At 42.7% G+C, this 144,179-nt stretch overlaps 2 protein-coding genes across 5 annotated transcripts in view; both read right to left on the bottom strand.

The window, feature by feature from the left end:
* Nucleotides 1-288, bottom strand: part of LOC147886092 (uncharacterized) — a 1,184-nt gene extending 896 nt beyond the window's left edge. The window contains exons 1-2 of one of the 2 annotated variants that reach the window (XM_087395827.1): nt 191-288; nt 1-75 (exon numbers count right to left, since the gene is read on the bottom strand). The exon at nt 1-75 is cut by the window's left edge and continues 159 nt beyond it. In XM_087395827.1, the coding sequence (XP_087251953.1) occupies nt 1-43 (43 nt within the window). In that variant the 5' untranslated portion in view covers nt 44-75; nt 191-288. The other variant, XM_087395826.1, reaches the window with a different exon arrangement.
* An 80,437-nt stretch (nt 289-80,725) lies between these two features.
* On the bottom strand, nt 80,726-131,828 carry LOC147886091 (binding partner of ACD11 1-like). 3 transcript variants are annotated; one of them, XM_087395369.1, is made up of 6 exons: nt 131,728-131,828; nt 130,767-130,794; nt 82,063-82,166; nt 81,867-81,942; nt 81,626-81,715; nt 80,726-81,435 (listed from the first exon to the last, which is right to left on the bottom strand). In XM_087395369.1, exons 2-6 carry the CDS (start codon nt 130,776-130,778, stop codon nt 80,956-80,958), a joined length of 762 nt encoding a protein of 253 aa, XP_087251495.1. In that variant the 5' UTR covers nt 130,779-130,794; nt 131,728-131,828; the 3' UTR covers nt 80,726-80,955. The 3 variants fall into 3 exon arrangements, with proteins under 3 accessions (XP_087251495.1, XP_087251496.1, XP_087251494.1); XM_087395370.1 differs by having other exon boundaries at nt 131,640-131,806; XM_087395368.1 differs by lacking the exon at nt 131,728-131,828 and having other exon boundaries at nt 130,716-130,794.
* Nucleotides 131,829-144,179: the final 12,351 nt, after the last annotated feature.

Here is a 144,179-nt window from a genome sequence, read left to right as displayed (position 1 = left end):
TTACGATAAGCACGCGCAGGAGAGCTTGGAGAACGGTGGTCATAGCTAGAGTTGCGAAACAGCACTAAGGCACTCCTATAGTAGTGTGCAGAAGGAAGACGATTATAACTCAGAAAGGTCGTGAGATAAATGTAAGAGAAAACGATACGAAATCTTGCAAGATCAAGACTCAGAAAAGTGAGAAACTGACCTCTCAACTTGTCTCAAGCTGCAACTTCAATGATGCTGAGTGTTTTATGAAAAATCTGGATTCTGGACGGAGGTCAGGCTGGTTTTATTACAGTCTTGCCACTGCAAGCTGTGAGTGACGACTCGTGAGTCGTGAGGTTCCATTTGACATTGATTCCAAAGTTATGATCCGAATCATCATTAAAAATTCAGCAAGAGAATCCGTTTTCCTCGGCTAGGGCCCAGAACGCAGCACACGTTTGCGGTGCTATTATCTATAGCCGACTCACCGAGTGACCGAGTCACCGTCAAGAAGTTGCGAGCAAGGCAATACATTTACTAATACAAGTAGTAAGTACGAGTTATTACGACTATCATACCCCTGGGGCCTGTAGAGCCAGACTCGAAAGACCCGCACCGTGAGTCGCCGACGTGCAATTGAAGGTGGCGATTCTGGCGAATCTGGGGGGCCGTCATCGGGATTCTGGTTTGGCTATCTCTCAGATGTGTATCCTCGAGTCCAGTCAAACGGTAAAAGCGGAACAGTTCTTCTTTGCATGTGGAAACAGTTGGACTGCACCAGCCCAGCCTTAACCCCCCCTTCTTCAATGCACAGTGCAGACACACACAGGCCACACCGCATTATCAAATTATTTAATGCTGGAAGTCTGCCGACTCTAACTGGCCAACTCTGAACGAGTCTGAACCCTTTCAACTTTGATTCCTCGAGTCCCGGGACGCCTCCATCTTGAAATCCGAACTTTGATTCTTAAGCTTGTAAGTTATGAGTGTTCACTTCACGAAAAACTGGGTTTATTGCGAGTTGAATGTAAGAACTTTGGTTTTCAAAGTAGGCAGCGTATCAGATGAAGATGTTGTTTGTTGTTAAGAACAAACTTGCAGGAAGAAAAGGTGAAAACATAACAGGCATTCCCACCCTTATTTGGTTCATCCCATCGTTTTAGGTAGGTGGTCGCGCTAGGAAATAAGCGTGAACATTGCAATCACCCTATCCCAGCCAAGGATAACTCGAAATCTATCCGTGAACGTCTCAAACAAGATGAATTCCATTCATGTGGCTTGCCCCACATGGTGCACGAAAAAGAGCTGAACTGAAATTGTGGAGAGAGAGAGAGAGAGAGAGAGAGAGAGGAAGAAGAAGGAGAGGGTACAGAGAGTGTAATCTGCACGTCAACCCTCTATCTAAGTTGTCGGATCACTGGCTCTGGGTTACGATCATGTCGAGGCCTCGTCTCATGGGAGTCCATGTGATTTGGTAGGAAGAACTTTGTGATAGAGCTCTGAGAGGGATCTGCCAAGGAAGAAGTCTGCTCCTGTCCACGTGATCGAACTATCCTCTCGCGGTGCATGACTAGCTCACGAATGAAGCTCGCCAGACATCTCTGTTCTGGATAGGAGAGGAATCGGGACAAAACCCTAGAAGAGGTAGTAGAAATGCCCTCGGATCTCATAGTAAATGGGGCACTGAAGATGCAGTGCTCCTCCGTCTCAACCTCCTGCATGTCACATAATGTGCATATGCGCCTCTCCTTAGGTAGGCCCTATGCTCTACCGCTCTTGATAAGAAGTCCATGTGAAGAGACCCGTAACTGCCTAATAGAGATCCTCAGTGAGTGGGGTAACTGGATATATGTGTATCCTGGTTGGTCAATGAAACCCTCCTCTGTGATATGCAAGTAGTGATCTCTGGAGAAGCTGAGCTTTACTAGGAGTTCGCTTAGTCCCAACCAAGTCCAAAATGTGTGTAGCTGTTAGAGATCCTCACGGATTACCTGGTTGACCTTGTGTGATAGGAGGGGAGAAAACGGAGCGTCCATACTGTACTGGAAGGGAGGGAGTCTATCCATGTGGAGCCCTAGTCGCTCAAACCATCTCTCTGTGCATGCATACCATCTCTAGTCCCCTCCTCGAAAGTGCCATAGAGGAGGACAATGCTAGCCAAGGTAGTCTGTTGCGCCCAGAAGTGTAATCCCCGTACTCTCTGACTCGATACAGATATGTGATGACCTAAAATGCAACATCTAGTTGTAAATGGGGATGACCCAAACTCAACCTGAATGATATGGTGAGGAATGGATGGCTTACCATAAATCATTTGCAATAGCATGAGAACCTATAGCCGCTCCACACGAGCCCACTCTATATTCGATAAATCTGGCCCCTAGCAAGGGCTGCCATATGAATATGTTGGGTGGACCAAGGAGTTAAAAAGCAGTCCCTTGGCCCGTGGATCCTAAAAGTGGGAGGAGAAGCACTACCTCTCTAATTTGGCCAATGAAGCGTATCCCGTGCCTAGGCGGGCTTGCATCGCGGGTCTCATAGTGAAGATGGGTCCGAAGAAGACAACCCCAAGATATGTGTATGATGAAACTATCTCAACGGGTGACTCATTAAACATGAACTACTCCTGGTGCATGATGGCTCGAGATGTATTGAAGATCATAACCTTGATTTTACCAAGGTTGATCTTCAAATCATGAGACTCACAAAAAAACTGTAGTGCATCAAGTTATCTCTAGAGCCCCTCTGTTGAGGAAGACAAAAGGACCATGTCATCTGCATACAGCAATATCCGGATCAGAGTGCCAACAAGAGAGCATCCATCCCCCCCATGTTTGCATCACTGTCTCGAGCTCGTCAATGTAGAGGTCAAATAGGGTAGGTGATAAAGGACACCCTTGTTTGACCCCAATAGTGCTTATGATCTGGTCTATCCACCCAAACCCTGAGCGGGCCTGAGACTCTCATAAAGTGCCATGACAGCCCAAATGATCTCCTAGTCATAAGCCAAATCCTTTAGACGTCCGAGGAGGTAGGCTCTCAGGACCGTTTCAAATGCTTTGTGGAAATCCATAAAACAATAGTAAACCCTTTGCTTCCATGCCCTCGCCTCCTCGATGATACACCTAAGCGTGAGAATGTGATCCATGGTTCCATGATCCCACCGGAATCTAGCCTGTCCTGCTACTCTAAGTCCTCGACACTCTGCAAATCGACTAACCTTGGAATCAAGCATTGATGCATAAATCTTGGACATGACATGTCCAATCATAATGATCCTGTAATTCTCTAGGCACATGGGATCTTGTGCCTTGTGGATCGATGAAATAGTGTTAATGTCCAGGTGCATGGAAACCCCAAACAAACAGCCTCATTAAAGACCTTTGCTAGGATTGGGGCTAGGAGGTTAATCCCATATGCAATGAACTCAATGCATAGCCTCTCATGGTCCTTCGGTCGGCCATTATGAAGTTTCATTACAGCATCCTTCAACCCCCCCTTAATGAGGAGGGTGCAAGATGTGGGTTGTGGCATATGCGAGAGGTTAGGGACTTACTGATTTGGGATGTCATATAGTATACATGCATGGTTACCCAAGACCTAAGTGTCAGTGAGTGGTGAGGGGGACAGTCCCTCTAGAAATCTTCACCAAAAGTCCTGAGAGAGAGAGAGAGAGAGAGAGAGAGAGAGAGAGAGAGAGAAAGGGGGGGGGGTTTGGGAGAAAAATATAGGGATACAAATAGCAAGTGAAAGTTAGCCCCATCATAAAAATTCAAATGAGAATTTCAAAAAATCAACACTTTTAGCTTCTTAAAGTGGAACCTCTAATTAGACCCTCCCAAGGGTCAGGCCAAAAAATTTCTTTTGTGATGTTATTGTGCACATGCTGAATTTAAAGCCTAGAAAATCTCTTGCGTCTTGTTGATTGTTCGTGAGAATGTCCTCTAAGATAGTAGCAAAATGCCTAGTTATGAAGCATTAACAAAAGTAGACCGTAGGAGAGAGCAGGAGGCTATAGCAGGTTGGATCAAGTCACAATAGTAAATGTTGTAAGAATTTAGATTAAGTAAAGAAAAGAAAGAGAACAAAGTTTCAACATATTTCCTAACAAGATGAATGATATTCATTTGGACTTTTTGAAAGAAATGGGTATCTTAATGAAGATATCTATGATGGCAAAGGAGAACTCTATAAGGGCATGAGAGAAGGTGACTTCGCTAGTGCTGTGGGGACATGGAAGTGCTCCGTGACTCTCTGTCTCCTTCAATTTTGAGAGGCTCGAGAGCAAGTTGGACTGATGATTTGGAAGCAGCCAATGTTGTTCCTTGCTCTCGTAGCAAGCAGAATGCTTCACCATGGATTGTGAAGCAACTCACAGTATGCTTGATCATAAATTGCAGAGCAGCTTGAAATCACAACACTTCACATGGTGGTGATGATATTTTATGCAAGAGCTTCATAAGGATAACCCCCACAATCACAAATATAGCTTCACAAGGTTGCGTGCATTTGTGCACTAAACAACCCCTCAAGCATATCAAACATATTTTCACAAAGTTAGGTGCTATGCTTTCTATAGTGCTATTCATATTGCTTTGCTTTCTCTCTAGACTTTTGTTCATAATATTCTATAGTAGCAGGTCTTGCTCCATCTCTAGAAGCACAGGTTGTATTGCTAGAAGCAATGAAAGCAACAAGGAAGCTCCAAATCTTCCTATTGATCTCTTAGCCTTGTTGCATCCACTTGAAGATTCCTCATTGATGATATACACCTGTTATTCAGAATTTGCAATCACTATAGTAGAATTGTCTATGAGTATCATGCCAATGGCTCTAGCTGAAGAAACAACTACGCTTTGTTCACAAGGATCTTCTACTCCAAACTCACACACTAATTAGCCCTTCACCTTCACTGGCTCGATTGAGCCATGACTACAATACATTCTGAGGACAAAAAAATGGTGGCAACCCAGTGCTTCTATTACGTGTGTACTTCCTTTTCTCAATCCGTAAACTACAATCATGTATCAATGTGTAAATAACCAACATTCTCCATCAATCTACACAAAATTCACCATTAATATGATGTTATTTTCTAGCACAATCCATTATGAATAAAACTATCAATCGATGCTATTGGTCATCGCAGTAATCAACCAAAAAGCTACTTTGGTAGCTTTGCCTAGAATTGAACCATCTCGTTTCGTGTTAAGGAAACAATGGCAATTCCTTTTCGAATGGCATAAAACAATCCAACCCCACGATGTTGTCTGCAAATATGTCCTTAAGAATCAAACCTCCAAAGAAAAGAGAGATCACATGGACACCTTGGAAAATGATATCATCAAATGGAACCAAGACATCAGCATCGTTACAATATCCTTCATCCCAACATACACTATAACCATTGACATCATTATCGACCCTTTTTTCGATGGAAAAATACATTGGAAGCATCACAATTTCAGCCAACATTATTGCAAAAAATAAAGCCAAAATTAGGGTCGATATCTCTATCAATATCTTAAAATTATGAGTGAAATATCGATGCTAATATCAACATTTATGTTGGCAATAATATCAACTATAGGAATTGTTCTAGAAGCTTTTTTAATGCTTTTTTTGACGATAATATCAACGTTTATTAAAAATTCCATAAAGCGTATCTAAAAAAAAATCAACTCTTCGGATTTTTGGTAGGTTTTATAAGGGTAATCTATCCTTTTCTATAAATATCTATTTTACACTACTGTAGTGGCCATTTTATATGTGTATTTACATTGTTTGAGTGCAAAATCACACGTTAACATGTTGTAGTTCTTCAATTTGAGCATTTAAAAATAAATGGGTGTATGTAGGGCTTACATTAAGTAAGGGCATGAATCACCTGCACTCTCCAAGGAAGTCGAAGAGAGCTTGCATACTATTCTCATATGCAGATGAGTACTCCTCATCCATGCATTACTTGCCCATTTTCATTTCCTAACATTACAGGAATACATGTTAGTTTCAATGATTTACATGTTGCATTCCAAATTTATATACTGTATTGATAAGTACAATTTCATCATATGTGCATCCAAAAGCATTGATAATCCATCTAAAAGTGTTTTTATGGGCTTTGTATATGCCCATAATAAATGGAAATTTGGTGGATAAATGTGTCATAGAAAATGATTGGAGCTCAGTTTCTATTTTAATTTCTAAATTCAATGTATTTATTATTTCAAAATCTCCATTAAGTTTCTCGTAGGTCGAGTCACGGGCAAATTTCTGACAAACCAATGCCAAGTTATTAGAAGCTTTGTCAATCCCATGCATGAAAAAATGTTCCTTTTTGAGAGTTCTTAAATTTTCCCAAAAATGTTTATCACCCCATACATCCTTTATAAATCTCTTATGGCTAGGTAACTTTCTATATTGGTTCCAGAGCCAATCATAATAAAATTTTCTGAAAATTTAATGTAGCATGTAGGGACATGCCAAGTATGTGGCATAATTTTTTAGAAGCTTGTTCAAAATATTTATGAGCATCACGTACACAAGGTCTCATAACCAATATGTGGTTTAATCCCTTTATGAGCTCATGTCTTAACGGTTCGTAATCAATTATATTTAAATCAGGAATTTAAACTAAAATCCCTCAAAATTATGCCCTCAAGTAGTGGGTTATCAAAAAGAACATGGATGAAGTGTGAAAAGTTACTCTCTTGTACTTTCCAACATCTTCCTTCCATGAGCTGGAACAGAGATACATCTGTTAACTTGTATAAAAAAAGAATCCTTTTAGTAGGATCCCCTTCCTCTACAAGAGATATTCTTGAAGAGCTTTTACTTCCCTCCTCTGTATCATCTCTATATCATATCTTGTGTTGCCACATATTGAGTTGTGTCCATCACGGATGATCCACTAGGGGAGAAATCAAAAGTTTCATGGATTCTCTCGGAATCACTGCCTTTATTAAATCTATAGGTGTCAACTAAATGTTGCTCGCTACCTCTACCCATGGGGGGGTGCTAGCCTCCTCTTCTAGGTATGCTACCATGTCTCCCACCATGTGTTGTGTTGCCACCACCTCTAGAACTTTTGGGTTGCCTACACTTTCCTATCCATGTAATGATGCCATAAGATTGTGGCTTGCCTTCCATGATGTAAGTCATAGTCAGGATGAGTCGTTGATGCCTCAGTAGCAAAAACAGCTACTTTAGTCTCATATTAAACCACAACAAGAGCTTCCCTTTAATAGCCATATAACTATAAGAGTCTAGTGTAAGTTCTTACCTTCCAATTAGCTAGTAACCAATTGTAATACTAGTCCAAATTTCCTTATCTCATTAGTCATATATATGACCACCCAAATCTATTGATAGCATTAGCACGTGATGACTTAGTGGCTATATGAAAGTATCTTGCCACGTCGTGTGCTCACAACTCCAGGTATTCAAGTTGACAAAAGCTCGTGGCGTCGATATGCTAGCATTCCAACCACGCAATCAATGCCTTGTAAGCCGACTTGCAGGCTATCAAGCAGTCGTTTGCATGGGAGGTAATCATCATACATTGATGGTGGGCTATAGAAAAGTGGTTGTTCATACCATACAAAGCCTCTAATGTCTTACACGTGCCTAGCTCATGATTGTATTAGCTCAATAGAACATCTCGGATCCGTTCCTCATGTATTAGTCCAATAACCCTGAGTAGCTACCATCACATTTCGAAAGTATCCACGAACAACCAGCACTCAATCAAGTTTCTTCTGTAGAAAGCTAACAAGAATACTTGTCTTTAGAATGTCTCTCCGAGATGTCAACCAGCACATATGTAGCTTGCCTCACTTAGTGAAATCTTTCATCAGTTGTATATATAACTCTCGGGCTTTGGATGCGATGCTAGACCTTCCCATCTGCTTGCAATATGCATTAGCATTCCGCTGTCCCTGCAACCTTTTCATTATCCATATCCACGTATAGGAGGATAGACTGATTGATATTTCAAGGTCAAAGAAGCCAATCATGTGCGGCTGAGGGCAGAGAGACAAGTAGAGGCTTAGGCATATATGCATCAATAAGAAGAAGTTGGGTAGTGAGTAGTTATGGCTTGCAAGGGTGGCTTATATAGCCATTTCACACCCTAGGCCTACCCAGTTAGTTCATTTTTGCATGTCATTTCATTTTCACGTGAGGAATTCCATGCAAAATCACATATAATATGCATGACTACCCTTCAAATTTTTATGTATGAAAACCATTTATTTTTAAAGGCCGTCTCAAGATAGTCCTACATTGTGGTTTGGAAAAAGGAAGAAGAATCCAATAGACTTATCTTTCTAAGATCATCTAGAGGCTCCCATCAAACATATCATATAGATGAATCCATATGATCATGTTGTTGGTTGTGATGCTTGAGTTCCATCACATGAAACGGGCCGCAAAACATGATTTAGTGCTTTTCACCTCCCAGCTTAGTATTACATGGACCATCAGATTTATTACCAATGATAAGGGAACACATCAATATATCACTGTTAAGATCCACTAGTGAGTGCTAGTCCAACCAAACCACCGCACTTGTTTTTGTAAATCCCAAACAATAAATCCCATGCTTGTTTTTAGTATATCCCAAACAACCACCGTGCTAGTTTTGTTAAATTGTTTTTGTAAATCTCAAATGATAAGTCCCATGCTTGTTTTTAGTATATCCCAAACAAACACCACGATGGGTTTATTAAATTGTTTTTGTAAATCCCAAATGATAAATCCCATGCTTGTTTTTAGTATATCCCAAATAACCACTATGTTGGCTTTATTAAATCCCATAACGGTTCCACACATCCACAAATCCATTCATCTTGTAATACTAGAAGCAAATCACTGCGTTGGTGGCTGTTAATATCCTAGTACATCCAAGGATCACAGTGGCGACCACTTATCCTGCACTACTGCCATGCTATCTTAAAATTTGTTGAACAGTGCTATACTAAAACAGTCTCCTTTAAACTAGTTTTGGAAAAAGAAGAAGAAGTGCCTCATAGACTAATCCCTTAATTATTATCCATAGGCACCCATCAAGTATACCATAGAGATGACTATAAATGCCATTGGTATTGATGCTTGAGTTCCATACGGGTTGCAATATTTGTTCTAATATCTCAAAAAGCGCTATTGCATGCTATAGTTTTCATAAGCTCTTGAGTTGATGCCATATGTGAGTAACTATTGAGCCCCACCCTTCTTCCCTTTGTATCGATATGATTTGTAGGCACTGTGCTTGTACCCGAGATCTTTTGTAGAGATCTCTGATTGCTAGGAGATTATAGCATATGCTACCACAAGTATGTAGAGAGCCAACTCACCATCCATAAGCACACAACTTCACGTTTATATGTATGCATGAGTCTGTGTTGGCTTCGAGTTAATCACCAAGCTTCCCACGAGCAGTTGCATGATGAATGCAAGAGATAATTGAGGCAAGCTGGTCCTAAAGCACGACTAGTCTCTCAGGGTTACACAAGAGAGAGATGAAAATGTTGTATGATTCAAGCTAGCTGTATACCCATTTGCATCACCATCCGAGTCGAGTCGGTTGGTCTTTCGTATTCACATTTCTTCTATGAGCAATTTTATACTCCTTGTTACCTTTCTTTGGAATGCGACCTTTAATGAGCATTTGTATGTGCCACATCACGCTTTTCTTTATATACCTTTGTATATTGCGACCTATTGTGCCCATTGTAAAAATACAACAAATACACATGCCATGTCACTATTTCATGTTGAGACCACCTCAAGATTATATAGCTAAGGGCTAGCTCACCTTTTTTTTATAAAAAGGCCAACTCCATGCTATATTCTAGGTGGCCGACTCCATGGTACATTCTAGGTGGCTCATGCCCACCTATTTTTTTGCGAGTCATATGATGGCGCAAGTAATGCTATTTATATCTGATAGTACATATGACAGAGACTAAGTCGAAGCCTCACATATATGCATATGTGATTAGGTCGGTTACCATACTTGGGTTGCAAGCAAATTTGGCACTATTCCCTAGTAAAAACTCCACACATGACATTATTTTCATGCTAATTCATCCTTTAACCAGTCAATATATGGTTGTATTGTAGTCACTCTATATTATGGTGAAGTGGCAATGATTTTCACTTGATGAGTTTCCCATCCATTATCATATGTTAATGTGCCAAAAAGTTACATCATAACCATACTATGTCATATATGAAACAAGTGTCATTCTAACATAAAACAATAAAACACTTGTCATTGTGTGTGTACCTCACTATCCCAATAAAACACATATCATTTTATGGAATATTTTGTGCACTTGTCATTGTGCATGTACCTCATTGTCATAATAAAACATACATGTTGTTAGGGCTATATATAGCTTGCCTTAACTCAGCCTAGTCCTCAACTATATATATTCCTATGATCTATGAATAGAATCACTTTCTTGGGAGCAACTCTTGTGTTGGTTTCTCTCCTCTTTCTCTTCCTCTCAACATGGTATTAGAGCCTGGCTACCCTCTAGCATGATCGTGAGGAGAAAGCGATATGTTTTTTTGTCTCAATATGGCAACACTATCATTCACAGAATGTTCTTTCTAATCGTTTCGACTACTTGATCGCTAGGTTTTGAGTTGGTATGCAAAAGTTATCAAAGATGCATTGCAAATCAGCGTTATGGTCATGATTGATGAAACGGCCCATGTGGGCTTGTTCGAAGTATATGCGCCAGTTATTTTGACTGGTTGTATCACTATATTCCAATTTCAGGTAAGAAAGTTATGGTTATTTCTTTTTGTTGCCTGCTGTCAAAACAAACTGGTAGAAGAGTGTTTGGACAGGAAGATGAACACTCATAATAGAGAAGAATTGATCTAGAACATGAGGATGGAAAAGGTTCATACTTTCATAGAATCAATAATATTTGAAGCAAAAGCAAAAACAATGAAAAAATATACTTAATGATAAGAAGCTGCTTCCTAATACGGTATCGCCCTCCCGCTTTTAGTCTCCACCAATTGATCACACCATCTTGCACTCAGTATTTGTGTTCCCTTGGATTTAACACACTGGCATATCATGCTTTTACATTCCCACATGAAGAAATAAGATGCTCAATCACATAAAGCAAACTTCTTTAGCTATAGGACTCCATAAAAATTTAGATGAAGAGGAGACCCAACACCCATCGGTCATATCCCATAAAACCAAGAGTGTAGGATCCTTGTTGTAAGCATACTCAATCTTAGGGATCAAGATCTTATCTAATCAATGCCAAGTAGAGTCTCAATCTTATTGTTAAGAGTAAGGTATCCCAATCTACATGCTTTTGCAGTGATAATTATATACGTTCAATAGACCAGAAAGTTGATTGAGAAAATCACTTGGACAAAAGGTTATCTATCATATGAATGCAATTTTTGATTTCTATTAGGTCATCAGTGAAAACAAGGGCTTAGTGCTTCAGCACTTGTGGTTTTATGCTGCTTTTGCAAAAGTAAAAGCCAATGATGCTTCACATATATTAAGCTAGTTTTTATTTAGTGCATCCTTTACTGACCAGTTTTTTATTTAGTTCATCACATGTTGCTGAGTCTTTGTGTAAGTGCTTTGCTACTCAACATTCATAGAACGTCCTTCAACCAAAGAGCTATGTCAATATCTATACTCAGGTGCCTCACAAAACTTGATTGTTTTTCATTAATCACTATGACATACATCTATGTGTTGGAGCTTTTCTTTGCCTATTGGTATTGAGATAAACCAACTTTCTTTAATGTTGTACATGATTGGGAACCATGATATCATTGTGTTCATATACATTGCATGAAATTGGTCATTTTATGTGGATGAATTGTGCAAAATATGAAGACATGATTATAAAGGTTTGAGGAGGTTTGACTAGATTGAACTTGGAGATAACAAGCTCTACTATTCAGATGAAGAGCTCAAACATCAAACTTGAAGATCTCAAGCCTTGATTATGCATCATCACTACGTCAAACAAGTTGAGATTTCCAGAAAGATTTTTCTATTTTTCACACATACTTTGCACTGTATCATGCACCAAACATAGTGCCTATACTTTGCACTATACTATGGACAATTGCTTTCTTATGCCCTTGTATTATCCACATACAATTTGCACTGTATCATCCAGCATTACACTGTATCATTCAAATTGGCATATGGCCATCCTTTGTATATATATTTTCACATAGATATATATAGTGGCTCAGGTTTTTCTAGATGGAGAATGATCTAATGATCCTTATTAAGGCATATTTTGTGAGTCTTTCCATCCCTTGGATCATTATTTGAATGCATCTCGACCATCCAAATAATTCAAAATTCATGTGGATCACTTTATTGCTCGTAAAATCCTTCGAGTTATTGCATCTTACTAATGATTTTTCATATGAAATTAAGGAGATTACTCATTACCTAATCCTCCCCTTATGAGGCCCTTTTTGAGTCCGTATTTCTCCTAATGAAATGCATGGAATGTAGACTAATCCATTCAAGGAGTCATTGGAAATGTCCCACTTGTGTAGGAGGTTTCAATGGTGATCTCAATTACAATGGTGAAAAGAGAGAACTTGATTGCACTAGGGTTTGTCTTTGATACTTATGATGACTTCGCAATGAAACATACCAACTCTCTTATGGGGGATGTGAAATTATGTTAGTGGCTTTAAAGTTATATGCATTTTTAACCTTTTAGCATTGAGACAACATATGGACTTTTGAATAAATCATCTTTTTTTACTACTCAAGTAGGGGATTTGTAAAAAAATTATTGTTTTGAATCACTCGCTTTTTTTGGCTCGCTCATTTTTTGGTAATCCTCCAAATCCTTGAGCATTCAATTGGAGCAATTGTTTCAAAATTGCATTGTAGTTTTTGGTTCTAGTCTGGAGCACATGCTAAAGTTGTACTTTGAGAATAACTAGTCCTCTAATTCTCTTGTCACTGAGGATGATGCTATGGCAGTACTTTTAAAGAGCATGCCTCAAGACTTTGACTATGTGGTTACTACTTTGAAGAATCTTCCTCAACCCACATTAGAAGGCATCATCAGTGCCTTACAAGAAGAGGAAAGAAAGAACACTTCAAGAATGGACAAAATGCACACAGAAGCATTTGCAGTGAAGTTTTCAAAGAGCAGGTACAAGGCTTGCAAACACTATGGGAAAAACAATCATCTTGAGAAGGATTGTTATAAAATAAACCCTTGCTCTTATTGTGGCAAGGATAATCACTCTGAAAAGTTTTGCAATGAGAAAAAGACGACTATGACAAATCTGGTTGAAGAGAGAACTCCATCAACAAATGAAGCATCCAACTTTGTGGTAGAAGACAAGGACTTTTCCTTTTGAGCAACTTGTCTTTGAATTTTTGTTTATCATCGCTTGGTCAAATTTTGAGTTTCTCTGCCTGGAGTAGTATTCCAAAAAGAATGTTATGTGTTTTGTCTTTTGTAAATCAACTTTGGTCACCATATGATGTAGGCCATGTGATATGTTTTGGTCTATCCTAGTTTTGCAAACCTTGACACTTGGGCACCTTTGCTAGCATGAGATCCTAGACATAGATTTATCCTTGACCACCATGAGATGGCCATGTGTGACCACCATGAGATGGCATGAGAAACTATGAGACTAGATGTATCCTTGACATTGCAAGAGGCAAACCCTTGAGGGGGGTATGTTGGGATAAGTATGGTTAAGGGCTTGCTCTAAGGTGCATGTGTGCATCTAGGGGAGTCAAATGTGTGTGTGTGTGTGTGTTGTAGAGGCACACCTAGTGCTATGAGGTGTCTAGTGTGTGACCTAAGTGATGATGTAATCCAAAGGCGGGCCACATGGGAGGTTCCTTTGATTTAGGCCAGTCCCACTGATGTAGGGGCTGATTGCCACTGATATAGGGGAGGTGCCTACACCATCCTCTCTTTTATATAATGGAGGACATTCTTTCATTTCAATACATGGATTTTGCCTCACTTGAGATCTCTCTCTATGTGCCATGATGTATCTCTTCTACTCCACACTCTTCCACACTCCCTCCCCCCCCATTGCTCTCTTTTCCATCTGTTGATCCTACTCGTTCATATCCACTCTTGATTATTCATTGATACTTCTCACTCTTACTGCTCCCTTCCCTCCAATTGTTTCTTGCTTGCTCTAGACATATGCTCCTATCCACTCTAATCCACATCCCACATCTGATCTTATCTGTTCCAATCCATTGCCCACATATGTCTTGCTTACTCCAACTTCATGTCCCCTCTATGCTTTTTCTTGATGCTTAATTGCATTCTGGTTTTATCCATACCTAACCTCCTTTGAGACTATCAAGACATAGAACTTGATGTTCGTGATAGTACCTAAGGTCAAGTCACTAAGTCTGGATAGTAGTCAGTACTCTAGAATCTGCACCCCAAATACTAGACACCATCTTAGTATCAAGAGTCTTAGTAGCACACCAAATAATAGACACCATCAATAAAAATATGGATCTTTGATCCTCGGCCCAACTTTGAATATTCGAGTCGACATTAACATCTCAATTTTGATAGCCCACACGAATACAATACTTAATACCAATCCATATCCTAGATCCTAATAGATCGAACCTGAAATCCCAAATACTGGTCTCCATGTAAGCATTTGGATCCCTACAACATTTAAGCAATCCTCTAAATCCTTAACACAACAATCCACACCAACAATCCAGACTGTTGTTATCAATGTCAAATATACCAAACCCCACATAGGCATTTAGATTCAAGTGCACATCCAAACTTCAAACTCTACAACAATTAAAACCCTTGGACTTGAACCACAATTCCACATTTGAAATAGACTTTATAATAATTTGGAATTGAGCTTAGATCCTAGATCCACATCCAACCCTGATCCCGAGAGTCCCTCAGGACAGTAACCCATAGCTTAGTCATTTCTTAGTCATTGCTCTCTACAATTGACCACCTTGGGCATCATTGTTGCTCCCATAGCTAATCACACTACTTGTACCTCACAGACCTAATACCCTACCATTGAAACTAATGGAGACCAACCCTATTAAAAACCCCATTCACAAAGGGACACATGCATGAGGCAATGCAAAAGAAAGAACGTTGCTCACCCAGAAATTAAGGAAACTACAAGAAATCATGAAGAAGCTCTCTCAAAAAAACTACAAGAAAGCATGAAGAAGCTCTCTCAAAAAATGATTAGGGTTGAAAGAAAATTTCATGTAGGCTACAAAAAGCCACCTAGTAGAATACAAAATGCTTGAAGTGGATAGCATGCTAGAATAGGGAAACACCAAGAACATGTAGGACATCAAGATAAATAACCACCAAGACATCATCGCCACCCTTGATGAGCTAGTGAACACTAAAATGGATGAGATAATGAAGCCTTGAGAGAATTAAAGAGTAGAAAGAGTGTGCCCTAAGTAACAAAATAGTGGGAGTGGAAGAGAGCAAGGAGGAACAATCCTTAGCAATGGATTCTAGAAAACAATGCACATCTCTGCAATGCAATGGCAAATTTTCCTTCATGATTGGAAGGAGAGGGTATAAACCCAAGCATCTAAATTCTAATTGTGAAATTCCAAGATGAACAATTAGGCTCAAAGTACATAACCACTAGCACTATCTCAAGGGCATTATATCTAGATAAATGAAGACCTTGGTAGAAGTCACTATTTTCAAGAGCTTAAGGAGATGGATATAATCTAAAATTCAAAAAAAGAGGGTAAAAGGGCATATGTGAAGGATGGAAAGGTAGTCATTATAGAAAGAAGAAAAGTTGGGGGTATTAATGGATAGGGACTAGAGACAACCTTTCCAACAATAGCTATTATTTGCTAGTTTACATCTTTGGTTTAGAGCATTGTTAACTTCTTCTAGCTCAGAATGGGGAGTTGGGAGGGGAAATATGGGGGCATCCCCCTCAACTAAATTCCTTCATGTAGACAAGACATGTGACTCCTTTCCACTAAAAGCTCCAAAGTTTCTTCACATAGACCAAACATGTGCTTCCTTTCCACTAAAGCCTCCCACTACAAAGGTACAATTACCTGATCACTAGAGGTTGTCCTTGGTTGGATAACCTAAACTCTCTCCTTATCTTTGGCCACCTTTCCCATCTAAATTTAGTCTTGACCCATAGTTATCCGAAACATTAGACCTTTTTTAAGCAAGAAATTAATGTTAAGGAAGTCAATGTCATTTAGAGTATTGGCCTTGGAAAGCTTCAGAAAGGTAAACTCTATGAAGTCTAGTCTCTCTGCTCATCCCATTTGCCTATTGGACTAAGTGAACTAGCTGGGAGTACCCACATCTACCACATGGTAAAACTCCTTTAGGTATAGTAACCCCTTTATTCATCTATTTTTCAATCTTGTCCTCTAACAATAAATTTCTCAATTCAATAATTAACAATAAATTTGCCCCCAATGTTGATAGATATTCCCAAATATATATCCTACTTTGAACCCCAGGTCCCCAGTGAAGCCATAGAATGGATAAGAAGAAATCGAGACACTATTTATGTTACGCAAAAGGGAAACCCACATAGCATCTATGTCACTCCATGTTCTATAGATTCCACCTTTAAAATGAGAGAGTATCCCTATTACAATTCCACTTTTGCCCCCTTCATGATTTGTGAAAAAATACTCGCTTCTTCTATCATAGATCTGTAATCTTTACTTCCTAAAGAGTAAGAAATGTAGGGGAAAGTGAATCAAGTCTAAGCTAGCAAGAGAGCTCTTGTCTCCTTGAGAATCAATTAGACCACATTCATTTCGAATTATGCAAGACACATGTTTACTTACCATTCTTTTTCTTCTTCTTTGCATTTGGTAGTAGGCTTTTCAACTATTAAATAGTCTCTAGCTTAGAGAGTTTTCTTTTGTTTTGAATGGTTGCCAACTCTTTTTACTAAATTGTTCAATTTTTTTCACCTTGAGTTCGATGAGGTAGTTCCTCTTCTAAGTCTCCATGACCTTGAAACCAAATTATCCATTGCATCATTTTGATTTATTTCATCCTCAAATTATTTTGCATATATGTGCCTTCAAGACCTAAACTCTCATTCTATTCCTGAATCCAATCATCTATTTTCTTGATCTATGAGAGTTTCCAAAGGCAATCTTGGAAAATTATTGAAAGGGCCTCATTTTTTTTGTTGTTTAATTATTGAACTCTCTATTAAACATTTATGTCTTGGTCTATTTTTATTTTGCTTTGCTAGCTGATCCTTGTTTTTTAGGCACCCATTTGTTTCTTTTAGCTAATACTAATAACACTTGAACAATCTTAGGCTTTCATTTCTTTTGTGGGAATTGATCCACTATGTGGATTGATAGTCCACAAAGGAGACAAGAGTTTGGTAGGTTCTTATAAGCAAGTTGTTGCTCTTTATAGACCTCCTCATTCCAAGAGAGTATGACCTTTATATTAGGTAGTCCTTACATGAGGAGAAGAGAGAAATAAACCACATGAGATGTGTCTCCCTCCTCCAGCTGAGAGCTCCCCCATCACTACCTTGGCACTTGTGGAGTAAAGCCCCATTCTCCTTGGCCTCACTTGTTTTACCCCTTTCCCTGATGACACGGGTTAAGCATGGAGGACATCGACTCAACCCACCATGTCCCTCACTTCTTGATGGTGCCTCAATTCCCAAGGCTCTTGCAATAGTATAGATACATCCTTCATTCCATTGATCAGGCTTTTTGTACCATGATAAAGTATCCCATGGAGACTATAGTGTTCAATTGTGGTAGATGATGATGCCCCTTGGCTCACGATGGTTGTAGAGAATTTGAAGTCCCTTTTGGAGGTGATTTTTCTTGAGACCTTTAAGGGGGGAACATGACAAAATAGGCTAGAGGTATTTGGGTTTCTAGGACAATGTCTTTGATACAGGATGATGGGCCACCTAGCTAGCCAAAGGTTAGAGCCAGTCCCCTCCCCCCCCCTCGTAGGATGGACAAGGGCAATAGAGGGAGCCCCAGACATACAAGCCCAACCAACCCCATAAACAAAAGTCCCAGACACCCTAGGTGGAGCCCTTCAGGGGAAGGTGGACTAAAGTGGAAAAAAAGAAGAAAAAACCCAACAAGTGGGCTACAAAGGACCAACAACACTAGGACAATCATAGGAATAAATTACAGGCATCCTTAGTCTCATGAGCATTAGTCAGGGGACCCCTTGCAAGTTGCCCATCACCCCTAGCGGGTGTGGCCACCATTCCTCTAGAAAATACCTCCAGAGTATGGGGTCTAAGCATCCAAGTCCCCCCGCACAACAACAACAACAGGTTATAGGAGTAGTGGAGGATTTAGAAGCTTCTCCTCCCACACTCCCTGCCACCATTGTAGAGGAGGAGGCCCAAATTTCTAGGCACCCACAGAGCACTCTTTACTAGTGGTTAACATACCTTCCCCTCACCCTGCCCCCTGTTGTGTAGTAGGTTCACCCATTTCTCCCGCCTCCCATTCTTCCTTTAGACCAAGTCTTGAACCCCTATCCTCAAGCAAGGGAAAGTCCATGCCTTGTCTCCCAGCTGCTTCCTAGGTTCAATAGCCCTCTTCCCCCCTTTTGCAAAACAAGCATCTTTGTAGTTGCCAAGGGGAGGGGGTTCATCCTCTTAGCTTTCCTCTCTGAGACCACGCTAGGCTCCCTCTACTAAGGGACATCTGGAGGCTGGGGCCATGAAACTACCTTGAGATTTCACACTCGTATCCAATGCCTATAGAGGATTTCTTTCAATGCCAAAAAGGGGGCTTAATTAATGTGATTGGCTCCTGCACGAATCCTTTTTGGTTCATTAGTTTGCATCCACCACTGTGGAGAAGTGGGCACCGATGATGTTTGATGCCATGATAAAATTCTCAAAATAGGTTGCATCTAGGGCAGTAGAAGAGGCCCATAGACTCAATTCTTTGTAGGAACATTAGTCCTTATCATCTCCAAAAGACATAGGTGCATACCTACACCCCATAGGAGAGTATAAGAAGTGCATTGAAGGGAGTGTTGTCTACAGTGAAACTACCTTTGAGCACCTACTAAAGCCTAGCATCTGGCAAAAGAGGAATCTACTTCATAGGGTGGAGCAAACAGAGACATATTTGGTACCTTATCTCAAGACTGCTCACTCATTGAAGACATTGGTACATGAGAATAGTTTTTGTACTTGGTTTATACCATTATACCTATTCCATTTTGGTTGTACATCAGAGTTCTCTTTTAGATCTTTTACATGCTTTATTGTTCAATAAGCACAAGCTTTGAGTTATGTCTTTCCATTAATTCCTTGTGATCTCGGGGTAAATCTTCCACTCTACTGCAAGGGGAGTTTGTCTATAGCAAGCAACTACCCATGTTTTCTACAGGGGAATCTAAATAGCAATGCAATCCATCTAAAACAATTAGATCAGACAATCAATTAGATAATCAAACAAAAAATTGATATCCTGCTAGAGAAGTTAGGGAGATGCAAAGATGTTCCATAAATATGAGACTCCAAAGGCTCTCACTCAAATGCATGATTTTGGATTGATAGATTGGACCCCATGCCCATTGCCTAGAATAAGAAGCTATGAATTAGAGATGCATTTGTAACACAAATGTTTTCTTTGCCTGTCATTAATATAATTTTGTAAGGTTTTTAAAAAGCATTTCATTTCAACCAAGAAATGATTGGTCATATGCCTTACGAGGAAGTCATCACCCCTAGAGTGAATAAAGAGAACTTCAAACAGACAAGCTGAGTTTTAGTATTGAAGTTACTTCCTTTTGATCTTGCAGCTCTGTCCATTTCTCTATATACTTGCCAAATCTATAGGTATAGGCAAGTTGAAGACTCTTAAACTATGGAGCTGCTTTGGTTTGTGTTGGCAACTGATCATCTAGTCTTGGTAGCTACATTAACACCATATGTTGAGCATTGATTCTACTTTAGCATTCAAATGTTGTTCCTTTTATGTTGTACATTTTTTCTTTCGTTCTTGGACTTGGTGTTTCCATCTTTGAGATTCTTTTGCAATTAGATGTTCCTTTCTTGTGTTGCATCTATTTCTTTATCATTCTGCATCAATTTCTCTTGTAATTGCACTATTGTTCAATTGAAAAGGTGTAAATCATGTACTTATCTTGACTATGGTTCAATTTGCCCATAAGGATACATGTAGTTTTTGTGTCTAGTCAGAATGCTTTGGTTCCACTGTTTTAGTGAGAACATTGTGGAGTATTTTACTGGTGGACTCTACTTGTTTGTTATCTTGGGGGATAGTAGGTTGTGCTTCTTCTATGGGGAACCATCAAGCTAATTAAAAGTTCTTTGATTACTTCATTGATGAAATGTGTGCCTCTGTTTGACACAATTTCTATGGGGCATCCATACATTGTAATCACATTCTCATACAAAAGCTTTGTTGCACTTCTGGCATGTCTTCTTACTGCTTCTGCTTTAGGATTGCTAAAAAGCAAGCGACAAAAAGCAAGCGAGCCAAAAAAATCGAGTGATACAAAACAGTAAAACATTTATAGATTCCTTATTTGAGGAGCAAAGCAATATAATTTTATTTAAAATTCCATATGTTTATTCAATGCTAGAAGGTTAAATATGCATATAATTTTAAAGCCACTAACACTAATTTCACATCACCTATAAGAGAGTTGGTATGTTTCATTGCCAAGTCATGTGATTAGTATTAAAGAAAAACCTTAGTGAAATCAAGTTCTCTTTCCACCATAGTAATTGCAATCATCAATGCAACCTTCCACACTAGTGGGGTGTTTCCAAGGACTCTTGGAATGGATTAGTCTACATTATGTAAATGCTTAGCTTTTTTAAATCTATTCACTCTTGGAACAAAACCCATGTTGCAAAAACGTCCTCCCCAATGATTCACTTTTACATCCCACTAATCGAACCAGTGCAACAAATTGATCACCACAAATTCATATTTTGGTCCATGAATTTTTACTAGATGGTGCAAAAAGGCATGATAATCATCTAAATTAGCCTTGCAATTTGATTTGATATGTAACATGACCACATTTAGACTTGTAAATCAAAAGATACAAGGATGCAAAAATGTCATCTTTTGGGCCGCTCCCTGTTTTGGCCCAAAAGATGTCATTTTCCATCCTTGTATCTTTGCAAGTTGTCAAAATTTGGTTGTTTGGCTCAAAAAATGGGTTTTGTCTTCCCTACATCTTTTGATTGTCAAATCCATATCAAATTGAATGACAAGGCATGCTTTTGATGAATATCTTGCCTTTTTGCACCATCTAAAAAATTTGCATGCATCAAAATATGAAAATTTATCCAATTAGTTGCACCAAATTTAAAGAAAGGTTTCCCATAATAGGGAGCGATAAGAGACTGCCAATTTTGGCAAAAAAAAAGGCAAATTTTAACATCCTCTACCTTTCAATTGCTATTGGGGGGTCACTCTTCCTAAACCCATAAAGCATGTGCAAGCAAGCATGTGTTAAAAATCACCTGCTATTCTTTCATTTTTACATTTTCTCATGTAATTGGCAAAACCCTTGTATGTGTTTACATTTTCAATTTGAAAATTGTGACACTTCTTCATAAATCTACATATATAAATTATGTTAAGTTGGTATTTTGAGTAGAGACTTCTACAATGATCCCTCTCCAACCAAATGACACACCTTTAATGAGCTCTAGTACTCCATGTAGTCAACCACCCGTAGCACCTAGTAAATTTTGACAGCAATGTGGAATCTTATCTAGGGTTGTGGACATGTGGCAATCTTTTAATCATCTTACCTTCACACCTTGGGCTTGGTTAAGGTCTTGCCATGTGACATCCTACCTTATTTGCCACATCATTTGACATGTGTCAACCCACCTTCTACCATGTCATTAGTGGCTAGCTCATTGTGCCACATCAGCACTTATCTTGCCATGTTAGCAGGCACATGTGCCATGTCATGTCATGGACATCGTGTCACCTACTAGTGACACCTCAACTAGCATGTCAACAACCACATCATCAAGGCCATGTCATCAGCTAGCATGCCAATCTGCTACCTCAGCACTGCCATGTGGCAAAGTGCCAACTTGCCTACTATAACTTGCATAGAAGAATCTATTGGTCAATCTCTCAAATGATTGCAAATGTATGATATGCAAGAAGCTTCATATATACATGATCATTTTTTGACTTAAAATTCCCCCGTATACCATTCTAAAGGCATAATTATTCTCATCAACAAGGTTTTTTCTACCATAACAAACATGCGACAAACCAACTTTCCCAGTTTGACTCCTTGCATGTGGCATACCTGTTGAAATTAACCATCTTGACTTTGACTATGCTTAGGCCATCTTCAACTCCACTTGACCTTTTGCCTCTGTAAATCTACCTTTCAATCCTACACAACCCAACCGCACCTCCACCTCTACACCCCCCTATGGCACTGCTCCCTCCAATCCCTCCACCTCACATGAAACACACACACATGCACCACACTCATAGCATGATGCTGTAGGATCCCATAAATTAAGTTGGCATGAAAGACATGGGGAACACGCAATGGTAGAAAATCCTCAAGCCCATGCTCTTCTTAGTTTTGGAAGGTCTCAAGGACACAATGGAGTTTTTCAACGAGTCCAAACATTTGATTGCAGAAGAGGACCAAACTCCACTAGGGCTTATGCCTGATGACAACACTTGGTACTAAAGTATCGCTTCAATGGTGTTTGATGACATCACTGACATCAACCATATTGGAATCCATATGAGTTAAGTTCTTTTCTCCCACTCATGGTGCCATTTCTAATTTCTCTACTCATGAGCTAGGACGTTCTTTGTGGGAAAATCTCCCTCTCTCTCTTCACACCATTTTGAAGGGAAATCCTCTAGATTCAAGGCAAGAGGGAGAGGGATAACCTTTTCTTTCTCTTTGGATGATTTAGGTTTGTTTACAAACCTAGAATTTCCTCCTCAATTCCAAGTCACATTCTCCAATCACCTCAACTTCATCCAAGACAAATGTGCTCATCCCAAGCCTATCCTTCCAAGGATTGTGGTCTTGGAGGTAGCTTTGAAAGTTCCACTAAGTTAACTCCCACCATGTTAAACTAATGAGCCAATTTAGCACATTTGACTGGCTATCTAGTGTTGATAGAGGCATCTTCTAGCATTCCTTAGCCAAATGGTACCATAGAACAGCATTGGATTTATTTTGCTTGGCGACAGGGGCGCAGATAAATTGGCATAAATCCAATGGCTTTTCGATCAGTGATGAGGACACTCCAGTTTAGGGGCTTGACATAGGGTTCACTTGGGTTCAGAGGGGTGTGCCTATCAGGTATTTGGGCTGCCAGGTCGGCTTGGGTATTTCTACCACGCAGCAGTTTGCTCCCGTGTTGGAGAGCATCAGAAGGAAGCTTCTCTTTTGGAGCTCAGCCAAGCTGGATCTTGCCTCTAGAGTTGTGGTGTTCAACCAGGTCCTCTTGGCCACGGCCTGGTTTATTTGTTCATGTTGGTGCCGTTCTAGGGACTACATCATTCAGCTCAGAAGACCGAACTTTCTCTGGAGTGGGCTTGATGGCATAGCAGATGCCTTAGCCAGAGTGGCTTGGGAGACCCTCATCCTCCCTACACAGGATGGGGGTCTCAATATTATTGATCCAGATTTACAGTGCAGAGCCTTACTTTGCAAGATAATGGTGCGAGGACTTATGCCAGGACAGGAACCGTGGAAGGACTTTCTTATCAGTAGCATACAGAGGTGCACACCTTCCTCAGGAGGAGACTGGATGAGCAGTGTTAGATGGATCTTCACCTCAGCACACCTCAGATCACCTTCATCCCCTCTCATGGTTGCCATTCTGAAAGCTTGGGCTAGTTTCAGAAGCTCTCTTTGGAGGATTCCTCCTTCCTCCCGGGAAGAGATTGATAGGCAGCCCATCATGTGGAACGACAGTATTTTAGATGATCGTGGCAGACCACTGGGTGCCTCACTCTACATGCAGTGGGTCAGGTGGGAGAGGGGACCTGCTTCTTCTTTGGGATCTTGGAAAGCTTTCCGTAGGCTTCCAGAGGAAACCAAGTCAAGGTTGACAGGACATCTCAGAGGGAGTGCAGGGAGGATCTTGCAGATTGAGACAGCCCTTCCAGAGGCTTGGATAGACACAGATGATATGCCTCTCACTTCCTCCACTTGGGCAGGTACTTTCTCGAGAGGCGGGGTTCCACTCCAGGTCTTAGCCTTCCGAGATGCACAGGAGGATGCTTTGGTTTTCAGTGTCCAGGATGGTGGCAGATTGCTCAGATCTACAGATGATATATTGCTTGAGTCTGCTTTTCAGCCTATCAGGGTCGTAGGCCTTTTGATGCAGGGATCAGATTCAGAGTGGTTTTCTTAGACCCTGACCCCCAGTTACTCTCCACTGGGTCTTGGAGACTTTGGCTCTATGGAGGAGTTCCCACCAGGTATTTACAGTGGGACGCCGGAGAGTGGGAGTGGATTGATGCGGGGCATCGAGAGAAGACCATCCCCTTCTTTCGTTACACGGTCAGTAATGCCTTTCAGCTCAGTAGTAGAGGCTGGAGACCCTCCAGAGTTCCTCATTGGGAGACTTTTGGTATTACTGCAGATCAGCAGAGGTACTTCTGGAGGAGGCTCTGGAAATCCCACAGGAATAGAAAGATCACTATCTTCTTTTGGCTTTCTATTCATGGAGGGATTGCAGTGAACCTTTGGAGGTCCAGATTCGGAGCCGACCCTACTTGCCCTCGTTGCCTTTCTGCTTCGGAGTCTATTCAGCATTGCTTATGGGATTGCAGACAGGCGAGATTGATTTGGATGGGGATAGCCAGGATCTTCAGTCACTTTGCCCATTCCCCACTCTTTATGACTTGGGGCTCGGTGGCTTGGCTTTCTCTTACAGGACCTCAGGTTTTCTATGAGGGACTTGACTCCTCTCGGGCCATTTCGGTTCGATGTCATCGGGTTGAGTTCTGCTCGTTGGATGTGGTTCCACACCGTCCTTTTATAGCTGTACATGCCTCTGTGGATACTTCTTGGGAGATTATAGCGAGCATAGCAGCCTGGCATATCTAGAGAGCCAGATGCACAGAGGCTATGGAGGGTACTCAGGTTCATCCCTCGCACACATTGGCTAGTATCTGGACAGACATCGTACACACTCTGATGGTTGTATGGACAGGTATGCAGGGGGACTCCCGTGCAGCCTCAGCTAGGAGGGCTTCTTTCTTCAGGGAATGGAAGGATTCTCCTTTCTTCTCTGAATCTACTACAGGGTTGAGATGGCACTTTCAGCCTCAGCCTTGGTTTCTTTCCACCTCACTCTGAGGGGTTTTTTATTATCCTCATGATTTCATGATGTATTCCGCTTTGAGCTTGCTCTCGCGGGTTTTTGTTCTTACTTAATAGAAGTTTTTTTCATGAAAAAAAAAAAAAAAAGGTACCATAGGTTGTCTTGATCCCCAATCATGGATCACTTAGGCCACTCTCCACCATGGATGACCAATGTGTAAGGGATAACATGTTGTGATCTTCCATTATCATAATAGATTATATAATTTTGGGAAATCCTTGAAATCATAATCCTTGGAATCCATGCAATTTCTACAAGAAGGATCTCCTTCAAGGATAACCAACATGTAAGATAGCCACATCATTCAAGGCATGTAGGATTCAAGCTCTATACCATGTGTCATACCTCAATCGAGGGAGCTTTGCCATGTAGGATAGCTAGTTCACTGCCGTTTAGGCATGCCATGCAGAATCCACTATACCTTGATCAAGGTACCTAAATGCATGTCAAGTGCCACATAGGATTCCATGTGTCACTTTCTCATTGAGGCAAATACCTTGCTCAACGTATTGTTTGGCCGCTTTTCCTTTTTCTTTGTATTTCAAGTGTCCATTTTGCTTGAGACTAACCAAAGTGGTTACTCTTAGCTTGCAATCCCCCTCTTCTACCCTAAAGAGAGTTATGGTCCACTACTATGCTAGGTAAGGTTTTTTATCCTTCCTCCCATTGATGGGGATTTTTAGTTTTAACATGCTAGGCCTTGGTGGTGTGCCTCATTGTTGCCTACTAAAGATATAGGTGATTCATAATTAGCTTCATCCAAGTGTTAGTGGTGGACTTATTGACATTCTACTTATCCTTAATTTCAATATTGCTAAAAGTTGCCAATGTTGTATCTTCATTTTTCGAACTCAAGCCAAAGATTTATATATGCAAATCCGTTGTGTGGATAAAATTGTAAATAGGTTTTTCACTTGTCGCATGCTAATGGGTAGGCACATAGTCTTGCACATAGGTAGTTTTGATTTTGGGCTCTGTGAGTACCCTTCTATCAAAAACGGGGAGGAGGTGGCAGAGAAGGGAGGTGGGAAGAGGCGTGGTAGAGATAGCAACAAGGGGGAGTTGGTTATGGAGGAGTAGAGAGGGTGGGAAGGAGGCAGAGGGCAGGTAGGGGAGGAGGCAAAGATGGAGGTAGGGACAGAGGGGGAGGTGGAGGCGACGAGGAGGGAGGTGAAGGCGAGATGGAGGCGGAGGCAGAGGTGGGGAAGGAGGCGGAAGTGGAGGCAGGGAGGGAGACGGAGGTGGAGGTGGGATGCAGGCAGGGGAGGAGGCAAAGAGGAGGTGGAGACGAGAGATGGCAGGGAGGGTGGAGGCAGAGGATGTGAGGGGAGGAGGGAGAAGGTGGGAAGGGTGGGTAGCAGGAGCAGCTCAGCCTCCTTTGATGGGTTTCCAAAGAGCGATCTACTAGCATCCCCATGCATTTCAATCACTAACAAATCTTGAGGCCAAGATATTTGTGTTGACACTCTTGCATTTCAGCCTGCTTCAAAATCCTCTTTCTACTACTGCAATTTGTTCAAGAGATCTCTAGCTCTTCACTTGCTTAACCAAATCACAGGTGTTAGCAGCAAAGGATGACCTAGAAGAAATGTATTCCTATCTTTATTAGTCACTAACAAAGCCTGTTCTAGTAACATCAAACACTGACTATTTCCACACCTTGTCGTTTTATTCTCTTTTCTCCAGGGTTATCACAATTGGACATTGAACCTGTTTCATATAATAGGGGTCACTGGAGGCCTTGGGAGCTGCTCTTTTGTGTGCCATTCATGGTGTCACATTAGAAAACACTTTATTCAAAGACGATGATGGCGCAAATAGATTCTGTGCTTTTTTAACCCAACTCAATCCGACTCTGGACACTAGTTTCTATATTGCAATTCAACACAATTCAAGAGGGCCACATGTCATGTTTTTCAATTACCTCTCGATGGGTCCTTGATAGTGGGGTTATTGACTGTCATCCTTAGTGTTGACTTATTTTGTGGTTAAACTTCTACTTCTAAGATGTTTTGAGGATTCTCACATTCTCTAGACACTCTCCTTGGGATCCTCTACTTTGTCTACTTCAGTGGGACTTAAATGTCCATCACGAGATTACTATACATTTTAGTTATATATGTTCTTGTCCATAAGTCATAATTTCTGTATCTCTGATTTTTTAAATCTAGGACCCTATACATTGGTCACACATGTAGTAAATTGGTCAAAGGTGCATCAAGTGAACTCTCATGTTTGGTTTCACCAATGCTAGAATACATTACCACATTGGCATCATCTCTAGCAAGTGTGCCAGGATCTACTTATACACAAGATAGCATGAAGATCTATTTGCAAAACCTTGTTAAAGTCAATAAGATGAGAAACATTTTCTCTATCATATCTTGGGCCAAGAGTAGAGAAAAATGCTTATTCTCTCCTTCCCTATCTATATCCAAAAGGACTCGTGTGCATAAAAGGTGTACTCTACTTTCTACTCTAGCAATCTATTGGTGAGCCCTTGCTGTTGCTGTAGCAAGGTGCTCCTATATCTAAGCATTGTCTACTATTCCCTCTATAGGGCTGCTAGTTGCTATCTAAGGCCAATATTTCACCATAGAATCTTAGCTCTTTTGGTACTGGCAATAGTGTGTTAAAAATCACTACAATACTAGAGGGCTACTACCACATGAGAAGGAGATACTATTCCACCCTACAAATGAGACACTCCAATCTATAAAACATCCTCCATGAGGCCCTTCCTGCATACAAGGCATCTAGAATCTTGATACTCACAAAGAAGCATCATAAGTCAGGCTTAGAGAGAACCATATATCATAAGCATCAGAAACTGGTTTGAAGTGGAGGGTCCTAGTGCAGACGGATGCTTTCATTGCATATGTCTGCCTCATGGGTAGTCCTCCCCTCAGGGTTATTGCAGGTTTATTGCCATTGCTACAAAGGCCATCCCTATTATTTGCATGGCATGACATAACCAACATCCCACCCATGCAGCTGATCATCCCATCGCACTAGCAAAAAGAAGTGTCGAAAGATGACAAGGCCTATCTCACATCCAACTTCCCAAGAACCAACACGAAAAGCCTGGTGCACGTGATAAATGGTAGTTAAACCTATCTACATGTCTGACACATGGAGAGAGAGAGAGAGAGAGAGAGAGAGAGAGAGAATATATTATTTAATACATATTATGTATGTATATTTATGTATTATATATATAATATATAAATAAATATAAATTGTATTATATATATAATAAATAAATAATATACATATTTATTCTTTATATATATCTAAAGGAGAAGTTTACCGAACCTGCCAACGTGGTGGGATTTAGAGGTTCAGGAAGAGGAAAAGAGAGCTCCGTTGGATGTTCGGGGAGGTAGGCTGAGGTTCGGTAGGAAGTGGGCATGTGGCACATGTCCCTGACCAGAGAGAGGTAGAGCACTGACGTGGTGCATGCTACGGCTCACAATGTGGGTCCCGATGGTGGCAAATGATGCTCGACCATAGAGACAGAGCCGCCCGTTGATGTGGCACGAGAGAGCTTTAAGGAGTGACATGTGGTGAAGATGGCAGCCAACGTGACACATGGCAAAAGCGCAGTCTGTGGAACTAGGTAGCATGACTGCATAGACACGAGAACTAGTATGGAAAGCCTAGCACACGTGACACATGGTAGATAATTTGTCTGACACGTGGAGAGAGAGAGAGAGAGAGAGAGAGAGAGAGAGAGAGAGAGAGAGAGAGAGAGAGAGAGAGAGAGAGAGAGAGAGAGAGAGAGAGAGAGAGAGAGAGAGAGAGAGAGAGTATGTATATATTTTTTAGATTAATTTATAAATAATTTGTCAAATAATAAAAAAAATTAAATAAATATATAATATATAAAACAAACGAACAAATATATATATGTATGCATGCATGTATGTATGTATGTATGTATGTACATATGTATGTATGTATGTGTGTATACATACATACATACATACATACATACATGCATGCATACATACATGCATGCATGCATACATACATGCATACATACATACATGCATGCATACATACATACATACATACATACATACATACATACATATATATATACATACACACACACACACACACACACACACATATATATATATACATACACACACACACACACACACATATATATATATATCTTTCTACAACTTTAAGGAAGTTAGCACACTCAAAGACCTGTGCAACATACATACATACATACATACATACATACATACATGCATACATATGTATGTATGTATGTATGTATGTATGTATATATATATATATATATATATATATATATCTTACTACAACTTTAAGGAAGTTGGCAGGCATACTCAAAGATCTGTGCAACAGATCAGCAATTGCAGATCTAATAAGCAGGATATAGGCAACCAAGTGTCTGAGTCTCCAAAAAATGCAGAGAGAGAGAGAGCGAGAGAGAGGTATATATATATAGAAATATAAATATATAAATATAAATAAAACACTTACATATATATCTATAAATAGATATATAGATGTGTTAGTCTCTAAGTGTAAACTCTTAGAAAGAGAAATAGGTGTTGATCCACTTCTTCAATAATCATTGTTGCCTAAGGACATTACTCTCAAGCACCCCAATAAGGACAACTCTTTCATCATGTGAGTACGAGCCTTAATCATGTAGTGCTTGATATCACAAAAGGTTTCCAAGGGGATGTGTCTTGAAGAGGATGGGCCTTCCCTGAAGACTTCCAACAACTATATTCAAAGATTGCTAGAGTTAGGTTATGGCAAGCGAAGTGGCTGAAGTCCCTCGCAAGCTTGTATCCCCTTCTAAAACTTCTTTCCCAATTGAAAGCAATGACAAGGCTTAACATAGATCCAACTTTAAAATTCCTAAGAAGCATGCAATTTATAAATAAAATCTTAAATTGTACTCCTTGAATTGAAAGGGAGCTTAGGATCCCAACCTTGAGACCCGATGGAGCGGGTCGCTAGTCCCCGTCTTAGATCCGACAGAGCAGGTTGCTAGCCCATCGTAGATGGGTTAGGTTACTCATTTAGACAAAGGAGACTAGATAGCTCTCTCTACTTTTCCATCACAGTGTAACTTCACAACCTCAAATGATTGCAACCCACTAGGAACATAGACTCAGGGCTAGGAATATATCTCAGTTCTGGTAGTGGCAACTGTTCGAAAGTTTTTTGGGCTCAAAAATTTAAAAAAACAAATAGATTCAGATCTCACACACTTTTTGGCCTTCCCAATTGCCCATCGCAGAGTCCAACTAAGCCGAGAAGGATCCAACTGTCCATCGTCATTTAATTGACAAAACTCAAATGCATAAGGTAGTAAACAAGCTCACAAGATGGAGCAATAGCACTCCTCTCATTGTCCATCATCACCCCTACAGACTCGGAATTGTATGAAGGTAGAGAGCCAGGGCTAAGGTCAAACTACATAGTAGGTAGTGCTTTCCCTCTTGCCAAGAATCGCTTTACTAAAGGATGCAACTATCTACGTATAAAAGAGACTAATGCAAGCTGTAATGCTAATCACATGAAGGATGAAGTACTCAAAGTGACGAGTCATAGAGATGGTGAATTACATATTTGATATAGCAAATCCAATAAGGAGTATAAAACTAGTGCAATTGCCAATAATATCTCAACATGTATATACTCTTTAAGAATAAGCTCTTACCATCTCCTTGTAGCAATGGCTTTCTGGCCTTTTCATCATATATACATCTGCACAGTGCAAAGTGCATCGCCCCGCTCTGTGTCATGGCTATGCCAATACTTCCAAGATTCAAGCTATCACAAAATCAAGGATGAATTGACATCAGTCGCTCAGAACGTGGACTCTGATGACGAGAGCAAGAGTCGGGACAAACAATTATGTCCCTGTAGCAAATGCTGATATTGGACAAAAATTGGATAGAGGATGGTTGTGCGTGACACTAATATTGAAACTCTGTGCTTATCTTTTTGCTTCTGCTTTCAATGCTTTTGATGAATCCACAAGGTCCGCTAGAAAAGTCCACATATCTGGAGCAAAAGGTGCTAATAAATTCATAATGGAATTCCCAAACTTTATTATCAAATGCCAGTAATTCTACTTCCAAGACCTGTGGGGGGAAGAAGGGATTAGTGTATGTATGTGTGGTGCTCTTTTTAGGGGTGACTGCTATAGACATTAGCTGATCTGAGAATATTATTTCTTGAATATCTTCTGACAGCCCCTCAAGATCACAGAAGCTATGTTGTGCTATATTAGAGTAGGACCCCTCTGGTAAAAAAAAGCATTTCAAACCCAAATTCTTCGAAGACAAAGGCCCCATTGGAGGAGGGAGGTTGGAATAAATAAACGGGTTTCTCATTGTATCTGTAGATTTTTCAGCAAATTCCAATAAAGCCACATTATCCTTCTCCATCAATTGGTCTAGAGAAAGAGATAGTCGATTAATAACCTCCAATATCTTATCTGTATTCCCCTTATTGATCACTAGAATTCTGCACCAATCATTGATGGAGAGTTGCATTACCAATAGCTTGTTTGATTTAGGGTGTTCTTTGATTTCCTGCATATCCAGATTAATGATCCTTTCATGGACTCTTTTGTTCAACATTGTCATTATAGCCTGGCAACCAAGTGATGGTGCTGGCAATGGATCCACATACCCAAGAGCACTCAAATCCTTATGCCATAAAGAGCCCTGCTTATCAAAGCCAAGCATAACCATTGGTCTTGAGATTTTTCTTATCCCAAAATGGTGACATTGATTCATCCTATTTCTCTACTTCTACTATAATATTACTGTTCATTTCCCTTTAGAAAATTCAGAGTCCTTTCTCTTCATTAAATCAACGATTCCTCAGATATCATTACCAAAAAATCACTTCAATACAACTGCTTTTTATAATTTATTCTCTTCAAATAATCACACCCATCTTCTGCTACATAGTCCAAAATACATTGCCCTCCAAATATTTCCAGAACCACAATAAAAAGTTTGAAATGCATAGAAAATAATCCTTGTTGTAGTACATGAAGTTCTAGTGGTATACATCGGTTCAAGCTAAATGGAAAAGAGCCACATGTCTTTCCAAAACTGCCATCCCCTATCTTTCATAATCCCCATCTTCTTGTCAACAAAAGCAAAGGGGGATTATATATCTGAAAGATATTTGTCCTTTCAAAATTTGTACCAAAATGGTCAAAAGTATGGGTTACTAAACTGGTCCAATGAACATCCATTGGCATGGTATATCCATACAAAACTGTACCTTTCCTAAAATCAACTACTATAAAAAATTACACATGAAATAACAACCCATGCTGTAGGATATATAAAAGAGTTCTCTCTCATTCAAAATCGACAGTGATTCCAATGTTACATACTCAAAAATCACCATCTGCAAATTAGGTAGAGAAGTGTGTTAACTCATTTGCATCCATCCACACCAAGGTCAAGTTAGAACAATGACCTTACAATGTGGGACTGCAGGCATCCATGCTAGCACACAATTGTAATCTATGTCACTCAACCAAATTTACAATATACATTACATTGGATAATGCATCTTCTGATTATAAAGAAAGTTCTTGGAGACAAATAAAACAATACTGAAGGCTAATGATAGCTGAAGAAGAAATATATATCACCAAAGGAACTCAATACAAGAGAAGGTATGAGAGAGAAGCTTTAGAGGAAGCAAACATCAGTTCTCCAAGGAAGCCAACTGTAGTGGACTTCTGCACTAGTTCCACAAGTTGGAACTGAACCAGATTTGAGACAGCAAACTGATGCAAGGGTTGCTATAGATTTGGAACAAAAAGAATAGTAGATGGAGCAGAAGTTGGGGCAAATCTGGAGCAGAAGTTGGGGGCAAATCTGGAGCAGAAGTTGGGACAGATCTGGAGCAGAAGTAGGGGGCAGATCTGAAGTAAAAGTAGGGGCAGATCTGGAGCAGGAAGGAGGGGACAGATCTAAAGCAGAAATAGGGGCAGATTTGGAGCAAGAAGGAGGCATGAAGGAGAGGCCAAAGAGGAGGCAGCCAAGAGAGGCAGAAGAGGAGGCAACCAGGAGGCAGGAAGAGGAAGCAGAGAGGAGGCAGCCAAGAGAGTAGGAAGAAGGTAGGAGCTCAGGGTGTGCAGGGACCTCAGGAGCACAAGTGATTGATGAACACCTAGGCCCCCCCTTTAAATAGGGAAGGGCCAGTCAGTCAACCAGCTGGTCAGCCCAGATTTGGCCAACCTGGCCAGTCTGTCGACCAGATTTGGACTGACCTGGTCAGTCTGGTCGGCCAGAATGTGGCCAGTTTTGGCCTCCAATTCTGGGCTCTTCTCGGGCCTGTTTTTGACGAGGTTTTAACACAGTGTTTTGGTTTTGATTTTCGTCCTGATGAAGATTCACCTGTGGCTTTTGCCCTATATTTTATCTGACCTTTATGCGAGTTTGGCCTTTGATTATCCTATCCTCTAGAGTTGGAGATTGCCTGGCTTAACACCCCCTCTCAATGTCCAATGTAGAAGGGAGAAGCAAAGAGTTGTTCCAGGGATGATCTATCTTCTTCATCAGCCTTTTTTTAATTTAAAAAAAAAAAAAAAAAGGGTTTTCATTTAGATGAAGATGCCTACAAAGTAGGTTTTCATCTTCACTAAATGCACAGATGATGGTACAATCAGAAAGTACAAAAAAGAAGTACTTTAAGGAGTGCCCTTGCAGGGGATTTGTTCACTTCCTTAAGCACAAGTACACAAAAACTGCTAAGTAGAAGGAGGCAGTATACCAATCCCAAGCCATGGGCTGAGATGCTCAAGAGTAGGTCGGTTAACTGGCTTGGTAAGAATGTCAGCATGATTATCGGCAGCTGGAACATATACCAATCGAATAGTACCTAATTCCACTTGCTCGCAAGTAAAATGAAAGTGTACACCAACATGTTTGGTGCGGTTGGAAAAAATGGGATTGCCAGCGAGAGCGATGGCACTTTTGTTGTCGACATAAAGGATCATTGGTTTAGTACAAGGAAAGTGTAGCTCTACCAGAAACTGTCGGAGATATATGGCCTCTGTGGTACAATCATACAAGGCCCGGTATTGAGCCTCAGTAGAAGAGCCAGCAATAGTTTCTTGTTTACAGCTGGACCAAGAAACAGGTGCCGAGCTGAACGAGAAAATATAGCCGCCATGAGAATGGCGATTGTCTGGGTCGCCAGCCCAGTCGAAATCAGTGTAGCCCTATAGTGTTAGTCCTGGTCTGAAATGTAAACCATAAGAGTAAGTACCATGTATGAACCGCAAGATATGAATACATGCATGCCAATGAGTGAGCTTGGGTTCATTAAAGTACTGACTGAGAATGGAAACTGAGTAAGAAAGATCCGGATGAGTGTGAATGAGCCAGAACAGCTTGCCAACAACCTAACGATAGAGATGTTCATCAAAGGGAGGAGACTCTAAGACTTTTGAGAGCTTAACTGTGGGATCTAAGGGAGTGGCAGCTAGCTTAGGCTTGTGGGGAATGACCTGATCAAGGAGTTGAAGAGCATATTTCTGTTGAGAAACAAAGATGTCACCAGAATGCTGAACAACTTCCATGCCCAAGAAATAGGAGAGAAGACCGAGATCGATCATCTCGAATGTGGTGCTGAGTTGAGTTTTAATGAACTGAAGTGTGGTGGGGGTAGAGCCCAAAAGCAAAAGATCATCTACGTAAAGTAAGATAAAACAAACCCCCTCTGAAGATTGATGTATATATAAATTCGGATCAAAAGGAGTGGAATGAAACCCATTAGTTTTGAGGAAGGTGTCTATTCGGTGGAACCACAACCGAGGTGCTTGTTTAAGCCCATAAAGAGCTTTGCGGAGACGGAATACCTTATTTTCATGGCCAGGAGGAGAAAAACCAGGTGGGGGAGCCACATAGACTTCCTCATCAAGGTAGCCATTGAGAAAGGCACTCTTGACATACATCTGATAGATAGTCCAGCTGTGATGAGCGGCTAGGGCGAGAAGAAGGCGAAAGGAAGCTAATCGAGCAGTAGGTGCAAAGGTTTCCTCATAATCGATACCATGTTTTTGGCGAAATCCTTGCACTACAAAGCGAGCTTTGTACTTGTCCAGTGTTCCATCGGCTTTGAGTTTTGTTCAGAAGATCCACTTGGTTCCTATGACCTTTTTGTGACTGGGTCGATCGAACAAAATCCAGGTCTCATTGCAATCAATGCTCTCAAGCTCCTGTTCCATGGCACGATGCCACTCAAGTTGTTGAATTGCTTCCTGCCAGGTGGCAGGTTCAGAATGTATGATATAGGCTGTGGTAAAAATGGAGGCGATGGTAGTGGAAGAAGTTGTCCGGGTAGAGCGTCGAGGACCGGGAGGAGAAAGTTCTAAGGGAATAATCCCAGAATCCTTCATAGTTTGTCGATACCAGCATGGCAACGGGTCGTGAGAAGAGGATCGAGGAGAAGCAGCAATTTCGAGGGAGAGAAAGAAGTTTCGGGTGGAGAGATTTCGGAGGGAACAGGAGTAGATACGTCATCAGTAGAGAAAATAGAGGAATTTTTTAGAACATCTCTTTCATCGAAGACCACATCACGACGAACCAAAACTTTGTTTATGCGAGGATCAAATAAGCGATAAGCTTTGGCTTCCATTGAGTAGCCAACTAGAAGTAGAAGTTTAGCACGAGGTTCTAGTTTACTGCGAGTATCATTGGGAGTATGAGTGTACGCGCCGCATCCAAAGATGCAGATATGAGAAATAGAGGGTCGGTAGCCATAGAAGGCCTCAAAAGGCATCATGTTCGGGATGGGCTGAGTAGGGCAATGATTAAGGAGATAGACAAAAGTATTCATAGGTTCTGGCCAAAGACGTTCAGGCAACTCAACTGCAAAAAACATGGAATGTGCCATGTTCATGACTATGCGTTGTCTCCGTTCGACACGAGCATTTTGGGAGGGCGAATTGGGAGATGTAAGATGGCATTGGATACCATGCTCATGAAGGAAGTGAGTGAATTCATGGGAAATGAAGTCACCACCATTATCACTACGAGCAATCCCAATAGACTTGCCCGTTTGGTTCATGAGCAATCGATCCCAAGTAGCAAAGAAGGAAAAAGTGTCAGATTTCTCTTTCATGAAGAACACCCATTGATATCGAGAGTAATCATCCACAATTAAGAAGAAATATTGTGAGCCATTCAATGAAGGAACAAGAGATTTGCCACTAATATCGAGGTGGATTAGAGGCAATATCTCACCGACTCGAGAAGTGGAATGAGAAGGAAAAGGAGTTCGGCTTTGTTTGCCTAATTGGCATGGTTGGCAAATATCTTTGGCTCATGATAATTTAGGTAGGCCATCAACCAGATGATCCCGAGACATTTCATATAAAGAGTCATATGACAAATGTCCCAGACGATAATGCCATAATCGTTCTATGTCAGTTGGATCTTTCAGGGTAGCAAGACCATGAAGTCGATGAAACTCAGAGCCGGTATTGGAGGGAGTCTCAAGAAATTGAGTTATGAAGTACAGACCATGAGGTTGGGCTTCCCCTCGAGCTAAAAGGAGTCCCGATGTCTCATCTATGATTTCGACATGCATCTTTGTAAATAGCACCGTGCGACTAAGAAGGCAAAGTTGATGGACAGAAAGAAGACGTGCGACCAAGAAGGCAAAGTTGATGGACAGAAAGAAGATTGACCCCTAATTGGGGGACATAAAACACTTGATCCAATTGAGCAAGATTGGGACCTTTGTCGGTATCAAATGTGATTGAACCAACACCATGAATAGTAGCAACAGAGTTATTGCCACAACGAACTCCCCCTGTCACCGGTTGACGAGAAATGAAGAGATCATGATGATGGATCATATGATGAGTGGCTCCACTATCCACAATCCCAGGGGCTTTAGAGCCACATGAAAGAGTATGAAATGCTAATCCAAATATGGATGGGGAGGAGTCAAGCTCAGTGATATGGATCAAGGCTTGAGATGTGAAATCTAAAGAATCTCCAGTGGACCAGTCAGACAGGCCTTCAAGAGTTATAAAAGGAGGGGATGGGGCGAAATGATTAGTGACATGGCCCTATCGTCTCCAAAGACCAGCATTAGGTGGAGGAGGACCACTCCTAGGGTGTCAATGAGATGGCAGAGGAGTCGTGGTGGGGGGCTGTGGAAGAATGCCTTTGGCTTTGGAGCGACATTCATCATCAACATGCCCAACTTTCTGGCAATGCAGACCAAACCTTTTCTTTTTGGGAAGGTTGTGCCAGGCAGGTTTAATAGCAGAGGAGTTATTGGAGTTAGGAGTGGGAGAGGGCTTCCCAGAGCTGAGTGGATCTTTTTGAATCCCACAGAGAAGAGTCCCCTCTAAAGCAAGAACACTATGTTTTTGGTGGACGTGAGAGTAAAGACGAGCATAACGCAAAAGTTGACATTTGAACTCATAAAAAGTAGGAAGAGAAGGTTGAGAAATGATTTGTTGCATAAAACTAAAATACTTGGGCAGGAGTTTGTTCAAAAAGAAAGTAACTTAGTCATCTTTGGATTTGGGAGGACCAGTTGTGGCAAATTCAGCAACTAACCGCCGGTAGTCTTCCAGTTTGTCCTTGAGATCATCGTCAGCAGTGATTTGGAATTACTAGAGATTGTGGTCAAGATTGATGCGACAAGTACGATCTCGAGCTGCATAGCGATCAGTGAGATGTGCCCATCGCTCAAAGGCAAAGTCAAAATGCTATAATTGAGAGTGAAATACAGGCAAAAGACCTTCCATGATTTCGACAATGGTAGTGGCATTACGATGTCACCACGAGTGAACTATCTGATAAGGATAAACATGAGGATCAAGTTGCAGTTCAGTACCTTGAACGAGTTCCCATAGGTCTTGAGAATCAAGCACATGGCGCATGAGAGAATTCAGAACAGGAGCGGAGTGAGAAGAAGGGAGAGGCGGCACCATTAAAATGAGTCATATCAGTAAAAGCATGTTTGGCTGTTGCAGAGACAGGGTGAGTGGAAGAAAGGGAATAATTAGACCCATTAAAATGAGTCATATCAGTAAAAGCATGTTTGGCTATTGCAGAGACAGGGTGAGTGGAAGAAAGGGAATGATAGGGAGAAGCAACCGATGGAGGCATGAGAGAATTCAGAACAGGAGCGGAGTGAGAAGAAGGGAGAGGCGGCACCACCGGAGGAACCAAAGCATTCAAAGAAGGTCTTGAGGAGGAGGGATGAACATGAGGCGAGATATGACATGAGAGGGAAAAAAGGAATAACGGGAGAGATAGAGGAAAATAAACTATAGGAGTCCAGTGGCATGGAAGAAGGAGGAGGATGAGAAGCCACTGGAGGAAAGATAATAGCGGAAGATATGAGAGGGATGGGAGGAAAGGAAGAATGCGAATCGAAAGCATACTCATTGTCTGACGCATTTCTCTTTTCTCGTCTGCGAGTGTTAACATGCATGTATGGATCTGTGTCCTCATGATTACTCATTCCTATGCCTTGCATAACAGATGGAGTTGCACCAAGGGAATAGGGCAACATACCTTGCACTGATTGTTGTGGGATAGGCACTGTCAAATAACCCAATGTTCTCATGCTGGTCTGTTTTCTTTCGTTAGGGTATACTTGTCCTTCGTCGGCACCAAACTTGATATGTTGGTTTGCTTCTTCTGAGTTGAATAGAGGTCCTTGTTGACGTATCTGATTGTTGTGGGATAAGCACTGTCAAATAACCCAATGTTCTCATGCTAGTCTGTTCTCTTTCGTCAGGGTATACTTGTCCTTCGTCGGCACCAAACTTGATATGTTGCTTTGCTTCTTCTGAGTTGAATAGAGATCCTTGTTGACGTATCGGAGAAAAACATGGAGAAGTAGAAGCACGAGGTGTGCGAATACCTGCTTCAAGTTCCTTCCATTTTTAAAATTCGGCAATTTCTTTAAAGAGTTTGGAGAGATATTCATCTCCTTCAATTCTTGTAGACTCTCAACATATGACGAGGGTGGTGGTTGAATAGAGGCCTTTGCGCCAGTTTGGCATTTGATTATCCTATCCTCTAGAGTTGGAGATTGCCTAGCTTAACACTGATATGATTAATACAACAATAACCATAAGGTACAATGTCAAATCTTTTGACAGTTTCGTCATATACAATACTCCCATTGGGTTTTTCATAAGTCACTTTCCTTTGATCATAATCTTCCCATATGCATTGAGCATAAACATTGCAAGACCGCCCCAATTTTCCACAGCACAGCCAATGTTTAATAAACTTAAAACATTAAAGAATCTTTACTCATTTGGAGTGAAATTAAAAATAAATCCCAAGCTTAATAAACTTAAAACAGTAAAGAATCTTTACTCATTTGGAGTGAAATTAAAAATAAATCCCAAGCTTTATGCCATTAGCTTCAAGCTTCTCATGTTTCTTAGTCAAGCCGTAGATGATTACATTTAATATCTGCATCATTTTCCATCTACCTATCTGGGTCATCTGTATTATCTCTCAAACTCGAGGTTCTATCTTCTGTGCTGTCCCTCCTTTAATAGAACTATCAAACATATTCATTTAGTGCAGCTCCTTTTAGGAAACTTCAGCGCTGACAAATCCCTAACATCCTACGTAGATGGAAGGGGCCTGCTTTTCTGCTGGTTTGCTCTTAGTATATCTTCAGCCCTCCTGGAGCATGGCGTATTCGCTCGTAATAGTTCCTGTTGCATTTCGCACTTGGTGCAGTTGACCCTATACATTAAGCTTATAGTTACTGAGCCAACAACCCATAAAATACAACTATGCCACTGGTAAGGCAAATGTATTAAGTTATACTTCCTCGTTTAAATCATTGCTCCTAAGCAGGATCCGCCGGTATCATCGGAATCGGGAGGCAGTCATCTTCACGCATACAAACCTCGATCCTTCTCTTCTTACGCTTCCGCTACGTATCCTGACGTAGAAATTACAGCGGGGGCTTAGAGACTCCAGGGATTACCATCGCATATTTTCCACGCTCTATTCCTTCTCATATCTTGGAGTCTACACTGCAGTGGACGCCATCGTCTAAGGAGGGCCGTCCTGCTACTTGTGCTGTTACAGTTCCCATACGTAAACTCACGAGACCCGTCGTAATGACTATAGTGATGGCATCGGACTATAATTGCTGGTCATTGCACTGGTATAGCGCTCCGTTTTAAAACGAACTAATGTGGTACACGGACTAGCCTACAACCTCTCAGTTGAGCGAAATGACTGAGGGAGAAGACCGATCGACCGGTAAGAAAAAACATCCCGACAAGCATGTAGGGAGCACATCTGAAGAATCGGCCTATCTGCTCCTCAACGCAGCTCTGACTGGCTGCGTGAAATGCTGGAGGGACTAGACGTATCGCATTTCTTCCTTGTAGGACAAGACGACATTCTTTACCTACGCACAGATGCGACTAGTAGTGCTAACAGTGCTAGTGCCCCTGGAGGGCTCTCTACGTAATACGCCAGAGTTCCGTCTCCCACCTGATCAGCTGAATGGCTAGCCTGAGGGTCCTCGACGTTCTCTCTTCACGGCTCTCCTATATTCTCCTCTACGGGGCACGCAGGCGATGTTTCGTTCAGCATGCTTCCTCCTCCGTTATTATATCATACGCCTACACTCATATTCTCTACTCTACAATATTCAGAAGTTCGATCTAGTAATCTCCTTCGACGTGAAGGCAGGGAAGCACTTTAACGGCCTTTTCCCTACCTCGAGCCTCCAACCAGCACAATGAATATCACAGGTAGTACATGCACCTGAGGGAGGTCCATCTGCATTTCCTCGTGGTGACTGAATGTCCTTTAGAACGCCTTGGCTCGCGTATCCACGCTCTGGTCTCCTTTGCAGTGCTCAGTGTTCTGCTTGTCGTGGACACTTTCGTCTCAACCTTCGTGACTGCCGCAGGACATCCCTCAATTACTCCTTGGGTACGGTCTCACCATCCCATATCGAATGTGAATCTCGATTACTTGCCTTACTCTGATATTCGGCGCTAGTAATGTGCCTCGTGAAATCCAGCCTGTCGCCCGTTGTCAATTCTGACCGCGGTACAACAGTATAAGGTCATCCAAGGACTTACGCATCAGCTCGACCATTTCTAGTTTCTCTAACTATCAGTCCCATGGTTGCTTCTCACATATAATGTTAATGTCCTTATGTGCCCATAGGTTAATATGATGGGTCAATGAAATACTCGATATTCGTGTATATTCAATGGTATAATCCAAGGGTCTATATTGACTCTTTTAGCCTTCCTAGCAAGAAGTTACCTCATTTTTCGGTATTATTCCATTTCTCTCGCACTTACGTATCTTTCTAATCATCTTGTGACAAGCTCTTTATCAACAATGGGTAGATTTTGCATGGTTACTCCATACAAATAATCTATTCTCTAATAGTTCCCCATGTAACATGGTCAACATCCTCTTTTACTTATTACAGTTTTACGAAGTTCCATAGTGATGGCTACCTATGCTCCATTCCTTGGTCAATCTAACTCAATCCAATAATATATACTCAATATATCTCCATTTCATAATAAAAAATCCTGGATCCTATGAACCAGAATTGTGCTTATAAATATCTTAATCACTAAAGGGAATGCTCTTGGGGTCAACATATACCTTAGTATAATCTTACCATCCCTAGGTCATTATTTTCGGACTAGAGTCCAAATATCCCATATATAGAACACTCCGGTAAACGTTCTATTGCAATTCCATCCAAGTATTTTAGGTATTGACATTTCTTGGTAGGAAAACCCACCATTGAAACAAGTCCACACATCCGACGATGGAAGGATGTGTGTGTGTGTGTAATACGTGGAATAAAGTAATTGAAAATAAAATAGTTACATGTAAAAAGGCCCACGAAGATAGTCCCCACAAGCGCTATAAGGTGTGTATTGGACTGCCTGCGTAGTGATTAAGGAATATGAGAGGCAAGACTCAACAGCTTCGACGAAGGAGTACAAAGCTAAGATCAACTATCAACTTTAGTTTACAAAGGACGGCGTGAACGCGTCTATGAGACCAAAAAGAGCACGGAAAGTTAGAGCACACAGTGAAGTTGAGAAGATGTCCAACCAAAGTGCAGTGAAAACACGAAGCAAGCTGCTAAGAGTAGGCTGGTAGAACGTTTTACAACAAGTCGACACAGGCGAGCGATCAAGTCCGTGAGTAAGTAGACGGGCGGCGCAAATCAGAATCAACGTCGAACGTTGTTTAGAATGAAGAAAAAGCCAGACGGAAGGCCATCCGGACCAAGAGCTAGCCAACAACAAAGCAACCAGAGAGACAGGTAAGTCACAAGTCATCCGGATCCTGTCAGAGGTAAGTCACAAGTCGAACAAAAGCCTTCAGAACGAAGCGCACTTAAGTACGTGAAGCGACGGAGGTTCGCGACCAGCCCAAAAAAATGAGAGAGCTCCATAAGTAGGCGCTAAGGTTGGCGGAGAAGTAAGAGATGAAGTAAAGACCAATCCGGGTAGCTAGGTAGAGCAGCAGCTGAAGGAGAGAGTGTTGAGAAAACGATCACAAGGAGGCGGAAGCGTTGGCAAGACTACGAGCGAACCAGTAGCTAAGAACCAGTCAAGAAGAGGACTCAACAAGACTTGAGACACTGGTCGTCAAGGTAGAAAGCGAGCAGCCAAGGTGGCGGACAGTGAGTCGAAGAAGAATGGCATGAGTCATAAAGAGAAGCAAAACGTGCAAACAAGGGCGGGCAAGGGCGGTGACTTCTTCATAACGAAAACGGAGGCAAGAAAACTATAATAATTACATACGGGTAGGTAAGGGAGGTTAGGTTGGGAAAAGGGTTGGGGGGAATTTTGTATGGGTTAAGTGGGACTCAGTTAGGGGTTAAGGTTTGAAAAAAGTTTACCCGAGATTATGCTAAGGGGGGTCTTTGGGTTTTAGCTTAGAAGTTGGTTAGAGTAAAAGAGAGTGGGTTAAGGGGACCATAAGTGAGAGAGAGAAAATTAAGGGGGTATTATAATAATAGTGTGTTAAGGAGATATTTAGTGTACAGGATTAATATAATATAGTATACTGACACTGAGTATTAAGTAACATTTATAGTTATGCATACTTTAAGTAATTATGAAAGGGGGTGTAGGTAATCATTATAAGTATATGTAAATAATTATGAAAGGGGATTAGCAAAATTTAGAGGGGGTATAATAAATTTAGAGGGGGTTTGAAAAGATTACCATATTTATTAAAACACAGTGTGTACAAAAAGAGCCAATGAAACAAAATGTATAATTTGTGTGTGAGCAAAAAGAGCCAATGGAACAAAAAGTATAATTTGTGTGTGAGCAAAAAGAGCCAATGAATCAAAAACCTAATGTGTGTGTGTGTGTGTGTGTGTGTGTGTGTTTGTAAATATAGAAAGTGTGTGTGTGTGTGTGTGTTCGACCTATCAAAAATATACCCTACTACACTACTGGATCAATTTCCAATGGTAAAGTAAGTCAAATATGAGCTATTTCCCTTTAACATAATCCAAGTATGAGTACTCATTTCTATTCAATCCCTTTGGTCATAGTGTCAAAGTGGGAATCAACTTACATTCTAACATTGGTATTGCAAAGTATAGTACAATATTTATTGCTAGTCTCCAATAGAAAATTCCATCCTAAATTACAATAGTTGGAGATAATCTACTATACAATACTCTTCAAAGTTGCCAACATTGAAATCACGCTGAAGATTTCTCAATGCAATCCGAAGGAAGCCACAACCACCATCCAAAGCAAGGGGTAACGGATGAAATGAGGTAGGAAAGCTAGAGGCAACAAGTGAAATAGGGCTAAAGGGGAGCCAAAGCGTTAGGGCACCTCCGTGTGTGTTCCCTTGGGAAGCCCTGATGAGAGAGGACGGTGGAAGAGAGCGAGAGCAAGCGAGGAACAAACAAATAGGCAAAATTGAAACCTTGAGATGGGGGCAACATAAATCCCCCACTCCCAGTGGCTCGAAGCAAAATTGCAACAAGGAAAATCGCTCTAACGAAGGAAAAATGTGAAGAAGGCATTATTGGCTTACAGGGAAATTGGGAAAATGGCAAGCTGCATCCATTCCCCTCCCTAACACATGGTTGCCATTCCCTTCTTCTCTGCCTAGCATTTTTGCGAGAACTCGCTTACCCAAGCTTCTTGGTAATCGGCTCTGCCGCCCTGCTCCACCTCCTCTTTCCAAGAAATTTCGGTTGAATAGAGCTAGAAGCCAACTATGCCAGCGATTTCTGGCTCTTATCCCAAAGCTAGAACCCAACATGCTAGGCTCCCCTCTCGAGGAGTATCTATTGACAACCGTTGAGGGAGCACTCTTGTTCAACACTTTCATGATAGTTGAGCGTCTAATCGTACAACCTCTTGTTATTGGGTGCCTGGTTCAACCAATTGGCTTCCATGTCGAAAAGAAAAAAGACTACCAGAACAGCAAGTGCCTTCTTGGTGGCTCTCTTTACTCAAAGTAAAATTGCTTCAAAGATGGAAGATGGGGGATGGGGAACCGCAAAGAATGAAGGATGGGAAGGCGAAACCAAACCCCTTATCTATGAATATCAAGAAATCACTCAGTAAAGCTAGATAATTGGAGCAATATACCTCTAGACCCCCAATTCTCTGTGCATCACAAAGAAAAAGCGGATGCCTGAGGTTTCAAAGCGGCCGGGGCTTCAGAGGAATTGCCTGCAGCGGTGAGCGATTGATAGAGAAATTGTATGCGAATTCTGAGCGTATTGTCTATGGCTTTTGAGTGATTCACTGAGTGGGGCAAGATTCACTAAAGTGTCTGAGCGGATTGCTTGTGGCTTCTTAGCCATTATTGAGTGAATGTTGGTGGACCTAAAGCCATTTTAGTCATTCATTGTGATTTCTTTTCATCAGCTCTAATATCGATCAATCTGTATCTCCCTGGGATTTTCAGCATTCAATCAATTTCCCTATGCTTTTGATATTGATCGATTTGTATTCAATCCCGGAATTCCAGTGCCATAAAATGGGAGATAACTAGAAACTTCCCTGGATATAAAGCACTGAGGAAAAGGATTCAACGGAGGAGGAGAAGAATGAGATTATTTAAAGCTAACGGAATAACTACCTACTATCTCAGAAGAAAGAATTACCAACTACTACAATGGCATACAGGCATGGGACTCACCAGAACCCATCACAAAAGCATGATTGAAGGCGAAATGTCTCAGACAAATGAATATTATCATGCAAGCCCGGTGGGTTGGTGAGAGATGAGGTCAAAGGCTGGTGAATCAGAGTCTTTTTTGGGTGACCATGCCCCCATCCAGATAGATGCGGATATGGTCTCTGCCTACCATAGGCATGTACATCATGGTCATGCCCTTTTGGAGTGGCACCTCGGAGCTTGCGGGGAGTAGATTACCTATATATTGGGGACAAAAGACTGAATGACATCCAAGCCAAAAACGTAGGACCTTTCTTTTATGTATGGTCCCAACCATCTACAGGTAGCACCGGTGAGATCCTCAGCGGGAGGAAAGCCCTGGAAAGAAGTCAGAGTGCCCATACCCCTTGCCTACCTCTTAAGAACCTAGCAATGGGAAAGCACTTGGCGAATGCCAAGTAGAAGGAAAGGAGCCTATGCATTTGCCATTCCCTTTAAAACACTTTGGCATGACTAGGGCTCACGTGTCCTTTCCAAGATGGGATGGTGGAGTTCTATCACCCACCTTAAATTAGTGAACGGTCGTAAACATTCTCCCACTCCACCATTGTTAGTTGGATTGTTGGCAGGTCATCCTGCTGAAGAGCTAATAGTCGAAGGTCCAAAAGGTTTTGTGAGATCCTAGAGATATTGGTTGCTCCTAAAAACCCTCATTAGGAAAAAAGGGAGCTCATTTTGGGGCCTTTTACGGTTTGGGAAAATAAGCTCTCAACCAATCAATAGAGGGCCAATGTAATGTTGGAAATTCACGAAAATAAGAGAAAATAGAAAAAAGAAACAATACTTTATGTAGGTACAAGCGTGCTACATTAATGTGGAGATTGGTTTTTTATTCTCACAAGAAGATCTTTGGACAAGAAGATGGAATCTAGTCTGACATTTTATCTGACAAGGGCCTTCCCACTTCCACGTTCCTTTGAACTTTGAAATGTTGTGCTGCCTTTCCTTCGAAAGGTCTACCATTCTACACCATTGCCTCATTGTGCAGCAGCCTCTTCTTTTCCAAAACTGCTCCCTTGATCCTGTTTGGTGTAGAGTAAGATGTTTCTTGTCAACTGTCTGTCTGCCCACTTTCTCTTTCTTGAAACTTCAATTTGTTATCTTGTTTACATTACTTTGCTATTGTTACAGATTCAGAAGGTCTCCATGGTGAATAAAAACCATGGCCGTTCTTGTGGAAGATGCTCTGTGGATGATAATGCTATGAAGATAGAATTATACCACACATCCTTACCCCGTCGACCTGCTTCTTCTATTTCTTCAGTAGAGAATTCAAGTACAGTCAAAACGGAAGGAACTTGGGAAAGGTTTAGTGTTTTGAAAGGAGCAGGGTGCTCATGCAACCTAGCAAAAGAAAAGAACCCCAGACAAAAAACATTTTCTTGGTGTCATATAAGGGAAGAGTACGAGATTTTAAAATCACCAGAGGGAAGATATCGGTGAAAGAAGTTTTGATTCAGCATGTGTACATGCATAAAGAACTTGTCTTGCGAGACTATCCAAATGATCTTCTGCAACACAGGCCTAATTGTATATTTTTCTATTGTGGTTTTTTTCTTTACAAGGTGTATGGATTTTTAAGATGAAGCTTTCTTTCTTTGCTTATTGACATTCTTGTGTTGTTTTATTTCAGATTTATACCCTTCATCATATGAGACATGACAAAACATCGATTGTATTCTGGGATTTATAGATGTTCTGCATGGATTGATAGGAGAACAACAATATCAAGGTCGATGTGCAACAGAGCTAACTCAATAGGGTATATTTTTTACTGATCATTTTTATCAGTTGCTGGACAATGCTAACACACATGGTGTGTTAAGGAAACAAGACCTTCCGGCATGGAATTCAATGGATTGGCCTCACCCACATTCTAGTGTTACAGAGGCATATAGGGCCAAGCTTTTCAAAGAAGTACAGAAAGCTCTGAGGCCCAATATTGCCACAAGGATAATAAAAATTTCTTTATGCATGCCTCTCACAGTTTTTGTGGACTTGTTTAATACCTTTCCAGTGAAGGTTTCAAAAACAATGTTCACAGTTAAAGCAACAAGTTCGGCATGCATGCCACAATTTTTGGATAAAGGTTGGGATAAGAAGACATGTAGTTCAATGTTTTGTGAGGTTGTCCAACCTTCTATGCAACTGAAGTACATGGTTGCATCACAAAATTTTATTTTTTCTTTTTATTATAAGCGCAGTCGAATGCTAGGCACAAAAGTAGTCCCAATGGATCAAGATGAAGATTCTTTTGGTGAAGAAAATAAACTTCTTGATATTGATGTTGTTGAGAATGGTGATGTGCTAGTCAATATCTCATTAAGAGAATGTTGCTTCGTAGCTCAATTGCGCAATGACATTCTGTTTGAGACAGAAGGTTCTATTTCAAATGACTTTTTATTTATCTACAACAATAAAAAGGTACACCATCTGATTTATCCTAGTCTCATTAAGCACTGCTATTAGTTTACTTTACCCTATTGATTCATATTGCTTTTTGGCAGGTGCTCAAAAGAAGAGAGAGCTCAATAAAATGCAAAGACATTGAAAATTTAAAAATTGAGATAACATAGACTCCATAAACAAAGGTTTTGTATTCAATCAAGTAAAATTTTGTACAAAAGTGTTTAGTTGTACATGTAGAACATATTCTTGACAACCATTTTCTATTTATCTACAGCTTGCTCTACATGGTCCAAGCTCTCCCTATCATCATTTTTTGGAGAATTTGTTTTCTGCTGCTCCATCCTGTCCTGTACAATATGTTGGTGCTACTCCATTGTCTCCTCTACTGCCCCAGGAGCATCTGTTTGTTGCTACTCCATCTTCTCCTCAACAACATTAGCAGCAAGTCCTTGCTCTTGTGGCTTCTCCTCATCAGCACTAGGTCCTTGTTCCTGTGGCACCACATCAGCTTCATTTGTGGCATCAAGGTGTATGACACCTTCTTGTACTTCTCTCACCCAACTCGACAGTAGCTGGTACAATAAGTTTGGGGGAGGCATAGCTCAAAAACTTCCAAATTGTATGAGCTCTGAAATTATATACATAGTTTGAGCTGAAGCTATCTTCTTTCATCTGCAATGGCATATGATGATTTATAACACTTTGTATCACTATCAATTATCTTCAAGCTAAATGAAAACTATTTTTTCTTACAAGGTCTGGCTGTTCTTTCTCAAAATAATTTGAAAGTAGATATTTGGCACTGATCAGCACTCTCCATCTACAGCTACTTGAATCATCTTGTTGTGGTGTCTGTATAGTTGGAAAGATATGTTAGAAACTGTTAACATCTGAACAAAACAAAATTATTCAATAAGTTCAAAGGCATAGCATGAAATAGACATCAGTAGAGGGAACGACTTTTTACCTCTAGATTTATTGGCTCTATTGAATCCAAAAGAGAGACATTAGGAGGACAGTGATCCAATGCATCTAGAAGCCTTCTAATACAACTGCAATACATATAATTTAGTTAGTATGATATCAAAATAATGAAGTTTTAAGTTCAAAAAGCACACACACCACTTATAATATCAGCTCTCTATGTGTGTTTTTAAGAGAGTTGAATATAAAGCATTGCTTATGCTGGATGTCAATAGAAACAAAACTCCAGTGGTCACTGCGTAAGGAAAAAAGCGTTAGGAAATCAAAGGCTACAAGAGTTCTCAATCTTAAAGAAGAATCTCAAAAGAAGCAGTCACCCATATACCTGTTATGGTATGGAAGTAGCAAAACATCGATAACTTCAAAATTACAGTGTCTGAACCAGTTGGAAATACCGATGGGAGTTTCCTTTGCATCTTTTAACTTAGAAGAAATGGCAGGATCAATAATATGGACTATATGTTGTATAGAGGGGTGAAGCCAGCTTCTCATCATGTTGCATAGGACCAAAAAAAAATTAGGGTAGGGTATAAAGGACGTACAAGGAGGATTGTTTTGCAAAAAATGTAAAATAATAGACACTTACTAGAGCATTGCAAGAATGATAGTATCTGAGCAATACTCATTTTTATGAGCCAATGCTGCCAAGCATGGTTTTGTCAAGTCAAAATCATTCACTGAAAATTCATCCTTAATATGGACAACTATATTAGGGCCCAGCTCCTGCAACCTTCTTTGTATCTGCAGCTCCCTCTTTTCAGTCTCCACATCTATAATAGATTTTGTTTCTTTTATTTGCTGCTTCAGTGACTCCTCATAAGCAGCCTTCCCTCTGGTGTTCTTTGAGTAGGTTACTTCAACAACCTTAACCTCATCTACCTTCAACTTCCTTGTAGGTGGAATTAATAATATGTCTCTCATCTTTATGTCCTGCCATTCCACAGGATGAACAAGCTTGTCATACCTCCATCTCACTCTGGACAAAGTGTTGAAGTCTTTGGCCATCACAGTCACCCTGTGAGCATGGGCTACTACCAGCATTGCATCTTCAAAATACTTTTCCAAGTAATCCTCTACCATTTCTTGTAAGGAAAGAATGGCAGTCCTGTTCCACTTGAACCCAAGGTGCCAACTATCACATACTTCTTTCACCAGTCTTTGAAAAGGTGCCTTGGGGATTGCAAAGCCTATAGCTTTCTGTTGCTTCCTGATCTCCCTTAGCACACCCACACCATGATTCAATCTCTTGGCCTTTTGCTGGAGCAGGCTCATTGGCTTACCCTTCCTGCCATGTGCAGCTCTACCCTTTGAGCACACTAAATTTCTTGGTACCTGCCCCAGCTGCTGTTGCTGTAAGCCCTGGCCCTTTGCCAGCTTTCCTTACAGTTGACTTGGTTCTTGCCATCACTCTGACAAACTGCATACAAAGCAATGGAAAGAGATTACAGCCATGGAGAACATGGTATGACACAAAAAGACAATCACAGGGGTGGATGAAGCAACATTGAAAATTTTGCAATAAAACGCGATATGGAGAGTTTGAAATTCCTAATAGGTCGAAATCGCGTTTTCCTGCAAATACCTGAAGTGACATGCTGGTGCATTCCTATAGTGATTTCTCTATCTTTACAACTAGATACAATATGAATGGAGTTTATGCAAGAAGAGTACAGCCATGGATAACTATGGAAGTCACAAAACCAGAATGACACGGGTGGATGAAGCAACATTTCAATATTCGCAACAAAACACAATTTTGGCTGTTTGAAATTCCTAAGGCCTTCTCCTCGTGTTTTCCTGCAAATTCATGAGGCAGCATGCTGGAATATGCCTTCAGTCATTTGAAGGTGTTTGCATGTCCATGCAGGATGGATTGAGTCTATGGAAGGCAAGAAGTGTGCACAGACTGAAGGAAGAACCCATAAGTACAGTTTTACCCTCACATGCAATTATCACACTTGAAGATCTGCATTCCTACAATGATTTCTTTGTCTTTACAACTAAATAAAATATGGACTGAGTCTATGCATTTCCATGCAGGATGGATTATTTCTATGGTAGGCAAGAAGATTGCAGAGACTGAGGGAAGAACCCATTAATACTGACCTGAAATCTATCTGTGGGTGTGCTGTGCTACTGATGAGTACCCTGTGCTGGGGATGAACCTGTGCTACTGGTCAGGATGTTGATGTTGCAGAGTAGGGAGGTAGGGAGGCAAGAGAGCTGAGACTGGAGGGCAAGAGGGCTGAGATAGGATAGATTAGACAGGAGGGAAAAGATAAGTGCAAAATACAAGCAAGGCAACTACTAAATCCCACACGTGTGGAATGTAGTCGTTTTCACACATGTGGATGAGACCTAGATGTCTTGGAGTTTGAAACTTGGCACATGTGAAAGGTACACTTTATGCCTTGGAACTTGTGCCATTCATGATTTCATAATCAATTCCACAACCACTCTTCCCTCCCCTGCCTCCCAATCTTTCATCCCTGCCAGGACCCTCGCATCTTCCTTTTCCTTCTCTCTCTGATCCCTTCCTACCCAGCACACTCCATCCAGACTGCAACCTGCCTTAAGACTACTACCACTGCCAGATCTCCAGGTTACCTAGAGTGCAGAGTTCAAGTTAGGGAAAGAGCAGGAGATTCACCAGTGCAACTCCAACAGCATGGAAAAGGAAAAAAAAGGTCAGAATTCTAGATTGTTTTCAATGTTTTTTTACATATATTTCTTCCATCCATTGGATTTTTGATGTCCAAATCTCTTCACTCAGCTCCACCCTTCTTGTTACATATTCAATTGATATTGTCCAAGAATGTGGTAAATCACCCAGGAATTTGATTGGAGATGGATATGAATAGAACCTAGAAGTTTGCAACAAAATGCGAGGAGAGTGCTTTATACATCTCTAGATAGCCCATATCGCATTTTGCTGCAAATTCCTATTGTTGACACATTCCTCATGAAAAGCTTCACTCACAGCTCCAGCCTTTCTCTTGCATATTAACTCATACTGTCCAGGAATAAATGAGATGAACCTAGTGTTTGATTTGACATGGATATCAACAGAACTGGAGAATTTGCAACAAAATGCGAGGAGAGTGCTTTATATTTTCCAAATGGTCCCACATCGCGTTTTCCTGCAAATTCCTGTGTCTCTTTTGGTTCTCACTTCTACCTCATTGTTTTGCTATCTTTGGCCCTGTGGAATTCTTCCTTGATGATGAGAAATGTTTTTGCTTTGGAACAATTGACTCCCAGGCCCCTCCTTTCAAGAGGCAGCTGGACTTTTCTGCTACTATTATTAGACCACAGCAATCACCAGGTGAGTCATGAGAGCTCATGAAGGAATTATCTGGTGATATCCTATGCATTCCCTGATTGCATATGTCAGCATATAGAATTCAATGTATATAAATTTTGGAACATCCAAAAGGAAGAGATTGGAGCAAAATGCTGATTCTTCCATCACAAAACAAAAGGAACCAGAAGAGGACAAGTCTCCAGATTTGCTCCTATTTGAGTTTCTTCACAAATGTAAGCCTCAGAGGAACTTCCACATATACCACAGTATTTTCAACATGGAGTTCACAATGAGCTCTGTACTGGAGCATCACAAAGATTTTCTTTCAGACCATTGGGATACCTTCAAAGAACTGACAGAGGCAGGAAGAATTGTGGAAGGTGAAAAGGTTTTTGTGCATATAAATCATATTGTCTCCATTGACAGGCTGAGGTACCATGTGAATAGAAGATTTGACAGCCTGTCTGATCAATATAAATTCAACTGTAACTTGCACACCAGAAAGTGCAGAGTGCTTGAGGAAACCATGGCATTCCTTATGTACATTGTCTTCAGTCAGGACTCTCTGGATGAACAAGGGCAGGAGGCTGAAGAAGAAGACACATCTGAAGCAGAGGAAAAAGAGGATGTTCCTTTGGTAACAGAAATGGCAGAGCAAGAAGAAGGTATCAACCTTCAGGATGAGGGGCTGCAAGTGGCTGCTCTTGACCTTGTTCAAATGAGGACAAAAACTCTTAGGGGAGCACAGCCAGTTGAAGATTTTGATGTTCAGAGCTGGCTGAAGATTTTGATGTTCAGAGCAGCAACTATGTAGTGCCCATGCTTCCAGGTGTCTTGATTGGTGGAAAAGATTATGTTTTCCTTCATGATATAGAGTGTATGTTCAATTTGAGGGAGGACTATGCCATTTCCCTTATTGCCCAGGCTTCAAGGCTTGACAAGGAGGTTGGCATAGAGGATGACCATTCACTACTGGCTTTGGAAACAATTTTTGATCCTGCAGAGGCCCTTACTTTTTGTTTCAAAGAGGCTGAAAAGTTCCAAGAGCCAAGTGAAGCTGTCTTCCAGCTCACACAGGAAGCTATGAATCTCTCAGCACTATACACGGAAAAGCTTAAAGAAGAGGCTGTACTGGAGGGGAGAGGAATAAATCTTTGGAAAGATGAACTGCTTGTTGCTGATGAAAATGAGAAGGTACTTCAAATCAAATACTTTGTCTTCTGCTTAAATGTTTTGTAGGTTTTGTATTGTCTCACTCCAATCTTTTGATATGTGGCAGCTACAAATTGAGGATGACACATTCCTCTAGAGATCAAGTGGAAGCAGGCCGGTTGGGTTTCACAAACTGTCAAGCCTAGCTCATTATATTCATGATCTAGGCAGTGCTAAGATCTTTATTTACCATAGGCAGTTGAGCAACAATGGAGAAGCCATTGTTTACTCCTTAAAATGTTTGTCCAGGGTTTTAGGTGGACATGATCTTTCATGGCAAAAGGAAAAGATAATTTTGATAGAGAGGTTGTCTGCCATAGATATATTTGGAGATTATGTGAATAAGCAGGCCTCTAGGGCCTCTTACTTTTTGTCTTACACTTCTTATGCATTAGCATGTGGTGTTAAGGAGCCCAAATGTCTAGAGGGCTATGGAAAACACAAGCTCATAAGGTTTCAAGAGCCACCCATGATTGTATCAGGAGACACAATCCAAGAAGAAGAACACGTGGAGACAGTTGAAGAAAAGGATACTCCTCCCAGACAAGCAACAAAGGCAAGCATTGATAAACAGACAGTCGACATCAAGCCAATAAGGAAGAAAAAGACTCCAATCAAGATCAAAAAGAGAGTTCCAATCGGCAGGCCCTGGGAGAAATAGGATTTAGTCATCAAATATAGCACAAACATTATATTGAAGTTGAACTAATTTGTACAAAGTCTTTGATGTCTGGTATGATCTTGTATAAATGAACAATAAGTTGACGATGAAATGATTTGTACATTTAGATAGAATGGTGTCATTAAATATTAAACAAACAATATATTGAAATTGTGAACAAATTGTATTACATTTAGATCACATGTTTCACAAAAGAAATACTGTTGATGGAGTCTCAAATCATATAGGCATAACACCAAGAGTCACTTGTTTCACAAAAAAAATTGAGTTTGAAAACATGTGGACATAACACCAATAAGTTACAAATGAGTCCTATTCATGTTTACTTGTCCATTTATGGTTTCTAAATATCTTCGATTCCCTCTATGTCTCTCTACTGCCATTGAATTGTCTTGAGTTTGTCTTCATCTTTGCTTTTGGGCTAGAAGAAAAGCAAGCTTGATTTTGGAGCTAGCAACTTTTCTTTTAGCATGTAGCCTCTATAGTATGCCTCAGTAAAACCATTGGAAGACTTCCTTTAGACTATTTGCCTCTTTTGACTCCCTCCATAGTGTTGTGTGTGTCTGAAAAATGCATTACGTGTCATGTAGTGAGACTTCTCCATGCCTTGGGTAGACCAAATTGCTGGGCATCCATACTTTTTGACAAAATACGGAAGGTAGTTGTAGATGATATGCTATAAGACATAAGAATGCATAGTAAGTAATAAAAAAAAGAGGATCACACTCAAGTAAAAGAAGAAGACAGAACCTTACCATGTAGTGAGTTATATTGCAAGCTGTCCACGTGTCTTTCATTGACTTCCCAAAGTGTTTAATTGCCTCCTCAAAGTTCTTGTAATCACTCTTTGTCCATGTTACTTTGTCACAGAACATGAAGAGTTGATCAAGAGACCTCCACACCTCTGCCTTCACATTTCGTGCTTCCCCATCTGCCTCATGATCTTTCATAGCATTATGGACTTGTTTCCACAAACCATAACTAATCTTTGAAACTGTGTTTGCCTTACTTGCTTACTGTGTTTGGGTCGAGACAAGAATCTTCTTGCCTTAACACCACCAATAGAGGGCTTGATAGGTACCTCCTTGCCATTGGTAGACTTTTTAAAATCCTTTGTGATTTGAACATCTCCTCCATGCAGACCTATATCGGATAACACTTTTTCCAATGCTTGAAGAGCATCCTTTCTATTTTTTTCGGGACGGAGTTTCCAAGCAAATCCAATATACAAAAATACCAATTTCTCAATAATTCGACATAGACCATGCAATGTGCAGATGTGAACATTACATAGTGGAATGTCCAGAATGGCCTTGAAGTCAGGGTCAACTTTATCTCTATTAGGTGCTCTCTTCCACCATTTGGAATCCATTACTTGAGCTGATTCTTTGCAGTAAAGACAAGGAGACTTTGAGTTGCTTCCTTTACTAACGTTATACATGCACTTAAGTGTTTTAAGATCCCCGGCCATGTGCCACTCTACTTGAAAATCACCTTTTCCTGCTACATGGAGATTCTCGCCTTGCACTTGTCTTTTGATTATTCTTGGTATTTCTGTGTGGTGAAACACCCAATCTAGTGTTTCATGGTCTTCTGTCTTCACCTGCCAGATTATAGAAAACAAAAGTCTTACTATAACAGTTTGAAAACAATGACCAAAATCAAGTACAAAACAAAAAATGATCATACCTGGAACGAGCCTAACCACCATATGTGTTTCTCCGACTGCACACTAAAATACTTCGAACTCGCTTCAGTCAATGATGTATCGATTGCTCCATTCATCAATGTAATAGTAACTCTTTCCATTTTCTTTTCCTTTACAACCTCACACTCATCCAGTTTGATAACAAATTTCAAAATGCCTTTGCACTCCTCAAATGTTATTCCATAAAACTCGACCATTCTTCTTTGAAGTCGTTGTAGATCTACAAATATATTGTTCCAAGGATCATACACAGTGGTTTCTTTACCACCATGAAATATTTCTTCAATATGGATATATTGCCCAATAAATTCATCTATTCTTTCATTCAAATGACCTCTTTTCCTCCACACGGTTGCTGGATTTGGCAGTAAAACTCGTTTAATCCTTTGATCTTTCAAAGTTGAGGATATCGCATGGAAAATCGAACTATATCCCTTCCTGCTAACTCCACTAACATCAAGAGCCTCTTGGATTGTAGTGCCATCAACTTGATTATTGGATACAAAGTCCTCTACAACATTGCGTTTGACTGTTTTGTATTTTTTTTCCTCAATCAAACCTTTTGCTACACCACAAGAAAGAAATCCTTTCATTTGTTTAACAGGAAGAAGATTCAGATCCATATTTTCTTTTGCAAGCTCCAATAATTTCCTATAGTAATAACACAATATGCCTATATCATTCAGCACCTCCATTCTTGTTTTGCGGTAATGGACGAAATAGATATAGTCATTTGAGAGCATTTTTGAGTATACAAAATGATAAATTTCAATCTAACCTTGCTTCCTGAATTCTTTGCTTGCATCCACCAGTCCCAGCCTTCAAATTTGCAATGTTTTTAATCTTCCTGCTATGTAGTCTGTCTCCAAGCACGGTTCTCTTCTTTCTTGCTCTTGTCAACTCTTTTTTACTCTTTGAATGCTCCTCAATTTCATTCTGCAACTGCTGCTCCAATTTTGCACGAATGGCTATTTCCTGCATCTTGGCCCCCTTTTCTTGTAGGTACATCATTTTATACATTTTTGCAAATGCAGACTGCGCTAAAATATAACCAAGAAGTCCATTTTGTCCATCGCCGGCAAACCTCAGTAATGTAGTGGGATTGACAAATGGAGGTGTAGAGTTTTTTACTTGACATTTTGGATATATGCTTCCATCGCACCATAAGTCAATATGTTAAAGCCCTTCTCTTCCCATATTTTCCCGCTGTTGAGCATTCAGCACCGTATCCTTTCATCTTTTTTGTGCTAGAGCATATTGTTCTTCTAAGTCGATGTGAAGATGGTGTAATCGCTTCTTCTGAGATAGTGACTCACTAGTATTGGCCATTTTTTGTGCTTCTGAGGTTGCGAAGTTTGCTTGTCAATCTCATAGTCGTTTTGTAACATGAATCGTGGAAGTGTGGCGGTATCCATGTAAATATTTTGAAAACTTGCAATCACCAAGTTCAATGATGGATTCTTTATGAAAGGCCTGCACACGTCAGCAAAAGAGATGCGGAATCTTTGGTAAACAAAAAAAAAAACTAAGGAGATATTTAATGCAAAATCGTGTTAGTCAGACAAAAGATTATCTTATTCCTTTCTGAATTAATAGTTCTGTAGTCCTTACTGATAGTTCTGAGCCACGTTTCCGTATTTTACTATTTTTGAGGTCTTTTAGGAGAGAAATAAATCAAAAAATAGTGAATTTCTTACAAGGCCCCAAAATAAGCTCCCTTTTTTCCTAATGATGCACATCTCCAAATCGTCATGTAAAGACTCGTGGCAATTTGTCAAAAAAATTGTGTAAATAATAAAAGCATCCATATTATTGGGCATGTGGTAGTCTCTAGTATTTTTGAAAGGTATATTTATGGGAGTTTCTTTTTGTCTTGCTTGGTTTTAAGCAAAGCATGCTTCTATTTAGGAAATTTTTTGCAGTGCCAGCTACCTTACAAGTAGACCTTCTTTGTAGGAAGGAGCTACATAGATAGTAGACATATACTTAGCTTTTAGAACTTCAATTCTTCTTTCATTTTCTACCTTTCCCCTTTTCCAACCCTTCCTAAGTTTTCAGTTTCATTGACTTATCCCCAGTCCTTTCTTGATGCTCCATAATTTGGCCGGTAGTCATAACCTAGCTACTTTACCAGAGGTTTTGGAAAGGATTAAGCATTCTCGTATTGAAGAAAATAATCATGTTTCTTTGTGTCATTTTCTTCTCTCCTATTGCAGCATGGGAATAGCTCATATTGGTGTTGTGGTCCCTTCCCTTGGTAGGCTAAGAAAATGGCAAGCTTCCCCAATCCCCTAAAGAATTATCGAATAAAAGTCGAGTTGTTTTTACCTAGCTGTTCCATCAAAAATGCTTCCTGTAGTAGGGCTTACCGGCTTTATGACGATCTAGACCTCTACTCTTTGTAAAAGGTGCTACCTCGAAGTACTTTTTGAGACTTTTGCATACCTATCCTAATAAACCACTTATCTCTTCACCGTGGGTGCGAAAATACCCTCTTGTGCTTGCCGGGTTGGTAGTATCTGAGCACTAGAGACAACTAATGCTGTTGGCGTATTCTGTAATGCTTCAAATTCCGTTCAAGCATATAAGAGAAGGGCGGAAGAAAGCCATTTGATGGCAAGGAAGTGTTATATGTACGAGAAAATATACGCTATTTGATGGGATTCCCACTAGCTATTTGATTAGTTTATCCGCGGAAGAACTAGAAGAAAGCACAAGTCAAATCCGCAACCAGTAGCAAAAACCAACTATTCTGCCATTTTTTCCCCTACCGTCTTTGATCTTTACGTATTCTGTTAGAAAACGAGGAAATAACTGAGACAAAAGAACGAAGAAGAAGCACCTTTCTTTTAGCCTACTGAGCAGCCTTTGATTTTTGCTTTTTCCAAAGAGAAAGGATTGTCCTCAAATACGAAGGTCATATTATCTTTGTTCCTAGCCCTCGAATGCCCTTGCTTTGAGAGAGAGATCGTGTTTAGCCTACTCGCTTTAAAACCATTTACAGTCCTCCTTCCTTTCCTAAGAGCTTTGCAGCACCAAATAATTTCCCCTCAGACACTTGTACTTCTATAGCTCCGAAGGTATATTACAGTCTTTCAAACAGTTCCGATTGTGAATAAAGTGAATTTTGTCTGAATCAATCAAAAGGTGCATGCAAACAAATTGTCTAAAATGCGGGTGAGAGATCTTTTGTATGGATATGCCTTCATTCAGTCATCCATATTACGTGATTTCATGCATATTCTATGTGATCTGGGAAGTTGTCCTATTGCCTTCAGTACCACAAGATATTTATTTCGGTGCTAACTACATTTAGTACCAAAATATTTGTATGTGCCCGCCTGCCTAAAGTTGCTTTCCCTGTCCTCGATCAAGCAGGCTCTGAAGTCGAATTCAAATCAATTCATTTTCTTGAAAATATAAGCTCATCATGCAGCTTTTCGACCTCCCATGGTGAGCAACCCAGCTCTCCATGTTCCGCGGTCATTTCTATTCGAAGCCCTGCCTAGGCGGTGCTCGTGACAAGGGTTGTTGTTTTGGCCAAGTTGCTTGTTCATTTGATGGCTACTAGATGGGTCCATTGTCGGGCCAGCTAGAGAGAGGAGGTACTTGAAAATACTACATCTGTATAAAGCGCTTAGGCACCCACTCACACCTTTCACTGCGGAGCAGCTATAAGGAAGTAACAACAATGAGAATCTTCATGAAGGGAAATCAAAGAAAAGCTCCTACCCAAGGCCGGCCTCAGAACAACAGGTCCTCTTTCTCTTGCCGCCCAACCATCGGAGCCAAAGCTTTCCCTCGAAGGAAGCCAGCCATCGAAATGTTCTTTTTCATTTCAAATATAACCCCAATACTTTTCAATCGAATTCATTGAAGGCCTTTGAGTGGAAGTAAGTATTTAGGGCAGCATATTTCCCCTTCTTGCTTGCTGTCGGCTCTTCTATAACTCTGCCCTTAGCTGCTTGCGGTGCAGGTCATTTGAAGTGCTCTTGAAACCGTGTGGGGCAAGGAGATCTTCTCTTATCTAGACTGACCCCTTTGACTGACCGAATGACCCACACCAGGGCTAGTGATGAGTGAGACTGAATACTCTTGCCAAGTATGAAAGAGGGATTGGCTACTACTACTAATACAGTATGGTTTCGGCAAGGATGGATTGGCTACTACTACAAATGACATGATGAGATCCCAATGGAGAATGCTGAACCTTCTAGAGGAAAGGAAGGTAAAACAAGGTCGGTAGGGCTCTTTGCCTAATGATGGAAAAGAAAGGATTCTAGATCCTTTGTACCCATCAGCGACTACTGCGCTTCACCCATTAGGGACAAGGAACCAGCACTAGGTGTTGTTTTAGTCATCCCCTTTTACCCCACGGACCTCCCTAGAATAAAGTTGAATGTAATGAGGGTATTATGTTTAAGTTTGAAAACCCTTAAACTCCCTAGGTTGGTGATTTGGTTGGGGGAGCTTCGAAGCTCCCTCCCCCAATCGCAAGCTTCATCTTTTGGTCTAGTCTCAGCCAAGGGAACGAGGCGAACCCAACACAAAACATTGCTGAGTCAGCGAAGCAAACCTAGATTACACCTTGAGCCAAGAGAAGAAAGATTCACCTAAGCTTGCGAATCTACCAGCTACAGCTAGTTGTTAAACCTAACCAACAACCTAAGCAAAATTGGGCCAGCCCCTCATAAAGAGGGATGACTACGTTTGTTCTTGCCTAAGGGGACCGTGTTTGAGAGCGCTTTCTTGAGCCTGCGCTCGATCTAGAGAGGTAGGTCGAAGGGCTCAAGATCTTGGAACAGGTGGAGGCATAGCCACACAGCCATACGCACCAAGGATGCGCTGCGCTTCATCTTTTATATCAAGGAAGGTACCATTTTATACCTCCTCGGTAGGAAATCCATTTGCCTCTTTTCCTGATGTGCCAGTCCATTCCACCCTGTCCTGGCTTTCTTTTGCATTTGTGGTTGAGCCAAAGCTTTGATTTCAAAGTTGAAAGGAAAGGAAAACAAGACCGGTTATGAGAGAAGGGAAAGAACACACATAATAATTTGATTTAGTTAGAAATGAAAGACATAATGGTGGGGAGGTAAACTTCTGTTTTGTTTTACCTTCAAGTCCAACTAAAAGGAACTATGACTAGAGAGAGTTTAGAGGCCATATGAATCTTTTTTTAGATTAAAAATGACTTGATTAGGGAAAAAATTTCCATGTTGCGCTAAGTTACTTACTGGAGTATGCATACACTACTCCGGGAACACTTCAAGATAAACACCCATCCGAATAGGTAGGGTTGGGAGTTTGGCATTTGGTCCGTAACATTGGTTAAGCAAGATTTTTCCTCCGTTCACCCTAAATGCATAGCGTAGTAAAGTGCTCTCCGAGCCGAGCCAAGCCAAATAGTCTCCTCTCACTCGGCTCACTAACCTGAACTTTCATTGTTATGGTCCTAGATATCCAAACCGTAATTGGACCATGGGTTTTCATATGACATAAGTGAAAGAGTGGGATTTGTTTCCCTCTTGCTGCAATCATCATTTGTACGACAAAATCGTGCGTGACCTTGAGGTTGAGTGCCCGATACGTGGTGCACCTACGGCCTTCGGCTTTGTCACAAGCGGCGCATACATCTGGTAAGGTGTTGTTCCGCCATGTTTGATCTCCATTGTAGTTTTCTTTATGGATCTGACACTTGCTAGGCTTGTATTGGATCTGGTACACAATTCCTTGATAGTGGCTTTATGTCTGGTCATGGTACATTCACAATTCATACAAATGGAGAGTCTGACATTGATCGATTCTACAAGATCACCGGGCCTCTCTCGCCCGATCTCGTATGTGATGGTCAATGGCCCTAATATCGATAGGCTTCTTCCAGGTGCTAGTCCTCGCTCGCCAGCGGTTGCACTTTGCTAATCAATCTACAGTTGGATTTAGTGGCAAAAATGAAAGCTAGTGTGAGTACTGTAGTATAAGATAAAGATATCCCCATGATGCTTTGTCGCATGTTTTAGATAAGGTGGTAGTAATTGGGATATGCTATAGAGAATAGATGCGATTCTCGATTTTTTGAACGAACAAAAAGGTGGATTCGAGAAAGTTGGGCTTTGGATCCTTATCACAAAACCTCCACTCCTTTACAAATTTCGTTCTCTCCCATGACCCTTTGTTCTACTACACCCTCCGTTCTGCGAACTTTTTTTCCTTTCACTCCCGAAGTGGGCGCGAAGCTTTTCTAGCTTTATGGGTTTCGACCAAGGAAGTCTCTATATGACCTTCAAATTTTGGGTTATTTCTTGTACACTTCTATGAACTTTAGGCTGTAAGTAACTTTTGATAGTTTGTTCAAGAAGGCCTGGCTTTCCGTGATTGATACTATCACGTTTATCGATATCTCCCTTCATACACTAAATGGTTTTAGGAGATCTATATGTACTTGTCTTAGACAAGTATGCTAAGATCTTCCCAGCCTAAAGCCGTGAGAGCAACAAAGGCTGCAGGGCGAAGCAGATTGCTACTGCAAGAAGACTTCGCACCTGCGGTCCATACAAGTCTATCTTGGAATTATGGTATGCCCTTTAGCATAGCAGTAGGTGTCTACTACTAGGTTTGGGAATGCGGGGGCGAGGGATCCTGCTCTGCCTTGTAGCCTGATATGATAGAATTGAGGCCACAAGTCTAGTATTTTCACAGAGGTGCCGTCCATAGTGGTTCCCTCGAATCTAGCCCTTGGTCATCATTGACCCAAGATTAGGTGCTAGTCTTTCATAGGTAGCAATCTATCATAGATCAATGTCCCCCAATAAATTGAAATGGTCTTTTCACCTTCGTTTGATCCCGATAGCTCAGATTCCATAAGACACATAGTTGTTGTTCCATTGTCAAAGCCTTGGGCTTTAATCCATCCAGACCTGGAGTCAATTCTCTTGTGTCATTCGAGTGTACAATGTCCATCAGTGATGGTTCATTAATGTCCATTGATTTAGACTCCTTCTCAATTACCCTATATGGATCAGATTGATAGGGGTCAGTCCGTGGGGCCCTGTTTCCTAACCCTCACAATGAACCACTATACAGAATCCTTTCAACTTGCATGGTTTGCCCTCCTGGATCTAGAACCTGTACGTTACGATCATTGTAGTCGGGCCTTTACCCATTGTTTTGCTACTACTAAGAAACGGAACAGGTATGCCCAGTCTAGCTTGCATATGGAGTGGCGTACAGATCCGTTGTTGGGAGAGTGTCTGTTGTCTTGGTAGGGAACAAACAATCCTAGACTGGCCCTCTTCGTATCACCATGCTACTATGAGGCCCCTAAACTCCTCAAGGACAATGTCATGGGGATGGTTGGCCCCGACTTCTAGAATTATTATGTTTTACCTTCTAGCAAGGGCTACACGGTCCTTGCTTTTCATGCAGAAAAGGAAAACCTTGCCAAAGTGGGCTCAGCAGTTATCCTATAGGTGTACGGTAAGGTGTTTGGCTCTCGTTTGGCTTTTGCCGAATTTCAAGAGATACTATGAGTCCTTTGTCCCAGATTCTCGAATCCGCGGTTATCTGGTTCATCGTGGTACTACCAAAAACTCTGATGCTTACGTTACTAACGTAAGATTTTGGACTAGTAGTGTTAGTCTGAGTGAAAACCCCTGCCATAAATGCTTGGAGTCCATGTCATGGTGGAGATAATGTTGTGGGATGGTTTCGCTAGGATTTACATATTTTGCTTCAAAATTCAAAAGAAAATAAATAAAAGTATACTACACCCTATCAATATTGTGAAAATAAAAAACTAAGTTCGATGAACTTTTGCCAATATTTTATAATAATATATAAGCCTAGCTTCGATAAAAACGTCCATAGATGGATTGCTCAATAACCTAACCGAGCGCGTTTGAGTTATTGGCTCGTCCAACCTCGCATTCATGAGTAACCCATTCAACTGTCCTTCAGAGACACGATGTGGCCACTAAGCCATTTTTTTGAAAAGCTCCCACTAGAATAGGAAATTCCCCGATGGAACTACTAGTACTAGGTGAACTCGTATTGGCTGAAGTAGAAAATAATGGAATAGTAGAGGAATTTGGCATGGTGCTTACTGAACCTCCGTTATATTTAACAAGTCAAGTCTTATATCAATCATATGGAGCACCAACACGTAAAGGAGGGGCTAAAAGAACCAGTCCATGACTTAACATGGGTAAAATGCTAACTTCAATTCCTTGTATGTTTGATAGAGTGAAATCTCCCCCCCCCAATCGGAGTACGCCGATTGCTCCCCAAACCGTATGAGATAATTACCTATCATATGGCTCTCTAACTCCACTTATTGGGTTGTTCTGCTTTCAATTGGTGGTAGTACCTGAGATCCGTTACCAGAGTTAACCCCTACTTGGGTGACATTTTGAACACCACTTGCTTCCTATTCATAGTTGGCATGTATCTCTCCAAAATATTTCCAACTCGAATCCACCCCAATAAAGTTTGTAGCACTTTATCGGGGCCTCCAAACCCCCCTACTCTTGCCTTTCCAGTGAACCGGAACCGCATAGTGCATAGGGACTATTCAACACAGATACACCATGACGTGCCAAACGAGACGTGACATGCAATCACATATAGAAACCACTGCCCTTTAGCAATATTAAACCCCCCCATTGCTGGTCTCATTTTTGCTTCAGGATATCGGGGTTTTGCGTGAGGATAGGTGGGCTCACAAGCCCCCCCTAAGGAACACATGTCATAGTTTTTTTCCATCATATGGCTCCAGTGACAGAAGAGTTTGGACCTCGAGTCACTGACGTCGCATACAACTGCTTTGGTTCCAGCTACACACCCTCTTGATTGAATAGTGGGGCTGCTAAAGGCCCCGTACACTCACTGCGTGACCTCCACTTAGCACTGCTTGCAGTTATTTACCCGAAGTACTTTGCGAGGCAATGGGAATGGTCTCTATTTTGTTCTGCCACCTAGGCAAGGTCTAAGTAAGTAGCATTGGTCCGTGAAAAGTGGGTCGAAGGCTCGAAGGCCTGGGTCTAAGGCCAAGAAAGGGCAAAAAATGCAAAGCGTTGGATGCGTCAAAGGCCCTTGCTTGGGAGACCTCAAGGCATTTTTTGGCTCTCAACCTTTTTGAAAATGCCAAGCTTCAGTAAAATCCTATGATGGAATATATATGGAATTAGAATTTTTGAGAGGCTTACTGACATCATGACCAACGATCCTATTAAATACTTTTGCTGTTGTACCCAGTTCAAACTTGGTTGCATACATTTTAGCTAGGGATATTCAAAATACATGAGACATCAAATAGGTGATCTTATGTCTATTATCAGCGTATTTGTATCATTCCGACAGACCTTGCAGGACTTTATTAATTTGGGTGTTAGCCTCGTGGCAAACTCATCTAATTGATTGAGAGAGTGCTTCATCCAAGAAATCATAAAGCTAGGTGAAGGGGGGCCGAAGGCTTGTATTTTGAACCGAAGGCTCCCCAGAAAACCCACTTTTCCCTTTCTGCTTTTTCCTAAGAATAAAGGATGGAAGTTACATTTTTTCCCCTTCGCACACATATGTGAATCTCCTAGTTTGGATTGAATTGAAAACTCCCTTGTTTTGAGTGATTATTTGTATAATGCTTCACAATACAACGCGATTCATCATGTTGAAAGGATAAAGTCACCTCCTACGTACCATTGGGTACCCTGAAAGGTGCTTCTGATGATGTGTAAGGCTTTACGTGGACTTATTAAATGAAAGTTCCACAACCGTCGGATGCAATGACGACATATCATGAAAGCCTCTAACTTGAACAAGATTGTGCCATTAATGGCCCCCCCATCAGGAGGGATGGGAGGGCCGGCTGTCCACAATCCTATATTTTGGCTTATTTCTCGGTGGGCAGTAATTTAGAAACCTATGTTATGTGGAAAGACGGTAATAGTGTGGTACATAGTTTAACTGCCATTACAAAAGCTGGAAATCCGAAGGTTTGCACAAGTATCAATCCCATTCTATGTGGTAGCAATCACGTCTGCCAAGGGATCCGTGGGGATTGGCTTCATGCGCAAATAGTGTGGAGTAAGATGTGTGAAGGTCATGCAGATACATAGGCCTCTTCCCTTCTGCCGAATTGTTTGGCGCTTTCTGTTTGCACGGTCCCTTAATAACTATTAGGCAGATACTATGGACTTTTGATTTTGAGCTATGCATTGCATGCCCTTTGCAAAGCAAATGGAGGCTGATAGTATTTGGGCGCGTTCAAAATACTGAAGATTTTTTTGAAATATATACGTCGAAATTGAAATATATATCTATATGTAGATTCTATCTATATCTTTGTGTTTTTCCAAAACTTCTCCTATTTGAGCACAACATCCAAAGGTTCACGAGAAAGGATGCACAACGTTTAGAATACTAATGCATAGCACAGTGGACCGCTTGCGAGTTGGTGAGATGAAGAGAAGAACTTCATTCATGAAAGAATGAATGAAGGGTTCGTCGCTTAGCTGAATCCCGGTATCACCTATATGTTGTGATATTTGGAGTTGTCGTTCGTGCACCTTACCCGTCCTCAATGAAATGAGTAATCCACTCTCCTACCAATTATGGCTTTAGCACTTAGTCCTGGTGGTTGGCAGGGAGTATAGCAGCTTACGTTCACGTGTTTCCCCACGTGTGCTGGACACATGTTGGCTTACAGAAGTATTGTTCCGAAAGTGACTTTGATTTACCAATTCGGGCTCAACGCACATGACATTAGTGGAATTGCATGATATTATTGGGCAATCTAGGAAGATGGTGAGGATAGAAGAGAATGTGTTAAGGCGCATTGCGAACTTTGACTTTTCCTCTCCGAGCCTAGAGAACGCCATGCATTTCTCAGGGGCTTCAGCCACTCAACCGAAGGGAAGAGGGTAACCCAAAAAAGAGAGAAGTCTTTCTTCTTCCCCGAGCTTTGCTAAATAAACAACCACCAATAAGGCTGGAGGGTGCATATATAAGTTAGCTTTCGGCTATCCCTTTCCAACGAACCTTTTGTGCACATGCTTTGCACCTTTTCTTCTTCCAAACCTTTGTTCTTCACGAACAAAGCTTGAAATGAACCTGCATAGTGTCCTTTCTTGCCAACATTTGTTCATTTCGCTTCGATCCACGATTCCTACTTCGTAGAACCAATAAAGTGCTATGCATCTTCGTTCGTAGAGCTAGCAAAGTCCCCTCTTTGCCTTTTGATGAGAAAGGCAGAGAAAAAAACAACGTATTTTATCCTCTGAGGCCTCGCATCCAGTGCAAGTACTTCCTGCTAAATTCAATCAAGCTACTTTTGCGACATGCTATGTTTTCTACCCCATTGCTAGGAAGTTAATGAGTCGCACGCATAGCACAGAGGTTTTGGCCTTGTGTGTTCATAACTATAGGTGATCGTTAGGCCGCCCGACTAGACATACCAATAGTTACAAAATTCATATGGGCTACTCAAGAATGGGCCCGAGAGGGAGGCCTAGGAACTGAACCCCCAACATTCTACCTATGTGCGGTATTTTATTCCTTCTAATGATCAGAAACCATGCAATTCATGGAACCCGAGATACAAAAATCCTAGTTGACCACCCCACCGAGATCCCAACGAACACCACATCTTGCATATTTTTCAACTGCTTCAGTGATGTACCATTGACGGCCATGATCCATAGACCAGGGCAGAGCAAGATATCCTACCTGCGGCCTTGTATAATAGCAATCATGCTTACAGTCTGAATGAAAGAAGAAATGAAGTGTCGCTCTAGGAAACATGAGTATGGAAAATCTCAAAGAACCATGGGTTCCCAATTTTGGAGGAATTCTTGCCGAGATCACAAATCCAACTTTAGGTGCCTCTATATGAGCTTCGCATAACCGAATATGAACTAGTACCATAGGCACTTTTATGGGGAAAGAAGCAAAAAAGGCAAGCCATGGCAACATTTGGCACCATTCACTAGATTCTGTGTGGTTAATGATGTATGTGAATCGATGGTTCCTATTTGGGAAGGAATCAATAAAATAGCTAAGAGCCTGAGACAGATCCAAGTGGGGTATGTGAGAAAGACTTATATGTTGCTTGTATTTTTCTTTATCTGGAACCCCATAGCCCTATAATAACGAGAGAGTCAAGGATAGGCCCCCCGCTTTATCGCCCCACGAAGGGTGGTGGATCAAGAAAAGGCTCCAATAGGTACCCAATCCCTTCTCAGGGAACCATAAGTGATACTCTTGCATCATACGGCTCCATCTCAAGATAGATGATGAGTCGGCCCTTGTCATTCCCCTGTGACAACTGTTTCTATCCTATGGCCTCAAACTTTATTCCATTGGCATGGATATCTTGGTGGCATTCATCGGTTTACCCAAGTTGTTTGCTTTGCGAACAATGGGATCTGCTTGCGGTTCAAAAAGGGCCTGTAGGGCCCTTAAGCCTCGCAAGCACTCCCCTTACAGAGAACGGATATATCCCACATATATGCATATATATTGCCAAACATGTGTCGGACTAGCTTGCACATGTGGTGCATCTAAAGTTGTAGGATTGGTTGTGGGACCCAGCAAGCTATTTCGCATCCAACGCTTGGCGTTTTATTCTCAGAAATTGCTTCGCATTCTCTTAGGGCCTTCGCCTCAAGAGGCGGCTGAAAGATTTCGTGCTGATAAGCGAGACCCCTGATATGCTGGATAGAGTGCTTATTGGCACAAAACCAAGATGCCCCCAGGAGAAATTGCCCCTATGGGGTGGGCCTAAGGCTCCCCCCTAGTTGGGGGAGCTGGCCCCAAGGGGGGGCCGGGGCAGGATGAGATAAGTGCTAGAGGCTGATTTCCCATGGTTGCGGGGGAAACCGAAGCGCATTCTCCCCGCTTTTCTTTTGCATGCTCCAAAGGTTATTCAGAGTGTGATTCATGCTTACCCCATCATTTCCCAGGCCTCCAGCCTCAAGGGGGGATGGGGTAAGTCAGTGGGCACTATGTGTTGGCCATACATGTTCTTTTTTGCTTCGCCTATAACCTCTTCTTAGGTCCCTGGGGCCTTTACCACATGGAATTATCGGGAAGGGAACCTCGAGAATGCAATTTCTCATATTGCATCGGTAATTCGGGGAAAGCCCACGACCCGACCTCTCTGCTTCCCTCTCTTGGGGGGAACCCTCGGCCTCCCGCCGCTATCTGGTGCAAATGAAGATTATGCGGACTTTGTTCCTCATTTCATGTTTGCAAGAAAGAACCTTTGTTCTTTAGGGTTGATCCACTAGAGCTTTGTGAGTGCAGTCTGGGTGAATGATGTGAGTAACTCTGATTTGAGCCTTCTTCTCTTTTGTCATGCCAAGGCAAAGCTTTTCTCTATTGGCAATCTTTAGGTCTCTGGAGAGCTTGACAATCGGCAAGGCCTTGCTACCAAGGGTGAGAGTGCTCTCAACGGAAGCAAGAACAGAAGAGGGAGAGAGAGAGACTGAGAGCCACACAAGTTTTGGTGGGTGCAGAACACCCTAATCTTCTTTTTCATTCATTTATATATGTGTTTAAGTATTGTACATAACCGGGGTACAGGCACAGTGACCTTTAACTCCCACAACCTCCCACTTAAAGGACAATGTGCCTTTAAGGAAGAACAACCAATGAGCATACTATCCAATGCCCATCAATACATGACAATACTCAAACCGCTGACTAGATAGACTCTTCGTCAGCATATCTGCAAGGTTATCATCTGTATGAATCTTGACAAGCTCTATGCACTTGTCCTCAAGTACCTCCCTGATGAAATGGTACCTGACCTCAATGTGTTTGTTCTTTGCATGAAAGACCGGATTGCATGCTAGCTAAATAGCACTCATGAAATCACTATGCAATGTCGGTACACCTGTATGAATCCCCAAATCTCCCACTAGCCGATCAAGCCATATAGCCTCCTTGCAACCCTCTGTGGCTGCAACATACTCAGCCTCTGTGGTAGATAAAGCAACGCACTTCTGTGCGCGAGACATCCATGACACTGCACCACTTGCAAAGGTGAACACATAACCCGAAGTGGATCTCCTACTATCCACATGCCCTGCATAGTCTGAATTTGTGTACCCAAGTACACGCATGTCTCCTCTACCAAAGCAGATGCACATCTCCTTGGTACCCTTCATGTACCTCATGATGCACTTAACTGCCTCCCAATGCCTCTTTCCTAAATTAGCCATATACTGGCTAACAACTCCCACTGCAAATGCAATGTCTGGTCTAGTAGCTATCATAGCATACATAAGACTCCCAACTGCTGATGCATAAGGAATCTTGGCCATCATGGCCCTTTCCTCATCTGATTTGGGACTATCTGTATGACTCAGTTTCACATATGGAGGCAATGGAGTACTCATTGCCTTCCCCCCCTCCATATTGAAACACTGCAATACTTTTGTAACATACTCTTTTTGTGAAAGCCAAAGGAGTTTCCTACTCTGATCACGCGTGATGCACATACCAAGAATATGACCTACAAGTCCCAAATCCTTCATATCAAAGGCCTCATGCAACTTGGCCTTTAATGCATCTAGCTCATAAGTATTCTTGCTAGCCAATAGCATATCATCCACATATAGTGCCAAGATTATCAGGCTATTATCCTTAGCCCTTTTAGTGTAGAGGCAGTGATCAATTTCACTCCTTCTAAAACCGTGGGACCGAATGAAAGCATCAAATATCTGATACCATTCTCGAGGCGCTTGCTTAAGACTATAGAGACTCTTCTTCAGCTTGTAAATTAAATGCTCTTTGCCCTTTTCTTCAAAGCCTTCCGGCTGAACCATGTAAATTTCCTCATGCAAATCCCCATGCAAGAAAGCTGTCTTGACATCCATCTGCATAAGCTCCATATCTTCTGCTGCCACTAGTCTAAGCATGCATCTAAGTGTGGTCATCTTCACAACTGGAGAGAATATCTCATCAAAGTCCCCACCCTTCTCTTGCTTGAACCCTTTAGCGACCAAATGGGCCTTGTACCTAGGCACATCATCATCTGTGACCTTCATCTTGTAGACCCATTTACATGGCAATGCTTTCTTTCCATGTGGCAAAGAAACCAAGTCCCAAGTCTTATTCTTCATAAGTGAACTCATCTCTGATTGCATAGCATACTCCCACGCGTTGATCGTCGCGCATCATAGCCTCTTTGTAGTAAGAAGGCTCCCCACAATCAGTAAGCATCACATAGTCTACCCCTGGAACAAACCTATCAGGCAGTCTAGACACTCTAGATGATCTTCTCAAGGGCATTTCAGCTTGCTGTCCCACCTGCATATCAGCCACATTTGGCTCATCATTTCCACCAATAAATGATCTATCATCTACCCTTGATTGTATACCTGTGGGAGTTTGGTGGTACCATTATCAACATATGCAGGTGGATTCACATCTTGAAAAGTGATTCTCCTCATTTCAACATCCCTCATGGGTGCCTTATGCATCTTCTTCTCATTGAAGACTACATCATGGCTGCGTATGATTTTCTTTGCTTCTGGATCCCAGAGATGATAGCCCATCTCTCCACTTTTACCATAACCTAGAAAGATGCATTTCCTAGACTTAGGATCTAGCTTCTTTTGAAGCTCTTTCGGCACACGTGCATATTCCTCACCCCCAAATATATGCAAATGAGAGTAAGAGGGCTTCTTGCCACTCCATGCCTTTTCAGGAATACCACCATCCAAACTCTTACTAGGTGATCTATTGATCACATGCACTGCAGTCTTCATTGCCTCAGCCCAAAAACCACCAGAAAGACTTACATTGGAAAGCATGCATTGCAACCTTTCTTGAATGGTACGATTCATATTTTCTACAACTGGATTTTGTTTTGGAGTACGAGAGGATGTGAGCTCCCTCTTAATCCCACGTGTATCATAGAAATGCTGAAAGTCATGAGAGAGATACTCTCCACCATTGTCAGTCCGTAGGCATTTAGGCATTCTACCTAACTGATTCTCAACCAAGGCCAACCATTTTTGAAATACCTGGAACACATCACTCTTCTGAGCTATAGCATAAGCCCACACTTTCCTAGTTGCATCATCAATGAATGTCGCATAGTATTCAGCCCCACCTAATGACCGTGTAGGCATGGGACCACATATGTATGAATGCACCAAATCAAGCTTTTCAAACTCTTTCTTTCCCCTTCTTTTATGGGCTGATTTAGTCTGCTTCCCATAGAGACAGTGCTCACAAAATTCAAAATCAGAGAAACTCAAATGCGGTACATAACCCAAATGGCATAAGAGTTTCATTCCATTCTGGCTCATGTGCCCCAACCTACAATGCCACAAAGAAGTGCTTAGCTGCTCGGTTATTGCAACAGCATGATCAAATACCCCTGATACATGTAAGGGATACAAAGTCCCACACTTGGCACCCCTAGCCAAAAGCATAGAGCCCTTCTGAATTTTCCAACTCTAAAAGCCAAAAGTGGTGTGAAAACCAGCATCATCTGGCTGACCCACTGAAATAAGACTCTTGGTCAACTTAGGCACATGTCTCACATGTTTCAAAATAAATGCAGACTCATTTGCAAAAGAAAACTTGATTTCACCTACTCCCACTATGTCACATGCATAGTCATTTCCAAGATGCACACAACCTGTCTTTCCCCTATCATAAGTGGAGAACCATTCCCTATGGGGAGTAACATGGAATGAAGCACCAGAATCCAAAATCCAATCCTTAGAATATGCATCATCTGAAGTGGTAAGCAACTCTGCAGATAAACTAGACATGAAGAGAACGTCATTGTCACTATCATGTGTGACTGCATTGATCCCTCAATCATCACTTTTCCTTTGTCCTCCCTTGGACTCTCTTCCTTCTTATTTGCACCCTAATTTGCATTCTTTTTCTTATCCTTTTGCTCTCTTTTCAGCTTGTAGCAATTCTTTTTCATATGGCCCTTCTTGCCATAGTGGTAACACTCAATGTTTCGTGCCCTAGATTTGCTATGAGACTTCCCTCTTTCTTGGGACTTCCCCCTGAACTGTGATCTGCCCCTTTGCACATTTAAGGCTGCATCCTGCTTATTTCCATCCATAGACTTCCGTGTAATCTCCTCGGCCAACAAGCTACCCACAACATCATCAAACTTCAGTACTCCACCAGGTGCAGAGTTACTGACAGCTGTACGGAAGGTATCCCATGAGGATGGCAATGAACATAAGAGAAATATTGCCTTAGTCTCCGCATCAAAATTTATCTTCTGAGCCTGAAGCTGGCTGAAAACAATATTGAATTCATTCAAGTGAGAAGCAATGGAGACCCCTTCATCTGCAGCTCAAACAACCTCTTCATGAGGTAAACTTTATTAGAGGCAGTTTCCTTCTCATAAGTGGCACACAGTTTCTTCCACAACTGTGAAATAAACTGACTTTGCAAGATGAAGTCTAATAGTAGACTTTGCTAATGCATCCAACTCATTCCAATCATCCTCAGACATATTTGCAGGCTTAGCTCTGTGAAATAAACTGACTCTACAAGATGAAGTCTAATAGTAGAATTTGCTAATGCATCCAACTCATTCCAATCATCCTCAGACATATTTGCAGGCTTAGCTTGAATCCCTGCCAAGGGTTTAATCTGCTTCTTTTGAATAAGCACATCCCTTATCTATTCTTTCCACAAAGAAAAGTTTGTCCCATCAAACTTTTTAATGTTGAAAAACTCCTTTTCAGACATGGAAGAGGATGCCATGATGCAAATAAAGCAAAATCCCAAATGCTAGTGCCTGTAAGAGAGAATCACACCAAATACTAGGTGCACCCAAATGTGTATGCCACAATAGAGTGAAATATCACCAAAACTCAAAGCTCAAAGCATCAAAATATGCATCTGACTTATGTGCATATACTATGCATCCATATGAGCAAATCTGGCCCAAAAGAAAATGCCAACTGCAATGGCAATCCAAAATGCCAATAAGTGCCAAATGACTCAAGCATAAACACCGTCCACTGGTATATGCATTAATAATATCTCATCCAAGAGAGCATAGCACTATCAGTGTATCACCTGCAATGTGTCAAAGCTGTCCCTCAGCATAAAATAGCATTCATGTGCAAAGCGTCCATAAAAATAGCATCCCACAAGGCAATTTGGGCCTATCAGCGCATCCAATAAGGACCGCAATGCATCCAAATGGCCTATAAATCATCCACTGCAACCCAACGCACACCACGAATGAGCGCACATTGCTCAAACTACAACCAAAGTAATCTGCATAAGGTATGCTTAAGAAATCACAGTCCCACGGTAATGACCGCTACTGAAAATAGAACCTGAGATGCCTCAAAACATGGGCACCATTGCATAATCGGACTCAACAAGAAAATCTGCAAATATCTCTCTTCTGTCGGAACTCCGAAATCCCAACCGATGAGTGAGAAATGGGAGTCAACACTTATCCACTGCCATGTGGCATAAATCTAAGGTTTCAAAACCTTAGAATGAAAAATGCATAACAGAGAGACGAAATCGAATACATAGAGATCTATAACTCTGAAAAACCTCCACCGAATCGCATAAGAACTGACAGGTAGGGGTTTTTGGGCATCCGAAACACAATGGGACAGACGGTTTTAAAAACCGTGGTCTCAATCACTAGGTCTAACACACGTACTGAAAAACGTTTTTAGAAATAAAGCTATTTGTAAACTCCACCGGAGTGCGAATGATGAGCAACATAGAAGTTTTAGAACCTCCTGAGTCCACCGAAACTGACAGATCTGCAAATGGTTGCTTCAAACTTGAGTTCCAACACCCGGGCAGAAAAATGCAGAAACTGACACAATGAGTCAGAAATCCAATGAAATGATCCCAGATTCAAGAATGAAGGTTTTTCCAAGCTCCTGAAGTGAAGTGGACACCAAAAGCAAGCAATAGTTGCATCTACAAGTCAATACGGAGTCTCTGTCATCGAACGGAACAGGAAAAAGCTCAAAAAACGACTTTTTCTTTGAAAACATTTAATAGGCTCTCAAAACCACTTCGCAAAACCAAAGTGACTTTTCCAAAGGTTCCTCCAAGGTCTCTGCACACTCGGATGCAAGTAACGTCACCCACAAAGCTTCTCCTTTATCCCACAGAGCTGCTGAACTTCTAGGCATTCACGCACGCTCAGCTAGATCACCCGGGCTCTGATACCAGTTGAGAGTGCTCTCAACGGAATCAAGAACAGAAGAGGGAGAGAGAAAGACAGAGAGCCACACAAGTTTTGGTGGGTGCAGAGCACCCTAATCTTCTTTTTCATTCATTTATATATGTGTTTGAGTATTGTACATAACCGGGGTAAAGGCACAGTGACCTTTAACCCCCACAAAGGGCCAGTTGCTGACAAAGCGGGCCGAAGTAGCGGACCAGCAGATCCTGGTGGTCGGCAATCGCCCAGACTTGATACGGGCTGTCACAACATCTGCAATAGGACAAAAGGCCTCTTGCGACGGGGAGGTAAGGAAAGCAGGGAATACAATAATTTTCCTCTCCGAGGCCTAACAATGTCTTTGTTGGCTGACGTTCGATAGGCGAGCATAGTGGGTTGGATGGGCCGCCTTATTCCTAGTGGTGATGAGCCCCCCATCCCTCTGTCTTTGGAATTGTCAACAGGCGCCTTGATCTCAATGCTTCTGTAAGGACCCTGTGGCTATGGCGAGGAAGCAGATACGGGACCTCGTAACCAGGGAGCCATATCCGGCCTCCTATCCTAAAGGTCTCTCACTAAACCAAACATCCTTCGGGTGCCCGTAGTGTGGTACTAGCTATTCCTTCGGGTGCCCGTAGTGTGGGACCAGTGTCCTATCTAAGGTGTGGTACTAGCTTTTTCTAACCAAGTCACAGTATCAGGACTGTGGGTGGCATACGGTAGCTGATGGCAAGCCTCCCATTGTTAGAGTTGGTGTGAATTGCTCCGTTCCCCAACCAAATGTGACGTGAGCTCTACTCTGCGAAGAGCGCCACGAGCGTAGATGATTCAGTGGAACAACCATTGGGAATCACAAGTGACCAAGCCAAGGGTCAATGACAAAACCAGAGTTATCATCATCTAAAAGAATTCTCGTTGTTACTTCGTCAAAAAAAAATGCTTGGCTTTGAAAGGGAGCTTAAAGCCTTTAGTGTGTACCCGATCGTGTCAGGCAACGAAACCCTGCGGCCATTATTCATCTAGCTACACGCGAGGCCTTTTGCTCATGTGACTTCGGTGGTCATTACTTTATCAAAGCCTAGGAGTCAGCTGAACATTTTCAGTGGGCGGTGAGAAATTCTATGTAATATATTGTACCCGCTTTCGGTTGGGGTTGATGTTACACAGTAAATTGGCCTTTTTGCACTGCTCAAGGCCAAATGGAGAGCACGTGAGGTATACAATCCCAAATCTTTCTTACTAACCCGTAAAGGGAGATGCCTAGTAGGAAGCAAGCCATCAACATGTTGCTTCGTGCCCTATTTATTCAGTCTAGATCATTTCTATCCATGGGACAGGTAATAAGCAAGCGACCTGTCTATTACACACACATGGCTTTGCCTTATGGCTTTACCTTTATGCCCTGATCTGTTGTCATCGTTTCCTCGTCATCACAGCCCCAACCATCATGGGTTGTTCTGGTCAACCATATTCTTGTATTCTGGATTCTCTCGGTTCTTCTATGTTTCGTTCTCTAGCCGAATCTTTAAGATCTGGCTCGTGGAGGTGGATGTTACATAGTAGGGGCGATAGGACGTCCCTTCGCTTTGGGTCCGCCCGTCCCTCTCTACAGTCCATCCTTTGTGTATTAGGTTGAAGAATCCTCTGTCGTCAATCCCCTCCTTCAATATGGAGATTACGTAGTGCCAATCGATTGTATTGTAGCACTTCATTCTGGCAAGTCAAATTCGGGACATAATAGATATCCATATATCCATCCAGATATCTATCTAGATAGATAGATAGATAGATAGATATTCGATTACTTGTCTTATGGCCTCCTAACTTACAACCTTGATGCTACTACTGCGAGCGGTCTGAGTTCCCTCGACTTTTTGGCTTGGCGATGTCGGGCTCGAACGTGTATGCACTCGTACGGAGGTGTGTGTGGACCTCCCTTTCAAACAAATTTCATTCTTTTCTTTTAAATCGAACATCGTTTCCTTTATGAGCCCTCCAGGTTTCGGATTTACTCAATTCTGGCTACCAAGAGTAGTCTTTTGTCCGTAATTATACTGAACGGGTCGGTCCTCCATTCGTTTCAGTGACTCCTACAACCGGCTTCCCAAAACCGACCTGCTAGGCTTTTACTCGAGACCAGGGCGATTACCCCATTCAACTCAATTGGTAGATGACGAGTTTACGCCCATCCCCAAGTGTCGGGTATAATCCATTTCCCGCAACCCTTGTAGCCGTCACTTGGAATTCACGTAAGTGCGTCCACATCCCCTAGACACATGAAAGCTTAGTTGTGAGAGATATTCACAATCAATCTTGAGAACCAACATTGCTTAATGAATCTTTGATAGATCTTTACATAATGCAATGCTCTTCTAACTTGACCTTTTGGCAATCACATAGGGTGCAATTGCGGCTCTCTTGAGGTATATTGTCGGCTTTCCCTCTCTCAATATGTAGTTTATGCGACAAGACTCAGATTGTGCGATCAATATTCTCAACAAATGTGGAAGGTGAATGTGTATGTATCTTGGGTAGATAAATGAAACCCTCCTCTATATTCGTAAAGAGTGGTCCATGTATAAGTTAAGCTGCATTGGAAGCTTGTTGGATGCTAACTAGGTCCTGAATGTGTGTAGTTGTAGAATGTCCTCTCGAATGACTTGGTTGACCTCATGACACATAAGTAGGATAGAAGGAACATCAATGCTATGTTGGAACGGGAATAGTCTGCTCATGTGGATCAAACATTAGGAAAGAAGGGAACTCATTTTGGGGCCCTCTAAGAAATTTACTATTTACCTATTTTTGTTGCACTCAAAAGTTGGGAAATGCCATAAAATACGGATACTTACTGCAAAAATGTCAATCTAGTACTCAGGCTTTACATTAAATGCATATATAAGATCCTTGATTTTCTATGTAGTATTTGATGATTCTGACATAGCCAGTGCGTCTGGAGCAGGCCAAAATTCTTAAATCGACCCTAGAGACACAAAAAACCGACGTCCGGAGGCTCGTAAAAGGGCAAAAATGCTCGGAATGGGAAATTTGCACAAAAACGCGATTTGGCCAACTAGCACAGTGCCAGTTGGCCAAATCGCGTTTTTGTGCAAATTCCCCATTCCGGGCATTTTTCCCACCTGGCCAAATTGCGTTTTTGTACAAATTTTTCATTCCGGGTATTTTTGTCCTTTTTTTAGATCTCCGAGCGTCGATTTTTGGTGTCTCTAGGGTCGATTAGGAGGTTTTGGTCTGCTCTGGAGGCGCTGGCGATGTCAGAATCATCAAATACTGCATAGAAAATCATCTTTTGAAGATCACGTATGTCAGACATAATAAAAGAAAAAGATTTTGAATATGACTTATTTTATGTTTTTACATGGTTTTTGATATTTTTCCAATGTTACGTTAGTCCTCTTCTGATTGGTGGAGAGCCTATTTTTCAAAACCCTAAGAGGTCCCAAAATGAGCTCTCTTTTTTTCTAATGCCATTTGCATGTATGATCGTACCAACATCTTTGATCACCCTCAGTTGCTAAAGTCGTAGAGGAAGATAAGGTCTACGTCGTCCCCAAATGGAAGAGCCATAGTCTTTGACTTGGTAAAGGTAGGTGATGGCCTGCAATGTTGCACTGAGCTGCAGTGGGGATGCACTAAAGTCAACTAGAATAATCTGATGCGGCATCGATGGCTTACTGCGGATCAAGAGAACTTGGAGTTGCTCTACTCAAGCCCAATCTGCCTCTGATATATCGAGCCCTAACAAGGGTTGCCATACATACATGCTGGGACCAAGGAATAAAAAAGAAGAGCCTTGGTTCGAGGATCTTGGAAGTAGGAGTGGAAGCATTACTGCTCTAGCGAGCAAGTGCGGCATATCCTCTACTCAGTTGGGCATGCATACCTGGTTGCATCGTGACAAGTACATGTAAATGAAACGATCTCCACTGGTAGCCCATCTAACGTGAACTACTGTGTGTGCATGGCTGCTCGGGATGTTTTGAAAAGCATAACCTTCGTTTTGCCAAGGTACCTTCAACTCATGTGGCTCACAAAAGGTGTGTAGTGTATCCAAATGTCTCTGAAGGCCCTTTGCTAAGGACGAGAGCACGACCATGTCATCTATGAAATCAAAACGACAACAAGAGTATCCGGCTCCCCCTATGTCTCCATAAAAATTTCAAGCTTATCTCGCAAAGGCCAAACAAGGTAGGTGACAATGGACAACCTTGTTTGACTTTGATAGTGCTCATGATCTCCTCGGTCCATCTTGCCTCAACATGGACCCTCCTTGAGACTCTCATAGAGTGTCATTATGGTCGAGATGATCTCTTGATCATAGCCCTAGTCCTACAAGCGTCTAGTAAGGCAAAGAATGTCGACTTGTGAAGGGTCTACTACAATTATAAGGTCACCTTATAAAGCTTCTTAAGGGCGCTTCACAATTGTTGATGAGAATGTTGAAAAGGCTTGCGAGTCTTGAAACGAATGTATGCAAGTAGGGTTTTTGTGAGGGTCAAGACACCATTTGAAGGTTGGATGGTACTATAAGCACTCCATTACAATTTTCCTTGCCATCACAATCTCATTCGTCGCCGGGAGACCCTTAAGCTTCCACCCCTGCCACGGGCTCAATTTTCTCACATAGTAGATTAGATCTAAATGATTCGAGGTAACTATGTTGTATTCATTGGATGACAATGCTCTCAATTATGGGCTCCACCCTTTCAACTCATTTGTATCACGTTTGTTTCAATGTCATCGACCCTTCGGTTCTTCTAAGACTTCTAATAATCTTTCTTTCTTTCTTTTCTTCTCTCACTCTCCGTTCACAACACGTCATAGCCATTGATGCTCAATCATAATGTTTTACTAATATTTTGAAGCATTTGAATTTCACATCTCAAGGTTATATAATTGTAAGACTCCTTGAATTCGTATAATGCATCCAGTGGCTTTGCAAAGCAAGGCATGAACTTACTGCCATCACTAAAACCAACCTAGCAAACAAGGCTTGTCTTCTAAATGCTTCACCAAAGCCAATGAAAGCTTTGCCGTGTATTAGTTGCACAATTCCACCATCTTTGTTATTAAGATATAAGGCTATACGCTTTTCTTATACAAAAATCTTAACACAACACAACCAACATGGAGAAAAAAAGGCTATTTGTAAAAGCAAAGACATCTATTCATGAACCAAAGAAAAAAGTTTTTTATGAGAGTCGAGCCGGAAGCATGCTCACCTCAACATAGCAGAGCCATGCACAAGGGTACTTGAGCAGGCAACAGCAAGAATCCAAGGGCAAGGGCGAGGGCACAGATTCGGCGAGGGGGAGGAAGACGAAACGGGAGGCAGGGAGAGAGGGGAAGGGCCCTTACCTAATTTTGGGGCCCTTTAAGCTCGGTTAATTTGAATTGAACGATTTGGCCCCTTCTATAACTTAGCCTAAGGCCTTAATTTTTCAACAGAACCATGGCACAGTAATTAATGAATGCAAATAAGAATAAGGGTTGAGCCCCTTATTGAACATTACATAATAGACAAAAATAAATGTGGGCACTTTTCACACACCTATACATAGAAGAGTCTATTAGAATAGCAACTATTTGCAGGTATGAACTAACATAACAAAGAGTACCAAAGACTTGATCCTTCTCTGTCGGTTTGATTCTAAGACCTGAAAGCCCACAGGAGATATTATCTAGATCATGCAGGCTAAGGGTGGGCTTTACAATGAGAATGTGGCAGATTTGGATCAAATGAGATTTATCACCTGAAATCACTTCAAATATCTTCAGTCATGTTTAGGAACCTGGAGTACTGTCATCCCTCTGCACACCAGAAAGCTGAACCTTTTCCAAAGTTTTCTGACCTACTTCTCCAGCAGCTTTTGTAACTTTGTTAAAGGCTCCCGTAACCCAGGCAGCACTGGTAAAAACATACTTGTTTTTTAACAATGCCGAGCCTGCATTTGTCACTTTCTGCTCAGCAGCCACAAAAGCAGACCGAGTCTTTTCAGAAACCTGATATTTCTGGTCTAATGCCTTCATATGTTCATTCACAACAGCTGTGCCAGTACTAATCGTCTGAGAGAGGCCAATTTTTTTATCTATAGAAGATACAGTAGCAGTGGCATTTGCTGACAACTGGTGCTTCTCATCAAAAGTCTTTGCCTTGTTCATAGCATCCTTGCCCAGAACATAACCCTTGGCAAGCATTGATGTCATCACATCTTGCGTTCTGTGGACAGCATTTTCTATCACACTTCCTGTGCCTGAAGCTGCCTGTAACAGTCACACAAAACCTAACATTGGCTCTTTGCAAATGCTTTCAAAACTACCAGATAGGACAAGAATTAGTTTAATTCTGGACAATTTAGCTTCCCTTGACAAACTTTTAACCCTGTTAGTTTATGAGGCTATCTCCAAAGACCATCAGTAAAAAAAATGACTAGAAAAGAGTTATCAGGTCTACCAGAGACTGCTTTGCATCAAAAGCCCCTGGCGGTGGATGATAATCCTCAACTTCTGTTATGCTTACTATCTGATCAACGATTGTCGCTCCCTGCAGTCAATCAAATATACAGTCTTCACTGCAATTCTTCTGATGGTCTATCTGGGGAAATGTAGAGTATTTCCTTGCTCCATTTTGAATATTAAATTCCCAAGTAAGAAACTGAAAATCACATGATATACTTCTAGATGAAGCTACGTACAGATAGTAGGACAGCAGTATCTAATGCTTGAGGATCCTTGAAAGTAACGAAACCAATTTTCGACCCATCTCCATCGCTGCATTACAGCTCTCAGAAAGAAGACAGAAGTTCCAGTGAGTTAAAAAAATGAATTGCAGGACATTTTAAGGAAATAAGAAAACATACTTCAACGTGAATAAGCAGCTTGGACACACACATCTGAAGCTCAATGTGCTCAATTTCTCCAGAGAACGAGAAAAAATCATGGATATCACGTTCTGTTGCCTTTGGTGATAGGTTGCTCACTTTCACTGTTCTAGCCTGCATGAGTCCACATGGCCAAAGCATAAGCATTGCAAAAATTGTCACTAAAAACCAATGAACAAAACATTTAGCACCAATCCTGCATTCTAGACCACCATTATCACCTTATACAGTAACAAGCTTCAATACAGTAGTACAGCTTGGGACAATGAATGCTTTGAGTGAGAAAACACAAATACATAGAGGCATACCCAAGAAAATTACGCAAGCAGGCAATGTTAATAACAAGAGCATATGCTGAAATAGATCTCCATTTAGGAGAAAAAGGGGCCACCAGGGGGCAGCTGCCAAGGAGCATTAACGAACCAAACTCTCAAGACTCAGCAACCACAAAAATGACGAAAAAGAGCTGTACCTTGCATGCATGTGTGCGTGGGTGCATGCGAGGGTGCCCGCGCACGTGGGTGTGGGGGTGTGTGTGTTGCGGGGGGGGGGGGGGGGGGGGGGGTTGGTTGGTGCAGGAACCTTACTTCACAAAAAAGAGCTACCCGTGTGTATGTGTGTGTGCGCGCGTGCAACCGCGCTCATACCTTTCGCCTGTATAAGCACTCCTTAGTGGGTTTCTTTCCGTATTTTGATCTTTTTCTTTCAGTCTCTTCAAGATGCTCATTCCCAAGTCTTTCATTACTGTTTCTAGTTTTGAGCAGTAGTCGTTCCACTTTGGACAGCTATGAATATACATTTTCTTGAATGAAATATCTCTTTTACAAAAAAAAAGTAAAGTGTGTGAGGGCCCAGGGGTCTTCTCTGTCAAGATGGCTGCCAATCAGATAGGAAGACTTGCAGTAGAAAAAGGGTATCTCAGAGCAAAAAGCAGAAGCATGCAGGGTCTAGATGGCCTCTGTTCATGTGTCCCATGAGGCACAGTTGGTTTTTGAAGTTATGCATGAAGGCTTTGAAGATACCAGGAAAGATTAAGAGGAGCCCGATCCTACGGCGGGTTCACAATGAAATTGGATGACATTGTTGATCCGGTTAGGGAATATGCCAAAAATGATGTTATTATCTTTTTCCCTCGTCGAATGCCTATTGCAGCAGATGTAGGAAATTGGTCGACACGGACATTGGGGGGTGCAAAAGGTGCATTATGCAGCAAAATGTTTTTGGTTACTATGGCAGATGAACAACATAAGCAAATCCTATTGGGACATTCTCCTCTTAAATATGGGCAGCAGATGGTACATGTCTTGCCTTGACGTCCTACAGGAGACTATCCATCGCTAATTTGGTTTGGGTTGAAGTTGTGGATTTCTCCCAATGTTTAGAGAAACTCTTGCCAAAAATGCGGCATCATTGGGCAAAGTGGTGTGTCCACCCCGACAAAATGGGAATTCTAATAGATTTTGCATATTGTTGGCCACAAACGTTCCCACGGCTGCAGAAAACTTGGGCACATGGGCTCGCAATGTAGCACATTTACAAATATGTACACTCTAGATCACACAAAGAAGCAAATCAAGACTGCATGCCAAACTTGGGATCCAAGACATGATCTGGATGCGACACGACATCCCGTTGACCGAGTAGTAAAAGGATAACATCATTTACAAGAAAAGCGTACGACTCACAAGTTATTGCAGCCCAAATAATGCCAATGCCAGAATTCTCAATGAAGTATATACCTAGATGAATCTAGGAACATTCCCAAACTCATCCTCTAAAAACACAACATAGTGCAGTTTCAATCTCACGATAGTCACTCATAAGATTGAAAACCATAAACTCCATCACGCATAGCAGGGACTAGCTGCTATGACATCCCCACTGACGTCGTCAGCGCCTAACAGTGGGTGTAGACCATAGTATAAAAGTATGCTCTCACACATACAAATCCATACACCCACACATACTTGAGCATCCATTTATACAAAGTCTTCGTACTGAGTTTCTGTCGGCACTCCGGAGGTGAAGGGCGAACTCAGCCATGACGAAGGCTAACACTAAAGGAGAAGGCTAATCAAAAAGTAGTCCAAATCTTTTCATTCAATCTACAACTGCTTGTGAAGTCTAAACAATTTCATTTTAGTCTCTTCTAAACCAGTATCTAAATCTAAATCTAGCTGATAGGACAACGCACCATTTAAGATAGAAAGAATTATTGCAATACCATCAGGCCGCAATTCTAACACCCCCCTGCAGTGCCAATGTCATGTACAAGGCTGATTAATCACCAAACGGATATAAGTTCAGGGCACTGCAAAATGCCTCAAACTTTTCACGTGGTAGTGCTTTGGTGAAAATATCTGCAACATTGTCATGTGTGGACACAAAGATCATACTGATCTCTCCTGCATGCAACTTCTCTCTGACGTAGTGATAGTGAACCTCAATGTGCTTCGTGCGAGCATGAAACACTGGATTCTTTGCCACTGCAATGGCACTCTGACTATCAGTGAGAATTGGAGAAGGACCCTCCAATGACAGATGAAGATCAGCAAATAGACGTCGCAGCCAGACACATTCAACTCTTGCTGTGAAAGCTGCCCTGTACTCAGCTTCACATGATGAGGTAGCCACTGTAGATAAGATTTACCCAAAAAGAAACAATTGCCACTAGTGGACTGCCTAGTGCCATAATCACCAGCCCAATCTGAATCACTATAGGCATGCATCTGCAAGTGACCCCCCCTGGAAAATAACAAGCCAAAAGACTTCGTGCCCTGCAAATAACGGAAGATGTGCTTAACTGCCTGCCAATGCATAGTTTTTGGGCTATGCATATACCTGCTCACCTGAGATACTGCAAACTGAATATCAGGTCTAGTGTTGCAGAGATATATGAGGCATCCAACACCCTGACTGTAAAGTGTGGCATCAACTAATTCTCCTGCATCATGCATTGTGAGTTTCAGCCCCGGCTCCATGGGAGTGGCTATGGGCTTACAATCATGCATGTTAAATCTGTCCTAGAGTTTCTGCACATACTTGGACTGAGACATAACAGTGCCACGTCTCTCTTGAGAGAACCGGATCCCCAAATAAAAGTGAAGCAGTCCCAAATCTGACATGTCAAAGTTGGTCTGCAAATCAGCTTTGAAATCTGCAATATTATCTTCATTGGACCCTGTGAGCAGTAAGTCATCGACATAAAGAAGGATAACTAAAATTTCCCCCCCATCCATCTTGATGTAGAGGGTGCTCTCAGTAGGACTATTGTGCAGCCCCTTGCTGGTCAAAAAGACATGAATCTTGGCATACCATGCACGAGGGGCCTGTTTCAGCCCATACAAAGCTTTGTTTAGCTTGCATACCTGAAGTGCATTTGCTGTAATTTCAAAGCCTGGAGGTTGTTTGACATAAACCTCTTCCAACAAGTCTCCATTTAAGAAGGTTGTTTTTATGTCCAACTGATGAACATTCCACTCAAAATGTGCAGCCATTGCAATAACAGATCGGATGGTGGTCATCCGAGATGTAGGAGCAAAAGTCTCCTCATAATCTATGCCCTTTTTCTGAGCATAGCCTTGAGCAACCAGCCTTGCCTTGTATCTGTCAATGGAGCCATCTGGCTTCCGTTTCACCTTGAAAACAAATCGTGTGCCAATGGCATGTTTACCTGGTGGCAAGTCTACAACATCCCAAGTCTGATTTTTCTTAATGGACTGCAACTCATCGTGCATGGCATTCATCCAATGCACATTGTCCTTTACTTCTTCGAATGTTGCAGGCTCCTCCTCATCGAGAATAGTACTTGCATATGCTGATTCCACTCAATTAGCACCTTCCATGTGCCTTGTTGCACTGCGAGTCCTGCCAAGTAATGGAGCATCAATCTTACTCTCCCTGAGAGTTTGTAACAGCCAGTTTGGGACTGTTTCTGCTGCATGTATGTCTGCAATTTCTTGCTGAACCACCTGTTCCACTGCCTGTGTGTGTGTCCCATTCCAGACCTCATAGGGAGTTTTTGTTTTTAAAGCCTTAGTGGGAGCCCGATTTAAGATGTAGTTGGCACACATTAGACCTTCAAGCCAGAATTTGTGAGGCATGTGTTTGCTTTTCAGCATACATCTCCATAAGAGTTCTATTTTTCCTCTCAGCTTTGCCATTTTGCTGAGGGGTCAGCCTCACTGTGAGCTGATGCACAATACCCTTGTCTTTCAGAAAAGCATCAAAATCTGCAAACAAGTATTCCCCACCTCTATCTGTGCGCAATGTCTGTATCTTGAGTCTAGTTTCATTTTCAACCATGGCTGAAAAGTGTTTAAACACCATGAACACTTCTGATTTGCGCTTCAACCCAAAGACCCAAGTGAAATTGGAGTAATCATCAATAAAAGTAACAAAGTAGAGATGACCACCCAATGATGGAGTCCTCATGGGACCACAGACATCACTGTGTATAAGCTGTAATTTCCGGACAGCTTTAACTGAACCATCCTTTTTGAAGGGGAATCGATGCATCTTGCCTAAAATGCACCCTTCATAGGCATGTGGAGGAGGTATCTCAAGAGGTGGCAATGCATCAACCATAGAGTGCTTCTGAAGTATCATCAAGCTGTTGTAATGCATGTGGCCATATCGGGCATGCCATAATTCTGCATTCTGCATGGCAGCAGTAGGAGTAGAAACTGCAAGAGCATGGACTGCTCTTTTCTCAAAAAGGTCAAGTTGAAAAAGCCCACGAACCAGAATACCAGATAATCTTAAGGCATAATCATTTTCCCTGTCTCGGACAGCACATTTGTCATCCTCAAAGATGACCTGAAATCCAGCCCTGTTAAGAGTGGACACTGAAAGGAGATTCTTGGTGATACCAAGCACATACAAGACATCTGAAAGTCTGAAAACTGAGCCATCAATGGCGGTAAGCTCAACTTCTCCTGTGCCACGTACTGAATATGACGAGTTGTTGGCACAAGTGACTTTCTTACCAACGGGAGGTGGATGCAAGGAAGTAAAGAGACACTTCCTAGAAGTGATATGCTTGGAGGCACCGCTATCAAAATACCAAGTATTCAGTGTTTCATTGACACTGAAAGCTGATGCATCCATAGAGGGGTCATAACTGCAAGTCAAAAAGGCATATGTATCATCATTACAAGTGGCTGTACTATCCCAAGCATCTGGAGCAGCCAGCCTAGAATCTGAAATGCAAGATAAAAAGGCATAATCGTGTCCACAAAGTTGGCTGCAGCATCCCCACTGTCAGATGCATGAGGAGCTGAATCTGAAACAGCCATACCGGAGCTGTTTTTCTTCTCTTTTGCAAGCCTTTTCCTGCATTCTACAATGTGATGACCTGGCTTTTTGCAGTAATGACAAAAACCCTTCTTCTTGGGCTTACTTGCATCATTTTTAGCCTTTTGTGAAGACTGTCCTGACCCACTGGACAGCTGATTTACGGATGTCTTTGCCTGTCCCTTTGTTCTTGACTTGAACTTTGAGAGCATAGCTTGTTCACCTGCACGTGAAGCCAAGTTTTTCCTGGTCTGCTCTTCCTGAAGCAGAAGTCCTATCAACTCATGAAAAGTGAGAGGATTTGCACCCCCCCTCAATGATAAGTTCAGCGAGGTATGAAAGCTGAGATAAGACTCAGGAAGAGAATTCAGAGTGGAGGTAATCATCTCTAAATCAGGAATAATCTCATCTATGTTCAATAATTGCTCTCTGAGATCCTGTAGCTTTGTGAGGTGGACTGACATGGAGTCACCCTCTTCCATATATATATTACTTAACTCTCTTTTCAAGAAAGATACCCTTGCATCATTCCGGGCTGCATACATGCTTTCTAAGATATCCCACGCTGCCTTCGAGGTCTTACACGACCGGATATGCGGAATGATAAATCTTTTCACTGAAAGAGAGATGCATGACAAAGCTAAGGCATCCCGTGAATCCCATCTCTGGAGTAGTGGCTATAGCTGCACCAACAACTTGTTCTGCTCTGGAGTAGTGGCTATAGCTGCACCAACAACTTGTTCTGCAGCTGCACTCTGTGCACGACCTCTTCCACCTCCTTGTTGGGGAGGGGTATTAGGTGCCATACTTGCTGGTCGGATCTCACCCCCATTCACATAATCCCATAAATTGCGAGAAATCAGAATATTGCGTACCATAAAACTCCAGAGGGAGTAGTTGGTACCATCCAACTTGTCTTCCTGTGAAAGACCACCGAACTGAAAATCATTCTGATTTTGCTGGGCCATATCTGAGAAAGAGATTTTAGTAGACACAAGACTGAATTCCCTTACTGGGAATGAAATGCACAACTCCCAAAAAACACAGCCAAGCACTGGCTGTAAATGCAACTCAGATTTCTGATTCTACACTGTCAAAAATCTGTCCAAGCATCAAAAACTCTCCAGAATCTGCCAAAAGTGCTGCAAAACACTTCAAGAAAGGTAGTAAGAACTGAAATCTCCAAAATTGCTCTCCCAACACAAAAGCCCCAAAATAGGCCCGAAATTGCAACCAGAAAGGGGCAAATTGATCAAAAGCCCCAAATGTTGCAAGAATTGCGCTCTGTCTGCAAAAGCCCCAAATTTCACTGCGAAATTGCAGTGTAATCACAAAATCCCCGAATTTCTACAAGAAATTGTACTGCAAAACTGAAAGCCCCAAATTTCGAGGTTGAAATTGCAACCGGAAAGGGGCAAAAGCACAGAAAGCCCCAAATTTCACAATTTCAGCAGAAAGCCCCAAATTTTTGGGCTAAACCTCTGAATCTGCTTGCAAATGAACCTTGCAAGTAGATCTCTGCTCAAAAGTCCTGCAAAGCTGTAAAATTCCAAGCCCACCTTCAAACTGTACGGCAGTTTGTATGGAAGTGTATGGTAGATGCTCGAAATTAACTGCAGGTGTACATCGCCACATGCTGTATGGAAGATTTGTACGCATCTGTACAGAAATGTACGGAAGCAGGTACGACGGCCTGCTGTACAGCGTGTACGGCGATGATGCAGGGGTGCTGGTACGAGCGTCAGCGCAAGTACAGTACGGGCAAGCAGATCTGCGGAGCAGGTACGTATGATGCAGGTACGTACGGGGCTGTATAACGACGAGCTGTACAGCCGTACGATCACGCAGTACTACGAGACTGCAAGTACCGAAGGTACGAACGCAGCAAGTACGGACAATCAAGATCGGTACGGACAGCACAGGTACGACAGATCAGTACGGACAGCGAGCGATTGGAGCAGGGAGACGTTGTGGGCTAGAGCTGGAGGCAGAGAACAGGAGCTGAAGGGAGCAGGGAGCACATAGCTCTTGAACCCGCTCTGATACCAAATGTAAGATTTGGGGGAGAGAGAGAGCAAGAGAGTGAGCTGAGAGCTGAAAGCTTGAAAGCTTAGTTGCAATAGAAGAGTGTGAGAGTACAACTGAAAGAGTGAGAGATAAGGTTTTGTCCTAGTGACAAAACCTTAGTGGTCACCAACCATAGTTAGTGGACTAACTGCGGTTAGGGGGAAAAACCTCTTAAAGAGGGAAAAGTGCCCCTAACTAGCTTATTAAATTACATTGGTCACTGCTGAATTATATCTATAATTCTAACAACTCTCACACATACAAATCCAAACACCCACACATAGTTGAGCGTCCATTTAAACAAAGTCTCCGTACTGAGTTTATGTCGGCACTCCGGAGGTGAAGGGCAAACTCAGCCATGACGAAGGGTAGCACTAAAGGAGAAGGCTTAATAAAAAAGTAGTCCAAATCTTTTCATTCAAGCTACAACTGCTTGTGAAGTCTAAACGATTTCATTTTAGTCTCTCCCAAACGAGTATCTAAATCTAAATCTAGCTGATAAGGCAACGCACCAATCCGTGTATGAGTGGAAGGGCCCAGGCTATTTTCCTCGGAGTTTGCCAATCTTAATTTGACCGTAGCTTTTGCTAGGCATTGGGCCATTGCCATTATTGGCAGGAGTGATCTTGGCCTTTCCTTTGACTTGGATGGCAATAACTGGTCTATTGATCTTATTTTTAAGGCCACAGATCCCAGGGCCATCCTTGTTTTGCACTGAGGGAGGCATATTGTAAAAACTAAGGGGGCACAAACATTGTTGCCTAAGTTAGATGTGCGGGACGTTCAATGTACAATGCTGTACGATCCGTACGGTGACTGTTCAAAAAGCAAAAAGACTCGCAATTGCAGATTCGAAAGTAGCTGTTTTCTACTCATTTATGTTTGTTTGGGCCTAACTCTCCTCCAAACCTCCATATAAACCTCTCTCCCCCCTCTCACTCTCCACCAAGCTCTCTCCCCTCTCCATCTCCCTCTCCAACAAGCAGCCCAAGCTCCCAAGCCCTCCCCATCAAGCTCCCCTCCATCTACATCTCCCTCTCCATCAAGCTACCTCTCCACTGAGCTCGCTCCATCAAGCTCCCCCACCATCTCCCTCTCCATCAAGCTCCCCCTTCATCTCCATCTCCAATTCTTTTGACATGATATATGAAACCGGCCTCTAATCACTCAGAGGGCAGTGGAACTAAACCTTTAATCACTTCAGCACTTATTTACAGCTCACAAAGCATATATCACAACCATTAACCATTGCATGATCACCATTTGGCATTTACCCATTTGTCCACAAACAAAACCACTGAAAAAGGGATGGAGGCTAGAATGCCCCTGCTCAACAGACATAGACAAGTGCACCCGATTGGCCCCAAACACCGTGGCGCCCCTTTCGGTATTTCTTTATATTTCACAGTGAAATGATTACAAGTTGCATCTGGGAGACCTTCCCTGCAACTGAGCACGCAGCCCCAATTCACTAAGCCTTCGCAAGGCTTTCAAGCATATAACACCATCACATAAGTGCACTTAACCCGTAGGCTCAACCCAAAGGCATTCTCTTTTCCGAGTGCAATTCCATTGGCTGTCCAGATGCAATCACACTGCACCCCAGCTGCACTCTCTTTGAGTGGTTTCCAGATGGCATTCACAAAGCTTTTCAAAGCTCCAAAATAAAATCAGCAAAGTACCCAACCAAAGAATGATTCATGTAGCACTGCCTGGGCACCTGTAAGCCAAGAAAGAGGCGGCACACGAGGCCAACCAATAGCTTATGGCAAAAAGAAATTGCGGTAGCAAAATCACAACTCACCAAGCCCTGAAGACTCGAACCAAGTCCTCAATCGCCAAGAGGACATAGTAGCCAATGCCCAATTGCATTCTCAGCCAAAGAGGAGTGCAAAGGCACGAAGAAAGAGCATTTACAAGAGCCGACCAGCAAGAATTCCACTGAAAAATGCGAAAAGAAGCACTTCTGTCGCGAAGAAGTGGGAGTTCTTGGGCTCAAAAGAAGCGTGCTTCAGAGAGGAATGCATTGAGAAGGTTTTGGAGAAGTTTCATCGCCGGAAAGTCCTCCAAAACTGAGAAAAACTAGTCAACCAGCGCGTGGGACCACTCGAAATTCAACAGAAAGCTGTAGCTTTGCAAGAGGAGAGGCCCAGGAGGCGGTAGAAGAAAAAAGGTCCAGAAAAAGCCACTTTTGCAAATTCGACCAGCAAAAGAAGTGCTCAGCTCTGCCCGTTCTACCAAACGCACGGAGGGAAAAGCATATCACTACGAAGGGGAGGCAGAGGGGAAGCCATCGGGCCAAACGGAAGTCGAGGAATCCAAACGGGTGAGGAGTTATGAAGAAAAACGAAATTCAGCTGAAGGAGGCTGAAAAACCAGTCCAAAATCTCAACAAAGGGAGAAGATGAGAGAGAAGACCACACATGTGAAGTTTAGAAGGCCCAGGAAGGTCCAGGAATGGCAAAGGAGCATGTAGAAGGCACTAGAGCCACCTGGAACTCTAGGGGGGCCACTGAAGGTACATGGCCCTCTAGGGGGCCCATTAAAAATGCCACGTCATCATTTTCCAACAACCACTCTTTTAATTCCTTGGAATGCCTTTGGGCCTAGGGATTAATTACGCTTATGCATGCCGCGTTTAATTACACATTATTAAGCCCATGCTTAGACTTTTAAAACCAAAGTTGTCACGGTCTTGTAGTACATTAAAGTACCTAGAATTTCACGCCCCCGTGACATACCCCTCTCTTGAAACAACAAACCACAGTTTGCTGCCCCAAAACACAGGAGCGAGCATGAAATATAGCATAAAAGAGTATACAAGAAAGCCGCAGCTATAGTATACAGAGATAGTAAAAATATGGCTAGGAGAGGCATGCATCCATCCATATATACTGCTCAAAATCTATGTGATCCTCGGCGATCAATAGTCAAGATGCATCAATATCATGAAGTCTCACAGCAGAAATACTGTCAGCTCAGTATCTCGGATGAAACATACAGTGTCATCAAGCGACCTCATGAAATCACAGTGAGCCCGTCTGTACTGAGGGAGTGGAGGTGCTACCCCCCCTCTCGAACATCAGGTAATGCTCCAGACGCTCGCTCTGCTGAACTACCTGTAGGAGCCCGGACCGCAGTCGGCTCTAATTGGAAAGCATCAAGGTAAAGCTGCAATATCCCAGGTGAATCTGCCAGTTCACCTTCCTCCATCCATTTCGCGTCAAGTGATGGGTAATTTTGAAATTTTACCAAGTAGCGACGGATAACTTTACCCTTGAGCTTTCTATCTCTGTGTGCCAGAATCTGCTCTGGGACCAGAAGTTCATCATGTTCTTCCACTTCAGGCTGCACCTCATCAGGTACATCCTCGGGAATATCTCCATGATATTGCTTTAATAAACTCACATGAAAGGCATTATGTATCTTCCAATGCGGAGGCAACTTCAGCCTGTAAGCTACCTCGTTTATCTTTTCAGAAACCTGGAAAGGACCATAGTAACGCATGTTCAGCTTTGTGTAGAACCTTTCCTTGCCTTTCTTATTTTTCAGCCTTGCCTTCTGAAAACGCAGCAAAACCCAATCACCTTCTGTGAATACCAATTCCCTGCGGTGCTTATCTGCTGCTCTTTTCTGCTTGTCTTGACTTCTTTGCAAGGCATATTTGATCTTCTTGTAAGCCTCTTCAAGGCTTTCCACAAAACGATCAGCTTCGAAGATTTTCTCTTTTGTATGCAAAATGGGAGGTATCTTCCTGGCACCTTCCACTATTTCAAAAGGTGCTTTACCTGTGGATGTGTGCACCGTATTATTATAAGCATATTCCAGCAAAGGCAAATAATGCTCCCATTTGCTTTTGTGGTCTGAGACATAGCATTTAAACATATCCAAGATGGTAGAGTTTTCCTGCTCTGATTGTCCATCAGACTGAGGGTGAAAAGATGACGAAAAATTCAGCGTAGTGCCCATATTTTCAAACAGTCCTCTCCAAAAGAGGCTGGTCATCCTCGGATCTCTATCACTGATTATGGATTCAGGCATCCCATGATACTTGAAGACATGCTGCAAAAACAATTTGGCCATTTGATCTGCTGTAATTTTCTTTCTTACTGGCACAAAGTGGGCTTGTTTGCTAAACCTGCAAATTATTGTCCACAATCCATCATGTCCAGTAGGAGTACGTGGAAGATCAAACACAAAATCCATAGCTATGCTTTGCCATGGTCTATCCGGAATTGGCAAAGGGTGTAACAACCCAGGTGCCTTCTGCCTGTCAAACTTTACTTTCTGACAAACCATGCATGTTCTCACATATTCTTCCACATCTTTCCTCAAAGATGGCCAATAAAAGTATTGCTCCACTGCTGTAATTGTTGCTGTAATTCCCCTATGTCCTGCATATGGAGGAGCATGACTTTCCATTATGACTTTCTGTCGCATCTGATCAGTGACACAGAGTCGTCCATGCATCAAAATGAAACCCTCTTTCAACATATAGTGATCATGCCTTTGACCATCAGAAAGCTGTTCATAAATAGTTGAAAAATCAGCATCATTAACATACTGATCTTTCATCACATCTAACACATTGTTGTAAGCAATGCTCATTGCTGAAACACTGGGTTTCTTGGAGACTGCTTCAGGCTGTGGTTTCCTGGAAAGTGCATCAGCCACGACATTTTTGTTACCCGGCACATGTACAATTTGAAAATGAAACATTGAGAGGAAGTTAGCCCATCTCATGTGCTTTTCAGATAATTTTCTCTGCGTGAGAAAATATCTAAGTAACTGATGATCTGTCTGCACATAAAAATCAGCTCCAAGAAGGTAATGTTTCCATGTGGTCAAAGCATGTATCACTGCTAACATTTCCTTCTCGTATATCTGCAAGTACAATTCAGCATCTTTGAGAACTCTACTCTCATATGCAACCACTCTGCCATCCTGCATCAAAGTGCCTCCTATGCTGTTTCCACATGCATCACAAGTTACAGCAAAGGGTTTTGCAAGATCTGGCAAGATAATAACGGGTTCAGAACACAACTTTTGCTTCAGCTCTTCAAAAGCTGCATTTTCCTTTGGTCCCCACCGAAACGGTACAGCTTTCTTTTGTAAAGCATGCAAGGGAGAAGCAATTTCTGCAAAGTACTTTATAAACCTCCGATAGTATGAACACAACCCAAGAAAGCTTCTGACTTCATGCAGATTTTTCAAAATTGGCCAACTCCTTATGGCCTCAACTTTTGCAGGATCCATCTTGACTCCATCCTTTGACACTATATGACCGAGAAAATGAATCTCATGCATAAAGAACTCACTTTTCTTGGTGTTTATTAATAGCTTGTGTCTTTTCAACTCTTGAAACACAATAGTGAGGTGTTTCCTGTGCTCCTGCTCATTTTTAGAGAACACAATGATGTCATCGAAGAAAGTGCCCACAAACTTTCTGTGTGCTCTAAAAATTCTGCCCATCATTCTATTGAAAGTGGCGGGTGCATAAGTCAAACCAAAAGTCATCACAAGGAACTCATATAAGCCAAATGAAGTGCGGAAGGCAGTCTTGTAGACATCTTCAGGCCGTATCCTTATCTGATGGTATCCACTTTTAAGGTCAATACGACTGAATATTGAGGAACCTTCCAACCGATCCAATATATCATCAATGCGTGGAATTGGAAAACGGTTCTTAATTGTGACTTTATTCAAAGCCCTATAATCAAATCAGAAACCGGCACCCTGCTGAAAGTGGTGATGAGACTTAGCGTTATTTAAACTGAAAGAAACGCACCGTCCATATCTTGGAGAATATTGGAGATCTTGTGATTGCATGCGGGGCAGTGCATGGGAACCTTGAATGACACGGTTTGTTTTTCCAACTACAAGGAAAGGAAACAAAGGTTAAGTATATAACCAATCGACAAGGGAGCTTCACTGAAACAAGTATAGACGCGAGGGGAAGATTAAGGGCTACGGTTTATGAACGCGCTACGAATCAAAATGATTACACTCGAGATGCCATATTGTATAAATGATATGGAGGCGAACCTCTGACATGATGATGAAGTGGGCAGCAGGAAGAGAGAGAGAACAAGGAAACGGAAGGAGGTGGTACGTAGATTATCGAGCAGCGGCGTATGTTAAGTGGACAATGTGAGCATGGGTAGCTGTGACATTATCTCTTCCTGTTGTGCCTTACTGACACGATAGGGAGGTATATTAGGCGGTGAGCTTCCTGGAATTATATCAATTTGATGATCCTCGGGCCTCTTGGGAGGTAATTCTTGAGGAAGTGCATCTGAGAAACAATCCTGAAAATCTGAAATAAAAGCAGCCCTTTCTCTATCTAAAGCAGAAAGAGTAGAGCCTTCCTGAACTGGTTGGCTGTCCTCTTTGACAAAAATCAAGTACGCTGAAATATGACGCTTTATTACATTGGAAATACAAGAAGCTGAAACTACAGGGATGGACTCCCCTTTCAACTTTACATCAAGTACATGATTTTTGCCTCTATGAGTTAAAGAAATCTTCTTGTTTCTCATCTGCACATCAGCCCCCACCCTGTACATCCAAGGCATCCCAAGCAAAGCATCACACTCTGGCAAAGGCATAATGTAGAAGTCCTCTGCATCCTGATATCCCTGGATATGCATCCTCAACTTGCCAATGATAGGAGTGACAGGTGTGTTGAGTTCAGGGTTGGCCATATCACACATACCGGATGGCCCCATTTCCTCAGGCTCAATGCCAAGCCTTCCTGCCATATCAGGAGTTATGAAATTTGCCTTTGCCCCAAAATCAAAGAAAAACAAACAATTCTGATTTCTGATTTTTCCCCATGCTCTGCACATCTCAGTCTTTTTCATTTCCTCTTCATCATGTGCATGTGGCAAACTCCCAATCACATCTGGAAGAAGTCCTGCAGAAGGTTTAGGCTTTTTGCCCTTCCGATCAGCCTGTTTATCACCATTCTTATCATCATCTGACCTGTCTCTTTTCTTGAATGGGCAATCATAAGAGCGGTGTCCCTCTCCTTTGCATATAAAACATTTGTTTTGCTCCATGAGTGACTTTTTCTCTTCATCAGATAACTTGGTACGAGGCTGTTTATTAGGCTGTCCGCGCCTTTGACCAGCTTTGAATTGGGCTTTTCCTCCCTTTTGAAACAGTCGTTTGCCATAATTTTTATTTTCAGATTTGATGTCCTTATCCTGGTGTTTGGCAGCCCGTTTGTTGTCTTCTTTCTTGCTATCCATAAAGCCCAAATTCTTCTCCTGCATCCATGCATATGCTGTCCTTGCATTCTCAATTAATTGAGTCATAGAACCCACCTTGGTTCTGATGCAATGATCACGTAGCTCACTAGGCAATCCACAACAGTACCTCTCTATTTGCTCTTTCAAAGAAACATGCCTGTAAGAGCTCAATGGCAACAAAACATCCCAAAACCTCTGGGTGTAATCATCAAGATTCTTGCAAAGTTTGTATGACAAGTCATGCCAGTGTGAAAGTACTTCAACTTCAAAAGTTGGAGTAAGCCAAGTAGAAGAGAACACTTGCTTAAATTCCAGCCAAGTAGTAGGTGCATCTCCATGAAGCATAAGGTTGGTGTACCACTTAAGTGCATTGCCTTTCAAAAATGTGGCAACCTTCCTCATCTTGGATGCTTCTGTGAACAAACCCCCAAGAAATGCAGCATCAAACTGTTGAAGGAATGTGAGGGCTTTGTACATGTCCTGTACTCCATTATATGTATCAAACTTGACATGAGAACCACCATCCTTAAATTCTTTATATACATTTGATATTGGCTGTCCCAAAGATGGCTGTATATTTGCAGCATTCCCTTCACTAGGGAGAGCCATGCTTGGCTGAACATTAGGCATGGGAGCATATGCTGTGGCTTGCATGCCTGGCTGCATTCCCACATTGTCATACATGGCTTGTTTTCTATGCCCAATTGGCGGTGAAATCAACATAGCATCAAAGATAGAATCTGTACCAAAATATTCAGGTTGCTGCCTCAAATATGGCTGAGGTGGTTGAGCCACATTTATGGACTGCACATTATTATTTTGAGGAGTAGAAATACCCAAACCAAGGCCTTGTGCTGGCTGCTCATATTGTTGCACTGGATGTACTTTTTGTACCTCTTTCTCAAGTACTCTTTTGGACGATTCCTTTCTCTTGGAAGCCACTTTCTGAGTCATTTTAGATGGCTGTCCCTCATGGGAAACTGATGCATGAGTGTGCGGTCCGCCATGAGAAGCTGATGCATGTGTGTACTCACTCTTTCCGTGCTTGTGATTTCTTGATTTCTTCTTCTTCTTGGCATTTGTTTGCACAATCTGAGCCAAATTTTGAGCCAGCTGAGTCAAAGCAGTCACTGCACTTGCAAGCTGTGCATTCAACATAGTAGCATCATCTGACTCACTGCTAGAACTAGTATCACCGTTGAGCTCAGTTGTAGCTTCATGTGTGGCCTGCTCAAAAGGCATTTGTTGTGCTTCTTGCAGCTGTACACTAGCTGGATCATTAAGGCTTTCCTGCCTTCTCCTTTGAGGAGTTGTGGAGCTCTCTTGCTCATGGGTACTCACCATGTTTATGGTTGTAATATTCAGCTGTCAAAAAGTGCAGCAAAGATATCCTTCCACCAAACTACCGAGGCCCACCTCTTGAGAAAGAGTGTGTGGTATCCTGGCAATGGAACCAATGAAACCGGCCTCTAATCACTCAGAGGGCAGTGGAACTAAACCTTTAATCACTTCAGCACTTATTTACAGCTCACAAAGCATATATCACAACCATTAACCATTGCATGATCACCATTTGGCATTTACCCATTTGTCCACAAACAAAACCACTGAAAAAGGGATGGAGGCTAGAATGCCCCTGCTCAACAGACATAGACAAGTGCACCCGATTGGCCCCAAACACCGTGGCGCCCCTTTCGGTATTTCTTTATATTTCACAGTGAAATGATTACAAGTTGCATCTGGGAGACCTTCCCTGCAACTGAGCACACAGCCCCAATTCACTAAGCCTTCGCAAGGCTTTCAAGCATATAACACCATCACATAAGTGCACTTAACCCGTAGGCTCAACCCAAAGGCATTCTCTTTTCCGAGTGCAATTCCATTGGCTGTCCAGCTGCAATCACACTGCACCCCAGCTGCACTCTCTTTGAGTGGTTTCCAGATGGCATTCACAAAGCTTTTCAAAGCTCCAAAATAAAATCAGCAAAGTACCCAACCAAAGAATGATTCATGTAGCACTGCCTGGGCACCCGTAAGCCAAGAAAGAGGCGGCACACGAGGCCAACCAATAGCTTATGGCAAAAAGAAATTGCAGTAGCAAAATCACAACTCACCAAGCCCTGAAGACTCGAACCAAGTCCTCAATCGCCAAGAGGACATAGTAGCCAATGCCCAATTGCATTCTCAGCCAAAGAGGAGTGCAAAGGCACGAAGAAAGAGCATTTACAAGAGCCGACCAGCAAGAATTCCACTGAAAAATGCGAAAAGAAGCACTTCTGTCGCGAAGAAGTGGGAGTTCTTGGGCTCAAAAGAAGCGTGCTTCAGAGAGGAATGCATTGAGAAGGTTTTGGAGAAGTTTCATCGCCGGAAAGTCCTCCAAAACTGAGAAAAACCAGTCAACCAGCGCGTGGGACCACTCGAAATTCAACAGAAAGCTGTAGCTTTGCAAGAGGAGAGGCCCAGGAGGCGGTAGAAGAAAAAAGGTCCAGAAAAAGCCACTTTTGCAAATTCGACCAGCAAAAGAAGTGCTCAGCTCTGCCCGTTCTACCAAACGCACGGAGGGAAAAGCATATCACTACGAAGGGGAGGCAGAGGGGAAGCCATCGGGCCAAACGGAAGTCGAGGAATCCAAACGGGTGAGGAGTTATGAAGAAAAACGGAATTCAGCTGAAGGAGGCTGAAAAACCAGTCCAAAATCTCAACAAAGGGAGAAGATGAGAGAGAAAACCACACATGTGAAGTTTAGAAGGCCCAGGAAGGTCCAGGAATGGCAAAGGAGCATGTAGAAGGCACTAGAGCCACCTGGAACTCTAGGGGGGCCACTGAAGGTACATGGCCCTCTAGGGGGCCCATTAAAAATGCCACGTCATCATTTCCCAACAACCACTCTTTTAATTCCTTGGAATGCCTTTGGGCCTAGGGATTAATTACGCTTATGTGCTAGGCACCATGCCGCGTTTAATTACACATTATTAAGCCCACGCTTGGACTTTTAAAACCAAAGTTGTCACGGTCTTGTAGTACATTAAAGTACCTAGAATTTCACGCCCCCGTGACAATATATCTTCAATTCTTTTGACATGAATCATGATGTATCTTCGGTTCTATGTAGCATGTTTTGTGTTTCAAGAATCAAGTCATGTACATATTCTAAGCATTGAATGTTCTTTCAAGAAAAGCTTGTACGAGTACCTGCTCTAGAACTCTAAAATATGTCTCTTTTTTTATTGAACGTACGCTTAAGATTTTTTAGTTCGTTTAGTACCGCACTAATATCGAACAGTATGCATTGTACACGATCAGACGTGTCAACCATGGTGTCGCACAAATAAATTACAATGTATGGGGGTTACGTGACATGCGAAAATGAAAAATTTTATGTGCGTATGTCAATAGATTGCAGCCTGACATAGTGGCCTTACAAGAGCATAGTCAACATGGTTATGGGAGCAACTATGCATGGTTATGCAAGCCGATCAGGGCATTTTGTAGGATAAGACATTTTCTATGCAAGTAGCTCTTGTGAGACATGCTCTTCATCTTGTTGTGGCTTTCACTGACCGAGAAGGTCGATGGTTTCTTATGCCATGTCTTCAACAAGGAGAGATATTTGAGTTTGCATCGGTCTATGCTCCACAATCATCGCATCGCAAGGCATTAATTTGGCAGGCAATGCAGCAATATCCATGGACGCAAATTACATTTCTTTGTGGTAATGCACCGCAGCCAGGAGATAATACGTCTGGTCATACACACATGCCAGCTTCAAAGCGTGTGCATTGGACACAAGTACTCCTCCAATTGGGAGTTGCTAACCTCTGGAAAGAGACACGGACTTTGTTTCCTAGCTATACTTTTCAGAATAATGCGCAATTTGCTTACCGAGCCAGATTGGATCGTTGGTATTTGCTTAATGTGAATCAATATGATACATTCACTTGCCATATGTGGGCTGATTGTGCTCCCGCATTCGGATCATGATCCACTTTGCCTGAAGTTTGTCTTTTTATGAGGGGCTAAATGACAGGCTGTCGAATAAAAGGCTGCTTATTATAAAATAATAATTACTTGCAGCATGAGGCATACAAAGATATGGTGCATGATGCCATTGCTCCTCTGTGGCACATTGTCACATTGATGTTGGCTATGCATGGACCACCTTTGTTACCCATATGCAGTATGTAATCCCCGATTATGGCAAGAACTACATGCATACTCTGTGGAAGCTGCTAAGGCTTAAAGCCTCTGTCAAGACTTAAAGAAAATCAGTCACTTCTGGGATTTATCTCATGTTGAGGATGCTTGCCTATGTCAAGCTAGACATTTTTTACAATGTAATGATCGTAGGAAGGTAAACAAGTGGGAAACCAAGGCCAGGCAGAGGCCTGCCGCCTTTCACAGGTAAGGGCTGCCCCTCCAAGGATTTTTTTAAAGGTTTGCCTCATGAGAGGCAAAGTGAAAATATTTTCCGCATGATAGTTGGACCAATTTAAGGGCACAACTTGCTCACGCCTGTGTTAGCCAATATGCTGAATAGTTTGGGCATGTTGTTTCTCCGTCACGTGCTATGATGTCTGCATGTCAATCCAATTCTATCTCCTCATCAGGCCATGCTAATTGAAGCTCCATGAAAGGATAGAGAAATGAAAGATGCCATCAAATCATATGGCAAATAAAAATATCTAGGTTGGAATGGTCTTATTGTGGAGTTCTTCTTGCAATATTGGGAAGCAATTTCACCTGCACGATTATATGATAAATCATGCTTGGGAAATTTAGCACATGCCAGTTACTTGGAAAAGAGGGTTGATTCAATTTTCCCAAGAAGCATTTGTCTGAATCCTTTGCAGACTGGAGGCCTATTGTCATCTACAAGCTAGTTGCCAAAATGATAGTGAGTCGTCCACAGGTTTTTTGCAGGAGGGTTCACACCCTGCCAAGTACGGGTTCATTCCCCGTAGACACACTACAGGTTACATCGCCAATGCCTGTGTGAGGACTAAATATGCAAAGTACACCAAGCAAGATGTTCTCTTATTGCAATATTGCTAAAGCCTTTGAAACTCTACAATGGGACTTCATATCACATACTATGCAATCACTGAGATGTGGGAGAAAAATGCAGCATATCATTTTTGGCTCTATCAAAATAGTAAAGCTGCTAGCATTTTGACTAGGATCTTATTGATGAATGGACTCTTTCTTGTTCAGTATGTCAAGGCTGCCCACTCAGTGCATTGTTATATGCCATAGCTACTCATCCAATGCTTCAATGCATGCATCAATTAGTTCACTCTCTAGAACATTGAGAGGGATCTATAATATCTCATGCTGGCTTTATCTCTCTAAGGTTTGGTTGCTGGCCTGCAGATGATTTTCCAGCTGCTTCCATTGCATATAAAGGATTGGCATCATATTTTTGCTTTACCTACGCAGCTTGTGCGCCATTTTGGTTACCTTTGGGTTAAAAAGTTACTTGCCACCAGCAAATACTTTCAGCCAGTGCCTTGTCTTGAGATTAATAGCCTTAAAGACTAGGTCCTTCATTCAAATAATCCTGCTTGTCATTCATTGCTGTTGGTTGATGTCACGGTTGCAAGTTTGTATAAGGTTTTGCTGCCTCCTTGGTTTCTATTCATGTGAATGGTATTTGGTCTATGACTCGTACTTCTTAGTGGTGGGAGGAGAACGTTGCAGCAATTTTGGGACAGCGTTATAGATCTCTATGGCACATGTTGTCACAGATGCTTCATGACTTTCAGCCCGTGCCTCGTCTTGAGATTATATATTGCCTTAAAGACTCGACCCTTCATTTGGACAATCTTGCTTGTCCTTCGTTGCTGTTGGCTGATGTCACAGTTGCAAGTTTGTATAACATTTTGCTGCCTCCTTGGTTTCTGCTCATGTAAATCGTATTTGGTCTCTAGCTCATACTTCTCGATGGTGGAGAAGAACGTTGCAGCAATTTCGGGCTTGCAAACTCCCCGTTCGTCAACACATTCTTCTATGGGAAGTCTTGCTTGGGATTCTTCCATTTGGACAAATCTTGGCACGCCGACATATGGCTCCTACCACTTGTCGGCGATGTCTGTCCCCAAGGGATTCTATGCCTCATCTCTTTTGGAATTGCCTTGAATCTCATGACTTCTTGTTTTTTCTACAACATTGTCTTTAGACTTGATTTCCTAGTACTTGTTTGGCAAGCTCTTGTGGCGGTTTGGGGTTCACAGTGTTAGAAAGGGGTATGATATTTTCTTTACTTGGGTTCCTATTGGGCACATGGACTCTATGGAAGGACCAAAACCATAGAGTCTTTGGTAATCCTTCTCATGCCAAAAATCATTTCTTCCGCGCATTCTTGACTATCCTACTTTCTCGTCATATAATGAGATATTTTGATGTCATAACTACATTCCACTCCTTGGGGACTGCCTTGTGTGCACGTGCGTGCGTGCGAGCGTGCATGTCTATCTATTTGTCTGTCTGTCTATATGTGTGTCTACCTGTCTATCTGGCTATATGTCACCATTTCGTGAATCTCCCAAGAAATAAAGAATAATCTTTATTAGAATTGACTTCGGTCAAAGAATGTTAACTTCGGTAAAAGAGAACTGTGGGGACACCCACAAAAGACTAGGATTAGTCCAAGAAATAGCAATGCAAGCATTTAGCTAACGTTTAATGAATTAAAGTGTTGGCATTTGTATAGGACTTGGAAGAGTGCAAAAAAGCTCACAATTGATATAGCATGCCAAAAAGTAGGTCCCACAAGGCCAAAAAGCACTAGGAAGATTGGCGCCATTAAGGAGGGCCCCACGTGGTTCTAAAAAGAGCATAAAAGCTGCCCCAAGGTGGGCTAAAAGCAGGAAAGCTAAAAATTTGTAAAAAGTAGGTCTAGCTTTTTGTTGGGGCAAAGTCTATAAAAGAAGAGCCTCAGTGCTCCGAGATTCATTCAACACTTGTACTCAGCTTCATGCTCTTCTCAGAGCCAGCTTCATGGTCAAAGAATGTTAACTTCAGTAAAAGAGAACTGTGGGGACACCCACAAGAGACTAGGATTAGTCCAAGAAATAGGAATGCAAGCATTTAGCTAACGTTTAATGGGTTAAAGTGTTGGCATTTGTATAGGACTTGGAAGAGTGCAAAAAAGCTCACAATTGATGGAGCATGCCAAAAAGTAGGTCCCACAAGGCCAAAAAGCACCAGGAAGATTGGCGCCATTAAGGAGGGCCCCACGTGGTTCTAAAAAGAGCATAAAAGCTGCCCCAAGGTAGGCTAAAAGCAGGAAAGCTCAGATTTTGTAAAAAGTAGCTTTAGAAAAGCAGGTCTAGCTTTTTGCTGGGGCAAAGTCTATAAAAGAAGAGCCTCAGTGCTCCGAGATTCATTCAACAATTGTACTCAGCTTCATGCTCTTCTCAGAGCCAGTTATATAAAGTTAATTTTTATTGCAATAAAGACCTTCCGAGCGGGGCAGCCCTTATTTCTGGCCCCTTGTCTTCTTCTCTCCTTCCCCAACTCTCTCCTTCTGCTGCTATTGCTCCCCCACATCTCCCAAGCTGAATTGCGATTTATTCCAACATCCAAATTCTTCTGCTGCTATTGCTTCCCCCCATCTCCCAACCTGAATTGTGATTTATGTAGGGAATGAATCACTCAAACCTCCACCCAAGATCTCTCCAACTCTTACACGCACTCAACTCAGATAGATGATCACAGATGCAACAAACACTCTCTCAGAAATAAATATGGACGGTGAGAGAAAGCGAGTATATTCATCCACCAGATGGTGGGCAGAAAAATAGCTCCAAGGGAGCAGTACAAAACACAACAAAGTGCTGGAGAATATTGATGGACTCTCTCTCTCAGAACTGCTCCAGATCTAAGTGCTGAACACAGCCTTGGAGAGGGGCTTTCAGTCTTGCACTGGATGCTGGAATGAATGGAGGAGTGGGCCTTTTATAGGCACTGCCCAAGCTCCTTGAGTTGACCGACCAACAGGGTCGATACCCTGTCTGGTGGCCGACCACATGGGTCCTAGAAAACCGACCAGGGTTGGCCTTGGTCGGTGACCCTGGTTGGGCCGACTTGGCTTGCCACAGGCCCCTATATAAGGGTGCCCTCTGCAGCCAGTCTGCGCTGCTGCAGGAGCCTCCATGTGAGGCCTAAAGCCCTGTTTTACCTGCTGTTGCAAGCTGCAACCAGCCCGTGTGCTGGTTGCCTATGATGCCGGCCTGAGTCTCTCTCTCTCCCCAGCCCTCCTACCTCTCATTGCCCCTTGTCCCCTCAAAGAGGTGGGCACAGTGAGTTTCTAACAACCCCCCTCAATGTCACAACTGTGGGCCTATCCCCATTCGTTTGAAGAGGTGCTCCATCCGTTCTCGAGGAAATGCCTTCGTGAAGAGGTCAGACAAGTTGTCGGCGGTCGGGTAGTACATAAGCTCGATCACGTCGTCGATGATGAGCTCTCGAACAAAGTGGTAATGAACTTCGATGTGCTTACTCCGCGCATGGTACACTGGATTCTTGGCAATGGCTATGCAACTCTGATTGTCGCACATCAGCACTGTTGCGTCTCCTGACACACATCCATGTCCTCCAGAATCCACCTCAACCACAGTGTCTCACAAGCTGCTGTACACGCGGCTATGTACTCTGCCTCTATAGATGAAAGGGCCACTGTGGGTTGCTTCTTACTCAGCCAAGAGATGGCACCAGATGCAAGTAAGAAACAGTACCCTGTTGTTGATCTCCTGGTGTCAGCATCACCCGCCCAATCACTGTCATAGAACCCGCCTACTTCGATGCCTTTGATATAGGTAATCCCGTAGGTGCAAGTACCCTTTAGATACCTCAACACCTATAAACATGCATCCCAATGACTCTTCCTGGGAGAAGCAGAGAACTGGCATAATAGCCCAACTGCATAACAAATATCAGGTCAAGTATTGGTAAGATAAAGCAAACTTTCTACCAATCGTCAATACAAAGGAGTATCGACCGGCTGAGATGTGTCGTGAACACTTAGCTTGAGCCCGACCTCCTTGGGAGTTACTGCTGTCCTGCAATCCTCCATCTGAAATCTCTTCAGAAGTTCTCTGTAATATTTCTCCTCTGAAATGAAGATCCTATCTTTGGCCTGCTTTACTTCTATCCCAAAGAAGTAGTGTAATAACCCAAGGTAAGTCCCCGCAAACTCAGACATGAGTAGCTCCTTGACCAGAGAAATCTTCTTGACATGGATACCTGTCAAGATAAGATCATCAACATAGAGGATGAGTACCAATTGCAACCCCTTCTCAATGAACAAGTAGAGGTTTGCCTCAGAAGGGCTCCCACTTAGCCCTGTCTTCTGAAAGAATACATCAATCCTTTGGTACCAAGCTCTGGGGGCCTGTTTCAGCCCGTATAGCGCCTTCTTCAACCTGCGGACCTTTAATGGGAACTCCAGATCTTGAAAGCCCGGTGGCTGCTCTACGTATACCTCCTCCTCCAGGGTTCCATTAAGGAATGCGGACTTCACGTCCATTTGAAAAATAGGCCACTGGAATTGGGCAGCAAGGGCAATCACTGTCCGGATAGTAACCATGCGAGCTGTGGGAGCAAAAGTTTCATCAAAATCCATGCCTTCAATTTGAGCAAAACCTTTGATCACTAACCTTGCTTTATACTTATCCAAGCTGCCATCTGATTTGTATTTAAGTTTGTATACCCACTTAGTGCCGATGACTTCCCGTCGCGGGGGCCTGGCCACTAAGTCCCAGGTTTTGTTCTTCAGGATAGCATCCATCTCTGCCTACATGGCAACCTGCCATTCTGAATGGTCCTTCGCCTCCTCGAAGGTCCTTGGCTCTTCAAGCTGAGCCACCAACGCAAAATTCACGGATGGGGTCTTCTGAAGACGTTGAGACCGTCGCAATCTGGAATTGCTACTCTCAAGTATTTCGGTGACCCGAGAGTCTTCCAATGTCCGTAGGTACCATTGGGGCAACCTCTTCTGCTTCTCAGTGGGAGGAGGAACTGGAACTGCTTCTGGAACATCCTGCTCTTCCTCAGTACCTTGTGGAGCATTAGCTTCTGATTTCGCCACCTCTTGGATTCCGGGGGTTCAGGTTCCTTTTCCTCGAAGACAACATCCCGACTGATAAGGATAAGGATCTGCTTCTTTACTGGGTCGAAGAGTCGATAGGCCTTGGATTCTTCGCTATACCCAACAAAGATACATTTTCTGCTCCGAGAATCAAGCTTAGTCCTATCTTCCTTGTGCACATGCACCCATGCGTTAGAACCAAAAATACGAAGATGAGTGATAGAGGGCTTCTTACCAAAAAATGCCTCATATGGAGTCTTGTCCTTGACGGCCTTCGTCTTGGTCCTGTTGAGAATGTGTACAGCCAGCTTCACTCCAATAGGCTTCAGAAAGGTTCCTACCTCGGAGCATAGCAAGCCCTGTCCTCCTCTCGGCTACCCCATTTTACTAAGAACTATGTGATGTGGTGAGTTGTCGCTTGATCCCATGCTTGCGACAAAATGTGTTGAACTCATTTGAGGTGAATTCTCCCTCCCTATCTGTACGGAACATCTTGACATCCTCCCCTGTCTCCTTTTCAACTCTGGCCTTCCAATCCTTGAACTTCTCGAAAGCCTATGACTTTTTGGCCAAGCAATACACCCAGGTCATTCTACTGAAATCATCCACAAAGAGAAGTGAGTACCTGGATTCTACCCACGATGCTGTAGACATTGGGCCACAAATGTCGACATGAACCAACTCAAGAGGTTTGCTGGCCCGAAACGAGGCCTCTTGTGGGAACTTGTCCCTGTGCTGCTTACCTTCTAGACAAGCCCTACAAACACCATCCTTGTCTGTAATTGGTGGAAGTCCATCCACCATCTTCGACTTTGACATTTCAACCAAGGTTCCATAGCTGACATGACCGAAGCACTCATGCCAAAGTTTGGACTTTCATGAACCAACATTGCACTGAGGCGGTACAGTCCGTTCTCTTCAACTCCCTGAGCCACCATCTGTCCATTTGCTTTGGATGTCACGGTGACCTTGCCATCTTGAAAGAGAATTGCCATGTTGTTTTTGTCCATCTGACTTACAGACATCCAGAGATATCCTTCTCCTCACCCGTGGGTGTAATGAAAGGAATGCTACCGATGCCCTTCACAGGACATGTCTGACTATCCCCGACAGAAACTTTGGAATCCGGGGGTGTACTTTCCATAGTTTGAACCAAGTCTTTCTGTTAGACATGTGCTTTGAAGCACCACTGTCAACGGGGATGAATCACTCAAACCTCCACCCAAGATCTCTCCAACTCTTACACACACTCAACTCAGATAGATGATCACAGATGCAACAAACACTCTCTCAGAAATAAATATGGACGGAGAGAGAAAGACAGTATATTCATCCACCAGATGGTGGGCAGAAAAATAGCTCCAAGGGAGCAGTACAAAACACAGCAAAGTGCTGGAGAATATTGATGGACTCTCTCTCTCAGCAACTGCTCCAGATCTGAGTGCTGAACACAGCCTTGGAGAGGGGCTTTCCATCTTGCACTGGATGCTGGAATGAATGGAGGAGTGGGCCTTTTATAGGCACTGCCCAGGCCCCTTGAGTTGACCGACCAGCAGGGTCGGTACCCTGTCTGGTGGCCGACCACATGGATCCTAGAAAACCGACCAGGGTTGGCCCTGGTCGGTGGCCCTGGTTGGGCTGACTTGGCCTGCCACAGGCCCCTATATAAGGGTGCCCTGTGCAGCCAGTCTGCGCTGCTGCAGGAGCCTCCACGTGAGGCCTAAAGCCCTGTTTTACCTGCTGTTGCAGGCTGCAACCAGCCCGTGTGCTGGTTGCCTATGATGCCGGCCTGAATCTCTCTCTCTCCCCAGCCCTCCTACCTCTCACTGTCCCCTTATCAGGGGCTCACAGGTGGGCACAGTGAGTTTCTAACAATTTATTCCAACATCCAAATCCTTGTCCCTTTGCAAGTGTGAGTGTCTAGAGAGAGAGAGAGAGAGAGAGAGAGAGAGAGATTGTTGCGATTTGTTTTCCAGCCGCCAAGAGGCCACCTCTTGCTGCGATTTGCATTCCCAAGCTTCTCAATTGTTCTAGGCCTGCTGCGAATTGATTCAGGAGGTCAAGAATCTGCTGTGAATTGGGTTTCCAGTCCTCCAGAGTGCCCCAGATCTGCTGCGATTTGTTCCAAAAGGAGGAAACCCTGCTGTGATTTGTTCAGGAGCCCTCTAGGACCTGTGAATTTATTGCAGGGAGAGTTCTTGAGGTCTCTGGATTTGTTTTCAGTGGTATCAGAGCCTAGGATTTCTGTTTTCCTTGGTAGCAATGATTCTAGGGAAGCCCAGCCCATCAACTAGTTGAAGGAAGGTTGCAATTATCCAACACAAGGCAAGTTCATCCACGAGCAGCCTCAGTTTATGGTTACGGAGGGAGGGAGTTCAGACACAAGGCGACCCTGTAAGAGATGTCTTATTGGACTTGATGAAGATCTCAATGAAGAGTTCATGAAGGAAAGAATCAAGGGGAATCAGTCCCTGAAACAGATCTAACCCTCCTAACTAATGCATTCGCCACAACCTTCAATATTACAATAGTTTCAACACCGCCCCTAGTCACAATGTCAAATGTACAAGGTATAATCTCAATCACACCAAATGGATATAAGTTCGAGGCAAAGCTTTGATAAGAAGATTTGCCACATTCCAGTGTATAGGGCAAAAGACCAAGCTGATCTCCCCTACATGAAGCGGCTCTCTAACATGGTGATAATGTATCTCTATGTGTTTTGTACATGCATGAAACACAAGATTACGATTCACAGCAAATGGCCCTCTGAGTGAGGTAACTCTGCAGGTCTCCAGCCAAGTTCACCTCCAGGATGAGGCCCAACTGCTGCTGCTAGTGCTACTCCTTTCTGCTCCTCAAAATCTGCTCCAGATGATACGGAATGAGGGCATGGAAGCCCTCCTTTTGTAGGGCACAAGGCCCCCTTGAATGGACCTACCAGCCAGCCTCCCTGGTTGGCTGGTCCAACCAGCCCTATATAAGGGCTCTAGCCAGGCCCTTTTGGGCTGCTGCTAGACGGCCCTCTTGCAGGCTTCATACCTGCCCCCAGACCCCCGCCATGTAGCCGTACTGCAGCCGTACAGTTGTGCCATCTGTCCGCCACTATTCGGGGCCTGTTCCAGCCCGTACAGACGGCCCTTGAGGCACCTTTGATAGGCTTTTGTGCTGCCCACATGACAGCTCATGTGCTGCCCATGTGGCAGCCCCTTATGGCTGTCCTTTCCCTGTGAGGTGCTGCCCATGTGGAAGCCCCCTCCCTTATCTCTTCTGCCTAGGTTCACCCCTGCATGCTCTCCTCATATGGGGGCTTACAGATGGGGAGGTGACCATTCCAACAGATCTGCCAACCAGCGTCTCAACCAGACACATTCCATTGCCATGTACTCAGCTTCACATGATGAGGTAACAACCGTCGATTGTTTCTTACTCAGCCAAGAAATGCACAAGTTTCCACAGTAGAAAAAATTACCACTAGTTGACTACTTGGTGTCACAATCACCAGCCCAATCCAAATCGTTGTGAGCACGTAAAAGCAAGTACCCACCTAGGAAATAACAAACAAAGAGACTGCGTACCTTGCTGGTATCTCAAAACACACTTTACCACTTGCCAATGTGAGATATTCGGGCTATGCACAAATCTGCTTAACTGGGATACTGCATACTGCATGTCTGGCCATGTATTACACAAGGAAATTAGGCATCGCACAGCTTGGTTGTAAATGGTAGCATCTAACAACTCACTGTTGTCATGCATAGATAACTTAAGCCTTGGCTCCATAGGAGTTGAAATAGGCTTACAATTCTAAATCATGAACCATTCAAGCAGTTTCCCAATGTACTTGGACTGCAACAAGCCAATGCTTTTGTCATCTTGTACAAACAACCCAAAAAAAGACACCTCGAATGTCTTCTACACTTCAGCCTTAAAATCTGCAATTTTTCCAGCTTTGTACCCATGTCCAGCATGTCATTAAAATACAGAACAATTATGACCAGATCGGCCCCTTCTTTCTTGACATAGAGGGTGCTTTCATTTGGACTATTCTATAGCTTGGCTAGTCAAGAAGGCATCAATCTTTACATATCAAGCTCTAGGAGGCTCAGCTTCAAGCCATACAAGGCTTTGTTCAACCTGCAAACTTTGTCTTCAACCTGCAAACCAATGGGTTGAGACACACAAACTTCTTGCAAGAGGTCCCATTCAAAAATGCAGTCATAATGTCCAACTAATGCACCTACCATCCACAAAATGCAGCCATGGAAACCACACACCTAATGGTAGTCATACGAGAAGTGGAAGTAAAGGTCTCCTCATAATCTATACACTTTTCTAAGCATAGCCCTTGGCAGCAACAAATTCATCTGATCTGCATTTCAGCTTATATACCCACTTAATACCTATTGCTTTCTTGCCCACAAGCAAGTCCATCAAATCCCACGTGTGGAATGGAGACAATCTCTACTTGCATAGCCTGCATCCAATGCACATTATCACGTGCATCATCAAAACAATTAGGTTCATTCATTTCCAGCAAATTACCAGCCCAAACAGTAGGCATCCTCGATCTCTCTAGTCTCATGACGTCTATGGCCAAGGTGCACAGATCTTGCTCTCCTACAATCCTAGCTTATTGCATGGCTGAACTTTCTTGTGCCACAGCATATTCAAATTCTTGCTGAGTGCCAGGATCAGCCCTAGGCTGAACTGAGGCATCAACCACTTGTGAATCCTGCTGCAAATTCTGATTTTCAACAGGCATATATCAGCTCCACTATTAAAAGAAATAGGCAACAGCCCTAATCAAAAACAGCAAGGGGCAAATCTGATTTCCTAGCAAAAATAACATCTCTACTAGTGAATACCTTCTTCGTAGCTAGATTATGGAATCTATAACCCTTGCTTTCAACGTTGTAGCCCACAAACATGCACTTCCCCGCTTTGTCATCAACCTTTCCTATAAATTCCTAAGGTACATATGAATATGCTATGCATCCAAATGTATGGAAGTAGCTGACATTTGGTCCTTTTTCAAACCAAGCCTCATACAGTGTTATAATTGTAAGTGCTTTAGTGGGACACCTATTCAAAACATAGAGAGACCCAGACAGACATCATAGGCAACCAGCACACGGGCTGGTTGCTGTCTGCAAACAGCAGAAAATTAAGGGGGGGGCCCTGTGCCTCCCTGGAAGCATCAAACAGTCTCATGGACTGGCTGCACAAGGCACCCTTTTATAGGGGCCTGTGGCAGGGCCAGTCGGCCCAACCAGGGCTACCGACCAGGGCCGACCCTGGTCGGATTTCCAGATTGTTCTGGTCAGCTACCAGTCAGGGGACCGACCCTGCTGGTCGGCCAGTCCAGAAGGCCTGGACAGTGCCTATAAAAGACCCACACTTTCCTCCAATCCAGCATCCAGTGCAGGACAGAAAGCCTCAGTCATAGGCTGTGCTGTGCACTCAGAGCTGGTCTCGTCTGACAGAGAGAGTTCCTTCAGTTCTCCTCAGCACTTGGCTGAGTTTTGTATTGCTCCCCTGGAGCCAGTTTTCTGCCCACCATCCGGTGAATGAATATATATTCTCTCTCTGTTTAAGTTATCTCTAAGCGAGTGTTTATTGCATCTGTGATCAGTTATCTGAGTTGAGTGTCAAGAAGAGCGGGAGAGATCTTGGCTGAAGGTTTGAGTGATTCATTCCCTTCTATTTTTTCAACATGGTATCAGAGCTATAGGCTCTCGTCTCTTCCTCATCAAAGCACTCTCTGAAGGAAGGAGTCCCTTGGCAGTAAGGCGACTCTGTTTTCAGCTCAGGTCAATTCATTTATTTCTGTTGCAGTTATTTAGTTCTGCTATTCACCAAGATGGATCAGCATTCAGAAGCCTCTACATCCATTGCTCGTCCTTCCTCCTCCTCCAATCATCTTCCTTCTTCATTTATATCCAATTTCGGTGAAGCTGGCAAGCTCGATGGAACGAACTTTCCAATCTGGAAAGTCAAGATCCGAAGCCATCAGTTGGCACGGAGGTTGTGGAAGACTGTGAATGGGACCGAAGAGAAGCCGGTGGACCTTGTGGACAAAAGAGGTGAAGTTTTAGTTGAAGCAGGATGCGGATGAACTCTGTGCATGGGAGGAGAGGGATGCTCAAGCCTTAGCAATGCTTATAAGCACGACAGCAGATGCTGTGATTCCTCACATCCAGTTGGCAGAAACGTCTTCAGAGGCGTGGACTATACTGAAGGAGCTGTATGAAACCGATAATACAGCTCGTATCATTACACTTCAGCATCAGCTTTATAATCTTGATATGAATGAGGGTGATAGTGTGCATGATCATCTGACAAAGGTGAAAGTTGTGTGGGACCAGCTCGCAGCGGTTGGTCAGAAGGTGGACACGAGTCAATTGGCATTGCTCACACTCCACAAATTGCCACGGAGTTTCAAAAGTTTTGTGACTACGGTCACTGCGGGTCAACGGACTAAGCCAATCACCTTTGAGGAGCTTGGTCCACTCCTGCTTCAGGAGGAGGCTCGAGAGAAACTCTTTACGCAAGCCGACAAGAAGGCATTAGTTGCCAAAGACAAGCCTGGAAAAGGCAAGTCAAAGGATTCCAAGAAATCAGAGGACGCTGAACGCAAGAAGAAAATGAAGTGCTTTTACTGTGAAAAGCTTGGCCACTCCACCAAAGAATGTTGAAAGAAGAAGGCGGATCAAAAGCGGAGGAGAGAAGCCAAGAACAAAGAAGAGCCTAAGAATGATTCTGCCAATGTTACGACTGGACAGTGAACATTGTTCAGCATATGCAGTCAGTGAAGGTAAAGAGGGTTGGTATGTTGACAGTGGTGCTTCCAAGCACATGTCCAACAAAAGGGCTTGGTTCAAAACCATGGAAAGTACACACCCGGGTTCCAAAGTTTCTGTCGGGGATAGCCGGACATGTCCTGTGAAGGGCATCGGTAGCATTCCTTTCATTACGACGGTGGGTGAGGAGAAGGATATCTCTGGAGTACTTTATGTACCCGATCTTTGCAAGAATTTACTGTCTGTAAGTCAGATGGACAAAAACAACATGGCAGTTCTCTTTCAAGATGGCAAGGTCACCGTAACATCCAAAGGCAATGGGCAGCTGGTGGCTCAAGGCGTTGAAGAGAATGGACTGTACCGTCTCAATGCAATGTTGGTTCATGAAGACAACGGAAAGTCCAAACTTTGGCATGAGCGCTTCGGTCATGTCAGCTATGGAATCTTGGCTGAAATGTCAAAGTCGAAGGTGGTGGATGGACTTCCACCAATTACAGGCAAGGATGATGTCTGTAGGGCTTGTCTAGAAGGCAAGCAGCACAGGGATAAGTTCCCACAAGAGGCCTCGTTTCGGACCAGCAAACCACTTGAGTTGGTTCACACCGACATTTGTGGTCCAATGTCTACAGCATCGTGGGGAGGATCCAGGTACTCACTTCTCTTTGTGGATGATTTCAGTAGAATGACCTGGGTATATTGTTTGGCTAAAAAGTCTCAGGCTTTCGAGAAATTCAAAGACCGGAAGGCCAGAGTTGAAAAGGAGACAGGGGAGGATGTCAAGACATTTCGCACAGACAGGGGGGGAGAATTCACCTCAAGTGAGTTCAACACATTTTGTCGCAAGCATGGGATCAAGCGACAACTCACCACAGCACATACTTCTCAGCAGAACGGGGTAGCCGAGAGGAAGCATAAAACCACCACAGAGACAAGGCTTGCTATGCTTCGAGGAAGGAATCTTTCTAAAGCCTATTGGAGTGAAGCTATCAATATAGCCGTACACATTCTCAACCGGACCAAGACGAAGGCCGTCAAGGACAAGACTCCATATGAAGCATTTTATGGTAAGAAGCCCTCTATCACTCATCTTCGCATTTTTGGTTCTAACGCATGGGTGCATGTGCACAAGGAAGACAGGACCAAGCTTGATTCTCGTAGCAGACAATGTATCTTTGTTGGGTATAGTGAAGAATCCAAGGCCTACCGCCTCTTCGACCCACTAAAGAAGCAAATACTCATCAATCGGGATGTTGTCTTCGCCGAAAAGGAACCTGAACCCCAGCAGGAGCCTCAGATTGAGGAGGAGGAGATTGTTCAACCCCCAAACCCACCCCGTCCCAGGTTGACCATCCAAGAGGTGGCAAAATCAGACGCTGATGTTCCACAAGATACTCAGGAAGAGCAAAATGTTCCTGAAGAAGTTCCCGTTCCTCCTCCCACAGAGAAGCAGAAAAGGTTGCCCCAATGGTACCTACGGACATTGGAAGAGTCTCGGGTCACCGCATTACCTGAGAGTAGTAGTTCCGGATTGCGACGTTCTCAACGTCTTCAAAAGGCCCCATCCGTGAATTTTGCTTTGGTGGCTCAGCTTGAAGAGCCAAGGACCTTCGAGGAGGCAAAGGAAAATCCAGCATGGCAGGCTGCCATGAAGGCAGAGATGGATGCTACCCTGAAGAACAATACATGGGACTTAGTGGCCAGGCCCCTGCGACGGAAAGTTATCGGCACTAAGTGGGTATACAAACTTAAACCGACGGCAGCTTGGATAAGTATAAAGCAACGTTAGTGGTGAAAGGTTTTGCTCAAACTGAAGGCATGGATTTTGATGAAACTTTTGCTCCCACTGCCCGCATGGTTACTATCCGGACAGTGATTGCTCTTGCTGCCCAATTCCAGTGGCCTATTTTTCAAATGGATGTGAAGTCCGCATTCCTTAATGGAACCCTAGAGGAGAAGGTATACGTGGAGCAGCCACCGGGCTTTCAAGATCCAGGGTCCCCATTAAAGGTCCGCAGGTTGAAGAAGGCGTTATACGAGCTAAAACAGGCCCCTAGAGCTTGGTACCAAAGGATTGATATATTCTTTCAGAAGATAGGGCTCAGTCGGAGTCCTTCTGAGGCAAACCTTTACTTGTTCATTGAGAAGGGATTGTGACTGGTACTCATCCTCTATGTTGATGATCTTATCTTGACAGGTGATCATGTCAAGAAGATTTCACAGGTTAAGGAGCTACTCATGTCTGAGTTTGAGATGACTGACCTTGGGTTATTACATTACTTCCTTGGGATTGAAGTAAAGTAGGCCAAAGACAGGATCTTCATTTCACAGGAGAAATATTGCAGAGAAATTCTGAAGAGATTTCAGATGGAGGATTGCAGAACAGCATTAACTCCCATGGAGGTCGGGCTCAAGCTAAGTGTTCACGACACATCTCAGCCGGTTGATACTCCCTTGTATCGACGATTGGTAGAAAGTTTGCTTTACCTTACCAATACTCGACCTGATATTTGTTATGCAGTTGGGCTATTATGCCAGTTCTCTGCTTCTCCCAGGAAGAGTCATTGGGATGCAGGTTTACGGGTGCTGAGGTATCTGAAGGGTACTTGCACCTATGGGATCACCTACACCAAAGGCATCGAACTAGGCGGGTTCTGTGACAGTGATTGGGCAGGTGATGCTGACACCAAAAGATCGACAACAGGATATTGTTTCTTACTTGCATCTGGTGCCATCTCTTGGCTAAGTAAGAAGCAACCCACAGTGGCCCTTTCATCTACAGAGGCAGAGTACAGAGCTGCCTGCACAGCAGCTTGTGAGACAATGTGGTTGAGGTGGATTCTGGAGGACATGGACGTGTGTCAGGAGGATGCGACAGTGCTGATGTGTGACAATCAGAGTTGCATAGCTATTGCTAAGAATCCAGTGTACCATGCGCGGACCAAGCACATCGAAGTTCATTACCATTTTGTTCGAGAGCTCATCATCGACGACGTGATCGAGCTTATCTACTGCCCGACTGCCGACAACTTGTCCGACCTTTTCACGAAGGCACTCCCTCGAGAACAGATGGAGCACCTCATCAAACGCATGGGGATTGGCCCACAGTTGTGACATTGAGGGGAGGTGTTAGAGACTCACTGTGCCCACCTGTGAGCCCCCGTTTTGAGAGGACAAGGGGCAGTGAGAGGTAGGAGGGATGGGAAAGAGAGACCCAGACAGACATTTTAGGCAACCAGCACACGGGCTGGTTGCTGTCTGCAAACATCAGAAAATTAAGTGGGGGGGCCTGTGCCTCCCTGGAAGCATCAAACAGTCTCATGGACTGGCTGCACAGGGCACCCTTTTATAGGGGCCTGTGGCAGGGCCAATCGGCCCAACCAAGGCCACCGACTAGGGCCGACCCTGGTCGGATTTCCAGATTGTTCTGATCGGCCACCAGTCAGGGGACCGACCCTGGTGGTCGGCCAATCCAGAAGGCCTGGGCAGTGCCTATAAAAGGCCCACACTTTCCTCCAATCCAGCATCCAGTGCAGGACAGAAAGCCTCAGTCATAGGCTGTGCTGTGCACTCAGAGCTGGTCTTGTCTGACAGAGAGAGTTTCTTCAGTTCTCCTCAGCACTTGCTTGAGTTTTGTATTGCTTCCCTGGAGCCAGTTTTCTGCCCACCATCCTATGGATGAATATATATTCTCTCTCTCTGTTTAAGTTATCTCTGAGTGAGTGTTTATTGCATCTGTGATCAGTTATCTGAGTTGAGTGTCAAGAAGAGCGGGAGAGATCTTGGCTGAAGGTTTGAGTGATTCATTCCCTTCTATTTTTTCAACATAGGGTACTCCCTAGGGCAGTGTGTATGGCTGTGACCTCCTGTCGGAGCTGCATGATATCCCGTCTGAGTCCCTAAATAAGACCCGCCTGCTCCCGAATGGCCCTAGCCTGCTCCTGTATGATGCGGCTCTACTCTTGGTTGAAGCGGACTTGCTCCCGTGCAAAGCGAGCCAGCTCTCACGCTCACGAAAACTATGTATCTCTATGAGCAGGGTCTCATGGGCCTCTGGTGTATCAGTCCACCCATGTCCATGCTGAAACTATGGTGACTGTGGCATGAAAGAGTGGGACTGAGTCTGGAAACTGGACGGTGGCTGAGTGAGGAACGGAGATGACAGTGGAATGGATGAGGCAGTCCCAACGGGGTGTGGGAGGGTGGGCTGACTGAGAGGGAGAGGGGAGAGTGAAGCATAATGTGGCACAGTGTATGACACCTCCAAAGTAGGGGTCATAAGCTGTGCGAGAGCTGTAGCAGGAGAAGAGGGAAAGGGAACAACAACCGGCGCCATGGGCATGAGTATGTCAATGATCGTAGATGTAGATGGAGCTGAGACTGGAACTAGAGCTGGGCCTGAAGTGGGGACTGAAGTCGAAGTAGAGACAGAGATAGAGGGAGCTGAGGTTGGAACTGAAAACGAAACTGACACTGTAGCGGGAGTTGAGGTTGAGGTTGAGGTAGAGATAGAGGCTGAAGAAGCTGAGGCGGGTCCTACCTTTGCCTTGCTGTCTACCCCGAGTCCACTTCGGTTGTAACGTGTGTTCACATCCTCCAAATTCAGTTGTGTCATTTGCTTTTTTTTTTTTTGGGTTATTTTCGTCTTTCTTGGCTTTGTCCCCCATTTCTCTTGGGGTGCGGGTGCAGATCTTAGTGTTAGTGTTCAGCCGGTAGCGGGAGCACCAGTTCCCCTCCCATAATGGGAGGCACGTCCAGTGCAAGGTGGTGGAGAGGTAGGGCGGAAGCCTGAAGTGGAGAGGCAGCCAAGAGGTGGAGAAGGAGGAGAGGCTAAGATGGCGAGGATCTTTTTTTTTTTTTTTAAATAAAGGTGGTTGTGGTTTCTTTTTCTTTCTTCTTTTTTTTGGGAGAAAAAAAAAAAGGTGGCGAGGGGAGCAGAGAAGGGGGGGGCGGATATTGCTTTTGCGGTGGGAGTCATCAGCAGGTATATGGCAAATCCAGGCAAGCGGAAAAGAAAAGAAGGGAGGGAGGTGGCTGAGTGAGGGGGTAGCGGGGAGCGAGGGGTGGCTGAGGGGAGCGAGGGGCTGAGCGGGGGGTAGCGGGGAGCGGGGGGTGGTTGAGGGGAGTGAGGGGTTAGCGGGGAGCGAGGGGCTAAGAGCTGCGAGGGAGAGCTGAGCGGGAGAGCGTGAGCGTAGAGGCAGCGAGGGAGCGTGAGCGTGAGCGAGGGGGCTGAGCGTGAGCGTGAGCGTGGGAGCGTGAGCGTGAGCGAGGGGCTGAGCGTGAGTGAGCGAGGGGCTGAGCGTGAGTGAGCGAGAGAGATAGCAGTAGCAGTGTGGGCGGAGGGGCAGAGGCTAGGCGGAGCAGGAGCAGCGATGGAGGCTACGGGAGGCTACGGGAGCAGCGATGGAGGCTACGGCAGCAACAACAGCGTCCAGCGGGAGCAGCGATGGAGGCTACGGGAGCAGCGATGGAGCAGCTACGGGAGGCTACGGGAGAGAGAGGCTGAGCGTTGAGGAGGGGCGAGGCAGAGAGGCTGAGTGACGAAGGTGGAGAGGCTGAGCGACGGAGCTATTACCAAACATATCTTCTTGTTAATAAGAGCACATGACAGCATGTCAATAAGACCTTCTTTAACTTTATGTGTATGGATGCATCGCTATCAAAATACCATGTGTCTGCAGTTTCATATCACTATCAAAATACCATGTGTCTGCAGTTTCCTTGGCACTGAATGGTCGTGAATCCCAAGAGGCATCATAACTGCACGTGAAGAAAGCCTCATCATTCTCTACAAGATTTGTTGAGGCATCAGCCTTTCTAGCATTTATGGTCAGAAAGTCTCTAACAGCCATGCCCAACTCTTTCTTCTCCTCTTTTGCAATCCTCTTTTGGCATTCATGAATGAAATTGTAACAAAGGGGGGTTAGTTAGCAGTCTTTTTAGTGGCATTGTATTTTATACTTTGTACCTAGGGCCGCTAATTTCTATAAAAGGCATGGCTGCTCAATTGTACTCAGTTTATGATTTAGACACTGTTATAATGCCAAAATAGGGCTTCTAGCTCATAGCTGAATTCTAAGATGAATCTAACTCTACTTGTCCTTGTGCAGCCCCTCACAAGCATCTGTTGTAAGTCCAGCCCCTGGCTCTCTCTCTCTCTCCAAATCTATGGAGGCACTTTTCCTGTTCTTTTCGCTTTGTACTTGCTGCACACTTGCGCAATACATTTTCTACTCCTAAGTAAATGGATCTAGCCTATTTCTGTTGAATGCTATTCATAACTGTTCTAAACATGATTAGGCTAGCCTAGGGCTGTCCAGTCAGGCTAGACTAGTTGGGAATAGCTGTAGTTAGAGGCAGTCCTGTTGCATTGATATCAGCTATTAGCATTTAGTGGCTTTGTATTTTGTACTTTGTACCTAGGGCTGCTAGTATGTTGCTAAGTGGCAGTCCAGGGGAACTATCCCATAAGCAATGCTGTAAAACAGCCTGTCCTAATTTCTATAAAAGGCATGGCTGCTCAATTGTACTCAGTTTATGATTTACACACTATTATAAATGCCAAAATGGGATTCTACAGCCAGGGCTTCTAGCTCCAAGCTGAATTCTAAGAAGGATCTAACTCTACCTATAAGGTGCAGCCCCTCACAAGCATCTGTAGCCCCTGACTTACTTTCTCTCTCTCACTCTCTCCAAATCTATGAAGGTATTTTTCCTGTTCTTTTCACATTGTACTTCCTGCACATTTCAGCCCTAAGTGAATGGATCTAGCCTATTTTCTATTCAAAGCTATTAATAGCTATTCTAAACATGATTATGCTAGCCTAGGGCTGTCCAGTTAGGCTAAACTAGTTAGGGATAGCTCTAGTTAGAAGCATTCCTATTGCATTGATATCAGAGCAAAAAATTGTGGGAATTTTTCATCCTTTCTACTTGCAAATCAGAGCATGTATTCTTGAGCCTATGGCACACCTCTGAGCCAAATTCCGTCGTGGGAAGTTTCCACAATCAGTGGATGCCACGTGTCAGCCAGCAGACAGGCCCAATTTTCAAAGTTGTCAGAACTGAGTATTCTCATCATCAATCTGATGACCTTGACATCCTAATTAAAAGCCCTAGGTGTCGTTGTGAATACTCTGCTTTAAAGCTGCATTCTGGCCCTGAAAGCTGACGCAGCAGAAGTATTGATTTGCTGCAATCTGTGGTAGTAATGAAATTGACGATAATCTACATCACAAAGTCTTCCTGATTCAAAACCCTATAATTTCTGGTCTGGTGCAGAAAATTAGGGCTGATTGCTGACACAAGTAAATCCCTTGATCTGCTGCGATTTCTGGGAGCAATGCTCCAAATCTTGATTTGACTATATATTCTGAGTCGCAATCTTCCCTAGATATGATGTTACCAAGTATCATGGCATTTGGAGCTGTATTGATTTGACTTCAGGGCAAAATCCCTTTCCAGCCTGGTGCAACTAGCAATTTCTTTGAATCTCTGCTGATTTCCAGCAACTGGGGGCTTTCCCTATTCTGTCCTCTACCTATACTCTACTGACTCTGCATAAGCGATTGGATTGGATGAAATTTCAAAATTTGGTTCAAATCTGTGATTCTTGCTTCTATAATGCCAACAAGGAAGTCTGATTCTAGAAGGCAGTTACTAAGTGACCCAAACCCTAGAATGGATAGGGATAAAATTGAAGATTCCTTAAGGGCCACTGGTACTGCAACGAGGGGATCAGGACCAATTGGTCAGGAGCAGACTGCGACTTCACTTCGTAGGGTGGAGCCTGAAGGCAACAATTCAGTTCCTACAGGAACTAACAATCAAGATCAGTCTCAAGTTTGTCCAAAGCAACTAACTCAGAATTGAATGGAACCCATACTCCAAGTATTCAAGGATTTGACTACTGAAATCAAGCCAAATAACCAGAGAATGGATCAGGGCTTGATCAACACAAAGAGCTCTTACTGACCAGCTAAAGAAAGAGGCCTTTTGGACCAATTCATGGAAAATGTCGTCAAGCTGCATGGCTTGCCTTGAGAAATTGTGAGTGACAGTGAAAATGTAATTTTGGCAGGATCTTTTCAAGTGCATGGGCACACGCCTTACTCCTAGTACAATAGATCATCCTCACACTGATTGGCAGACTGAGAGAGTCAATAGGTGGTTGGAAGAGTACCTAAGGCACTTTTGTTTTGATACCTAGTCTACATGGGACAAGTGGCTTTATTTAGCTGAGTTTTGCTACAATACCACAAAGCATACTTCTATTGGTATGAGTCCCTTTTTTCTTGCAAAAAGAGACTTCTAGTAAGTATTAAAGAAAACCGTTAGAGCAAGCTCCATACAAGATACACCATGCAAGAGCCAAAAAGAAAGGATTGGGGCTGATAGTGCCATCTCAATCTGGTAGAAACCTCCGAGAAAAAGGGAGAACCCCTCCAAACTCAAAGAAATAGTCCTCCTAGAAGAGGCAGCCCGTGTAGGGCCCTGCATGCTAGCCCATATGGCTATGAAAGTGTGAACCATGTTAATCCAAATACCCGTGAACACCTGTGATGGGTGTATTTGGGTGCCATCCAAGGCCTCTATACATCTGGCTCTCCAAATGAGCCGAGAGGAAATGCTAGCCAAAATCTCCCAAGAGGTGTCCACTGAAGCATGAGAAGCTCTGAAGGGAGTAAGTGGTACATGCTGAAGAGAGCAGGGCTCTATCACCTGCCGGCGAACCGAGAGTACCCAAGAAGAAGGCTCACCCTCATAAAATACCTGGGGCCCAATAAGGAATAACCATGCACTGAGCCCCAAGTCATGACGAAAGGGGGAGTATGAAAAATGCTGAGTATCAAAGCAACCCCTTTCCAAACAGTCCTCGCCTGACTGCAGTCCCAAAGGCAATGTCACACTAACTCCTCTGCAGAATGACAACGAGGGCAAGTGGGATTAGTCCCAAATCGTGATCTCCACAGGTTCACTGCAATCCCTCCATGAATAGAAAGCCAAAAGAAAAGAGTGATCTTTCTATTTCTAAGGGATTTCCAGAGCCTCCTCCAGAAATTCCAACAAATTTGCGGTGATGAAGAAGCCGTCCCAATAGGGGGCTCTGGAAGGAATCCAACCCCTACCGCTCAGCTGAAATTTCCTGGCATTACCAACCGTGAAACGAAAGAAGAGAATCCTCCTCTCGCGGTGCCCATGATCTATCCACTCCCACTCTCCTGGGTCCCACTGCAAGCACCTGATAGGTGCACCTCCATATAACCACAATCTCCAGGATCCCAGGGCCAAGAGCAGAGGGTCGGGGCACCACTGCAAGCCCGCTCCATGGTCCATAAAACCAGCAATCCTGACAGGCTGAAAGGCAACCTCTAGAAGAATATCATCCATGGATCTAGAGAGTATACCTCCATCCCCAACGTCAAAGACCAATGCATCTTCCCCGAGACCTCGAAGAGCGATCACCTGCAGAGGAATAATTGTCCTCGAAAAAGCTCCCATCCAAGTGGTGGAAGTAATAGCCATCTCAATTGTCCATTCCACCGGGATGGCTGCATCTATCTGCTGAATCCTGCGTGCTACCCCTCTGACATAGTTGCCAGAAACAGCCGTTTCTTGGTAGGAAAGGGAAACGGCGAAACGGAAACGGTGTTTCTTCAAGAATCGCCGTTTCGTAAAACCTGTTTTTGACCTAGACCCCCAAAATCGCGATTTCGCCGCCTCCCGCCCATTGACGATGACGAGGAGTCCATGGATGATGCAGATGATCAATAGTGATGTACCTTGGTCCTTGTCACTTGACTACGACTGTAGCATAGTTGCCAGAAACGGCCGTTTCTTAGCAGGAAACGAAAACGGTGTTTCTTCACTCGTAAAACCTGTTTTTGACCTAGACCCCCAAAATCGCGATTTCGCCGCCTGGTTCCTTTTTTCGCCGCCTCTCGCCCATTGACAATGACGAGGAGTCCATGGATGATGCAGATGATCAATAGTGATGTACCTTGGTCCTTGTCACTTGACTACGCCTGTACAGACTACTATGCTAGCCTACTCCTAGTCATGACACTTCAGATGCATCATGCATGCAGCCTTCTTGATTCCTAGACTATGTTATTTCTTTTTTTATGATAGTAGATACAGTACTTACTACTGAGTATACTTTGGACCTTGGTGCCAGGTGGCAGCTGCTTTTTTTAATATCATCCATGGGTGCTTTTATTTTGAGTCTTGCATGACTCATGAGTCATGATCATGAAATTTGTGGATCATGAATCATGATCATCTATGGAGTCTGGACATTGGATGCTTTCAAGTTTTAAGTTTCAAGTTTCAAGTTTCAAGTTTCAACTTGTGTGCTAAGTTTAAAGTACTTCAAACTTCTAAATTTCAGATTCTTGTAATGTCAAACTTGTTAGTCATGATACATGTTGATTTCAGATTATTGAAGCATCATTCAAGAATTTAGAATCATAGAGGCATGAATGATGCATTGATGCTTGAAGCTTCAAGTATAGATAATTGTATTATGTATGATTTGCACTCTATTGATAATTATATTATGTATAAAACATAAATTTTTATACATAAATTGTATCATATTGCTGTTTCTTCCGTTTTCATTTTGGCGGGGGCCGGAAACTCCGTTTCTTCCGTTTCGGCTAGCAACTATGCCCTCTGTGGTGACTCATAGACTGTAGTCTCTGATCCTCAGTTAGCCTGATAAATGCCTTCCAAGTGCCTACTGTGTAGGCGGGGCCTGGCCTCTCTCCCACTTAGAACACTGCATGTAAGAAGGCAGTGCCCAGTGGTCTGCCATGCTCATCAAGTATACTATCATTCCAAATGATCGGCTGCCTATCAATCTCTTCGAGGGTAGAGGGCAAAACCCTTCGAAGAGTGTTCTTGAAGCTCCCCCAAGCTTTCAGGATGGCAGTCATGAGAGGAGAGGCAGGAGATCTGAGAGGAGCGGAAGTAAAAATCCAGCGAGGGCTGTCCACCCAATCATCTCCCAAGGTAGGTGTGCAAGCCTGAATGCGTCCTCCTCAAACATCACCTACCTTCTATCATGGCCTATCACAGTCTCTGTAGACTTTGCGACTATTGATGGCACCATTTGTGGAGATCTCCCATGTTACCATGTGACCGTACAGTTGCAGGATCAATATGTGGTCTGTGATTGTTTTTTTCAAGAAAAGAAGCATCTTGGACCTTAGTAGGTGTTCTAAAGAGTAGAATATGAGATAAAATGTTAATTTCATAGTGTTTCAAATGTAATTTCTTACTTTGGATTATCCACAGTGGTGCATTGCTTTTGCTAAGGTTCCCTTAATTGTTCTTTCAGGACCTTCATGGAGGATGATATGAGAATGGTGGGCATGGATGATATGGACTCTTCATATCGAAAGACACAAAGTCATGCATGAGCAAGTTGTTTTGGAGGTGATGTAGGACTTGAAGGGAATGTTGAGAAATCCTTCCTAGGTTCCTGCCCAGGCTTGAGTCCCCGCACCACCACATTACAAAGCAATGCCCTGCACTGCAAGTCCGGGTCAATGATATTAGCGCCCCCTTCACATGTAGGGAGAATAATAGTCTCCCAAGCCACCCTCACTGCAACATCTGCCGTGCAAACAAGTCCACTCCATAAAAAACTCCTGACTGGTCTAATGAGCTGAGTGATGCAATCCCTAGACCGGCACCAGCAAGAACACACAAACCAGGCGGTAGACAAAAGAACCTGGTTCACTACCACTACTCTAGATGCAAGGTCAAGTTTGGCTGAGCTCCAAAAAACGAGCTTTTTCCTTATACTCTCTAGTACTGGAGCAAATTGCTGTGCTCAAGAGATGCCCAATCCTACCTGGCATCCCAAATACCTGACAGGAACACCCCTCTGAATCCAGGAAAAGCCAATGTCAACTCCCCAGCCTAGAGTGTCCTCATCACTGATCCAAAAGCCAAAGGATTTATGCCAGTTAATGTGTGCCCCTGCAGCTGAGCAAAAGATATCCAAGGCTGTCCGGAAAGAATCCAGTCACTGCGAAGAGGCCTCGATAAAAATAGCAGTGTCATCAGCCAACTCACAGTCAAGAAGCTCCTGCTCCTGTCTCAAGGGCAATCTCAGCCCATAAAGATCAGCCTGAGATCTAAGGAAGATACTCATAGCTTCTGCCGCAAAAAGAAAGAGGAAAGGGGCTAAAGGACATCCCTAACGAACTGACCTGGAAATTTGAAACCTGTCACCCCTTACCCCCCGATCAAAACCTAGTTGTGGGCTGATCTGTAAAGGGAGGCATCCCTCTAATCGATGCATCTGAAAATCCAAATCGTAGAAGAGTGCCCTCAAGAAAACCCCAATCTACTCTGTCATAGGCTTTCTCAAAGTCCAAGAGTAGAACTGCCAACCTCTGCCTGCTCTGCATAGCTCACTCTGTGGCTTCCCAAAAGGAAAAGATATTATCAAATATGCTCCTGCCATGCACAAAGCCTATCTGAGTATCATGGAAGAGGTCTGAAACAAGGGGCTGGAATCGGATGCTGATTGGCTTGGCAAGGATTTTGTATAGAGTGCCCAAAAGAGTGATGGGTCTCCAATGGGATACAGAATTCATGTTGCCACCTTTCGAGATAAGGTGTATAAGTGCCTCAATTAATGAGTCAGGCATCTCACCCAAGTTCCAAATGCCTTGTAGGGCTGAAGTAATATGATCACCTATCGTATCCCAAAAGACTAAAAAAAAAAGATGGAGTAAGACCATCGGAACCAGGGCACTTGCCCTTATGAAGGGCGGAGAAAGCGGTCCTAAACTCTGTGTTGGTAAAGCGTGCATCAAGTGAGCATATCATCTCTGGTGTAACCAACACAGGTAAACTCTATCAAACTACATCTCTAGCCACATCTCTGGCCTGTGTCAGAATCTGCAGAAAAGAAGGGAGGCATAAAAATATGTCGCTAAGTGCACGACGGTATCCGGAGAGACTACAAAACACCATAAGAGTCAATAAGCTGTCTGACACTCTCTCTACTATGTCTGGGACCAAGTATAGAGAAAAAGTGTTTATTGACTCTCCCTCCCATCTGTATCCAAAGGACTCCCGTGCATGAAAGGCATACTCTGCTCTCTGATCAAGCAATGTCTGCAAGTGAGCCCTTGCTGCAGCAAGGCGCTCTTGTATCCAAGCATCTGAAGGTCGTCTCTGCTCCTCCCTCTTCAAGGCTGCCAACTGCCGACGGATACCAATCTCCCGCCTGAGTACCTCACCTCGCCGAGCACTAGCGAGAGTGATAAAAGTCGCTGATACAGGCAAGTGTTGTGACCACATGTGAAGCATCCACCGCAAGTGAGAAACCCAGATCTCCAAGGCTGCCTCTGTGAGAGTCTCATCTGTGTATAAGGGATCGAGAATCTTGATATTGTGAGACCGTCCTCTCATATGGGACTCTGAGATAGACAAAACTACCGAAAAATGATCGGAGGTGGAAACACCAGGTGCAATGCAAACTATCCCCCCTCTATCAAGAGCCCAGTCATCCACATAGAATCTGTCAATCCGAGCATGGATAGACATCTGCACCCTACGGTTCAACCACGAAAACAAAAGTGACTGAGACTAAATATGAAATGCATCATCTGACCAAACATCGCTGCCACTGAACCTAAACAAGAAGGCATCCCAAGCTACTCTCTTAAGGGAATGAATACCACCTTCTCTACCCCCTAGTCACCTCCAATAATCCACGAATCTGCAATGTCAGCCCACAAGAGCAACTCTTTCCAAAAAAGAACACGATCCCCTCTGTTGTTGGGAGCGTAGAGGTTGAGGAAACCAACCTTACGTCCATCAATCAAAAGTAAAATCCACTGGGCCCTGGAGGGGGTAATGGTACCATGTGTAATGACCAGAGAGAATAGAATCTGAAACTGATATGCATATACCTCCTCTGGTTCCCAAGACAGGAAGCCAAAAAGTTCGACCTGAAAGCAGCTTACCTGACTTGGAGCAATCTCTGGCATCCAATTTGTGTTCCTAAAGAGAAAGAATGTCTAAGGAACCACCTAACACACCTGGATGGAGCTGATTCCTGATCAGCTGTCTGCGACGGCGATGAGGGATGCCGCCCAATCCCTATATATTCCAACTCGCTATCCTCATCGACAAGAGGAAGCGGGTTGGAATACCTTACCCGACCTAGTGGCGAAAAAGAACCCTCCATCAGGCTCCATCGAAGCTGACTTCCTGCCATACACACGAGGTCCAAGGGGAGGAAAGTCCACAGGTGAGAGAGAGAAAGATCTCTCAATAGGGATGCCAATAACTAGCTCTCCGAAAGTGAAGGTTACAAAATCATCATCTGGGAGGTCAAAGAGGTCCTCAAGAGCGAAAAAGGAGTTCCGTTAAGCCAGTCCTGGGGAGGGAGTCCGAAGAATTCCTATCGAAGTAGGGAGAGAATGTAAAACTCCCTTCCCTCTATCCACGAAAGAAGGCACCTGTACTGGGTCCTGATCAAGAAGTGCTGCAGACGAGGTGCCAACAACCTGGGCTACTGAGAGAGGTACAGCCTGATCCTAAGAGGGTGGAGTGGAAGAAGGCTCCTGAACACTAGGCTCCAAGGCATTCGCCTCCCGAGGCTCCAAGAGGATAGCCTCCAAAGCCGTGGAAGTATGATCTAAAGTAAAGGGTCTAATCCACCGTGGACCAGAGGTGGTGTGTGGTGCAGGAGGAACTCCAGCAACCCTAAGAGGAGGAGGAGCCCGTGTCTAAGGCGGTGCCTGTAAAGAGAGTAGGAGAGAAGGAAGGAGTCTCACTTGCGGCTTTCTCACATACACAATGGGGGAATACACACAAAGGTGGAGGCTGAAAACAGTTTTCCTCTTCTTAGTTGTGTAAGCCAAAAGAAGTACAAAAGAATAGGTGAAGCCTATATGTAGGTCTCAAACCAAACTCAGCTAACTAAGGTGGCATACTAACTGAGCCACTACTAAAGTACATAAAGATAGCTGTCATCCAACTATTATTCATGGGCAGTGTACCAACCTTATCTGCAGCTAACAAGTCGGTGACATAAATATACAATGGTCACCCTGACATATCGCTTCCATGGTAGTTCTAGCAAGAGCCCATGTTGCCCTTGGGGTCCTGTACAAAGGGAGAAAGCTCTCGCCCTCTCAAGAGAGAAATGCTTGCCCTCCCTTGGGGAGCCTGCACTCACTAAATGTAGGTGGGTAGGATTCACGCAAGCATTGTGGCATTGCGCAAAAAAAATAGGTGGTTTATCGTAATGTTCTGCAGTTTGACAACTTGCATGCAGACGTCGTCAGTTTTTGCTGTTCGTGCAAGGTTTGGCAGGCAGAATTTTCCACTGCAGCAACTCCCATGAGGTGATTTCAGTAAAATCACGATAGAATTTTAGCTTTTGCTGAGATATAACTGTGACTCTGCTCTATTCAGCAGCACATGGTTATGGTAAGGATTTTCTTTGAAGCTGTAGCTGTTCGTGCAAGGTTTGGCAGGCAGAATTTTCCACTGCAGCAACTCCCATGAGGTGATTTCAGTAAAATCACGATAGAATTTTAGCTTTTGCTGAGATATAACTGTGACTCTGCTCTATTCAGCAGCACATGGTTATGGTAAGGATTTTCTTTGAAGCTGTAGCCTCAAACAGCATGACTATTGTGGAAGAGAAGCTAGAAACCTTACGGCACAAACTCTCTTAATCACAGCAAGTATTGTAAGCAAATGTGCATGCAAAGTGAGAGATGTAGAAACAAGATAAGCAGAGCAAGTAAAGATAATACCCTAGGCACCAAAAAATTGCAAGGGAAAACCCTTTTCCTGAATGAAAGGGAGCTCCACTCTGCTATATTCTAACACCAAGAAATAAAAAATAGATTTCCTAACCAAAAGCCCGAAGTCGTTGCGTTGCCTACTAACAAGCTACTAAATTACAGCTCAGTGCCTATACACCGACATGGGACCCTGACTTGCCTAATTGAACCTCACCTGATCCCACAATCTATGGTCCCTCAAATCCTGAGTCCCACTTGCAATACGTGGATGAAGCCGGGAAAATGCCCAAACCCATCACATAAAAGGTGCAGTTTATAACTTCAATGGGTTAATCCAATACATTATAAATCATCAACTCCATTATGCATAGTAGAAACTCGCTACTATGACATCTCCAATAATGTCAAATCCTGAATCCCATTTGCTCACAAAGGTACTCAACCTTCTTGGTCCAAACTGTCAGTCAAGGTATCAGCCGTCAGTAGCTCAGTCGTGCAATATACTTTCCTTGACTCATATAATGAAACAAGGCTCAATGTGTTTAAACCTCTTGGAGAAGTCCAAAATTTGATCAGGAAATATCAAGCATTGTTCGCCCTTCATCGATGTTATCCCTTTCCCACTGTTAAGTGCGAGATCAATTGCACCCTTCATAGCCCCATAGCACAACAAGTTGTCATATTCTCCACATCTGTTGTTGAGAGCACTGCAGTTCACTGCTGCCCACTCTATCAGCACGCCAAAGCCATATGCTTTCCAAAAATACAAGTTCATCAATTACCCACACATATATACATGTGAACCATGCAAATACCAAACGAATGTGCACCATGAAAGTTGTGCGAAGTTTCCCCAACCCAACAAAGTGAAATCTAGCCATAATGAGTCCACAGTAGACCACATTTTTGTAGGTGAATCTTGTATGACTCCTTTGACGCCACAAATACAGCACCCCTTGATAGTGCACTATCGTGAAAATTAAGTCAAATGTCATTGCCATAAGATTAAAGCCCTTTGTGACCAAGAAAGTCAAGACTTTATTTATACATGCTACATCCAACATTTTAATTAAGTTTTGACTAAGTTTTGGAATCAACAATTTCTCTGTCAAGTTACATTAGCACGCATAACTTAGGACTCCGGACTAAACAAATGCACACAAAAAGTAATCGCTTTCACGAACAAGATACTGCTCACAATAATTGATCACTTTCACAACAAGATGCCCCGGGCTTCAATGTATAAAACTTGCTTTCTTTCAAAACAACTAAAGCAACAGGTCAACACAACTTGAGAAGTGATCCCTAAGGGTCTAAGGCAGAGACAGACAATCATGCAATAAGGAATAAGAGTGAACTGTAATATCGATTACAAAAAGGAGATATCTGGACGTAGAGCTTGGAGGGTTGTAGCTCGCATTTACCATGAGTGACATCGCTTATCTTTCAAACCTGTAAAAACAATCCCCCCTCTCGAACTCAGTAACAATACAGTGCTGTTCAGGTAACAAACTAACCGCATAACTTGGAAAAATAAATTTCTCAATGGAAATATAGCATAACCAAGGTCCGCCTCATCAGAGTAAAACTTCTCTTCTCGTTAGGGTTTTTTGCTAGAGATCTTCTTAAATAAGTCTTAAGAAAAGCGATTAAGCCTACGACGTAGTAGAGTTATGACGGCCTAGCTTCCATGTTAAAACAACAGTGGAACATTAGGTTCGACGTGCATAGACAGGGCACATAAAGACATAAACAGGCAAGACGTGACAAAGGAGTACAAAAGTAGGGAGGTAAGGATAAGAAGTTTCGTCGTAAGACTAGAGAAGAAGATTATGAAAAAGTCTGGTCAGAAAAGCACGATAGATATCCGACGCTAGAGTATCTTTCTGCAACAGATCTTTGAGAACGTTTCGTGAGCTCCCCTTGCTAATTGACCATACTAATAGTAGGGAGTTGAGTTTCCGGAATTGGATCTTCCAATTTCTTAGCATATAATGACGCAGAAACTAGTCAAAGCAGGGCATTGGAAATTTGCCAGGCAGACGACAACCGACCATACCAGGACGAGATTACTAGCGAAATAAGAGTAAGGAGTTGAGTTCCTGGAATTGGATCTTCCACTTCCTTAGCATACGATGAAGCAGAAACAAGTCACAACAGAGGGCATTCTCCGCAAATAAGGGTAGGGAATTGAGTTTCCGGAATTGGATCTTCCACCTTCTGAGCGTATAATGACGCAAAAATCGGCAGACAGCAACCGAGGAGCGGTTTGTAATTCACGAGAGTGTTCACTTAACTGATCAAGAGTAAACAGGCGTCGTGTAGCATGCAGATTCAACTGAGAAAAGGAGGAAGGGGATGCATGCTCAATTTAAGCGCGCATACCTGCTTTGTCACAGAATAGAGCCGCAAGAGGCTGGGAGGTGATGAGTTTGACGAAATGCCCAAATTGATTTCAAGACCCGGGACCCCAAATTACAAACTGCCAGCTCATTCACCACCTCCCTCGCATTCACTTTTGACCGGGTTCATGCCCACGCATACAACATAACCTACCAATAACCTATTCGGAGTCAGACGAGGCGACACTCACGGCTCTCAAACTGTGAGATAAAAGGAAAAGGATGGCCGACTTGACACTAATCTTAGGCAAGTGTGTCCGGACCTAGAGAAAAAGTGGAGGACAAGTTCCTAGTCCTACTTGGACCAATAGCTGAGACAGACCCAAAGTGGAGGAAAAGAAGTAGTGTTTGGCTGCAATAGGCTACCGAACTCGACAAGAAAAGCGCGGTAAATGGATTGGTTTGGGGTTGAACTTCTATGACTCTAACCTACAAGATTCCTGGCCAATCATCTTTTAACGTAATAATGTGGTACCACCGGGTGGTGTGAACCACCTCTCTCGGTAGCCATCCTCCTCTCCATTTTCTTCCTCCATGTCTGAGCGCATGGTGTGAACCCCCCCTTATGTATCACATGTTGCAGAGCCCAGTTGATTGGTCTACTAATGCATGGGACAATGAGGGCAGCCAATAAGAGCACTTCACAATTTTATAAAGTCCTCGTCCTTCAAAACTTGTTTGCAAAAACCCTTCGCATTGCATGGCCTCCAAAACAGACTCACACAAATATCCAGCTCTCTCGATGTGGATGTTGTTAACGACAAAGCTAGGAAGCAAGTGATGCTCAAGCATCTCTAGCCGCAATCTCCCACAATTACCCGGCTTTGCTAGGACCTTCAAATGCGTGGGATAGTGAGGGTGGCCAGTAAGAGCACTTCATGGTTTTATAAAGTCCTCATCCTTCAAAACTTGCCACAATGGCAACCTTTCACATTACATGGCCACCACTTGTTTGAAAACAAACTCGCACAAATATTCAGCTCTCTCGGTGTGGATGTTGTTAAGCATAAAGATAGGCAACGAGTGATTTTCAAGCATCTCTACCTGCAATCTCCCACAGTTACCCCATTTTTTATGGGACCTGCTACAATTTGAAAATAGAGCTCAAGAACTAGTTGCAAATAGTGCAACCGTGTGATTTCATAGAGAATTGCCTGCAAAGAGAAGCTCAAACACAAGGGAACACAACGTGATCAGCACGGTGTGGTAGACGACTCAAAATTTATCATAGAAGTCCTGACATGAGAATGCACTCTTAAAGCAGTGACTTGATTTATGGGACCTGTCTAAAATTTGACTAACTGACTGGCTTTAAGGTTAATGCAACGAATTGATAACGCAACGACTGACCCAGTACACTGCTGTGAGCCTAACGCGATGACTTCTAACCTGTTGCGCTATTAATGCTGACATGTTGCCATATAGCACTAATCATTTGCTGTTTTACTGCTATCGTAATGATAATGCGGTGCTACAATTTCCAATTAACGTTGAGTTGCTACTATAAGAATGCTGAGTCCCTGCGATAATAATGCTAAGTCATTACACTAATCCATTGCTAACGCCAATCATTACCGCATGATTAATGACAGTCGCTACACTAACACCAATGCTGACCCATTGTGTTGCCAGGTCCGCTATGTAAGCAGGCAGCCTCATTCTATAGGTTCTCACCGGGTAGCATACTGAAACTCTGCCAAATTTTCAATGATACTCTCCAAGAAAACTACAAGGCTCTATAGCACTAGGCAACAATGGTCCAAGAGCAAAATCTAGGGCACAAGAGGAGAAGCAAGCCCTAGAAGCGAGAGTGGCCCAGCAGGCGCAATTAATTGAAAGGTTGCATGTAGTGATCTAGCAAAAGCAACAGCAGAATGTGAGTCTACAAAGAAATATGCAAATAGCAAGGGCATCCACTCCACCATAGCAAGATCCTGGAAACCTCCACAATTGGTTGCTTTCTGGAAGTGGCAACCCATGCCTCCACACTTTGTCTCACCACACACACAGTTGAAGACACCTTGAACTCTTTTTTCCAAACCATCTCTGCTACGCTACACTACACCATGACATCAATTTTGCCAATCTACTCACATCACATGATGTCTAAACACTACTTCATTGTGTTGAGTATCAGGCACATCCACTTATAGCAATGACCTATTTTCATGAGGACATAGTCCTTCATGAAGATACGAATATATACACACCCTACTACCAACCCCATTGTGTATAACTACATGGTGTGGGTTACAGTGCTTCAAGACTCTTCAATTTTCTCTAATGAGATTCCAATGCTTGAATTAGTGAAGCCTAACTCCTTAGAAGACCTACCTTGCCACCGAGGAAATTTTCGATGCAGCCTACAATGTTTGTAGGATTATGGTTGAGTGGACACTTCCTAAACCCTATTCAACACAACACCACAACCACCACCATCCTCTTAGCCTGACATCACATAGGTCCTTGACCCCACTTCCACCATCACTAGCATAGGCCAATCATCATAGCTGTCCACATCATAGCACACCACCACAAATACACAACAGCAGCCGCTCTCAACTTGGAGGGTCCTGCAAACATGGGAAAAAATACTTGGTACATAATTCTCAAGCCCATGCTCTTCTTGTACATAGAAGGGCCTTATGAGGAGGAAGGGTAGGAAGAAGTGGATGGACACCCCCATGAAGAGGAGGATTAGCCCCAAAAAACAACTCCCAACCACGACACATGGTATGGAGAAATCACATCTTTTCGGATGGCCAGGGGTGTTGCTAATGTCAACAGCTAGAAAGGAAAACTTCAAAGCTTCCACCTCAACTAGAAAAGACATAATGGAAGTACAAGCCCTCATAGAATTCATACAAAGGAGCTTCCAAAAATGGCAGTGGGAAAATAAGTGAACTATAATTGGTGGCTATGATAGGCTGGACTATACTCAAGTCCCCAAAACAAATGCATATGCAAGCCTCCAACCTCAATGGCAGGTTCCATTTTTGAAGCATGAGGCAACAAACATATTTTTCTGTTGTCCTCACATAGCACATTGATCCAACATATATGCCTTTGTGACACCATTGGAGTTGGCCAAATGTTGAATGAATGAAGGCCGTTAAGCCAAATATTTCATATAACTTCCCAAAGTTTGATTTTCCAAAAGTTGGGTCATCTTATGCACTGGTAGCTCAGATGGAGGAGTTCAACATGACCTTTGCCTTGGTTATAGACCCAACAATTTTTGCTACAATGCACTTTTTCCAACTACTGATCATTTTGGTCCTTGACATTCCAACACTGGACCCGCCAGTTGAAGAGAACCATCAACGGCTCTGTGCAAAAATTATCCTCAACTTAAATAAGGGGACATTATTTCCTCAAATGATGAGATTGTCCATACATGTCTACAATCTCCATGGTCATCATATCCAAACCTTTGAAGATATGTTTGAGACACATTTTTAGAAGTTGCTCCACTCATTTTGCCGAATTTCCCATAGCCTCTTTGATCGATACAAAGTATGAACAATGCCCTCAATTTTGACATTATGCATTGCACAAAATCCAAAGATGATTGTGAACAAGAAGGGGGGCATGTTAACCACAGTGGTTGATAGTCCATATGTTGTAATGACAAAGCAGAGAAGTAGGAGAGGGTGTGAGGAATATACTATGCCATCTATCTTGGAGCCATAGAGGCCCAAGTGTTTGTAATACAAGAGTGAGAGAGGTACAAGAGAGTACAAGGATTAGCCATCCCTTCAAAAGGTGGAATGTATTTGAGGCCAAAAGTTTGACTTTGGTCTTCATTGTGTGCTTGCAACATGTGGAATAGAACCTCTCTCCCTTTTTCTACACATCTCTTGTGCATGAGTCTTCTTGTTTCCATAGTTGTTGCCTTATGATTGCCACTCTCCCCCCTTCACACTTCTCTTCCCCTTCACGTTCCCATTCCCTCCTCTACTTCCCCTTCCCTTCTTCTTTCTTTCCCTTCTTGTTCTCATGGAATCACATGAATGCAATCCAATAGACGCTTGGGTGACACAAGTGTGAGGCTCGTGCGTACATGGCTCCCACATGGAGTAGCTTGGGAGTGGAGACTTTGATGGCATTCTTCCAAGATCCCCACAACGTCTGAATTTTTTTTCCAAAAAAGGGGGTTTTATATTAAGATGTCAAAGTGAACTATTATAAAAAATATAACTGTTCCTTTCAAGTATCTGAGACCATTAATGCTTAGAGAATCTAGTTTTCCTCCTATAATGCATGAATCATGGCCGGATACTACACGATCACTTTCATTGTTCCAATGTCATGTGAAGCATATGGAGTAGTTTGGTTCAAAAGGATACCATTTGAGCTTGAAATCATATCTAGTGATGCTAAAATGCTATACTTTAACAATAGGGGTAGTATTTAATTAGAAAAGAACCTAGTATTTCATGCCTAAATGAAGCTTATTAAAGTATATTGGAGCCAATTTAGTTGAGAGAAAGATAGATCTTTTTCATGTTCTAATACGAGAGTGAGTTGTAAGTTTCTTAACCAAACTCTCCTTATACAATATAGTTGCTTTAATCATCATCTTGGTATTTGCCAAAATTAGCTACCACTTACCAGGGGAAAATGAAGGTCAATTTGTACACTCTATGCATACTTTTTCCATTGCACTGTTTGCACTCTATATAGTTCTTTTGAATTTATTATTTATCACCTTTGTTTTAATAATTCAATATTTTAATTCCAAAGCATCCAAAATAATATTTTGCAAATCACCCTCTACTTATCCGATGTAGTTTAGGATGGGTGTTAAGGCTAGTGTAAATTGCACTAATCTATAAATCCTAACCCTTAAACTTAACCCTTAAGGGTGACATGTATATATTCTAAATCTTTTATTTGAATCTAGCATATCATTAATCATCTTGTGCATGCACTCCTCTCTCTATCATTCCCATTTTCTCAACACTAGCACTCTTTATTTATAATCCCACTATCATGAAAGGGTGGGTCATGCAAGGAGATAATGGATACTAGACCAAGTCCACTCAATTGACAAGTAGAGGCACGCACCTTGAGTTATATTAATGAGTTGGCCATCCATAGTAGAAAGAGTAAAGAATACCAAGAGGTCATCACCTCAAGAAACCATGCCCAAATTAGCTTGAAGTCATCAAAGGCTAAGCATGGTGATCTAAGCTAACTATAATTTCTTGAGAGAAAAGGTAAGGTGATTATAAGATGCATTATAGAGGACTCTAGGAGTTTCAACTAGTGAAGTGGGAAAGGGGATCTCCTTGGGGTCCTAAATCACATTAATAATTGCTAAAGCATAGCCAAAAGAGCTGCAAATGTATATCACTTGGTATTGTGTATGCCAACTAGACTATGTGATGTGTTTTACCACACCTTGTATCAATGGAATGGATTTCTATACCTTATATCAATGCAATTTGACATGTGAAACCTTTACACTAAGATCAAGAATTTTGACCTTCCCACATGTTGATCAAGGCTCTTCAATGTGGCAAAATATTGCAAACCCTTGGCGACCCTTCTAAGCCTTCACTCACCAAGCTATTGATAGAATTAAACTATAAAACTATGACTACACTAGAGGACTAGATATATGTCAAGATTGTGCATATGGTTGCCACTTTATGAGAATATTTCACTGGCCAAGCTATTGATAAAACTACAATAGCAAATTATAATTACACTAGAGGATTATATATATTTCAAGTTTGTGCATGTGGGTGCCACTTCTTCATGAGAATAGTTTGAATACATTTGTGCTAATTGCTTCATCATTACACTAAGTGACAAGATCAGGCTAGGATCCTCTAAGGCTTTGTAGAATACTTTTAATAATATGAGTGTCGATTATGGAAAGAGCACCTCAAATTGCTCAAAAGTAATGCAAAAAGATGGAAAGTAGATCCTGGTCCCTAGATGTTGAGCCATACATGTAGAAGTCTCAAACTCAGTTGATGGTAATGCATTTACTCAATCACAAGGTAAGTGGACAATGATCTTCCATTGTCCAATTGGAAAAATCACAACAGAAATTGAAATCCAAGGTTTCTTGAGAATTGAAGGGCAAAGCACTAGCTGTTAACTTTTCATTTGAATTGAGTATGCGGACACAGTCTAATGCCCTGCTGAAGCCTCTATAAGCAAATCATAGAATGGGTTAGGCATCCATAAATACCCAAGCATAGAGATGGCTAAGGTAGGGGGATTATTTTATAATATGACAATCATCCTCACAGTGGTTGAATTGTTGAAGATTGCCCCATATTACAGAGAATTCTTTCTGCAATAGCTTTGATCCAAGGAGAAACCAATTAAGGAGGTAGATTCTCTTATGACTACCTTGATCATTGACACACCGATGGTGGATAAAGACGTTCCAATTATCACCATGAAGATCAAGAAGCAGAATGTGTCCCATGTGATCATAGATGGTAGATCTAGAGTAAATATAATTTAAGAAGTTATCACCAAATGATTGAAGCTAAAAAATTTAAAGCCCTCTCCATTCTAAGTTCACATGGTGGATCGACAACTAGTGGAACCAATATCTTGGATATTTTCATTGCCCTTGGAGGAGTGCATTATACAATTAATCTACTTGTTGTTATTCCAATGGAGGAAAATGCATACCCCTTGTTGTTGTCATTACCATTGGAGGAGTGCATTATACAATTAATTTGTTTGTTATTCCAATGGATGCATATCCCCTGTTGCTAGGTAGGCCTTGTTACAAAGTGCTAAAGAATTACATGGTTGAGGATCGGACCTGATGAACATTTAAACTAGAGAGATTGAGGTCCAAATCCCCACAAATCCAAGTAAACTCTTGAGCATTACAGACCCAAAGACTTGGAGTTCAAAGATTAATTTCCATTGTACTTAGAGACTTGGTTGATTGAGTTACAAATTCTACCCGTGGGAGAGCTTGATTTGTTTTAGGTAGCTCCTACTGAGCTCAAACAAAAGCTGTGATAATGCAAGTGGGAGGGAGAGAGAGAGAGAGAGAGAGAGAGAGAGAGAGAGAGAGAGAGAGAGAGAGAGAGAGCGGGGGGGGGAGGGGGGGAGTGCACATAAGATTACTAACTGTACACTAAGTTGTATTCCAAAGAAGCTGAGAATATATACATGGACCCCTTAGGGTTAGGGTTAGGGTTAGGATTTGTCCCATGAAACCTATCTTTATTGTGCAATTTACACCATCCTCAACACCCCCTCTTAAATTGCACTACATAAGCAAAGGGTGCTTCACAAAAAATAAATTTTGGATTTTCTGAATGTTGCATGATGGCAACAGAAATAAAGGTTAGAAAAGATGCACAAGAGTGCAACGGAAAAAGTATGTACAAAGCTATATAACTTAACCTTCACTTCCCCCTCTTTAGAGGCAATTAGTGAAGACCAAGCTATTGTCAAACATGTGCAAACTTGTCAAGGGAAAGTGGCTTGGTGAAGATATCTATGACCTGTTCTTGTGTCGGACAATATACCAAGTCTCTCTCTTCACTGCTGAGAACTTCCTTACAAATGAAGTGATAATGCACTTCAATGTGTTTTGTTTTGGCATGAGAAAATGGGTTCTTTGCTAGTTGAATGCTACTCATATTATTAGAATAGAGCACAGTAGGGTCTCCAAAAAGTATCACCATCTCAAAAAGAAGTCTTTTGAACCAAATTGCTTCACATGATGCATTGTTGGATCCTTTATACTCTGCTTAGGTATAGAAGACAAGGCCACTATTGGTTACTTCTTTCTTTGTCATGATGAAGCTGTGGAGATAAGATTGAAGCTATATTCACTAGTGGATCTTCTTCAAATTGCTTCACATGATGCATTGGTGGATCCTTTATACTCTACTTTGGTAGAAGACAAGGCCACTATTGGTTGCTTCTTTCTTTGTCATGATGAATCTGTGGAGATAAGATTGAAGATATATCCGCTGGTGGATCTTCTTTCATTTACACTTCCTACCCAATCGGCATTTATGTATCCATGGAAGTGTAAGTCTAATGACTTGGCATAATGTAGTCCATAATCGCATGTACCATGGAGGTATTTGAGTACTCTTTTTACTACAAGGAGGTGAATCTTCTTGGGATTTTGCATGAACTGGCTAAGCATCCCAATTGCATATGAGATGTCTGGCCTAGTGATCATCAAGTAGAACAAGCTACCAATGGGCTATCTATATTGTAGAGGATCTAAATCTCGAGAAGCATCAAGTGGTGACAACTTGATGTTGCATTCCATAGGGATAGGGACGGGCTTGCAGTCATGTAGATGAAACTACTTAAGTACCCTCTAAATGTACTTGCCCTATGAAAGCGTGATGCCAGTGTCATCTCTCTGTATTTCTATCTCAAGGAAATCATAGAGTTCTCCCATATCCTTCAGGTCAAACTCTGAGGTGAGATGACTCTTAGCTTTTAAGGTGAGATGTCCATTGGAGGTAGTGATTGATGATCAAGTCATCAACATAAAGCACTACTAGAAGGATGTCTTCTATAGTCTTCTTGACGCACCAGTGATCCTGCATTATTTGTCATAAGGGGAGGATAGTATTGAATCAAATTCTTGAGCTTCAATGAGCTGTAAACATTATGGGAGTTTGTTGGAAATATTCCTTGAAGATGTTGGACCCAATTGGTATGAGATTGACTCCATGGTGAGAGAATGATGGCTGCAAAGGAGGGAAGGTTGCAGATGAAACAACATGGGGGTGGTGCAAGAATTTAGAGGAGGGCTATTCATCCCCCCGTTCACATGTAGTATTGCTAGCCTTGCCAGCAAAAGTAACCATGAAGGATCAGGAGGAGCTTATAGCCCCCTCAGACCATGCTTTGCTGACAGCAGAACAAACTGGAACGCAGTAGCTTCAAGACAAAGAGAAATCAAACAAAGGACAAACTCTCTTGATTCTGATAGCTTGCCTAGCCAGAACCCCGCTCCCCACCTCCAAGTTGATGCAAACGCAATTGGAAAATCAGAGGGTGGACACCCTAATGCCCAATCAACAGATGGCTCATAACCAGCCTCCAAGTCCATAGGAATAGAGGGAGGAGCTAGCCAGAAGGACAATAGAAGAGAAACTAAAGATCACCCATCAAAGGACACATGACAACCTCAACATGAGGATCAACAGCCTGAAGCTTAGGAGAGCTCACCTTTTAAAGGTAAGGTGGCAGCTTTCCTAGATGAAGACAGGCTTGAGCAATCAATTGATTGGTTAGAATCTCATGCCCTGATTGGATAGTTGCCTGGCCCTAGGCCCCCTGTAGCTTTCCTACAAGGTTGGCTTAGAAATATCTAGATTAGAAAAGGCCTTGTAGTCCCTAGTGTCAGATTTTTAAGAAAAGGCTTCTTTTTCTTTCTTTTTGAAACTGAAGATATGGCTTGGAAGGCCCTACACCATGCCTTATGGACTATAAGACATCAATCATTATACCTTGAGTTTTGGTCTCAAGACTTTAACCCTGACAAACCAAGGTCCACTTTTGTTCCTGTTTGGGTAGAACTTCCTGACTTGCCTTTTTCCATATTCAATCAAGCTCCTAACCTTTGCAAAAGCTTAGGCCAAGTTATAGATGTTGAAAAAGAGCAGTTTATTAATCCTAGAGGTCACCCTTAAGTTTGTGTTAGACTGGATGTAGCTGAGGAACTTTGTGAAACTCTAGTTATAGTTAATAGGAATGGAAGTGTATTCATGGAGCAGCCCCTTGTTTACAAAAACCTCCCCAATTCTGGCTTTCTGTGTGGGCTCTCAACACACAGAGTCAAAGCTTGCCCATTAAAGAGAATGGACCTAAGCCAGTATAGGAGCCACCTCAACAATAACCCAGTCCTCCTCCCAAACTAAAGTGGATTGTCAAAGGAAAGGCTAAAAATCAGGACTTTGAGAAAACTGTAGAAATAGGGTCAGAAAACAGATCAGTCAAATAGGCAAAGGTTCAGAAGAAACTTGCTTTACCTCTAGAAAAGGAGAGGGTAACCTTTCCTTTGGCTATCAACAATACCTTTGAAGCTCTCATTGACAAAGAAACTAAACAGTGGATTCAAGATGCCCAAATGGAGGAAGCTGATATTAAACCTAGATGGTCCAGAGAGTTTGAAGAAAACATGAATCAAATGGATGCTAGCATGAGTGAGTCAGAGCAGGAGACTCTAAGGAAGAACTTCCCTTGGCCCAAAAACATAATAACTCTCCTGGACCTCTAGTTAAACCTCAAGCCACAACTTTGAACAAGAGAAGGATCTCCCAAGTAAAGGGTCAGAGTGCCCCACCCAAAAGCCCAACCCCCAAGGCTAAAAAGGGGAAGAGCAAGAATGGTAAATAAACCATTCTCTTTTCTTACCTTTAATGTCTGTGGATTAATTGACCCTTGGATGAGTCAGGAATTAGCCAAATGGCTGAGGGACAGCTCTCTGTCTCCAACTTTTCTTGCATTACAAGAGGTTAAAATGACAAATGACACTTTGGAAAAGAGATAAAAAAGAGTAGACAATAGAAGAATTTGGTACTGTACAGGTCATGATGAAGGCAGGGGTGGCAATGCAATTGGTGTTTTGAATCACTACCAGGACTGTGTTACTAGATTTAGATAGGAACCTAATCACAGATGGACTGCTTTGGAATGCAGAATAAAAAGTTTCTCCTTCACAGTGGTCTCAGTCTATGCCCCCACAGGCTCTTTGGAAAGAAGAATCACATGGGACTCATTGCTGAACCTAGGGAGTGATTGTATCATTATGGGGGACTTTAATATGGTTGAGACTATTAAAGATAGATGGATGCAAAAGGGTTCAATTCTCAGGGGTTTTGAATTGCATCTTTGGGAAGATGTCAAAAAAGCTCTTCAAGTGGTTGCATTGGGACTCTCAGTATATTCTCTTGGAGCAACAGACAGGTAGGTGACTTGAGAAGAGAGGCTAGACTAGATAAAGTCTACTTGGCTCAATCATTGATTGACCAAGCTCTAGATGTCAAGCAAGTCACTTTTTCCACTCTCACTCTTTCAGATCATAAACTAGTGTTAGTTTCTCTAGACCTGGGTTTTGGAAAGAAAGGTACCTCTTGGTTTAAGACTGACCCTTCCCTCTTCAAGCTACAGACAGTACAAAAACAAATCATAGAGAGTTGGTGTTTTTCTTTTGCAATAGCTGAGACTTTGGCACAGGGATGGAAGGATGCTATTGAAAAGGTGCAGACAATTCTTAAGGAAGCAAAAAAAAAAGGGCTGTCATTAGAGCAAAAAGGATGGACAAGCTTAAGAAAGACATTGAAGACTTAGAACAAAAAGCCAGAAACAATGACATCAATGCTCAACAACAGTTACTGATCAAGAGAAAGGAAGTCAGAATAAAAGAACAAATCAAGCTTCATAATGCTAACATCTACTTTAGAGAATGGTGGGTAGGCAAGATAGACATGCCAACCAAAGAGAACTTTAGGAGGATTGGAAAAAAGAGGAAATAGGAAGAAATCCCTTTGCTACAAAAAGATGATGGAGACTTGGCCCTTTCAGAAACAGATAACATGGAGATAATAGTTAGCCATTTCAGAAACCTACTAAGCACAGTGGATTTAACAGACCATAATGTTCTAGAGGCAAGATTGAAGTGCCATGCAGCTAGACAACCATCTGTCTCTAATCTAGATAGAAATCAGCTGGAATCAGAACTATCCCTTCAAGAGCTCAAAGAGGCTATCTTTGCAATGGCTAATGGCAAAACCCTAGGAAAGGATGGGCTTCCTACTGAATTTTACAAAGTCTTTTGGGACACTATTGGCCCTTCCTTACTAGCTATCTAAAATGAGAGTATCCAGCAGGGGCTTCTCCTAGATCATATAAATGGAGGTGTCATTAAACTTATTCCAAAGGAAGGGGATAGAATAGTGCTCAAAAATTGGATGCCTCTTACCATGCTATACTGTTCATATAAGATATATGCCAAAGCAATTGCTTTGAGACTCATACACAAGATGGACAAGTGGATCCTGGAAGAGCAAAAAGGTTTCATCAAGAATAGACATCTTTTGAAGGCAATCATCAATCTCTAGGAAGGGTGCACCCATGCTGAGGAAACTAAGCAAGAGATATGTCTCATCAAGATAGACTTTGATAAGGCCTATGATAGACTTAACTGGGGCTTTTTTCTATAGTCACTCAAAAGCTTGGGTTTGGGGAAGAACTTTATCTCCTATGTAGCTTTGCTACTATCAAATGCCTCTGCAAAGGTTTGTGTAGTGGGGAGATGTCTCAAAGTTTTATGTTAAAAAGATCCATCAGACAAGGGTGCCCTCTAGTCCCCCTCCTTTTTGCAATTGCTGCTAATGCCTTGGGGTGGCTAATTAAAGAACAAGTGGATATAGGAGAAATCAATGGCATAGAACTCCCCTCAGGAAA

This window comes from Dipteris shenzhenensis, chromosome 24 (genome assembly GCF_047967505.1).
Source record: "Dipteris shenzhenensis isolate YYH24624 ecotype China chromosome 24, Dip_SZ_1.0, whole genome shotgun sequence".
NCBI lineage: Eukaryota > Viridiplantae > Streptophyta > Polypodiopsida > Gleicheniales > Dipteridaceae > Dipteris > Dipteris shenzhenensis.
This window is presented reverse-complemented; position numbering and strand designations above follow the sequence as displayed.

What these genes read in the sequence shown, in the direction of transcription:
- LOC147886091 (XM_087395368.1), bottom strand. Translation starts at nt 130,778, where the DNA reads ATGTCACTCATGGTAAATGCGAGCTACAACCCTCCAAGCTCTACGTCC. An exon ending in CGTCCAGATATCTCCTTTTT is followed by an intron (nt 82,167 to 130,715) that starts GTAATCGATATT and finishes GGACTCATGCAG; the next exon opens with GCTAGAACAGTGAAAGTGAG. An exon ending in TTGATGCAAAGCAGTCTCTG is followed by an intron (nt 81,436 to 81,625) that starts GTAGACCTGATA and finishes TGACTGTTACAG; the next exon opens with GCAGCTTCAGGCACAGGAAG.